At 43.5% G+C, this 121,896-nt stretch overlaps 1 protein-coding gene across 3 annotated transcripts; it reads left to right on the plus strand.

Annotated features, from left to right (window-relative positions):
- Window positions 1-22,965: 22,965 nt before the first annotated feature.
- On the plus strand, window positions 22,966-114,114 carry ARHGAP25 (Rho GTPase activating protein 25). Of its 3 annotated transcripts, XM_045446304.1 has the most exons (11): window positions 22,966-23,421; window positions 64,828-65,027; window positions 74,929-75,016; window positions 80,258-80,374; window positions 93,612-93,819; window positions 98,791-98,923; window positions 103,528-103,601; window positions 105,104-105,225; window positions 106,055-106,251; window positions 108,802-109,334; window positions 112,125-114,114. In XM_045446304.1, the coding sequence occupies exons 1-11, from the start codon at window positions 23,361-23,363 to the stop codon at window positions 112,330-112,332; spliced, it is 1,941 nt and encodes a 646-aa protein (XP_045302260.1). In that variant the 5' UTR covers window positions 22,966-23,360; the 3' UTR covers window positions 112,333-114,114. The 3 variants fall into 3 exon arrangements, with proteins under 3 accessions (XP_045302260.1, XP_045302261.1, XP_045302262.1); XM_045446305.1 differs by lacking the exon at window positions 80,258-80,374; XM_045446306.1 differs by lacking the exons at window positions 22,966-23,421; window positions 64,828-65,027; window positions 74,929-75,016; window positions 80,258-80,374 and adding an exon at window positions 86,625-86,882.
- The last annotated feature ends 7,782 nt before the right edge of the window (window positions 114,115-121,896 follow it).

The raw sequence follows: 121,896 nt of genomic DNA on the forward strand, positions 1-121,896 counted from the left end.
CATTAAGCTGGATTCACAACCTTGATCTCGATATGTACATACAAATGGCTGGTTGAAACTCCCCACTCATGCCCTCTCTCTCAAAATAAATAAATATACAAAAAAATGGCACTCTTTCTCTTTGGAAAAATAATTTGAAAAGAACCTAGGGAGAAGTTCACCCCCACTCCTCCCAGGTCACTACCACCACCACCACCACCACAGACTTCCATGAAGGCCAGTACCAAGGCTCAAGAAAGTTGAGACTATTTAGTAGGAAAAATGTGCACTACAAAAGTATTCTTATTAAAGAATTAGTATTCAATAACACTGATGAAAAGAAAAAGCCAATCAGTTCAGATGGGCACATAATCATAATAAAATATGTCATCACTTCCTCCCCCCCCCACCTGCTTTCCTGAGGTAGCCACTTGTGACCATTTCTGCTTTTAGTTCTTCTGATGGTTACAATCATAACTTCCCTGAATGAGAGAGATGACTAAGCTTTGAGCATGAGGGCGGGCAGTGTGCATGCGAAGGCTTCACTTGAAACATGTGGGCAGGAAGTCACATTAGAACCACTCAAAATCCTGTAAGAGAATGAGCCCTTTCATTGTTGGTTGTCTCCTTAAGTCAAAGGATTCTTAAACCAACACCATCGGCATCATCTGGGGACTGGCAAAAAATGCAAACTCTCCAGCCCCACCCCGAGACTCACTGAACCAGAACCTTTGGGAGTGGTGCCCAGAAAGTGGTGTTTTCACAAGATCCCCAGGCCATTCTGAAGCCCACTCAAGTTTGAGAAGCACTGCTCTGAGTCAACCACAGAAATTCCATTCCTCTTGCTGGTGACTGGTGTAGGGGCAGCCACGTGACCCAGTCCTGGCTAATGAGATGCGGCAGGAGGTCTGTTCGGGAGGCTTCTGGGAAAAGAGCTCTTGCTCTTAGAAGAGGGGCGTGGAAGAGTGGGAGCCCTCCTCCGTCCTTAGCCCGGAAGTTGTCACGTCTTGCGGTGGGGAGGAAGGGACTGCTGCCGGCAACTTGTGGTCGTGGGTGAGCTGACGCGCTGAGCAGGGCGCCTGAGAGTTGGGAAGAATCTGCAGGCCTGATGATATCCCAGGGCCCTGAAATTAACCATCCTGGAATCATCCTGCCTTGGACTCGTCGTGTGAGTGGGTGCAGAGAATGTACAGGAAAATGAATCTACTCCACCATTTATTCCACAGGCATCTGTTCTGTTCATTTTCATACCTGCCGTCCCTGAGTTCCTGGGCCTTGTCCTTTGCAGCTTTGTCTTGGGCATGTCCTGAAGCTGATGTCCCTTTTGCCAGTGTTCATCCCTCAGTATAATTCTACCCAATGACTGGCTTCCAGAGATTCACGAAAAGCCGTGGTGCTGATCCTCTTGCACCTTCCATTCTTCCTGGTCCCTCTAATACTGTCATGTAGATGCGATTTGGGGAGGGCAGAGAAAAGAATATGCATAATTTGCCAACTTGAATCAGAAGGCCCTTCATTTGTTTGTTTGCTCTTATTGAGATTTGGCACCCATTTCAAAAGAAGGAAAGATGAAGTTTATAAAGAGAAGAGTTGTTCAGTGAAGTCACTTCTGGAACATCCATGCAACCCTTGTGGCACACACACTGATGCTATGGAAATTATTCTTAACTCTTAAATGCGGTGGCTTCTCCCAAATGTAGATTCTACAAAATAAACAGGGATGCTGCAGTGAGGCAGCAAGGCAGTGAAGAAGGCCAGCTTTTCCTGGACCTTGGGTCAACATCTTTCCCTCCCAAGAAGTAACTCAGAAGATGTGGAATATGGGTTCTTTTACCTTCATAATTCTGTGAAACTGACGTTTCAGTTGTCCAGCACGTGATGATTGACAGTGTATATATAGTTTTATTCAAATCCTCACCCACATGATGTAATCTTGAGGTAGCACTTACATTGGTGAGAAACCACCATGGGGTCTCTAGGGCCATCTCAGATAGGCATCTGCATTCTACTTATAGTTTTCTGACATAAACTTCCTTCAACCTGATGTGGTTTTGCCACAGCTGCTATTTCACTGTACTCTTTGACCCTCGTTCATCGAACAATACGTGCGATTCTCTCTCTCTTTAAATGTCAGAATGTGACATTCTGTTTACAAGTATTTGTTTTATGTGTATTCCTTACTGCTTCTCTTATCGTTAAGTATATGTTAAACAATGGTCTTTTGCTGTTTCTCATCAGGGACCCTCTTTAAAGGGTAAGGCTTGGCAGAGGCGTCAGATCTGGGATGATCACGTTAAGGCTTTTACTGGTTCAAGAACCGAGTCAATTCACTCCTTTCTGTTTGAGCTTCAAATTCTTCCTCTGCAAAAGACAGAGATTAATCACAGCCTCTGACAGGTTTGTGGTGCTGAGGCTTGACAGGGGTGGTAGGTAATAACTTCAGTGTGGTGCAAGGAAAACCAAAGGTCTAAAGTGTAAGCGAGTACATCACCACCACCACTGAGAATGGCAGCAGTCATTTGACCTTTAATTGTTCACTTAAAACCCAAATGCATATCCTTAAAGCCTTTCTTGTCTAAGTGTTTGTTATCTGTAATGCACTCACAGGGAAATTTTGGTTTCTTTAAAATGGGAGTGAAAGGGCGCCTGGTGGCTCAGTTGGTTAAGCGTTGACTTTGGCTCAGGTCATGATCACACGGGTTTGTGGGTTCGAGCCCCGCATTGGGCTCTGTGCTGACAGCTTGGAGCCTGGAGCCTGCTTCGGATTCTGTGTCTTCCCCTCTCTCTGCCCCTCCCGCACTTGTGCTCGTTCTCTCTCTCTCTCTTGAAATTAAATAAACATTAAAAAAATAAAAAACAAATAAGTGAAATGGGAGTGAAAATTTGAAGGCATATTTTAAAGCATTCTAAGTATAGAGTTTTATAATTCCCCCTCCACTTATCCATGTGTGACTTGACATGTTTTATAGTGATGTACATTTTCTCTTTCCAAATCTATTAACATAGAACCTTTCTCTTTGCACTCATATTTCATTCGTTTAAATAATCAGCGTCGTCATATAATTAAAAAGGTAAGTACAGCTTATATTACATTGGGATGCATTTGCTTGGGGACGGATCCAACTGAGAGAATACGTACAATTCGCTTGGTGGGAGTGGTAGTGAATGATGTTCTACCAGACATGAGCCTCTGCAGACCCTCAGCCTCCCTCAAGGAATTTTACAAAGGACTGGATAGAGTTGGGAAACTGGTTAAGAGTAAGTCCATTAATGGAGCCTCTTCGGAGTGTGTTCCTTCAGCGTGGTCCTCTAGAGCCTGACTAATCAAAGTGTGGGCTGGGGACAAGTCACATAGTGTCATCTGGAACGTGTTAGAAATGCAGAATCTCAGTCCTCACCCCAGGCCTCCTGAGTCAGAATCTTCCTTTCAACAAGAACATAAATGTTTCAAAATCACAGGGAAGTCTAAGAATCACTGCTTTGGGACCTCTGTACTTCTTGCTCCATAAACTGTCCTCAGTGAGTTCATCTACTTTTGAATCTGGTATGAGATAGATATGTCAGAAATATGTGATACTCTTGTTCTGAAAAAATGAGAAAGGTTGTTCTGTTGGAAATTGCCTCCAGATCCAGCTTATGGGCTACACAAGAAAATACGTTTTATAATTTTTGTCTGAGTTTCTACTGGCTATTGTAATAAATTACCACAATCTCAGTGGCTTGAAACAACACAGATTGATTCTTAGAGAGTACTGGAGGTCAGAACTCCAAAATTGGTCTCACTGGGCTGAAGTCAAGGTTGTCAGCAGGGTGATTTCCCTCTAAAGGCTCTGAGGGGAAATCTACCTCCTTACCTCTTCCAGCTTCTAGAGGTCATCAGTGTTCCTTGGCTTGTGGGCCTTTTTTCACCTCCTTCCATACTCACATCCATCTCTCTTTGCTTCCTTCTTAGGAGGCCTGTGTGGTTACACTGGACCCACCTGGACAATCCAAGATGGTGTCCTCATCTCAAGATCTTTGACTTAATCGTATCTGCAAAGTCCCTTTACACATTCTCAAGCTCTGGGGATTAGGATGTGAACATTTTTAGACAGCCATTATTCAGCCTTTCACAACCTTGTTGTCAAATACTGTTTAAAGAAAACTTAGCATTGTTATTATTACTATTTAACAATGACTGCTATGTCTGTAGAGCTTTCCACATACATGGATCCTAATCCTCACAAGTATAGCCCACGGTAGCTATCATCACCCTGCCCTTGTAGGTGAGAAGCCTGGGGTTCAGAAATCGTAGTGGGACAGGACAGGGACTGGCACCCAAACCCTGATGAATCCAGGTTTACTGAGCACCTCTTGGCCCCTGGCTCATGTCACCAACATAGTCACCTGATTTATTTCCAAACTTAGCATGCGTGATGTCAAATAGGCCAGGGTTGTCCAGTTACCTGTTAATGTCCACGGATCTGAAGTCCGTGCTTATTTTGAGAAGGAACCTTTAAATGTTATGCAGAGACCAAAGTGATAGTTTTGGTGAAAAGCCCTAGCAACTTCCTGTACGCTATCAGCTGACTGATCAGGACTCATTTCTAGAAATCACACACCCAGACAAGACAGGAAGGGTCCCCATCTTTAAAATCACAGGAGCCAGACAGAAATGCTGTCCCTTGGCAAGAGGTGGCTTGGGAGATGCCACTTTGATGAGCTTCCGTAATAAATTGTGGCTCAAACTTTTGGTGGAGCAGAGGAATGAAGCTGGGTCAGAATAGAGATCACAGACATGGAAATATTTTAGAAAGCTTTTTTTCTTTTTCTTTTTCTTTTTCTTTTTCTTTTTCTTTCTTTCTTTCTTTTTTTTTTTTTTTAAATCATAGCTCCTATACTTGCTCTGGGAACTTTGCTATGGGCAGAGACCAAATTCCCCTCAGTTATGTGGCTATAATCACTTTGTTATTGGAATCCTCCAAAAGAGCACGTTCTTGGTGCGTAAGGAACACAGTGTGCTTTCAGTATTTCCCCATCTCCCAGATTCAAGTGTCCTTTAGTAAGGCGGACAGAATCTATATGGCTTTAAACTGTGAAGGCGAGGGGTGCCTGGGTGGCTCAGTCGGTTAAACATTCGACTCTTGGGGCACCTGGGTGGCTCAGTCGGTTAAGCGGCCGACTTCGGCTCAGGTCATGATCTCGCGGTCTGTGGGTTCGAGCCCCGCGTCAGGCTCTGTGCTGACAGCTCAGAGCCTGGAGCCTGTTTCAGATTCTGTGTCTCCCTCTCTCTCTGACCCTCCCCCGTTCATGCTCTGTCTCTCTCTGTCTCAAAAATAAATAAATGTTTAAGAAAAATAAAAAAACAAAACAAAACAAAAACATTCAACTCTTGATATTGGCCCAGGTCATGACCTCATGGTTCAGTTCATGAGTTCAAGCCCCTCATCGGGCTCTGCACTGAGAATGCAGAGGGTGCAAAGTGAGAGTGCAGAGAGAGCCTGACTGGGATTCTCTTTCTCCCTCTCTTTGCCTCCCCCCGCCGCCGGCTTGTGTGTGTGTGTGTGCACAGTCTCTCTCTCTCTCTCTCTCTAAAGAAATAAACATTAAAAAAAATAATAAAATGTGTAGGCTATTTTCTTATAAACTATCTTCCAGCCCCTGCCAGTGTTTTGGAATATTTGAAGGTGATCTTAATTGACTCTTCTGCTTGATCAATATCTTTCTAAAAGGAAATAAATTTTTATAGAAATCAAGTTATGCTCACAGATGTGATTGAATGCAGAAATGCTTGAGTTACCCCCAGACTCCAAAGCCTTAGTCTTTTTTCCTCATTCTTTTTTCCTTCCCTCTGGGTCTGGAACCACACATGACGTTTCTTGGTAATGACTCTAATACCAATGTTGCATTAATACCACAAGCAGTTATGTTCCAGGTGAAAATGTGTACAAATTTTAATTGCACGGGCTACTCAAAATTCCATAAACAAAGCTTTTTTTGAACAACAGACAAAACATGACAACTCCTTTATGAAACCGACCAAAACTTATTTCCTCTTTTTACCACAAGAACTAACAATCAGAAATCAATTCCTTGCTTTATTTTGAATTTTATACTTTATTTCAAGGGTTCTATTGTATATTTTCTGACCATTAAGGTTTGCAACAACTCTTGGACAAAATATAGAATTCTGACTTGGCCCTTAAGCAAATTACCTCTCCTGTCCATGCCTCAGTTTTTCTTTTTAATCTGTAAAATGGATGAATAATATTTGCTGTATTTACATGAGGGGAAAATGGGTTTGCAATGGGTATGGAAATCAAAGTGTTCTCTTTGCCAATGCATGGAATTAGGTTAAAGTGAAGTTACACACTTACAATGACTCTTCTCTTACCCCCGTGGGGTCTGGCTGTTCTTTGTGTAATTTATTGAACGTGAACTGTGGGTTTCATATCTTTGGCAAAATCAGCCGCCTTTGTCACTTCCTGTTCTGGCAGCGCCGTGCTGAGCATCTTGTGATCTCAGGAGTGGAGAGGCAGGCTGGTGGAGCAGTCCAGGCGCGGCTTAAAAATACAGTTCTCGGGGGGCGCCTGGGTGGCGCAGTCGGTTAAGCGTCCGACTTCGGCCAGGTCACGATCTCGCGGTCCGGGAGTTCGAGCCCCGCGTCGGGCTCTGGGCTGTTGGCTCAGAGCCTGGAGCCTGTTTCTGATTCTGTGTCTCCCTCTCTCTCTGCCCCTCCCCCGTTCATGCTCTGTCTCTCTCTGTCCCAAAAATAAAATAAAAACGTTGAAAAAAAAAATTAAAAAAAAAATACAGTTCTCGGACTATTGGTTCAGATTTCCTCCCAGCGAATCACTAGGTAGACAGATTACAAGTTTGCTTGTCTGCAGCTTGGATCCCATTCCCTGCTCTGGTTGTCAGGATTACAACTCTTCCTTCCTACCTGCCTCTCCCCACAGTACCATTTCCTTCCCCCCTGTATGTCCAAGCTGACAAAATTGGGTGTGTCATCATTTGCACATGTGCCGGCTGCTGGGCGTGTGAGAAGGGGATGTTTAAACCACACCATGGGTTTGTGGTCCAGAATCAGTCTCCATCCTCGGCATCTCAGCACTGCAGAGCTTTGTGGACAGACAGCGGCCTCCCTCACACCCTTCCAACACCCCTCCCCAACTGGCCTAAGTTGGCTTTGCAACTTGATAAGCCTTTTAAACAAGAAAGGGCAGGTCCTTTCTGTTCCCCAAGTTGGAGCAGATATAGCATATTTTGACTTGTTAGTGATCGGCTTACTTTCTTATTAAGTCACATGAAATGCAACTTCAAGCGTTCTTCAGGACACATAATGTCACCAGTGGAAATGATCTTCTTTTCTAACGTTTATTAAGAGCTTGCTACAGGGGCGCCTGGGTGGCGCAGTCGGTTAAGCGTCCGACTTCAGCCAGGTCACAATCTCGCGGTCCGGGAGTTCGAGCCCCGCGTCGGGCTCTGGGCTGATGGCTCAGAGCCTGGAGCCTGTTTCCGATTCTGTGTCTCCCTCTCTCTCTGACCCTCCCCCGTTCATGCTCTGTCTCTCTCTGTCCCAAAAATAAATAAACGTTGAAAAAAAAAAAAAAAAAGAGCTTGCTACATGTCGGACACTCTGTTGAGTGCTTCCATGGTGTTATTTCGTCTGATCTCCTCATCGGTTCTATGAGATAGATATAACTCCCTTCATTTAACACTGAGAAGAGTAGAGCCCAGAGAGGTTAGTCAGCATGCACACTGTCACACAGGTAGATAGTGAAGAAGTAGGATTCAAACCCAGAAGGCTGGCTCTGGGGCCTCTGCTCCCAGTATGCTTCTCACCCTCGCTCAGGCTCCTGAACTCCCTGAGACTTCCCCATCATGGTGGGCACATGAGTGCTCAGAGACAGATTTGTAAAGCACTGTGCAAAGGACTCAGGGTGAACACGAGCAAGTGTCACTAAGTGCCGACACCCCCGGGCAGGTGGTGAAGAGGCCCATGGTTTTTTTCTGGTCTCCAGATTGGGGGGGTGAGCTTGGCCTGGGCTCAGCTGGATGCACATGGGTCTGCGCTCCAACAGAGGGGCATTACCTCCTCTTTGCTCTCTCTTCTTATGGGGCAACTGTGACAGTGGCTAAGTTTACTCTTGGGCTGGCCATTCCCGTGCTCATTTAGATGCATTGGCTGTGGTTGATGAAGAGTGTGGAATAATCAGCAAATTCTATGATGCTGGGCCCACTGGGAGGCAGTGGCCATAAGTGGAGTTTCTGTAGTCAGAGATTCCCAGCAAGTGACAAAGGAGGTCATTTATAATCTAACAATCTGTGGCCATCCACTTGGGAGAGGCGACAAATTCCTGCCCTGAGAATGTGTTCAAGAAAGTGAGGCCCCTGTTAGGAGCAGGGAGCCAAAATTTAATCTGCTAGCTGTGGGCCAGGCTCAAGCATCAGGGGATTAATCCCTGCTCACATAGCTGGGCAAACAGTGCTTTTCAGTGTCCAATAGACTCCTTGTGGGTCCTCCCAGCCCTTGGTGGCTGTCTCATCACTGTGCTGGGTCTGAGCAGGCATCCTGCAGGCCTTTGTGGTCTGCTGTGGGTCTGCTGTGGGTATACTCAAATGGCTGCTGCATCCAAAGCCTCCTTGGGGTTTTTCATTCCAAATGCTTTTTTTCAGAAGTGGTCCCTTCTGTAGAGCACAACCCTACACTTGTAGCTGAGAGGAGGGAGACCCTGGGTACCTTCTGACCCCTCCTGCTGTGGTCCCAGCCTTCTATGGCAGAGTGTGCTGTTGCGGAATGAACGCTGCCCAGCTAGGTAGGTGTGAGGGATTGACGGAGTCCTCCAGGGTGGAAGATATCTTCCCCAAGGGTGACCGTAGAACAGAGAAGAGCGCTCACAGGGTGACCACAATGTCCGTGAGCACAAAAACCTCTAAGAAGGCAGGTCACTGGCAGTAAGGAGGGTTGTGGTCTGGTGGCCATGTTGTCGGCTGTGGACCAAGCGAGACCTAGAAGGAGGGCCCCTCAGAACCCCTGAGTTGCAGATGATGTGTAGAGGGAACTGGGGCCATGGGCTGTTGCATTCAGTCTTTTGGTTCATCCTCACGAATGTGAAGGACTAGGAGAAAAATGGGACGAAAGGCACTTGCTGGGATGGAGCAGTTACTGTGCAGTTACACTCTGGGGCCTTCTGGGGAAAGGAAACCAGGACTCTCTGGATGGACTCTCTGTGCAGCTGAGTAAGGCCAAACACCCATAGTAGAGGGTTAATGCAGGGCCCTTTATGGCAGAATGAGGTTTCTAGACTGCCGATCCAGAAAGGGCAACACACCCGCCCTCATCCTGAGCCAGACTCTGAATAATCAAGTTTACACACCTGTGTGGGGTATGTAACTTCCCAGAGACCCTGGATGCAAAGCTGAACACCCCTGCTAAGACCACAGGCACCATACAGACTCAGCCTTACTGTAAGATCCCAGATAGGACGGGTGCAACTGCCAGGCCTCTACCCAGGAAAGAGTGAGGAGACGAAGGGTAGAGGAGGCTCAGAAAGGGAAAGTGGGTGGGCCAAACCTTTCTGTGAGACAGCCCTTCACAGAAAGCAAGATGGCTAATGCATTTTTGATAGATGGGAAATTGAGGAGTTTCTAATTCTTAAACCAGGGGAAAACACTGAAAGTCTAAAAGGAAAAGCCAGGCTCAGAAGGGTCTGAGAACCGGGGCAACGACACATGAGTGCTGTCTATCTGGGCACTTGGCCTGGTTGGCCTGCACAGGCCAGTGGGCTTGTGTTCAAGGCCAGGAGGACAAATCTGGGCTTGAAAACCTGCTAGGCACCTTCACTGTGGCTGCTGGTTAGTGGCAGTGGAGGCAAGATGAGGAAAGGGGTTGGTCATGCAGAGTGACAGGTGTTCCAGTGGACTTATGACCCTGGGCCTCTTGGGCAACCTACTTAGGCCCGTCCCTACTCCAGGACCAGCTCCAAACAGAAAGCCAGTGCACACACCAAATCGCAGAGGGGCCTTTGGAAAATCACAGGAGTGAGCTACATTTAGTGAGAACCTGCTTATAGTGGTTTGTAATAATTAGGACAGAGTATGAAGGGGCAGATACATACTTAGAGCAGTTATTATAAAAGAGGATGACCATCCAGAACATGGTCAAGGAGGAAGAAGGGTAATAAGGGCTCCCTTCTTGCCCTAGGGTTCCCTCTAGGGATCAGTGAGCAAGCCCCCACTCCCTTCTGGGCTACAAGGACTTAGAGGGAAAGAAGGGGGAACTGAATCTTGGCATCTTGACCATTTCAGTCCATTTTTGGGATCTGCTGTGAGCTGAGTGCTTTGGAAATGCAGGTACAGAGGGCTTGCTGAGGGGGTGGTCACAAGGTCTAGACTCCTCTGCCATAAGGAGACTCCTGGACATTTGAGTGTGGAGATTGGAGGGATAGGAGATGGGAGGGGCTGTTCTCTCAGCTCCTTGCTCACCTGCTCCTCTTAGCCAGGTTGTCCTGCAGGTTGCTCTGATCCCCTGTCCTGGAGGTTAGTGTCTATAGCTTCAGGGCACTTTTTAACGTTGCTTGAGTGTGGGGGAAGGGGAGGAGACAGGCACACCACTGCCTATAGTCTGGGATGGACACAAACTAGACATACCCATGTGCTTTGGGTGATTTTACTAACACACTTCCTGGTCCCTGGAGGTCACCTGTGGTGGCAGGATAGAGAGTCCCAGATCCCCCCAGAACTTATTGCTCCAAAGAGATGAATAATCTGGCTCACTTCGGAAGAAGTGAAAGACCCCAGTTGGTTGGGCATGGACACTTCCAACACTGGCAAGAGGGTGGGGTGGGATACATAATCTTCTTCCCAATCCAGGTACAACAGAGCTATGGTCCTGACTGATGAGCTATTGGGATCAAAGAGCAGAACCATGAGCTGAGCAGGACTGTCTGATGAGTGACCCGAGGAGCCCTCTGCACAGCCAAGAAGGGTGGCTTCCTTCCTCAATGGGAAAGTTGAGACTCTCTTGGACTCAACTTCTCAGTGTCCTGGGGCTCCCAATTCTCCCAGTGTTAGGTTGCTGACATTCCCCTAAAGTTCCCTAAACAGCTGGCCTGTAATTTAGACCATTTGACATCTGAGTCCATAATGTTTATTTCTCCAGGGCAAAACCTCTCTCATCCTAACCCCGTAAAAAAAAGAAGAACAACAGTGGACAGCCACCCTGCTGTCTCTTGGTCGTATTAGGCTTGCTTCCACCTCTGGTGAGGCTCTTGCACTCACCCTTCCTTGTGCTGGAAGGTTCTTCCACCGATATTTACCTGGCTCAATCCTTCTTCTCCTTAGATCTTTACTGGAATGTCACCCACCCGATGAAGGTTTAATTCGCCAGCTATTTCAAACTGCAATCATCCCTCCTGAAACCCACTTCTTCTCTCACTTCCCATGACATATTTACTTTTCTCCACAGCACTCACCATCAACTAGCTTATTATGCTTATCTCGCTCATTTATTGTGTCTCTTCTCACCAGAATAAGCTTCACAAAAACAGGAATTTTTGTCTCGCTTGCTTTTGGCTGTAGTCTCTGCACCTAGGACAGTGTCTCGTATGTAGTAGGTGAACAATTCATTTGATATTTGTTGAGTGAATATGTGGCAGGAGGCAGAGTGGGCCTCTTACAATGAACCATATGAAACTTGTGTTTGCAGGTCAAAAGTAGTCAAATAACAGCAACTTCATGTGGTTCAACCAAATATATAACCCATAATTGGCCCAAAGGAGGTGTTATGTGGGAGAGCATTTCCCCCTTATTTGCTCTGTGTGCTCTGGTTCAAAAACTTCAGGTTCTGTTTATAATCCCTTGGTAATAAATCTCCTGTTTAAATAGACAGTCCTCTCTCTAATGCCATGGCCCATAGAACAATTTTTGTCTAGTTAGAGCCCTGGCAGCAATAATGCCAGTCAGGCATTGGCCTTCAGGACTCTAGAAAGATTTCTTTCTTTTTCTCTCTTTAGCTGTGGGAAAAGTAAAGGTTAATAGACTATCAAACTGTGACCAGACATCAGAACTTACACCAGGGGCCTTGGCAGAGATGAAATCAGTAATGAGTCACGTCCACCTCAGGCCCCAAAGAACAAGACTCTGAGCCAAGATGCTTGTACCTCATCCCCTGAAGTCGGAGAGAGTGTTCAGAGGACAGAAATCTCTTCCCCTGCCAGAGTTTTTTGTTTTCGTCTTTGTTTTCTACTTTTCCCATATAGCCAAGGGACAGGGAATAAAATCTGGAAATTGTGACTCCTAAATTCAGCTTTCTTAAAGATATAGACTGTTAAAATCCACATGAGGGATGCCTGGGTGGCTCGGTTGGTTAAGCGTCCACCTCTTGATTTTGGCTCAGGTCATGATCTCACGGTTTATGAGATTAAGCCCTGCATCAGGCTCTGCGCTGACGGCCGGAGCCTGCTTAGGATTCTCTGTCTCTGTCTTTGCCCTTCCCTCTCTCTCTCTCTCTCTCTCAAAAATAAATAAATAAAAGCTTTAAAAAAATCCACATGAAAAACATCTGTCTTTTGGTGTCTCCAAATGCCGGTCACATGTACAAGCAGCAGCCATTGGCTCTATGCACTTTAGTAGCAACTAGAAGTGAGGTGCTAACTGAGTGCACCCCAGTGTGGGACCCCACTCCAATGCCTGCAGAAGATGAGTGGAGAATATAAACAAGCGAAACTGGCGGCTCACATCCCCAGAGAAACGTGTTTTCTCCCAACTTCTATGACCTTTCTCCCAACTTTTATGACCTTCTCAGACTACCTTTTTTCTCCCCACTTCTGAATGGGACATGGGAGGGTACAAAGTATTACATTTTTTCTTCTTAAATCTATTCTAAAGAAAACGACAGTACGAGTGTGACTACAAATGGCATCTGTCTCTGCCTCTAGGGAACGGAAGGGTTTTGGCATGCTCCACCTGTGTGAGGAGGGTCCGCCTCTATTGAACTTCTCCTGACTGTTGTGGACATGCAGGTATTGCATTGTTGGCTGTTTCAAGATGCCAGAAATCTACATTCCTATATGAATCTCCTATTTAAAATCATGGCAATTAATTCTAATGAAGGAAAAAACACCAGGTGAAGAGACATGGGAAGGGATGTCAAAAAAGCGGGTGCCCTACACAGGGGACTTCTAGGCCAGTAAAACTACTCTGTACAATACCACAAAGATGGACGCATGTCATTACACATTTGTCAAACCTGTAATGCGTAATACCAAGAGTGAGTCTTAATGTACACTATGGACATTAGTTAATAATAATATGTTAATATCTGCTCATCAATTATAACAAATGTACCACACTAATGCAGGATGTTAATAAGAGGGCAATGCAGAGTGTGTGGTGGGGTTGAGGGGGGAGGTGATATACGGGAACTCTGCTTTTCCATTCAGTTTTTCTGCAGACTTCCATGTCCTTTAAAAATAAAGTCTATTAATTAAAAAAAAATAGGTGCTCTACTCAAATTGTTAGGATAAACTCATGAAGATACAGTCTTTACATATATATATGTACAAATATATTCTATATTATATATACATATATGTGTGTGTATATATATGTGTGTGTGCATATATATATATATATATATATATATATATAATTTATTGTCAAATTGGTTTCCATACAACACCCAGCCCTCATCCCAACAGGTGCCTTCCTCAATGCCCATCACCCACTTTCCCCTCCCTCTCACCCCTCATCAACCCTCAGTTTGTTCTCAGTATTTAAGAGTCTGTTATGGTTTGCCTCCCTCCCTCTCTGTAACTTTCCTCCCCCCCACCCCATGGTCTTGTGATAAGTTTCTCAGGATCCACATATGAGTGAAAACATATGGTATCTGTCTTTCTCTGCTTGACTTATTTCACTTAGCATAACACTCTCCAGTTCCATCCACATTGCTACAAATGGCCAGATTTCATTCTTTCTCATTGCCAAGTAGTATTCCATTGTATATATAAACCACATCTTCTTTATAAAATACAATCTTTTACAACACTTATTTTTATTTTCTTTTTTTTAAGTTTTTATTTAAATTCCAGTTAGTTAACATATAGTGTAACAATATTAGTTTCAGATGTACAATTTAGTGATTCAACACTTCCATACATCACCCAGTGCTCATCACAACAGGTGCATTTCTTTTTAGAATGGGGTCCTACAGGCTTTCTGACTGAGCCATCTAATTCAGATTCAAGGCTTATGGGACAGCTCACAGTAAGAGAGGGTTTCTTAGACTACCACTGGGGAAAGTAGGGTAGGGGCTTGGATAAGTGTTCAAATCCTTGAGGAGCTGGGGTGGGAAGGAGTGGGGAGAGTGTGGTTTTGCAGGTGGGTGTGTAATCAATCAAAATACACAACACTAGCAGGTTCCACAGTGAGGAGACAATTCTCCTGTGGAAGAGGTGGGATTATAATCGTCAGAGGTTGTGGGGACCTATCATAGGAGTAGGGATTGGAAGTGGTCCAACTAAAGGGAGGGGTATTTTCCACAGACATTATTTAGAGTTACTATTCAAGGAGATGGTTTTATTTTATTTTTATTTATTTATTTATTTTATTTTATTTTATTATAATTATTTTTAATGTTTATTTATTCTTGAGAGAGACACACACAGACACAGAGTGTGAGCGGGGGAAAGGCAGAGAGAGAGAGACAGAATCTGAAGCAGGCTCCAGGCTCCAAGCTGTCAGTGCAGAGCCTGATACAGGGCTTGATCTCACAAACTGTGAGATCATGACCTGAGCTAAAGTCAGATGCTTAACTGACTGAGCCACCCAGGCACCCTGCAAAGAGATGATTTTAAAAAGTAGATGGCTTTTAGTTATGTTATACTTTTAAAATTCTCTACAGATAATGCATTCTACTGCCTAATTAGGGAAGGCCCCTCCCATGGCTTGTCCTTCCTCCCCCACCACACGCTCACCACTGAAAAAAGGAAGATGTTAGATTCAAGGAGCTACCACGGTGGTCTGGGCCTTAAAATTTCACCAAGTGACTCTTCAAGGACTGTAGGAGACAAGCGTGATGGAGCCCATCCTTAGCCACCTCTTTGTATTCCAAGAGTTTTTTTGGTTAAGTAGTAAAATGGAAGCCCTTTTGGTTTAAACTCCAGCTCCAAGAGGCTCAAGATTCATCTTTGTTCATGTCCTTCCCCCAATATACAATTAATTCCCTTATAAACAACATCAACAATGTCATTTGGGGAGCACTAGCAACAAAATTCCTCTTTGTTCTTGATAAGGAGAAACTTACTGATCATAGGGAATCATCCAACTACACAAGGACCCTGTGAGAAACCTCCTTGAAGATGTCTCATGAGCAGAGACCTCCTGACAAAGGTGGGCACTCACGTTGTGACTCTCCTGGAGTCTACTCAGAAGCTCACACTGTGGAGAATCCAGAAAACTGAACTCCCTTTCCCTGCTGTCCATTTCTCTGATGCTGATCAGTGAGGCAGCTAGTGTACAGCTCTTCCATCCCTTCCAGGCATTGTTACAAATCCTTGCAGAAAACAACAGCTACAGTAGTAATGCTAATGGAATGATGGTGACAACCACACCTGGAGCAGGCAATGGGGAAAACGAGGGACAGACCTTGTGGCAGGTGGGTGTCTCCAGCAAATCTAATTGCTGCTGATAAGGTGTGACTGCTTTTTTTATGCAGAGCATCTCTTAAAAATTCTAGAGAGCCATGTAGGGGGTTGGGAAAGATGGCACTTCAGTGGAGCAGAAGTACGTAGGAAAAAGACGGCTGGAAATCTGGGATGTATGTAACACATCTTTCCCTAAGGAAGGGTTGAAAGGAAACCAAACAAAATAGAATGTAAGTCAAAATTGGAGGCTTAAGTTTTAACATAATGCAGTCTCATGGAAATGCAGGTTCCCTGTGGCTACATCTTTGGATATTTTAAGAGGCAGAATTTATGTCTTGGAAAACCAAACCAGATAGGCACATGGAAAGGTGCTCAACATCATTAGCCATTAGAGAAATGCAAATAAAACCCACAATGAGGTGCCACATAATACCCACTCGAATGGCTAAAATAAGAAATACAGATGATAACAAATGTTGGGAGGATGGATGTGGAAGAAACGACACCTCCTCCATTGCTGGTGGGAATGTAAAATGGTGCAACCACTTTGGAAAATGTTCTGGCAGTTCCTCAAAAGTTTAAACATGAGTCACCATATGACCTAGCAATTCCCCTTCTAGGTACGTATCCAAGAGAAACAAAAGCATTATGTTCACATAAAAACTTGTACCTGGATGTTTATAAATAGCATTATTCATAATAGCTGAAAACTGAAAACAGCCCATCAACTAATGAACAGATAAAGTGTGCTACAGTTACACAATGGAATATTATTTGGTCATAAAAAGAAATAAAGTTCAGACACATGCTACAACCTGGATGAGCCTTGACAACATTATGCTAAGTGAAAGAAGCCAGAAGCCACATTATGCTCAGTGATACTAAGCATCATGTATTATATGATTCTGTTTGTATGAAATGTCTGGAATAGGCAAATATATAGAGAATGAAGCTAGACCAGTGTTTGCCCAGAGCTGGGTTGAGGGGAATGGGAAGCGGCTGCTAATGGGCATGGGGTTTCTCTGGGGGGGTGATAAAAATGTTCTAAAATTGACTATGGTCATGGCTGCACGATGCCGTGGACACACTAAAAATCACTGAATTGTACACTGCAGATGTGTGAACTGTATGTTATGTAAATTATATTTCAGTAAAGCTGTGAAAAAAACCAAAACCAGTGAGATGAAAGATAAACATGAGAAATTGTCTCAAAATTCAGATGATAGTAATACAGGTGGCAAAATGAAAGACAAGGAGGCAACAAAGTGGAGGGCTAGCATGCAGATAACTGGAGTTTCTGAAGGAGACCCTGGAGCCAGGAGCATGAAAGTCACCAGTGAAGATTTAAGGCACCTCTCCCCACCCTGTTTTGCTGATTCCTTGCAAAATCGCTCACACAGACACCTAGATGTATCTGCCCCTACAAATGGCCAATAAGTACATTAAAAAATAACTTGAGTTGCACTGTTTATTCTTGGATTGTGAATAACTTGTTCCATGAGTGTTCCACAAGACAAGCAAACATTTCTAAAAAATTTTAACTTGATAAATGAGTGATGTCTTGCAATACAAGTAGTATGTGATGTCAAACATCACATGACTCACAACTCACATCAGTTGGCTCACAACTGAGCCAATTTTTCCTCTCTCTCTCTGTCTCTCTCTCTGTCTCTCTCTTTCTCTCTGTGGGATTGTGAGTGATTGTCTCCCATGCTTGGATGCTTGGTCTCAGGCCAGCAGAAATGGTGTTTGGCAGAAATCAGTGGTTTTTCAGAACGTTGGGAGGTTCCCACAACTGGCACTAGTGTATTTTTTGTCACTTCAAAGCACTTACGGACAGTCCTTTGCTTTTCCATACAAGAGTAAGCTTAGGAATGCTTTGCTTCATTCTAGGTCAGGCTCCCTGCAGATATAGACTCTTTCCTCTGCTGCCTTATTGCCGGTTACATTAAATACAGTATATGACAAGAGTTTATTAATACTATACTGTAGTCAGCATCTGTGCGAGCATACACAATGGCCCCCATGCAGAAAAAGGTTGAAAAGAAAGGTGGTAAGAAGAAGGAGATGATTATGGTAGAAGTTAAGAAGGAAATCATCGAGACGCACAAATGAGGTATGCAAGTGGCCGAAATCACAAGATTTTATAAGAAGCCTATGTCTGCATCTTGTCTGTAGAGAAGGAGGAGAAAAAGGCGGAAGAATCTCTCATTTCAAATGAGAGTAAAGAGATGTGTAAAATGCGGGGAAAATTTTGTGGAAAAGCACCACCCAAATATGGCTGTAGCAGTGCTAGCAATGAATCTGTTTAACAACAATGCAATGTCATATTTCTGTGAAATCCTCAAAATGAGGAAAAAGCAAGTGTGATTGGGTAGGTTCTTTGTTAAAGTTGCATGAAAAGAAAAAGATTCCATAGAGTTAATAGACAGCAGTGATTCCGTTAGCGTTAGTGAAAGTCGTCCTACGCAATAACCCTCCTCCCTTGTCTCCCTCACACCAGCCACAAAGGTTTTCAAGGTAAGTGCAGGTTAATTTGTTAATTTTCCTTATATTTTGTTTTTTCTTTATTATTTTATATTGTATTACAGTATTATAATCATTTTTATATGAATATTTTGGGTTGTGGAACAAGTCATCTGAGTTTCTATTATTTCTTATGGGGAAATTTGCTTTGATATACAAGTGCTTTGGATCACAAGCATGTTTCCAGGATGAATTATGATCACAAACCAAGGTTTTACTGTATTTAGTTACAAGAATATGATGAAAATTTGTATACATCTCACATGTTCAATGATACAGAGATTTGTTGAATAAATTTTGCTCTCACTGTATAATTATGGACTATGAGGCGATTAATGATGTTTTGGGAAAATAACTTAATAAGATAACTATTTATGCTTTTTTTTGGTCAAGGGAAGATAACAGCTTATTAAACAGCATATACACTAATTTTTAAACTTAAAATACATAATCATACATTATATATATATATATATATATATATATATATATATATATATATACATACATAGAAAGTGTAGGAGAGATGGGAGATTGAGATGGGAAAATTCTTCTTGCACATTAAATGGTAACAGTGATTTTTGTGTTCTTTATGCTTACCTAGAACTTTGAAGATCGTGCATGGACTACTGTAATAGTAACATAACAATAAAAGAGATGTTTCAAAAAGCTTTCCAAAGACTGTCACCTCGGAGTGGAGTCTACTCCCTCAGCCAGTGCATCATGCCTGGGCCAGCAGCCCTGGCAATCTCTGTCCCTGTCCCCTCTGGCCTTACCCTGGTACATCATTTCTGGTACTTCCCTAAAAGGGTTCTGTGTTTTGGCAGCCATCTATTGTTTCATCTGCCCGGACATCCTCCTCCTGCTCCCCAACCTTGTTTTGTGCCTGGCTACTCTCTTCTGGGCCATCTGTCCTGGGAAGCTGTCCCTGGGCACCCAAACTGAGCCCACTATTTCCTGCTATCATCCTATCCTGTGCATGCGCTATTTTTATACCGCGAATAGCACTGCCATTATGTTTACACTTCTCTCTTTCATTGACTCATTTGAGGATTAGGCCAGGATCTTAATCATCCTTGTTTACTCAGCATCCAGCCCAGCCCTGGATAAATGTTTATAGAGTGAATGGGTGAATGAATGAATGAATGTGTCTACTGAGCTCTGGGCTCAGGACAGTTGCATCCGAGGGTCCCGTAGGTCTCTAAATGCAACATCCCCCAAACTGAGCCCACCCAGCTTCTCCTTGGGGTAACTGACTCCCCATTTGTCATTAGCAACCCTCACTCTTTTTGTGCACTCTTTGTCTTTGTGATGGGAGCTCCATCCCCCTCCAGGGACTGGAGCCAGGGCATTTGAATCTCTTTTCCTTTTGATTCTCTTTGAGAATCTCTTTTCTTCCCACAGAAATTCCCCCAGGCAGTCAATCCCACCACCAGAAAGGCTCTTGCCTCTTTTGCCTCTTTCCCTGCACACTGCTGCTGACTTCTCTCTGTCTCTCAGTCTCTCTCTCTCTCTGTTTCTCTCTCCCTTAGCTGGCTATCTGCCACACCCCTCTTCCCAACCCCAATAACTTCTAAATGGCTTCTTTTTCCTCCAGGGTAAAGTCAAAACTCTTTACCAAGGCTTACCAGGGATCCAGCTGCAATCTAGCCATCTCTCCATCTCTCTTCCCTTCTACTCCTTTCATCCTTTTCAGGAGCAACCTGATGAGTTCTTTCCTTCCTCTGAGCCTCTTGCATGCTGTTTGTTTTATCCGGAAGCCTCTCCCAACCCTCTTGCTTCCCTAAGTCATTCATCAAACCTTAATGTAAAAGTTGTTTCCTCCAGGAAGCCTTCCTTCAGTCCCCAAGTCCCTATTAGGCACCTCAGATATAAATTCCCATAGCTTCCCTCGCTTCTCCCAACATAACCCTTCTCATGCTGTATCTCACTGTTCTTCTTTCTCAACAAACTGTTAGTTGAATGAAGGCAGAAACAAAGTCTGCTTGTTCATGGACATTCCTTCAATGTCCAGCAAAAATTAAGTCCTTACTCAAGAAATGGTTAATCGTCAGTAAGCAAATAGATGAATGGATTTTTTTTTTTTGCCTTTGTTTTTGCTACTGCAGATGCTGATTTACACTTTGGGACCAGACAGGACACCCATGTCTTCATTCTCTGAAGGTCAGGAAGAAGGGGAGCAGCCCTGCAGCAGACAGCTGCTCTCTAACCCTGCCCAGGCAGCTGGCTGACCCAGAGCAGGCTCCTCACAGGGAAGGCTGCTGTGTTGGGCTTTTCCAGAGGTGCTTTTCATCTGATTGCCTTTCCAAGTATTCACAACCAACTTCCCCAACAGTCATGAGTTTTTCCAAGACTTACAGGAACCTACCCTGAAGAGCAAAGGAAGTTCTCTGTATGTTTCTAAGCGCTACCTTCAAAATATTTTCAGGGTTTCTGAGCTAAAGGTCCCAGGACTGGGACTTTGGATGGTGTCAGCCTCCCTGTGAAGATGCTGCTGGGTGGGGGCTCAGGATGATTATCCATTGCCCCTCCCCTCCAAGTTAAGAAAGAAAATGAGCAGTGGTGTTAGGCAATAATGCACAGTTAGGTCTCTAAAGTCTCCAGTTGGCTGAGTCAAGTTCAAAGGAACCCAGGACCCCTGGGGAAGTTGGAGGGTAGTTGGGTAAACTGGGTTAGTGTGATGGATTGGAGTCTCGCTCAGCAAATATTCACTCCCTCTTCCCTCCCCCACCACCTCAGGGCTGTGTGTACTTCCTGCCACACTGCCTTTGGACTTGGCCACGTGATGTGTGTTGGCCACTGGAATGTGAGCAGATGTGATGCAAGCAGAGCCTTAAACTATGTTTATGTGGTTCTTCCCTCTGAAGGCTCCTTTCATTCACAATGAGAATATGCCTGAGGTCACCCCTGCTCCTTCAGCTTGGTCCCCCTGAATATAAGTTTTGGACATGTATGTCCAGTATGAGATGTTGTTAGATATCTGAGCGGAGATGTGTATGATTTGGAGTTTGGGGGTGGTCTGGGCTGAAAATCTACACTGGCATGATCAACATATACATGGCATTTAAAATCTTGGGACAAGTGAACTCACCAAAGTGTGAATATGGATAGAAAAGAAGTCCACTGGGTGAGTCTTGGTTTCCTCTAATATTTAGTGGTCAGAGAGATGAGAAGGAACTAGCAAGGAAACAGAGATGGAGTAGCTGGAAAGGCAGGCAGACAACCAGGCCAATGAGGGGTTCTGGGAGCCAACTGGAGAGAGGGCTCAGAGTTGGAGACAGTGATCAATGTGTCCAAAGCTGCTGGTAGGGCACTGAGCTGACATGCAGAATTCACAGTGCATTTAGTGACAGAGAGGTTGTCAACGTCCTCAATAAGACTATATTCTGTGGGATCCTGAGGGCGAAAACATCAACAGAAGGGATTCAGGAGAGAATAATAGGACAGGCATTTGCAAGTATAGACAATTCTTACTAAAGCTTTGCTTAAAAAAATGAAAGAAAGAAATGGAGTTGTAGCCAAAGGAAGAAGTGGAGTCAGGAAATATTTTTTAAAACAAGTTTAAATGCTGCTGGGAATGATCCGAGAGAGAAGGAATTGATTCAGTAAAGATGAAGGAGTGATAACATGGTTCATCCATTGTAACTAGGAGAAGGTTGAGTGTGTGGGCTTACATGCAGGACTTAGTCAGATATAGTAGTGTGAGCTTGCAGACATTCTCTTCCAGTCGTATCGACTTTCTCAATAAAACAGGAAGTCAGGTCATCAACAGAGAATGAGCATATGGGAGGCAAAGAAGAAAATATGACAGAGTTATCCAGGAGGGTTGAGGAATGAATGGACCAAGGATGTATAGCTTGTGTGCTGGCTAGCAGTGACCCTTGTGAGCATTTTTACCTACTATCTGACAAAGCCCTACAACTGACATGTGATGTAAGGCCTATTATTTGCCTCATTTACAGATGAGGAAATTGAAACACAGAGTGATCAAGAAACTTGTCCAAAGTCACACATCAGGAAAGTCACACAGGATTTGAGCACAGGCAGTCTGGCTCTGGACTCAAATACTTAATCACTAGATTAAACTGACCCAGTTAAACATAAGAAAGCCTTTCACAAAACTGAAGTAAGTGAAATAAAGGTTGAATTAACATTTGTGGTACAACCACTATGTGTCAAGCTCTGTGCTAGATGCCTTCACAACTCTCTGCAGTCATGGTTGTTATCAACCTCATTTCACTGCTTGAAGACGAGGCCCAGAGAGTCAGTTGTTTGTTAAAAGCTACAGAGCTAGAAAGTGGAAGATCTGCATTTTGAACCCATGTTAGTCTGAGTCTTAAACCCATACTCTATACACAATGGCAAAGAACCATTATAACATGTGAGTGGGTCTACCAGCAAAACTAACTTATTAGCTAAGTACATCAGAACATTTTCTGCGTGAGTCTTTACCCCGAGCAGGTGGAGAACTTACTATTTAGTCCTTAGAGCAGGGAGAATTTAAAAGAAGGAGACTTGGGGCGCGGTGGGGGGGGGGATGCAAGCTGTCTCATGGACCATTTTTAGACACTTAATCTGCTCAGTTAGGAGGAGGACTTAGAGGTATATGGTGGGAGTCTTGGAATTTTGCATTTTTCTTTTCACCAAATAGCCTTATTTATATCACAAGAACACTCATTCTGCTCATATAAGCATTTCCAAAAACCATTTTCTCAAGAAAGTGTGCTCATAATGCACCATCTACACTGAACGGCCACCCACTTCCTCAAATGCAAGGAAGCAGACAGTTAAAAAAAAAAAAAAAAGCTGAGAGGCAGCAGTTGTTTACCACTACTTCGCCTCAGTGAGGCCTGAGATTCTTTTGAACAGGAGCTCTGCTTCCCATGAGGCAGAGTGAAGTATCAGCTGGGATATTTCTGGTAAAGCTGAAAGCAGAAAAAGCCAAGTGCACACTTCAGGAAGTACCAGCCCCTGTGGGACTATTGGGGCCTTGGGGAGCCTTGGGGGGACTTGGGGGCCCTTCCCAAGTGACAGATGGATGGACCTTTCCTCTGAAAGAAAGGAGGACACACGTTGGCAAATCAACTTCAAACCCAAGCTTGCTTGTGAAGACATCATAACGGGGAACACGCCCACAAAAGCTAGAAGGAAAGATCGAAAAGGCAAGAAGGGCGGGAATCGAGACAGACTTGTCCCTTCAAGCAGCTACTCACCAGAACTGGGAACAAAATGTCCCTGAAGTTGCCAAGAAACTGGGATTTCAACCTGAAAGTGGAGGCCGGGAAAATAGGTATGGTCACTATCTTTTTGTTGCCCTCGTGGTTCTTATATGTGAGCACTCGCCATTTGCATGTTGGTGGGCAGGGAGCTTAATCTACTTAGAAATGGATCTCTCAGCAAATCTGAGTTTGGGGAAAATTTGCATTCAAACGGATGTGTTGGCTCAAAGTTCCCAAGCACCAGGAGGGGGTTCTTTTCTGTTTGGAGGTGGTGTTGGAATGGAGCCCCCCCGAGGGCTGAGGCTACAGATGGTGTACTTGAGATGGGCTAAGGCTACAGATCACACATAAAACTTCACTGCTTGAGCTGTGAACAAACTCAGGGTGTTCTGCTTTGTGAGGCAAAATGAGCAAAAAGCAAACAGTGGAGACTGGGCTGGAACACAGAGACATCCGAAGGTGGAATAAAGACACTTTTGGTTAAAGGGACAGAATGGAACAGAATTCTTAGTGAAGTTGAGAAAAAAGAGAGATGTATTGTAGATTAATTATCTTAAGGGATGCTGGCATGTTTTCTGAGATATTCTGGCCTTTAATCTATACGTCTTCTTATTAATGATGAGAGTGACACATTGATTTTACACTGCTATATAATTGTCATCATGAGTTTCTTTATATGGGTTTCTTTTATTATTAATTATTCTTAATCGATCACAATAATTTAGGGCAGAGCAGTGGGCTGAAAGTGATTTCCCTGTCTTTCATACTCACACCTGCACAGTGAGCTAACTTCCTTGACATTAAATATGTGGGGAGGTGTTTCTTGTGGGTTGGAAAAGTTTTGCTTGGAGCAAGGTTTAGATTTGGTCTTCTAGTGGTGGTTGATATGTTACTAAAATAAGCGGTCCAATGCAAAGTTACATAATGAAGGGTTAAAGATATAGGTCTGAGAAGAGATTTGAAAGAAAATTGAGGGTAATCAGAGAAGCCATTAATGTTGGTGTCTAGGAAGGAATTAGTGGTCCCTAATGAAGCCAGGAACTATTGCAAGCTGAGGTTGATTCTGAGAATACATCAATAAGCAAGAAATTTTTATCCTAATTACTGTTGATAACTGTGGGCAAATGTTCATGTTATCGTATGGCATAAAAATTAGTTTTTAGAAGTAAAACTTCTATGATTTTGTTCCCTTGTAAGTGTCTTGCTTCTATTAACAAGGGGTCATTCTACCATCTCACCTTCTGTGTTTTAACGGGTCTTATTCTCCCTCTGTTTAAAAGTAGGAAACATGAGATTAGTTAATAACTAAATGACTAATTGATTAAATGGTCAAATAATTTTTTCTTCAGGGACAGAGGAAATTACCACATTAGAGTATACATCTGCATATTCTCAGACCTGGGATTAGATTGGGTAGATTTCATGGTTTCTACCTATGTTTATTCAATCACGGTCACCTCAAGTGCTTGCTAAAAATGCCGGGTCCTGGGCATTATCCTAACTTGTGAAATCAGAATATCTGGAGGGAGGCTCATACACTTGCAATTTAACAAGAACCCACCACTCCATCACACCCGATGAAGAAGTCCTGCTCCAGGGGCTGTGGTCTAAGTTAGTAGACTGGAAGAGCTACCATTCATCCAACATAGAGCACAGTGTCTGGTCCTAGTGGGCACACAATAAGCACTTGTTGACTGAGTGAATGACTGACTGTAAGCAGATGATATTATTTAGTGTTATTTAATGAAAAAATAATAATTATTTAATGAAAAAAAATAATCACATAATTACATAAATATTAAGAAGCCCTTCTCATTATCCATGCCATTTACAAGTTTGTCACCCTAAGAGATTAGACCGCAGTGAGAATAGCTTTCATGAGTGTCACATTGATAAGGATTCAGATCATAAGCTGAGTTCTCCCAGGAGAGAGAGTCACTGACTCAGCCACAGGACCACTGGTCCGCTCACCAGCATCCTGTGTCCAGGGGCAACTGTAAGAATTAGCTTAACAGTATATCAAAGAATCCCATAGCTATTAAGACGACGTGTGGAACATGCAGCAGTGTCAGTGAAGTCAGTGACCGATCTGGGTAGTCAGGAGTAGATCAGGGTTTCTCAACTTGGGTAAGATTGATATTTTGGACTGGATCATTCTTACTGATGGGGGCTCTCCTGTGCATCGTAGGATGTTAGCCAGCAGCCTTGGCCTCTACCCATTAGAAGATGGCAGTATTCTTCTACTACCACCAGTTATGACAACCAAAAATGTCCCCAGACATTGCCAGATGTCTGGGGAGAGACATCTGCCCTGGTTGAGAACCACTGGAGTGGATGATCATCAAAGGGTGGAACCCAAGTATTACCTCATGATTCACTGCCTAGGTCAATTTTAGAGAGAATTTTCCTAAGATATAACTTCAGGGGGATAAGCATTAGCATAAGGAGGATATGAGGACCAGCACTTGCTTGGGGAAATAGCAAGGCTCTGACACATGAATGTGGCCCAGGAGGGGGTCCCAGCTATTTCTTTTTGGCCAGCTGTGTTTCCAGTTTCCTCTAATTCTCGTGAGTGCTGAGCCAGGGCCAGAGTGAAAGTGAAAGTCTCTGAGAGTGGGGGAGGGGCTCTCCACCGCATTTTCAACTCAGAGAGCTGAGGTGGAGAGGGGCACTGGCTGGCAGAGCTGGTCCAAGGATCACCACCAGGGGCCTGACAGGGCTGGGAGAATGTGACCCAGGCCAAGCCGCATCTCACCTGGTGATCTTGGTGGACCACCCCTGGAAGAAAGGGGAATGAAAAGCAAACATATTTGACTTGAGGTGGAGCCCAGAGCATACATTTCTTTGATCCTTTGTCATCTTCCATTTAGTTCAACAATGAAACTCATGAGAACCTTCCACTGCATTCATGCACTGTTACTCAAATATTCTACTTTCCACATATTTGTCTTTCTCATTGAATCGTGAGCTTCAGAGGGTGGGTTGCAGGGCTTAGCATCTTCTCTCTCACACTGTCTGAGGGTCTGGCACATCCAGCGTGCCCAGCATGTAAAAGGGTATTGACCATCCAGGGAAAGCCCCCTTCTGCCCTGTGGGTTGGGAGCGTTTCATTGGAAGATCACCTGTGAATTTCAGGACAGCCCATATTGCATCTGGCTCAGATACACCTTATCTTGTTTTCAGGTCCTCCAAGTCCAAACAGGAAACAGAACCTAGAGAGCTTTTGGAGCTGAGACACATAATGACAGGAATTGTGGACTAGCGGTTGTTTTAAAATTTTTCTCCCCCTGAATTTAATGTTGGAAAAAAACTATTCAGAAACAAAATGTCATTATTCTAGTCTCCCAAGTAGTAAAATGAATAATGACAATAGTGGGGTTCCTTTTCCCCACTTGATTTTTTTTCTATTTGGTAAATCATTATTTGTCTGATATGGTTTGTCTCGTTTGGCCCTTTAGAAAATCAGAGTAAAGGGAATGAAAACATTTAGTCCTTAAGACCTCCATAAGTGGGGGTGCCTGGGTGGCTCAGTTGGTTAAGCTCCGACTTCAGCTCAGGTTATGATCTCATGGTTTATGAGTTCGGATTCTGTGGTGACAGCTCAGAGCCTGGAGTCTGCTTCAGATTCTGTGTCTCTTTATCTTTCTGCCCCTCCCACACTTGTGCTTTGTCTCCCCAAAATAAATAAGTGTAAAAAAAAAAGACCTCTGTAACTAGACCAATTCATAAGACCTAAGGCTTTATGCAGTGGAGGTTATTTTTCTTGTTAAAAGAAGTCAGAGTTGAAAGTATACTTTTAGATAGAGGCATTGATACAGCCACAGATACACAGGGATAGAATTAATATATAAAACAGTCCTATGAACTAATAAAAATGATAAAAGAAAATAAACAACAGGAATAGGAATTTTACAGAATAGGGATAATGCCACCAGTGAATATATGGAAATATGCTTAATCACAATAATCAGGAAATGTAAGTTAGAAGCTCAACAAATTAGTTCTCACCCACCACATTGGCTAAAAGGAAAGTCTGACAATATCAAGTCTTCTTGAACACATGGAACAATAGCAGCTCTCCTACACTGAAGGTACAAGCCTTTTTGAAAAACAATTCGGCGTGTCTTAGTGAAATTGATGATGTGTAAACCCTTGGAAGCAGCCATTTCACCACCACCGAGATGATCCCCTGGAAAAGCTATTGTGCATGGAAATCAGAGAAACTATTGTGCTTATAAATAAGAATAGATGTACGTACATTCCCTAGTATATTGCCTGTAATAATAGGGGACAGGAGGCAACCCAAATGCCCATCAATAATAGATGGAAAATTAAACTGTAGTATTTTTATTATATAGTGAAATGAGATTGAATAGCAAAAACTTAATATTTGGTGGAAAAGAAAATTCACAGAAGAGCAGAATGGGAGTTATTTATATTAAGGTTAAAGAATAATATCTGTGTCTGGCAACACTGTAAGGAAAAGCGAAGGAGTTGACTAATAAAGTCAGAGTGATGGTTACTTCCAGAGGGAAAATAAGGGAAATCCATTTGGGGAGCTTCAAAGGTACCTAACAACGCTGGTAGATACATAAGAGTTAATTTTATTATTGTATAGAAAATGAACAAAGAAATAGACATGTATATAAGCCCTCAAATATCCAGAAGGATGTACACAATTTATTAGTAGTAGTTAACTATGGGTGAAGGATGTATGGGTAAGATATACTGACCACACATATATATTATTATTACTTTTTTTGTGCACTCCTTAATCCCCATCACCTCTTTCACCCATACCCCCCACCCCTGTCTCCTATGGTAACCATCAGTTTGTTCTTTATAGTTAAAAGTCTGTTTCTTAGTTTGTATCTCTCTGTCTTATTTTTTCCCGTTGCTTGTTTGTTTGGTTTCTTACATTCCACATATGAGTGAAATCATATGGTATTTGTCTTTCTCTGACTGACTTATTTTGCTCAGCATTATACTCTCTAGCTCCATCTATCTTGTTGCAAATGGCAAGATTTCACTCTGTTTTATGGCTGAATTATATATATATATATATATATATATATATATATATATATATGCATGCCACTTCTTTTCTTCTTTATCCATTCATCAATTGATGGACATTTGGGTTGCTTCCATATCTTGGCTATTGTAGATAATGCTGCTATAAACATCGGAGTGCATATATCCCCGTGAATTAGTGTTCTTGTATTCTTTGGGTAAATACTCAGTAGTGCAATTGCTGGATCATAAGGGAGTTCTATTTTTAACTTTTTGAGGAAACTCCATACTTCCACAGTGGTTGTACCAGTTAGCATTTCCACCAACAGAGAGCCAGGTTTACTTTTTCTTCACATCCTCACCAACACCTGTTGTTTCCTGTGTTATTGATTTTAGCCATTCTGACAGATGTGAGGTGATACCTCATTGTAGTTTTGATGTATATTTCCCTGATGATGATTGATGTTGAGCATCTTTTCATGTGTCTGTTTGCAATCTGTATGTCTTTTTTGGAAAATTGTCTGTTCATGTCTTCTGCCCATTTTAAAATTGGATTATTTGTTTTTTGTGTTTTGAGTTGTATCTGTTATTTATATATTTCGGATACTAATCCTTTATGAGATATGTCATTTGTATATATCTCCCATTCTGTAGGTTGCCTTTGGTTTTGTTGATTGTTTCCTTCACTGTGCAGATTTTTATTTTGATGTAGTCTCAATAGTTTATTTCTACTTTTGTTTCCCTTGCCTCAGGAGACATATCTAGAAAGAAGTTTCTACAGCTGATGTCAAAGAGGTTACTGCCTATGTTCTCTTCCAGGATTTTTATGGTTTAAGGTCTCATATTTAGGTATTTAATCCATTTTGAATTTATTTTATTTTATTTTATGCTATGAGAAAGTGGTCCAGTTGCTTTCTTTTGCATGCTGCTGTCCAGTTTTCCCAACACTATTTGTTGAAGAGTCCGTCTTTTTTCCATTGGATATTCTTTCCTGCTTTGTTGAAGATTAATTGACCATATAATTATGGGCTTACTTTTGAGTTTTTTATTCTGTTATTCTATAATAATAATTCTATATTATTTTATTCTATAATAATTATAGAATTATAATAATATAATTCTATTATATTATTCTATAAGACCTTTGTGTCCATTGTTGTGCCAGTATCATACTGTTTTGATCACTATAGCTTTGTAGTATAACTTGAAGTATACTTGAAGTATAACTTGTAGTATAACTTGAAGTATAACTTTGTAGTATAACTTGAAGTCTGGAATTGTGATGCCTCCAACTTTGCTTTTTTTTTTTTTTTTTCCAGGATTGCTTTGGCTATTCAGGGTCTTTTGTGGTTCTGAACAAATTTTGGGATTCTTTGTTCTAGGTCTGTGAAAAAATACTGTTGGTATTTTGATAGGAATTGATTTATTATCTTATAAATATTTTCCAGGCTTCCTATAATGAATAAGTATTAACTATGCTATTAAAAATACTTAAAGATGAAACAAATTCCATAGTACTTGGTCAAGCATGTTGGCATAAGGTCTTACAGGTGACATGTGCTCTTTGGCCGTCTGTAGACTTCCTGCACTTCTAGACTCAGGATAGAGGGTTTTCCTGGAAGAGCTACATGGTCCCAAAGTGACTGGGGAAGCCCGCTTGAGCATATTTCTTGCTTTCTATGAACACATAAATGCTGGTTCCCAGGTTGGAAGCCCATGGTGAGCCTGTCTGTACTAGCTGGCATTCAGCTTTGGTGAACACTCTCTTTAAAATTCATTGCTAAACTTACCATGTCCTAATCTGTATCAGCCTGGGTTTGGGACCAAACGTAGTCTATTTTGCTGTGGCTGAAGCCTCTGTACTCCCTGGGTAGCTCCTGGTCCCTGATAGGTAACGATCCTGGTCCCTGATGGATAAAGATCCCCACATGTGCAGGCAGAGTCAAGGGGAACGCCATGCCTTCATCAGACAGTGAATACTGACATGAAGTGGTGTTCTTCTCAGGCCTCATACTTCGTTTATTCTTTGTTCAAGTAAAAATATTTGTCCTATGTTGTCATCTACTTACCTTTAGGCATAAATTAAATTCTTTCTGCAAAGTGCATGCCTCCTGTTGCCCAGTGAGAGCCTCCTGGCCATTTGGGGAAGAGAGACTGATGTCATTCTAAACAGCAGCAGAGTGAGGACTGACTTGAGTGGTGACAGGAAGCCAAAATCTTGTTTTCCGCACACTCATTGACAAAGTCCTCCCTGCAGATGCCAGGCAAGGTTGATTTAGATTCTGTACTTTGTTTTTGCTTGGGAACCGAAATATACTTGGTTTGGCAGGGGTGAGCTCAGTGACTTGGTGCATGTTCTTTGAAAATGGATCCAAAACGAGATACTCCATGGTGCTTGCATGGTGTACACAGCCCAAAGTATCTTCCAGTCAAGGTACTACTGCTGTGTTGGGCTCACAGTTTATAAAGCATCTACACAGAGTGTCTAGTGGGGCAACCATGTGGTGACTCCTCCTGTCTCTTCAGAGCTGGAGTGTGGTCCTGTGAATAAGGAATGTGCATAATGGGGGTTTTGGAAAGATCGGAGGAATGATCAAGAAGAATAAGTTGATGGTAATGGACCCTTCACACTCAAGATCATTTGAAAAGAAAGAAGTGTAATCTCTCATGAAGCAGCACCATGGTTGGCTAACTGGATGCAAGAGAAGGGAGCGTGTGAACAGCTGAAATGCAGCTCTGGCCGTGGCCACAGTGATTAAGGCCAACAGGCAATGGTGAAGAAGCAAGGGGCAACATCAGGGGACACCCATGGTCCTTGGAGACAATCCTGAATCGAGGGATTCCATCCAGGGGATGGTATGTAAATTTTGCAGAGTTCCCAGGCAGGAACTGAGATATGGAAGTTACAAAAAGAGAAAAATAATTTACATTTCTTGTTTTATGCTTTACTTGTCACCATTTTTTCTCCTTGAACATTTTTTTTCCCTTGAAAGTTTTCTAAAAAAACAAAAATCACTTTACCAATATATATAATACCCATAGGTGTGGTAGCCAAATAGAAAGACAGTCCTGCTCTCTGCTCCTGCATGGCTTACAGGCTAATGGGACACAGACAAGGAGACAATTACAATACACCAAGACAAGTCCTGTGATGAGAACAGCTGAGGGGCCAGAGGAGTGTGGCTGTGAGTAGGAATTTTGGTCCAGCCACCTCTCCCCATCACTGCCATTCTTTTCTTTAAGGTACAGACCTGTGCTTTCTTCAGTGAGTCCCACACTTGCCCTCTTTTCTGGCTGGTTTTCCTATACATAGTTTCTGTTTCTTTGGAGAAGAAAAAAATCTTTGTAATTTTGTATGGGTCCTCCTGGTGAAGGAATTAAACTCAAGATTTTTAGGATCTGGACCTGCTCACCTCCGCACTTGTCCCTGGCTATCTGTGCTTCCCCAGGCACGCTCACACTCCTATTCTAGACCTCAGCCCTGTCTTAGCTTTCTCAGTTCCCTGCTCTGTCGCATCTGCGTGAAGCCCTCTCTACTCAGGACTCCCTTTCTATCACCCAGTTCCTACCCATGCTTTGGTCACAGCATAGACATTTTGCCCTCTAGGAGTCTCTAAGTCTGCAAATCTCTGGAAGGAGAGTAAAATAATCCCTTCTCAAGCTGTTTAAACAGAGAGGCTTATAGTTTAGACACTGTGGACTTCCTTCTAGATGAGTTCAATGAATGTTCCTCAACTTGCATATATGAGTCAACTCCACCAACATATGGCTTGGTTTTTGAACAAAGAAATTTGTCCTAATCTGAAAAATGCAACACCAGTGTTCTAGGCCCTCCCTGGAGAAAATAAATTTGAATTGCCTGTAAAAAGTGGCATTGACAGAAGATTGTCTAAAGGATAAATTGTTCATTGACTTTTCTCAATAGGAGTGTAGGCGGGTAGGAGGGTGTGTGGTAGAGAAAAAAATGCCTGAGGGGTGCCTGGGTGGCTCAGTCAGTTGAGCGTCTGACTTCAGCTCAGGTCATGATCTCACAGTTCGTGGGTTTGAGCCCCACACTGGGCTCTGAAGCAGGGTCCAGGATCTGAGTCTCCCTCTCTCTCTCTGCCCCTCTACTGCTGTGCTCTCTCTCTCTCTCTCTCTCTCTCTCTCTCTCTCTCTCTCTCTCTCAAAAACAAGTAAATAAACATTTTTAAAAAAGGGTGCTTGGCCTTAAAACCCTTCTGCTAATTTGCAGTGAATCCCAGGGCAAGTAGCTTACTTATTAAATAGGATAATAATACATGTATTAAGAGGAAAAAAGTGTTTTGTGTACATAACATGTTAGATGTTCAGCAAACACAAGTTTCCTTTCTTTATAGATAATCTCTTTCCAACTCCAGATCAAATTAGAGGCTGTCCTTGGACTACATTACCTTGGCACCTTCACAGAATGGACTCCCTGAGTTATGCTTTAATATTACACTCTCAGTTTTTATCTTTACTGCAAGGAATGATTTCATGAATTTTGTGCCTGATTGTGTTGTAAAAATGAGAACAAGGAATGGACAATGCCATTGACTCCTATATGAAACTCTGTGTGAAAAAATTCTTTGAAAATTCAGTGCTTGGTAATACTTTGTCTCCTTTGAGGGACTGGTGCGCTTTCTCCTTTCTGCACATTTGTGCAAGTTATTGTGTTTCCCTTTTTGTCTTGGCTGCCAGGAAGCTCAGATCAGAGCTAAATTGAAGCTCAATCACAACTTTTACTTATTCACTTAACACACTTATATTTTCCTTTGTCTTTGTTATAAATCTATGTGTTCATTGCAAATGAGTTTTCTACTTGAAAATGAAGAGCCAATTAAGTCTTTGAAGAAGGGGTAGTATAAGCAATATATTAGTACATAACTCCTCAGATAGCCTATGTTTCATACTTAGTAGTAGTAACTGGGCATTACAATTTTTTTTTTATGAAATTTATTGTCAAATTGGTTTCCATACAACACCCAGTGCTCATCCCAGAAGGTGCCCTCCTCAATACCCATCACCCACCCTCCCCTCTCTCCCACCCCCCATCAACCCTCAGTTTGTTCTCAGTTTTTAAGAGTCTCTTATGCTTTGGCTCTCTCCCACTCTAACCTCTTTTTTTTTTTTTTTCCTTCCCCTCCCCCATGGGTTTCTGTTAAGTTTCTCAGGATCCACATAAGAGTGAAAACATATGGTATCTGTCTTTCTCTGTATGGCTTATTTCACTTAGCATCACACTCTCCAGTTCCATCCACGTTGTTACAAAGGGCCATATTTCATTCTTTCTCATTGCCATGTAGTACTCCATTGTGTATATAAACCACAATTTCTTTATCCATTCATCAGTTGATGGACATTTAGGCTCTTTCCATAATTTGGCTATTGTTGAGAGTGCTGCTATAAACATTGGGGTACATGGGCATTACAATTTTTTAAAGAATGTTCAAAGAATGGCAGTGCTGAGAATTAGTTTTTTATTCTATAAATGAAAATGCAATTCTATGACCATTTATATTCTTTCCCTGGTATTGTATAAAATGATGGCATTTTCAGTGCATTGGGATCAATCATTTCTCTCATTCATTCATTTATTCATTCATTTATTCATAAAACCTTTATTTGCTGACGTCTATATGATAGATCCTTTTCAAGGGGCGTTCTGGATGTTATACTTCTCACACTGATAACATACTCTCACCCACACCTCCATCTTTCTAAAAAAAGTGTTTTCGACTTTGGTGCCACCACATTTTCTCCATAAGCTGTGAGGTGTCAGTCACCAGGACTGTGACTGACTCAGGTGACAGCTGCTTCACTTCCTTGTTTCCTCCTTATGCTACCCACTCACTCCCAAAATGTACACACACAGATCTTAGTTCCAGATGGGGCTGGTGATACTCTACTGCTCGAGCCCTGGCCTACGGCTTTCAAACCATTTGTGTGCTTCCTTGTTGGTTTGGGAATTTCAAAGTGAAAGAGGAAGTGTTACAGTATGAAGATTTTAAGTCTCTGTAGAGTCATTTTCATATTTTTATTTTTTATTTTTTTTAATATGACATTTATTGTCAAATTGGTTTCCATACAACACCCAGTGCTCATCCCAAGAGGTGCCCTCCTCAATACCCCTCACCCACCCTTGCATTTTCATATTTTTAAAACAGCTCTATAAAGATTATAAAAAGAATTTTCTGACAAAGTCAGAACTAGCTATAATAAAAGGAGCCAGCTGTGTGTGTGTGTGTGTGTGTGTGTGTGTGTGTGTGTGTATATATATATATATATATATATATATATATATATATTACGGTAGTTAGAACTCTAGGTTTGGAGTCAGACTGCCTAAATGTGAATCCCACCATCACTAACTGCTACCTATGTGACTTCGATCCTCAGTTTCTTCATCTGTAAAATGGGCACAATCGTAGTGCTAAGCAATACGGTTATTGTGAGGATTAAAGGACATGATCTTTGTAAACTCCTTAACAGAATAGCAAGCATTGGTATGTGCTTTATAAATATCAGTTGTAATCATTACCACATGGGCATTACTACAGTATAGATATGATATCAACTCCTTTTAACATGTCAGTGCTGAAAGCCACAGCCAGCAGTGCTAGGGTTTTGTTTGTCTTGGTCCAGTTAAGTTCTGTATTTTCTTTAAACAAACAGTCTTTAAAACATCTGCTGATCCACTTTCCTGCCCAGTGACTGTCCCTGTCCCACAACAACTGAGCTAGGCTGTTGTTGACTAGTCATTTCTTATTTCTTACTCCTTCTCTCTCCAGCCTTTAAATGAGGAGTCCTTCCTTCATGCATACAAGTTTTATAAATTATGTTTACATAGCTTCTTCTTTCCATTTTCTTTCTTCTTTCTCTTTCTTCCTCCCTCCTTTTCTTTCTTTCTCTCTCTCTCTCTCTCTCTCTCTCTCACTCTCTCTCTCTTTTTCTCTTTCTTTCTTTCTTTCTTTCTTTCTTTCTTTCTTTCTTTCACCATTTCTTTCCTAAATCAGGAAAGTACCTGAGTTATAACTTCCCAGGAAGCATTAATGGGAAGTTTCTGGTAAGTTTCCTGCAGAATGCCTGCTGCAGAAATGTCACTGTCACTGCACTGTTGTGATTGGAGAAGTTCCTCAAACTTCCCTTACTTTGGGGAGGAAAAGAGTGACTCTGGGCTGTGCATTGCCTGAGAGACCCTCCCCCATAACTGAGGAACCACTTCCTCCAGAGCTGCTAACCTCTGCTGGTGTCACATGTACCTCTGGCCACTAAAGTGAGGTTGAAAGTTGTTTGTTTAGGCCTCAGTGGAGTCAGTGTTTAATGTTTGTGATCACTTACATGTGGGTTACAGCACCAGCAGGCTCGTTTTTCCGGTGTGCTATAAGAATCCTACTATTGTGGCTTACTATTCATTTTTAGATAATTATTTTTAGATATAATTTTGAGGAACCAGCAGGACCTTTGACACGAGACTCCCATCTTCCCTTAGCCTCATTTCTGTTGTTGCAATCCAAGGGTTTTTGTGTGAGTGTGTTTTTCCCCTCTGACTATCCTTCTGCATTGTTTTCTGTGTGTTTGGTCATTTAGACTCAGAAACCTGTTTTGCTGGTGGGTGAAAAATATCTCACCGTACACACAGCAGAGTTATGATGATAACAGGTACAGAGTATAGTTGTCACCCCTACACCCTTCTCAGCCAAGGCCCTTTGTGCCGTGTTCTGACACTAACCTCCTTCTCTTCATTTGGTACTGACCTCTTTGTGAGCCAATCTGAGTCCTGATTTGCTTGGAACTTAGGGGTTCCTGAGATATGAGAGTCTCAGTATGAAAACCAGGAAAGACACCCTGGTCCTAGCGCTTTGTCTGAGAAAATAAAAGGTATTTTGAGAAAATACTGCCATCGTTGTGATAGGTGCTCTGTATATCTATTGAATTGAGTTTCGGTGAGGTCACACAATTTAGGGTAAAAATGAAATTATGGGAAAACTTCTTTAAACCTTGAATTGTTCTTTTTTTTTTTTTTTTTTTTTCTACCCGTGGTCAGAAGAACTCCTTCCAAATTCTTTCTTCAGCTTATCTGCATCTTCTATACTAGCTTCCTCTATCTGTTTTTATGAAATTTTTTATTCTGGCTCATACCTTCTCTGGAAGGATTGGAAGCCACACCTGTTAGCCAGATGGCTGAGTACTTCCTTCCAGAATCACACAGAAAATCCCTGCCCTGTGGGATCTCTATATCTGCCCCCTGGGATGGCCATTCTACTTTCTGGATTTTCTTTTTGATTCTACTCCTTCCCCCCATCACCATGGCCACCACCCATCTCCTCTTGGAAGCCTTCCTGAATTGCCCAAGTAGGATTAGTCCCTCCCATTCTGTGACATTGTACCGCTGTAATTACTGGGCACGTATTATGTGCTGGGCACTTTACTAGGCTTAGAAGAGAAGATAAAAAAAATTAAGATCTTGACCTCAGGTAGCTGACAGTCTCCATAGGGAGACACTCAGCGGGAAGCAGAGTTCTCCCACTAAAGAGAATCAGAAGTTCCTAAGCAAAGTAACTGCATTTGTGAGATTTTAAAAAGCTGACACAGTCTCTTTCTGTAACTACAGCTTCCTTGCCCCACTTGAACCACAGCCCCTAAATATCTAAAGGGACAAATTTTTACTTGGTAATTCAAGTCTATAAAAAAAAAAAAAAAAAAAAAAAAAAAAAAAGACAAATCAAGTTTCTGATTCCAGGCTGCCATTCTGATTAACTGCCAGTAGAGGGTGCCAGCAGACAGTGTAGTTGCACTTCTATAGGTAAATTTAGTTGTTTCTATGGTTTCTGTCCAGAAATCCTAGGGTTTAAACCAGTCTCTGGGCAGCACAACGCTGTCTTCATATCTTATCCTTCCATGGCCTGAAATGCTCAACATTATGATGAAAGCAATTAATAATTTAGTCACGTTTGTGTCTTTACAGACAAAAGGTGAGGTTCCAGATAAAAAGTGTTTCTTGAAGGAGAAAAAAACCCCACAAACCAACTCAACTAAGAAGCTAGACCTGAGTGTAAGGAGGGGAAGTTCTTTAAGAACACAGCCCTTGAAGTCAGATAAGCCTGGATTTGATATCCAGCTCAGCCTTTGATCACCTTTTTGAGTTTGGGCAAGTAGCTATAATCTCACTGTGCCTCGGTTTTCTCATCTGAAAAATGGGGGCAATAGTCCTGCCCACTTTACAGATTTGTTATAAGAATCAAATAACGTATGTACAAGTCACTTAGCAGGGTGCCTGGCAATAAACTGTTGTTTTTATTATTGGTAGTATCTCTCGTTTGATGGCCTTATCTCCAATACTTTCTCCACCTAGCTCAGCTACTCCTAGTCACAGGTAAACTGTATCATCTCCTATAACTGTACCATCCCTGAAAGCTCACTTTCAGGCTTCCCATGCTGTGGTGCCCAATTCGCCCACTCCAGCAATTCTCTTATCTCAGTGAGCCCCCATTCCATTGGTCCTACTACTTTTTCACTATTAATCACCCATCATGGCCTCTTTACTATAGTTTCCTCATTCTGGCAATGTGGCACTGCTGAATAGATGCCCTTGAGCCTTCTGCCTCTCTCCCACTGTTGTAACCATGGGGGAAAATCCCCTAACCCTATTTAAACCCAACAACCCACTTTCTGGATGCCTGTGCGTGGGCAGCTGAACATCACTGGGGAGAATCAGACCATTGAGCTGCCTGGATTTACTTAAAACACTTTTAAAATGTTTATTCATTTTTTGAGAGAAAGAGATAGACAGAGCACGAGTGGAGGAAGAGCAAAGAGAGAGGGAGACACAGAATCCGAAGCAGGCCCCAGGCTCTGAGCTGTGAGCACAGAGCCTGATGTGGGGCTTAAACCCACAAATCGTGGGATTATGACCTGAGCTGAAGTCAACGCTTAACTGATTGAGCTACCCAGGCGCCCCTGGATTTACTTAAATCTGTAACCAATCATATCAGGTGGATATTCAATAGTTCCAGACAAGCCTACCATGCCTACCTAGTGAATTTACTTTCTTTTTCCCAAAACCTTTCCTTCTTTCTTTTTTTTAAAGGTTTATTTATTTTGAGAGAGAGAGAGACAGCAGGTAGGGTAGGGACAGAGAAAGAGGGAGAGAGAGAGAATCCCAAGCAGACTCCACACTGTTAACACAGAGCCTGATGCAGGGCTCAAATTCATGAACCATGAGATCATGACCTGAGCTGAAATCAAGACTCGGACGCTTACCCAACTGAGCCACCCAGGTGCCCCATCTTTTTTTTTTTTTTAAATGCTTATTTATTTTTGAGAGAGAGAGAGAGAGAGAGAGAGAGAGGCAGAGAGAGGGAGACACAGAATCTGATGCAGGCTCCAGGCTCTGAACTGTCAGCACAGATCCCAGCGCGGGGCTTGAACTCATGAACCGAACCGTGAGATCTTGGCCTGAGCCAAAGTGGGACACTTCACCAACTGAGCCATCCAGACACCCCCCAAAACCTTTCTTACTGTCTTCAAGGCCTTACTGCCTCGTCCTGCTTTTACCCTCACTTTTATATTTCATAGAGAAAAACATGGGCAGCTGTGTGAGAACCCCCTTCCTTTTCTACCACCGGATGCTTCAGTCTCCCCACACCTTCACCTCCAGCACTAACCCTTAGACCTGAACAAGAGGGCCCCCATCTGGAGGCCCGGATCTTGGAGAGTCCTGCTCTCAACTGGCTCCATCTGTGTCCTCCTTCATGGGGTGAGGTGCCTGGCCAACGGTACATGCCCTACTTGCTTCTAGACCATATGGGGCTGTGAAAATCCCTACACAGTTGGCCAGAGCTGCTTCCAGAATTCGCACGAATGTTTTCCCGCCTGCCTGCCCCTCCCCACCCCCCCCACAAGTGGTTGACTGCAGGGAGGCCCAGAGCAGAGCTTGCGTGTCTGCGCTGATGTATCCCTGGGCATGTGTGTGAGGCCCTCCCTGTGAGAAACAGAGCTGGGGGTGGGAGGAGAGAAAGGGCACGGGCTGCAGGACAGGGCCTCCATTTGTATTCTCAAATGTCAGGGGTGGATCTGGGCATGTCTTATTCTGCGGTAACCTAATTAAGCATCAATGCACATCACTCCACCAAGAAAGTCCTTATCAAAATAGCTAATATCTGTACCTTGGCAAGCCAAGGGTGAACCAGCATTTCACATAGCCATTTCTTCCTGGAGATGATGTCAAGTCTTCCTTGATAGCACACTCCCTGGCTTCCCTTCACCTCATTAGCCACACTTTCTGACTCTTGGTGATGGAGTCTCCTTCTCCAACAGACCTCTTAACTCCGTAGTGTCCCAGGCAGAACCAGCTACTGAGGGGCCTGGAGCATAATGCAAATGTGGAACCCCTTGTGCCAAATTACTAAGACTTTCAAGCGCGTGACAGCAAAGCATTAAACTAAGCACAGGGACGGTCTAAGTGTGGGGCCCAGACTGTACAGGCTGCATTTCTACAAACCCAGCCCTGGTCCCAGGTTTCAATTCCTTTGTCCTGTCTCTCTCCTCACTCACTGGGTGACCTCATCCCTTCCATGGCTTTAAATTCCATCTGCACCCTTACATGTTAGCCCTACCTCTCTGCTGGGTTCTAGACTCCTTGCTACCTTTACCTGGAGGTCTCCACCTGGAGGTCCAACACAATTCATGTCCAACACAGAATTCAGGAAACTCTCTTCCCACTCTACCCCACGAAGTGCACCTGCCTGAATAAAGTCTCCACCATTCACCAGGTTGCACAGGCTGAAAACCTACAGTCCTCTTCCATCCGACTTCTTCTCTACTACCTTTCACCTAATCCATCAGAAAAAACTTTTGGATTCATTACTAAGTAATGCCTCCGATCTGATTATTTCCATCCCTCGGATACTATAAATACATCATTTCTTGCCGAGTCTACTGCAATCTTTTGCTAACTAGTCTTCCTGCTCCTACTCTTGTCCTGTATCCTATATTCTCTGCACCATGGCCAGACTCAATATCTTGAAAGTAGAAATCAGGTTATGTCATGTTTTCTTTGAAACCTTCAGTATGCATGGAATGGACTTCAATCTAAGGATCCCTGCCTATGGGATCTGAACCCTGCCTCTGCCTCCCCACCCATCTACCACTCGTTGGCTTTTCTCACACTGCCCTTCAGCCACACCCACCTTCTAGTTCCTTCAACACGGGTGCTCAAAGCTACTGCATGGCCTGTCTGCTGCTCTCTCTGAAGCATGCTCCCCCAGATCTTACCGTGGTCTTTCCTCTACCCCATTCAGTTTCAGTTCAAATATTGTCTCTCTGAAGTGGTCTTTCCTGACCACAGTATCTAATATGGCCCTCCTACTCCAGTCTGTCTTTATCCCATTATCTTACTTCATTTTCTTCATAACACCTTTTTTACCTGAAATGATATTTACTTGTTTGTGATCTGTGGCCTCCAGCCTCCACTAGACGGTAAGCTTTTTGTAGGCAGAGCTTCATTTGTTTTGTTCCCTTTTACATTACCACTGCCAAGAACAGCGCCTGACATACAACAGGTGATCAAGGGATGTTTGTGGAATACCTGGGGACTGGCCTGTGGCCAGCTTTCTTCCATCCAGTGAAATGAAGAAAGTTAAAATACGACTAATGCATGTTTTTTTTTTCTGCTCTTATTATTGTTGAGCAGCAATTTGATCCAGAGAGACAATTTTGATTTTCTTGTGGAGAAAGAAGTAGGACTTCTGGTGTCTAAATCCAACTTGGAAAGCATGTGGGTGAGTGAGCATTCATCTATTCTTGAGAGAGATCACAGGGCTCAGACTGCTGAATAGGGTCACAAGGGATACTTCTTGCCCTTACGATCAATCTTCTTGATGACTGGTTCTATAGAGTGGCCAACAGATTCCTTTACCTCTGACTCAGGGGGCCGGGGAGCCATGTTCAGTAGCCTGCTTCCTTCCCTCTTCTCTTTAACTGGATGCCAGTTCTCTTTAGCATCCAGGGAGCTCCTAACTCATGCACAAGGCAGCTGTACTCAGGAAATGCAAATATTAAAGCTATGCATTGGCGTTGTCATACAGTCAGTTAGTACAGGTTGAGCTAAGGGGTGAGGATGAGCAAGGGAAATGAGGAAAGGAAGGAAGAGAGTCGGAGAGAGGTTCTAGTCTCCTATAATAACCCCAAGGAGCGCTTCTGTGGGTCCTTCAAATGACAGAATCATCAGTCCAGTGGCCTTCATTCTAGTCATCTCTCTCCATGCACCCCCTGCTCTACAATTGGCCGAGATGCCCTCCTCAAGGCTAGCTGTGCAGACACTTGACTTGTGCAGTTGCACATGGCCCCATGCTCAGAAGAGTCCCGAATGTGCTTTAATGCTCTGTTGTTGCTGTCTCGAAAGTCAGCAATTTTTGAACAAGGGGCTTCACATTTTCATTTTGCACCGGGCCCTGCAAATTATACAGTTGACATTCTTCTACTGTTTAATCTGGGAACTGGGTCCTCTGTGAGCCCACTTCTGACCTTAGGACATCTTCCTCCCCTGAGTAGTGTCCATCAGTCTATTCGTTCTACCTCCTGACTGTACTGCAAATCTGCCCACTTATATTCTCTCCATTCCAGGCCCAGATGATACTGCAGGCCTCCTAGCCATTGTTCAGCCTCTGGTTTTCACAGTCTTGAACTCATTCTCTGTGAGCTCCCCAGCGCCTCTCGTGCCAATAGTGTCACTGATCACAGCAAAGCCCCTCAGGCCTCAAGGGAACTATTCACAGGTGACATCTGGCTCTGGAGTGGAAGCTCCCTATACCTCCTGTAAATCACTGCTCTTCAAACTTGGCTGCTTGCTGGAATTGCCTGGGGGGGGGGGTCTTTAAAAATTCTGCTGCCTAGTTCCCTTCCAGAGATACCAATTTAAGTGACAGAGTGTGGTCTATGTTTTTGGACTCTTTATTATAAGCTCCTAAGTGACTAGCTACATAGCGAAGTTTGGGATCTATTGCCATGAGTGCTTCCAAAGTGCAGGGCCGGCTGACATTTCACCTGCTCTAAGCACACATTGCCTGGGGAAGTTTCTAGAAGGACTTGCTTTTGCAATAGTATTAGACTCCAAAAATTGTAGGCCACTTCTCTTTCCATGATTTTCACCTGTACACAGTGTCTCTTCTATCCCCACAGGGAATAAGGAATGCTCATCCTCAGTCAGAGCACAGAGGTGGGGGGCTGACTCATGCCCACCTGGGTGACTTGGGGTGCTGGCCTAGCCCCAGCCACTCTTCCTACTCCCAGCAGCCTTGCTGTTGCTCTGCCAGGGACTCTGGACAGAAACCAGAGGGAATGGGAACAGCCAGGGGAAACTCAGGTATGTCAACAGGGACCCAACGTGAAGGGCGAAAAGGAAAGGTGGAGGATACACAGTGTGAGTAAATATGGCTGAAGAGTCCTATGGGCATTTGGCACATTCTAGAAGACAGTGAGGGGCTTTAGATCCTTAAATTAGCATAGATTTAGCCCCTGACATTTTTCATTTCTGTTCCAAATGACTTTAGAGTGGCTTATGATTATACATTTAATACCCAACTAACATCCTTATCAGGTCTGTATTCGGGGTCCTTGCCTTTGTGTCCTGAATTGGCTTCAGTAAGCTCACAACCTTCCCCAGATTGTAAGAAAAATTATATATGTACATGCAGATTCTCACAGAGATCTGTAATCTTATACGGGCTGAAGCCTCTATGTTTCCAAGCACAGAAAAGCATCTCAGCAAGGAACTCTGGGATAATTAGGTATAATGTGATGGGCAAATGACTCCCACCCTCTGCCCTGCCCCTCCAGCCCAAAGGTGTTTTCTGGGTGTTGTGTGAAGAGTGATGTGGAGGAAAAGATAAGGTTGACCGGGAAAACATCACACAGGTTCCCCTGTTCACAGTCTTCTCCTGACCCAGTCTTCCAGGCTTGGGCCAACAGGAGGGCGACAACAGTTGGGAAATTCCCAGAATTGCTTCTTGTGGCTGAACTGCAAGTCCTGGCCAGCCACAGGCCCGCATCCTGTCCCTTGACCGGTAAACTGAAGCTGACTGTGGCCACCAGAGGGCAGCACGCCCAGCCAGGGCCGGGATGGATCCGCAGGCGCCGCCAGACCGCCCCCCCCCCCCCCCCACCGCCCCGCTGCCCCCGCCCCGGAGCTGCTGTTGGTAAACTGAGCGGGTGCCCGGCGGCCATTTCATAAGCTTCAAAAGAACATGACCTTGTGTAGTAGATGATTGAATTTCAGTCTCCACCTCTTGTGTTGGAGCTGGGATTTACTGTACTTTCTGAGATCTCACTTGGTCCTTCTATATCATAAAGGGTAGATAGCAAAATTACCCTCCACAGCTCTAAGGCGTCACTTGGGACAGCCATACATATGCAGAACTTAGTACAGTTCATGCGATCAGCCGTACAAACTGTGAAACATCTGTTCTGTAGCAGTATAAAAATTGCAAACTATTCTTCAAGACAGAAGAGAAAAAAACAAAAAGAAAAATGAATTCCATTGCAAGGAGAGACCTGCCATTTCCGCTTCCTCCAAGTGACCCGAGGTCCCCAGTCATTTATTTAACGTTAGGCTTGTAGAGGTTCAGTGGTATTGTTATCACTTTACCGATAAATATAATAGGCCTCCTTGGGGCTGTTTCCCATCCCCACCCCCACCCCCACCCCTCGGAGGACTTCCAACACGGTCTCCGTGGGCGGCCACAGGCTTGGCCTTTGTAACCCCGCCCCCCAGGACAGGACTGACTGGAGCAGGAAGAACAGAGTGGAGCTGCGTCTCTGGTTTTCTCTCAGCCTCAGGCTCGCAGAGAGTGGGCTCACGGAACTGAGCCCTGCAAATCACAGGGTACTAAGAGGAAAGCCCTTGAGCTCTATTTGGAGCTCAAAACTCACAAAATCTGCCTTGATTTCTGCACATCCTAATCCATGGGGTTTTTTTCCCCTGAAATTTCCTTTGATTTTGTGATTTTGTTTTGAAATACTATATTATCCTTAAAAAATCATAGGGGTGTGTGTGTGTGTGTGTGTGTGTGTGTGAGCGAGCCTCATCACTATTGCTGTTTTGGGCTAAACAATTCTTTGTTGTGGGGGCCGTCCTGTACATCATTGGGTAGTTACCAGCATCCCTGGCCAACATCCACTTGATGTTAGTAGTAGCCCTCCCAGCTGTGACAACCAAAAATGTCTCTAGACACTGCCAAATATTGTCTGGGGAGGGAGGGTAACTGTCCCTACTCGACAGCCAACTGATGGACTGACCTATCTGTTTATCTATCTATCTATCTGAAACCAGTTTGATTCAGAATCTGTTTCTTATAGCCAAAAAATTGTTGACCAAGGTAATGAAAAAACATGGCGGAAATTCTGTGAACTGCCCAAATCTGAATACAGCAAATTAGCAACACAACTGGGACTTGATGGATATTGGGTCTCCTGAACGAACACTACCCAGTGGACTACCTACTGCTTTTCCATAAGAGAACCCTATCAACTTGCTTACTTACCGTTGTGCCATTCCCTACACTAAAAACCCAGTACTACTGCAATTAGGAGAATACGTTTATGGAAGGAGACATCCCTGGCTGTATCCCCTTATTTGTTTGGAACACCAAAATGAATAATCTGGATGAGGATCATGGTCGAACTTTTTCACAGGAGTGTGAGCTTGTTGCTGGGAATGGCATGTCATACCTTCCCTAGCCCCCATGACAGGGACATGCTAAACGAAGGGCGTTCCCAGCCCCACTGGGATCCTGTTCCCTTACCAGCTGGAGAGATTTAGCTTGGCATGTTAATTTTCCCCACATTTCCATGTTTTCTGAGGCTACTCACCTCACCCAAGTCACTGCGGGATGGTAGAAATAACTGTTTTTTACATTCAGGACTCGTATTAGCCATGGAAAATTTTGAAGGTCAAAAGGAGGTGAAAACGCCAAATAGTTCTGCGTAACAAGCATGCAACAAATTTGAGCAGATGAAAAGAATTATTTTGAAATTGGCATCTAGTAAAATCTATTCATTTTGGTCTGCAGTTATATGACTTTTGGCAAATGCCAGGAGTCCTGTGACAACCACAAAATCAAGATACAAAGGAGTTCCATCACCAAAAAGAACTTCCTCCTATTGTCTTTTCTAAGTCAGCTCTTCTTCACCAACCCTAGGCCTAGGCAACCACTCATCTGTGCTCTGTCCCCGTAGTTTCGCTTTTTCCAAAATATCTTATAAATAGAATCATAGAGTATATAGCTTTTGGAGCCTGATTTTTTTTTTACTCAGCAGAATGCAGATTCATTCATGTCACTTCTTCTCTCAATAGCTTTGTTTTTATTGCTGAGTAGTATTCCACCATATGGATGTGGCCATTTGTCAGTTGAAAGACATTAGGGTTGCTTCTAATTTCTGGAGATTATGAACAAGCTATTTTAAATATGTGCCTACAGGTTTTGGTGTGAACATAATGTCTCAAATCTCTTGGGCAAACTTTGAGTAGTGGTACTGCTGGGGTATATGATAAATATATGTTTAATTTAACTCTGTAAGAAACTGCCAAAATGTTTTCCAAAGTAGCTGTGCTATTTTGTGTTCCCATCAGTCATGAATGAAGATTCTAGTTGTTTTCCTTCCTTATCAGTCCTTGATATTGTTATTTTGTTTTAAAATTTTATTTTAGTTATTCTAGGCACGTGGGTGGCTCAGTTGGTTAAATGTCCGACTTTGGCTCAGGTCAGGATCGTGCGGTTCTTGAGTTCGAGCCCCATGTTGGGCTCTATGCTGACAGCTCAGAGCCTGGAGCCTGCTTCAGATTCTGTGTCTCCCTCTCTCTGCCCATCCCTCGCTCACACTCTGTCTCTCTCTGTCTCTCAAAAAATAAATAAATGTTGGGGCACCTGGGTGGCGCAGTCGGTTGAGCGTCCGACTTCAGCCAGGTCACGATCTCACGGTCCGTGAGTTCGAGCCCCGCGTCAGGCTCTGGGCTGATGGCTCAGAGCCTGGAGCCTGTTTCTGATTCTGTGTCTCCCTCTCTCTCTGCCCCTCCCCCATTCATGCTCTGTCTCTCTCTGTCCCCCAAAAAATAAATAAACGTTGAAAAAAAAATTAAAAAAAATAAATAAATAAATGTTAAAATTTTTTTTAAATTTTATTTTAGTTATGCTAATATGTTTATAGTGGCATTTCATTGTAGTTTTACTTTATCTTTATCTAATGACTAATGATGTTTAGCATCTTTTCACTTGGTGAAGTGTCTGCCCAAATGTTTTGTCCATTTTAGAAATTGATTTGTTTGTTTTTTTATTGTTGAGTTTTGAGAGTTCTTTACATTATTATGGATACAGCTCCTTTGTCAAATATGTGATTTGCAAATGTTTTCTCCCAATATGTGGCTTGCTTTTTATTCTCTTAGTACCTTTCATAGAGAAAAAGCTTTTAATTTCAATGAAGTCGAATGTCAGATTTTTCTTCTATAGATTGTGTTTTTAATTCGAGTTGTTTTTGATAATCTCAATCCAGGATATTCTGTGGATATCAAATATGTTTTGTAAGTGTTATGAATTCTTTGAGTTTCTCATTCAGCTCCTGCCTGCAATGGTCTGCAAACACTTTCTTTCATTTTTCTTCTCCAGCACTGCCCACATGAACACACCCACACACTTAACCCTTACAAACACAGATTTCCTGTGTCACTCAGAACCCTCAAACCACCCTTTCCAGGCTTCCTCCCAAAGATCACAAAAGTCACATTTTCCAAAGTGTGTCTTTTAATCATGCAGGGGCAAGTGTTGGAAGTTTGGAGTGGTCAGTGCTATGTTTATAGTCGAACACTCCAGAATGTCATTCTGGATCCTTTTTCTCAAAATTATGCAAGTAGAAATTATATTCTGGAAACTCATCCCCCTCCCCCCCTACAAAATACACCCATCCCTGCTGTAACAAAGTCATGCTATAGATCAATGGACTTGAATGTTCAGTCAATTAGTTAGCTATGTTTATCTATTTGTTTTTTGAAACATTTCCCATATATTCAAAAGAACAGATGTTTTCAAAGGCTGCTCTTACGTCTGGATACAGTGCCCTCCCACTTAGGTCGATGAGAAGTCAGCCATTTCGCAGTTGATACAATAAAGGAATGCCGGGAAAGAAAAGGAGGGGAGAAAGGGTGGAGTTACAGTGTAGAAGAGGAAAAATATGATTCATCCTTGAACACAAGAAGTCAGACCTTTCTTCCATTTTTGTACTCACATTAATATAATCTTTAGCATTTCTATTCTAATTGTGCCCCATGCCAGTTTATTATAAGACATGTCAGTTATTTTATGTTTGATAAATCTCCATTTAGTGCCTCCCTTCAGTTCGGTGAAATTATTGTCTTAAACCCAACCCAACTATTACAAGTTATTTTTCATCTTGAAAAGGTCCCTTACACTATAAGGTGTTCCAGGCCAGAGGGACTCAGAATGCAAGTGAATCCCTCATGTCACGGTGTCAGTCACCGAGTCACCCATTCATGGTTCCCCTTCTTCCACTTCCTGTTTGTCCATTTGTGCTTCCTGCTTCTTCAGCGTCTGCACCCAGAACTTCAAAGCTTAGTTTGTCCTTCAGGGATCAGTGGCTAAAAGCAAACAAATGGATAAAGAAAAAAGAAAGAATAATATTCTTCTCATTCTTCTGTGGACAAGAGACTCGGTACAGAGACTGTGAGAGCCAACCAATGTGGCCAAACACAAAGAAACGTATCAGGGCAAAGGTCTGTGTCTGACCACCAACAAAGCTTGGGTCACACAGACACACTATGGTTGCTCACAGATGCATACAAAATAAATCCTAACATTTTTGTGAGGTCCTTGGGTGATAAAAGAGAACTCCCCCTCCAAAGCATTTTCTTTTCAGACAGCTGATAAAATTTGACAGCTTTGAAGAGGAAATGACTGCAGGATGTCGGTAGCAGAATCACAGGGGAAATGCTGCACTCTGCAAAGCCTCACTCGAGTACCGTGAAGCATAGCTTGAAATGGATAGAGACGCTGGTAAAGGACATCATTTTATAAAAAACTAAAATCTCAGTAATTTCTTACAAGTCAGCAGCTGTAGCCAAGACATGGACATGGATATTTTTCTGTTTGTGTTTCATGAATTTTAGAATGATTTCTTCTGTCAAACCCTAAGATGTTTTTTACCAGCATTGCAACATGTGAGGGCAGTGGAAACTTTCATCCACTCGGCAGCCCAGAAGTGCTGCACAGAAGTGCAGAAATTTTCTGCTGTGTCATTTTCTGTTTCTTTGACATACCTCACCTGTACTTCTTCGTTTTTCCTTACACAACCCAAACAGCAAACACTTGATCTAATTCCCAAGAATGTCGGGCGCTTCCAATCTTCAGGAGTTGACTTTTTAGGAACAGAGTATTCTCTCAATCCCCTCCTATGGGTTTGAGATATACGTTCTTTACCACCGAAGAAATATTCTTCCGTTCTTGATAACTGACTTTCTAACATAAATCAGAATTGAACTTTATCAAGTGTAGCTTCACAATCTTTTGAAAACATACGGATTTTTAGTTCTTTGACTTATTGATATAATAAACCATTACAAAACGCTTAGAATAATTTTTCTAATATTGAAGTACTTTTACATTCCTGGAGTTTTCTAGACACTTGTGGTACATGAGTGACAAAACAGGCAGCTAACTTTGTGGAGTTTATGGTTTATTTAAAACGATTTTTATAAAATGAGTGGAATTACTCTATTTTTCTATGCAGAAACTGTTTTGATTTTTAGTCCTTCCAGGTGGGTTTCGTGTGTGTGTGTGCGTGCGTATGTGTGTGCATGTGTATTCATGTGTGCATGCATATGTGTGTACGCATATGTGCGTGTGTGCGTGCGCATGTATGTATGTGTGAGTGTGTATGTGCACGTGTGTGGCAACTAAATATACATAGTTCTTGATCTTTCCTTTTATAGTTTACTGAGGTGCAAGTTTTTATGGTACAATGCCGTAAAATTCTTCTACTGTCACTATACAATTCAATGATTTTTAGTAAATTTATAGTGCTGTGTAGCAATCACCACGAACTCATTTTAGAACACTTTCGTCACCCCAGAAACTTTCCTCCTGCCCACTTGCAGTCCGTCCCTGCCCTCACCCTTGGTCCCAGACAGCATGCTCTCTGTCTCGATAGCCTTGCCATTTCTGGGTATTTCTCGTATATGGAATTGGAATATGCTGGCTTGTGCATTGGGCTCTTTTACTGAGCACAGTGGTTTTGAGGTTCACCATGCTGTAGCATGTGTTGGTACTTTATTCTTTTTTGTTTTTGAATGGTGCTGCATTAAATGGCTGGACCACTCCGTGTACACTGTGTTAGTCCATCCACCACAGGATGGACTCTGGATTGTTTCCAGTTTGACCATTAAGAATAAAGCTGCTGGGAGCATTTGCATCCAAGAAATGTGCTTTCACGTCTTCGGGAGTTGATTCCTAGAAGTGGAATTGCTGGGCCCTGTGATAATCTTACGTGTTAACTTTTTAAAAAGCATCCAGTGTAGGGAGAGTGGCTCCTCTGGTGGAGAGTTTCCTTTTTTTCCGCCTGGTGGTGGCCCCAGAGAAGTTGGAAAAGTGTCCCCTACTCTCACTGGTACAGTGACCCAGTTTAGGAGCCAGCAGGATGGGGCCATCACTTTTTCTCTGGCCAGACTTTCCGCACCTGCGGTAAGCTGGAAATGACACACCCCAGCCAGACTTCTGATTGCTAAGCACTTCCCAAAGTGATTCTTGGGGTGTTCATTGCTCCTTGTCTCCAGTGCCGGTGCCCCTGTCTCAGGAGTCAGTGCAGATGCTTCCTGGGACCTTCCCCTCTGGGCGGGCAGCTGTTCCTCTACTTCTATTGCATTGCATGTTGGTCAGCCCTGCCTTCCTACGTCTTACAGAAATCCTCCTCCCCCAAATAGCAGGCAGATAGCATTCTTCTTTGCTTTTGCTTTCATTTCACATTTCCCCATATTGTTAACTGAAGTAATTTTTTGGTCATTTCAATGAAAATTTGGAAATGGGTCCGTTACGCCATGAGGTAAAGCCGCCTGAAATTCTAGGTGGTTCTTCCTTCTGGGCTCCCTCAGCGCATCCCCTGTGCTCCCTTTGGCCTTCACACTGCCTTTTTTTCTCTCCCCAAGGACTGCCCCTGCTTATCTACAAAGAATGTGTTCAGATTTTATGGTTCCTGTGACGTCTTGGCTGACAGCTTTCAAGCCATACTGATCCCTTTCCTTCCCTGAATGCTTTCTTTTTTATTCTTTCCCAGATAATGAATCCCTCATTTCTGCTGCCCTTGTCTCTAACTGCAAACTCTGCATGCATTGTGGTATTAAGTAGAAACTGCCGGTAAACAGAGAATAGAAGAATTTGGGGGTCGAGGAGGACCTTAGCAAGCATCTTGTTAAACCACCTCGTATTATATATGTAGCAGTGAAGCTCTTCAGAAGTAAGTTCTTCTCGTTAATGATAATAGTAATAAAGCAAAACCTATTTTACATTTAAGAAAGGATCACTTATGTATTGTATCCTGCTAGCAAGTAATCCCATGAGGCAGGACGGGGTCATGTGCCCAGGATGACATAGCTCGCTCCTGAAATGTTCTATTTCAAAACTTTTGGAATTCACTCTGTTTATCTTATGTAAATTCTTCCTAACACTGGGACAGATTCTCCTTAGTGATTTCTCTCTCTTGACTCATTTAGTCTTAAAATTTTCATTTTGAGAGACTCAGCCTGAAGTCTCTCAAAGAGACTTCTTGAGTCTCTTGAGTCTCTCGAAGAGAAAGCTAACACAGAGTTATTACAAGTGATTTTTGTTTTCTTTATTAAAAAAATGACAGCAAAGGGAAGACATATACACTCCCCATACTCCCACCTCTCAGGAAAATAACCTTTAACTCTACACCTTTCTGGTGTGAATCTTGCTATTATGATTTTCTGTGCTATACCACATTTGTGCTTGTGATTTTCCTATGCTACACTGTGTGCGTATATGGGTGTGCATGTGTATATTTTTTTTTAACAAAATGGAGTCACCTTTTATGTACTATTTTGGAATAAGTGATTTTTAACGCAATAGTTTACATTCAACATCTTCCCATGTCCTTATAACCCAATAAAGCATCATCTTTTTTTTTTTTAATTTTTTTTTTCAACATTTATTTATTTTTGGGACAGAGAGAGAGACAGAGCATGAACGGGGGAGGGGCAGAGAGAGAGGGAGACACAGAATCGGAAACAGGCTCCAGGCTCTGAGCCATCAGCCCAGAGCCTGACGCGGGGCTCAAACTCACGGACCGCGAGATCGTGACCTGGCTGAAGTCGGACGCTCAACCGACTGTGCCACCCAGGCGCCCCTAAAGCATCATCTTTAAGTCTACATAGTATTTTACTTTATGGGCATACCATACTTCATTTGACTGATTCCGTGTTGTTGGACATTTAGTGGTTTATGTTTTTTAAACAATAGTGCTGTAGTGAATATCCTTATAAATAAACCTAATACACATACATTATTATCTCCTTAACTAAATTTTTAGGTTTCTTTGGTTGAAAGAGTGTGGATGTGTTTGCAGTTTTTAATATGTAAGGTCTGGTTTAGAGTCAGAGAGATCTATCCAGAAGATGATGGGTCCATAATATTTGGGAGCTAAAATATTACTCCAGAAGAAATTGATCACACAGCCTGTTGAACTGTCAGTCCTTGAGTAACAGTTACCGTGGCTTTTGTCTTTGTGCTTCCTGCTGTGTATTATCACTGGGACTTCTCAGGGGATCATCTTTAGCTTAATAATGAAACTCACACTTTACCCAGGGGCATGCCATGCCACCTGTGTTTGATTAAAATCGCCCAGATTATGTCTTTTGCCAATTCCATTTTTCTTGATCAGTTAAATAAATGTATTGCTAGAGGCCTGTGTTCTTGATATCGGATCCAGAGTCCTGCCTAAGTTGACAAATGAAGTTAGACCTGTCTCACCTAAAATAGGATTACAACACAAATCAGTTGCCTGATGGATGTTTTGTAGGTAATCAGAAAACATTTAGAGTTGGAAATGTATTCAAGATGGTTTATTTTCATCCTTTGATTTTATAAATGAGGAAATGAAGGCTCAGGAAGGCCAAGAGAATTATACAGCTGGTTTGTGTCTGAGCTAGAACTTGAACCCAGGTCTCGTGATGCCCAATCAGATACACCTTCCACTACCCTACGTTGCCTGCCTCTCAACCTCAGGGGTAGGGGCACAAAGATCAAGTGGGCTATCTACCATGCTGCAGTGGTGGCCTATGGACTATCACTTTCTCCAACTTCTGTCATTGCAAACACTGATAAGCAGTCACTGCATTTTTCCCATTGAGCCTGTACTAAGCCTCAGACATCCCAGACATCCCCCCTAATCAGAAGGAATTGTCATACAAGATGGAGACTCTCTGCCTTCCTTACCACAGCTGTTTTTCACAGTGGGGCTGTCCATTCCTTCTCCCCCTATGCTGGGGAAGTGTGTGTGTGTGTGTGTGTGTGTGTGTGTGTACACACGTGCACATATACACGTGTACACATACACATGCACACACCATCACCACGACTAACAGTTCCGGTAAAAGTTGACTTTATGGGAAATACTATCCATAACTGGAAGTATCAGGAATCCCTCGTTCTCCCCCTTCATTAAGTGATAAGTGACAGTGCAGTGGAATGGAGGGGCAGGGTCTGTCCGGGAAGAATGTGTCCATGTGTGGTATAACATCTGTGTAGGATCATTCTGCTGTGCTCAGAGGAATAACTAACAGGTCTGGGAATGCAGGCCTGGGAAAATGAGCAAGTTGAAGTTCAGGGCAATAACTGATGTGTGGAAAAAAAAAATAAGACTAATAGAATGTATGTTTGAAAACTTAATAGAATCTTGAAAAAGATTGCTTATTATATACACATTTCAAACACCAATATAGAGTAAGTTCAATAAACTCCTCTGAATGTCCATTACTGAAATTAAACAGTTATCGAGATTTTATCACATTTGCTTTTACTATGTCTTTTTTTTCTTTGCTGAGACATTTTAGAGCAATTCCCTGATGCTATGTAATTTTATTCCTCATCCTTAAACATACATTTTTAAAAATGTGGACATTTTTGGGGTGCCTGGGTGGCTCAGTCGTTTAAGCCTCTGACTCTTGATTTCAGCTCAGGTCATGATCTTACAGTTCGTGAGTTTGTGCCCCATACCAGGCTCTGTGCTGATGGCATGGAGCTGGCTTGGGATTCTGTCTGTCCTCTCTGCCCCTCCCCTGCTTGTGCGCTCTCTCTCTCTCTCTCTCTCTCTCAAAATAAGTAAATACAATGAAAATTTATGGACATTTTTTTCCCTAACCACATTGACTGATCACATCTAGCAAAACTCATTAATAATTTTTTGGTATCATCTATACTCTATCCATAATCTAAATGCCTCAGTTTTTAATAGAATCTTTTTATCAGGTTGTAGAATAAGAGAAACATATCATGACTTGTATGCCAGGCCCATCCCACCGTACGAATTTTTCATTGTCCACATCCTTAGTAGGACCGCAAGGTTAAAAATCACTGAAGACCAGGTGAAGGCCCTAGAAACACACACATTATTGTTTGTGTTTCCACAAACACACATTATAGAATGGAGTGACATCTATAGGATGGGTGACCCTGTGCTTGGTCATGGGTGCCAGGCTTCAGCATTGCCCTGGCTGGATCACTGCTGTGAAACACTGGAGCCCCAGAATTCATTTGGGCTTTTAAAATACAAATACGTCAAACCGTTGAATGTGCTATTTATTGATGAATGTTAGTGACTAAGCAAAACCTGTTAACTAGAAAAAAATGATGAGCAGTGACAATCGAAGGATCAATAGTTCTCCTAAGTCCCTTTCTTGCTTTAGCACACCACATGAACACCCAGCGGAATTTGCTGTGCTAATTGTCCCACAGTCTTACATGATGCAAAGTCCTTCCTCACGCTGATGTCTGGGAAGGCAGTTGGCTTCTATACACAAACAGTCACATTGTCAACCCAAGAAACATTTACCACCCGATTGCCAAATCTCCACTTCACCTTGTGCTGAGGAAGAGGCAACCCTGGCAGTGCTAAGTAGGAAGCATGCACAATTCTGTAAGCTTCTTGTTATTACAGTTGGCTTCCTGTTATGCAAAGGTAGAAAGAGGGGGGCCCTTAAACTATTGCAATGGATGGAGACACGCGCCCACAAGAGGCAACTGTACTCTGAATTCCCAAGAAACATACAAGCTCCAAAATGTGGACACCAGAAGGGTGGCCCTGGAGAGGCACCCTAGGTTGAGAGCATTTGTGAGTGCAGGAGACCTTGCAAGCCCGAGACACAGGAAGCCACTTCTCTCCCTCCCTTCCCCCTGTCTTTGCCCCCCCTTCCCTCTCTCTCTCCTTCTCTGACACCACCCCCCTTTCTTCTCTCACTCACTCTCTCTCTCCTTCATATTGCTACTGAGACCACATTTTTTAACCTCTTCCTGCAAAAGACAGTGATCTGGCCTAAGTGTCTTTCCAAAACAAAATTTGCCTTTTTAGGTTGAAGTGCTTACTTGTCAAAAGATGAAGGGCAGGGGCACCTTGGTGGCTCAGTTGGTTGAGCTTCCGACTCTTGATTTTGGCTCAGGTCATGATCTCACGGTTTGTGGGTTCGGGCCCCATATCAGGCTCTGAGCTGAAGGCATGGAGCCTGCTTGGGATTCTCTCTCTCCCCCCACTCAAAATAAATAAACTTTAAAAAATTTTTTTTTAAAATGAAGGACATTTCTACAAGCTATAGAACATGGGAAAATTAAACCTGCTCAGTTCCTGAGTACGGAGGCAGGCATTCAGAAAATAACTTTTAGAGATTTCTTTGATTTGGGTTATGTCAGTTTGTCTCATTTCAGGTGCACAGAGAAATCCCCTTGGCTATCCTCATCTTATGGCTTATGGCTTTTGGCAGGTGGCAAAGATTTTCATACTAAAATTAAAAACAAAGCTTAGAATTAAAAGAAAAATCTAGGAGAGTAACCACAGGATACACTTTTCCTAAAATTTAAATGCCAGGTCTTGAAACTGAAAAGATTTTAAAAGTTTCCCATGTCCCAAATGGTATGGGCTTTAAAATGGAGGGCAGTTTGCCTTGGAGAGAGAAAAGAGAAAAAGAATAAAGAAAGTGAGTCTGAAGGTTCTGAGGTTAAAGGCCTAACTTTCTTCTAGGAGGGCCATCTTTCCACAGTCTGGTAACCGGATAGGCAGGTGTGCGTGTACATGCATGTGTGTGTGTGTGTGTGTGTGTGTGCGCACGTGGGCATGCACGCACATGTGCCTTTCACACAATTTGTGTGGCTCCCCACAGCCCCTTTCTCAGCCTGGGTGGTCCACCAGCTGTGAGCTGAGTTGTGGGCCCGAGTAGAGGGCTAGCCTGAGTTAACTCCTCCCTCTCATAGGTCAGTCACCATGGGCTTTGGTCGGAGTCCTTAGGTCTCTTCAAATGAGCTTGGGCAGAGAGCTGGTAAGACATGGCAGGACCACCTAATACATCCATCTTCCTGTAAGACTGTCAGGACAGTCTCCGTGATGGGCTTGGGCTTTCAGCACTGTCTTTTGTCACTGTTTTCTCAAGACCTATTGAGGCTTACAGAGCCTACAATGGACAGGAAAAGTAGAACAAAATTATTCATTCATAATATTGAGGCAAAATGGACACAGGCTGAAGCAGGTGTCTCACATGAAGGGCTGGGAATAGTGCCTTTGTTCCCTTGCCCAGGGCAAGGGTAGCACTGTCTCTTCTTCACTTCCCATTTACTGTCTGACCCTGTGAACTGTTACACATTGGTTCCCAATTTAGGTGCCTCTCTTTACCACTAGAATACATGCTTCCCTGTGGACAGTGTAGTCTACATATGGGCATTGGGCTTTGAAATCCAATTTCTAGCAGTATAACTGGGGCCATTCATTTCACCTCTGTGAGCTTCAGATCCTTGTCTGTAAGACAGAGATGACCTTGTCTGTAAGACAGCTATTGTGTTTCCCATAAAGAGTTAGCATGAGCATTAAATGAAACTAGATTTATAAAGTGTTTGCATTGTGGCTGGCATGTGGTAAACACTCAATAAATATATCACTATAGATACACATCATTATTAGATCAGGCTTTCTATCTTCTATTGGCCACTCTGCTGGAGTGGGCGCATGTGAATGCATCTAGAAATCCCATGAACAGGTAAACTGGTCAATATTTGTTGCATCTATACAATACCTGATAGTGGCTTGTTTTTCATTCTAAAATGTTTATTTCACTTAACAAATATATATTGGGAAACTTCATTTAACCAGATACTCTTCTAGAAGGTATGTTTAAATTGGTGAAGAAATTGGTAAAACCACCGGGCCCTTGGGAACCTACTTGTTGATGGTTGAGCTTTGATTCCATTGTCTTCACCAGTGCAACTCTTTTCCCGTTCTAATTTTACCAGAAAGAAAGCCTCAACTAGATGCTAATCTCTCCTTAACACTTCTTGATTCATGACTGATTACGAATCCCCCTATTTTATACAAGGAGAGTGTGACATGGCTGATGTCATCAAGAATTAGGCCTGGGACTGGGGCAGCCATTGGCAACAGGGGGTGGTGGAATGAATTTTTGTGTGCCAGGGTGCACAGTAAATATTTGAAGCCCTACAAGTCTCAATCTTAATTTAGAAGGTTTCCTCTAGTTTTTAAACCCGGCCCATTACCTAGCCCTCTGCCCTGCTTCTAAGAAATGCCCAATAAAATTTTCTGATTGGTTAGTTAAAGAGATAAGAAAGGGTTTTTGTTGTTGTTAAAAATCCATGCTATGAATCTTTTATTTGAACATTACTCAACATTATTTTCTCTCCATAACTCTCTCTCTCTCCTTCTCTCTGTCTCTGTCTCTGTCTCTCTCTCACACACACACACACACACACACACACACACACCTCTCTCACACACACATGCACACATACACCTCCCTAATTTCTTCATTCCTCCCAGTTAGCTTTTCTGCACCAGACACTGAAGCTCCTCGGGATACTGAAATGAATAAGACACGGTTCTTACTCTCAAGAATCTCTTTATAGTTCCAGCAACTTATCACCTGCAGACTTGTGATAAAAACACAAAGATGTTTATCCCTGAGGCCATGGGGCCTCCAGTTTACCTTTGTAGCCAAATATACCTTTCTGAGAGAAAAAACTGAGATCAGAAACTCGAATACTTCTTCAAAAAGAACCTCTTGCTTTTGAATGGTGCTTTGTATCCTTAAATGAGCTCTTGCTGAACATGTGAGGTTGTGTAAGTGTGCACTGTACTAAGGCCTTGACGGAAAGGGTGAATAGGGCTGAAACCCACTGGTGCTCCTCTCATCAAGCTATTACTCTGGTGTGGGGCTGCATCCATCCATCCAGAGACAGAGGAACCCATTTCTCCACTCAAAGGCACAATCTGCTCCAAAGACTGCTCCTAGCCCAGAGATGTGAAATGGGCCTGAACTGGCCCTGGATTTTGCTTGGCACAGAATCACAGCCTCTTTCCTCTCATTTTGCCCTTCCAAATGGTAGCCCCTGCTCTATCCCCAAACACTTGGTGATCATGGATTTTCTTGCTGCACTTCCTTTTTCCCATATTTAGACTTTCTGTAAGGTCTTTTTAAAGTCCCAAGGAAAACAGTAACCTTTTCTGTCCCTTACCTAAGTTTATTTCCATAGCCTCGATTTAAAAGTGCTTCCCTCTGTGCCAGTGCCCTGTGTGCCCAGGCTTTTCTTTGGTTTCTGAACATCTGTTGTGCTACTTTTCAGATCTGAAATTTTCACAGCACTCCAATCTGCTGGCATTCACTTGCACCTCTCCCCCTAATCTCTTTCTTAATTCCCAGGCTTTACCAGTCAACACCAGAGCTCTGGAAAAGTCTACAGCTCTTGGTCCAGCCTTGCATCCTTCCATGCCAGGAACTGGATTCCCCTGTCTGTTCAAACCCACTTTGTCTTCTGACCTCCTTCTCTGCCTCTATGACTAGGTATTCCAGAGCCATGAGCTATTTGGGGACAGGGTTGTATCTGGGTGATCTTCTCTCCCAGAACTGGACATGGTTCCTGGTGCACACCACGTGCTCAGCCAAGGTATGTCACGCGAACAGATGGAGAAGGCTACCTTACTCGAGGTGACCCCAATGCTCACACAAGTCTTCGCCTCCCACTCCTCCTTGTTTGGCCAGGTGCTGAGGTCTGGTGGCTCACCTCACAACTGCCTCTCCTATTCTATCTTTCTCCACTACAACCGTCCAAATTAGGCCTCTGGATTTGCACCTGGAATATTGTACAATGTCCGACCAGTCTTCCCTTTTTCCTTTTCTCCCTCTCTCCTTCCTTTCATCCCTTCTCTCATCTTTGTCTTTTCTCCCATTTAACATAAAATCTAGTCCATTTTAATAATAATAACCTCCATTTAATGCCCATGTTCTAAGAAGCAGACAGTGGTTTGGGTCTGTCCACCTATCATTATTCATTCTTATAGACTAGCCACCAGCCTGGTATATATCATTATCACAATTTCACAGAGGAGGAAATGGGTCCTCACAGATTGAATATGACTCACCCAAGGCTACATATGTGGAAGCCTGTGCCCTCTGCCTTCTCTTTGTCAGGCACTGTGTTAGCTGCTGGGGATTCAAAGACGAGCAAATCCAAAGGAAGAGCCCCTATGTCCTTAGAGCATACATGGGGAGGGAAGACAGAGTAAGAAAAAAGGACCAGACAGGATGAGAAGTGTTTTGATGGACATGTGTTCCCAGTTAAGAGATAATAGAGCCCACGGAGTGACTGAGTCTGACAGGGCTAGGAAGGCTTCTCATGGGAGATGTGGCCTGAAGTAAGTCTTAAAGGATGAACAAGAGCTTTCCAAGAGGTCAAATTGGGGGTGGTCGGGGATGGGCAGGGAGAACATTACAGCAAAAAGAGTGTTGTGTTGTCACAAATGAAGTGCAGTATGTGTGTGGAAAAGGAGCAGGAAATGCAGGAGGAAAAATATGGGCTCAGAACTCCCGGTAGGGAGTTTAGCCCGCATCTTTTAGGATGAAGGGGTTGGAGGGTCATCTGAGGCTTTAGGCAAGAGAGTAACATGAGCAGATTTGTGTTTTAGAAGGACCATGTCATAGATAATGTCACCAATGGACTGGAGGTGAGACTGGTAGGAGAACAGACACATCAGGAACTATTGTAGAAATCCAGAAAGAGAATAGAAGGGTCCACAAAATCAGGGAGGGGGTGAATAGAGAGGAAGGCTAGATCAGAGAGAGAGCGTTGTTGGTTGTGGTGACTCTGTGGAATGGGGCAGCTTTCTGGTTTAGTTGGTTGGCTGGGAAGACATCACTCACAGCACATCATGGAAATCAGGGGAGGTAAAGCAGGTTTGGGTGTGTTCGTGGGTGCAAGGCAAAGGGAATGGTGGAGGTAAGGAGGGGAAGGTGATATATTCACTAGCAATGTGGTGACCTTGAGATTCCTACCGAGGTACTTGCAGGCAGTTGGATGGTTGAGACTGCAGCTCAAGAGAGGGTTTCTGGGGGGTGAAGCGTGTAAATTCTACTCTTTTTTCAAAGCCATTTAAACATGGTTCTCAGACTAATGCACCGCTCATATCATCATATTGAGAAAATACCCAGCTTTGAATGAACTATTAGCATCTCACCCATAGATTTGAAGCCATCTAAAATAGAAGAAAAACTGAAGAGTAGTTGAGAGCAGATAGAAGAAATATCTCAAAAGTTGGCCCTAGAAGATTTTGTGATTGATTATTTTTGGGGTTAGGGGTCAGAAGATGGGAAGATGAAGAAAGGAAGTGATCATGCTTCCCAAGATGACTTCTCTGTTTATACTTCTGTCTTGAATTTTCTCTTGCTCCAACTTGGGGCAGAGAGTGGTAACTTCTACTGCAGAAGCATCATCTGGCACTTCTGGGCATGTGGCATTTCTTCCATTTCTCTTTTCTTTTTGGTGCCCTCCCATAATGCAGAGTAAAATTCAGCATACACTGTATGTACTATTATGTAACTCATCCATATTTTCTCATGGGCCTCCCTTGCCAAGGTACATGAAGTGCCTCCGTAGTACCTCTCAGATCAAGGCTGAGTTCCTCACTCAGCCACCTGAAGATACTTCTTCTCAGGGACCTCTAGCTTGATTTTCTATTTGATGAAATGCTGCCCCATCATTTATAATCCATTTTTGTTTCATGCTTAGTAATGATAACACTCAGATTCCAGGAAGTGCTAACCAGTAGAACTTTCTGTGATGATGGAAATATTCTCTATCTGTGTTGTCCAATACTGTAGCCGTGAGCCACATGGGGCTACCGAGCACTTGAAAGGTAGCTGGTGTGACTGAGGAACTAAATTTAATATATTTTAATTCATTTGCATATACATAGCCACTCACAGCAAGTGGGTACTGTGTTGGACAGCACAGTATTAGGGGGTCCTTCTTTCTCTCTCTACTAAAGTAAGGGTGGGTTTCTGATTTTATGGAAGCCCTCACTTACCACTTCCCCAGAGTTTTCTGTAAACACTTAGCAACTGCCTTCTGACTTCCCACCTTGCCTCGTTTGCCCGCAGCCCCTTCTCCAGCCCACAGCCTGGCTCAGATCTCCTTCCCCCAGGGCTGGGAGCGTGCACTCTGTGTGCAATGACTGGCTCACAAGCGAAGCTTATCACAGTTTTTATTTTCATTATGAGAAACAGCTCCATTAATAGTAACAGATTTCTTTGTTTACTTTATCTGGGAACAAGTCACACCCACAAAGAAGAGAGACTGTTCAAAGGAGCTAACAAGGAAATTTAGCCCCAAACAAGTCAAACTTAAAGCCCATCAGGATTCCTTCCTTGATATTTGAATCATTTCATGATAGGTCTGGCTGGTAAGCAATGCTGAAGGCCAAGGTGGGAGATAGCTCTGACATGGGACAGAAAGCTCCCTTAGCCTTAGCCACTGGCTCATTGGAGCCCTAGCTGTCACCTCTGCAGTGTTTGGGATGAATTCTAGCCTTGTGGAGGCTTGTACAGAGCTATCCACACTCAAACTGTGGTGTGTAGCCATACCACTCACAATGAGGATGAGAACAGGTACTCAAGAAGCATTGGGTGGAGGTGTGGGTGAATGGTATCACTTCTGGAATATAAAAGATGGTCAGTCAAGGCCTTGACCATATGCAGGCAGACAAGGTGGTTGCCTATAAGGCACAAGGGCATCAAAGTCCCTGTTGGCCAGGTCTGAGAACATAAGCTCTCCATACCTCCTCTTGCTTTTGCCAGGCCATCCTATGATGCACAGATATTTCTAAAGGATGTTTTGTTTTCACATGTTTGTCATTGTCTTTGCCACAACAGAGCATAAACATTTCACAGAATTAACCACAGATGAATATCCCAGCAACTAAGTGCTGTGCTGAGTTAATTCTTTTCAATTATAGTGTCTTTTTGGCTTCTGTTTCCTCCATCCCACTCCTTCAATGCTGTTTGAGACCTGTGGTTTCTCCCATTGTGGTTCTAACAATTTCTTTGGGTCTCTGGGGGTGGCTCAGGATGCCTGAGTCCTCAAAACATTCATGTGACATCTGCTTGTTTCTCTTCCTTCCTGGGCTGGCTTCATGTGGTGACATCACCTCAGAAGCCAACTAAAGGCTCCTCATTATGCCCCTGTTAGGAAGGTGGCCCTCCCTCCCAAGTCTCATGCTGCTTCAGGTAAATGGTCACATTGGGCTAGGCTATGCTGAGGCTATTAAGCTGAAGGAGAACTCCCCCAAACTTGCTGGAATGCCTCACTCTTCCATTTTTAAACAAATTCTGTGTGAACCATTCTTTTCATTTCTGCCTACAATCTATCCTCTTTCTAGGACAGATAGGAGTCTTTGCAAGTAATGGTCTCTGACCTAGAGAGACAGAGCTGTATACAGTTCTTCAAATTCCTTCCTCCCATTGTATTCTTGCCAAGACCCTCCTATCATTCTTTTAGATCATTTACGAAGACTTACAGTACGTGACTAGCCTCAGAGTGGCTGTTCTTTGAGTGACAGGTGGAAGATTGGAAGATCATGAAGACAGTAGTTAACTGAGGAGCAAGATCTAAGATAAAATTCTTTTTTTTTTTAATGTTTATTTTGAGAGAGAGAAAGAGCATGAGCGGGTGAGGGGCAGAGAGAGGGAAAGAGAGAATCCTAAGCAGGCTCCGCCCTCTTAGCACAGAGCCCAACGTGGGGCTCCATCTCACTAACCGTGAGATCATAACCTGAGCCGAAATTAAGAGTTGGCTGCTTAACTGACTGAGCCACTCGGATGCTCCTAAGATAAAATTCTTAACTGGGGTGCTAGGACACACTGATACAAAGCAAACCCTTTGCAAGCATGCTGCCAAATTGGCATCAAAATGTCAAATGACTTTTTTCTGCAACTGAGTTTCTGCACTGTTAAGATGATATCTGTCTAAAAGGAGGAAGAATCAAGTATGCTTTGTCCCCTGGTGTACCACATGCTATGATCTCTCCAATCTCTAGTGGGAGGTGAGGGGTCACTGCAAGTTACAATGTATGTGACAGGAACAGAGGCTCCTTGTGAGGATCAAGGGAACAGAGTCCTCTGGAGACAGCAATACAGGACTGAAGGGTAAAACATGTAAATAGGGGGATAACTGAATACAATTAGTCTGTGATGTCATATGAAATTCTGGTATCCGGAAGTATGCCATGAGCATAGATAAAGTTTGAAAACCACAGGCTTAGAAGGAGATAGAAAGAAAGGAGTCAAAAGCAATAGGAAAAGTTGTCGATTCAATGCGTTAAAGATAGGAATGAAGGAAGAGAAGAAGTTGATTACAGAGCAACATTCTCAAATGCAGAGGGAAGTTTAGGAAGCTGTCAGAGATGATCTCCAACCTTGTAGCAGGAAGTAATGTCACCTGTTAATAAAACTAACAAGTGACTTTAGCTTACTTTGGACCAGGTACTATCCAAGTTATATATATTTATATATGTTAGCTTGTTTAATCTCCACGATAATTCCATAGAATTATTATCCTGTTAACAAGCAAGGAAACTGAGGCTCAGAGAAGTTGTGTAATGTAGTCAAGCGTCCCAGAGCCAGAAAAGGAAGAGCTGGTCTCCAACCAGGCTGGGTGAAATGGGCAAGAGTGAAGTTGGCTGCATTCAGCTGCGTCAAGAATGTTCCACGGACCTGCAAAAGCTGAAGAAAGGGGCTGTAAGACAGAGACTTCTTCCATCAAGGATAGGAGTACAGGCACTGGGGGCTGGCAGCATGTAGCCAGGATGGCACTCTGATGTGGTGGAACTCTGTAGAAGGGCACTGTAGAACTGGCAGGAAAGAAGGGAGGTGGGGCTCAGAGGATATGTTCAGCAGGACCACAGGCCTGCTGATGGATTGCTGGGGAGGGAAAGAAAGGAGACAGTTATCCCACCCTGGAGTTACCTTGGAGACAAGCTGTGGACACTTGGATCTGATCCAGTGACAGCAGAGCTCTGGTGTGAAAACAAAAACCAACTGCGAGATACCAAGGGTTGAGGGTCTGAATTCAAATTCCCCTGCTGTTTTCTGCTGGCAGATTTCATTTTCCTTTCCAGTGCTTGTGTGTCGTCAGCGCATGGAAGGGCCCATCTGGCTGATCCTGTGGTAGGAAGGCAGCTACAGTGAGGCCCCTGGTGGAGCATAAAGGGCTGTAAACACTCTCAGAGGGCAGGGGACAGAGCGGCACTCAGGGACACTGGGCAGGAGCATTCAAGGAGGTGCCAGCTTCCTGCACGTTGGGGGCGTGGACTGGGCAGGGGGTTCGGGGCCTGCTGGGGAGGCACGCTGCCGGACGACGCGAGGTCCCAGCGGGTGCGCCAGCTCCTGCCCTGGGGACAGTGCCCGGCCAGCTTCCGGCTGCCTCTGCAGCTGCGTGGGAGTCCCTGAACCCTCCGAGCGGGCACTGTTTTCTCTCTTGTCAGATACCGACTCCCACGCAGGAAAAAGGAAGCACCTTTTGTCAGATGCTGCGGCCACTTCCTCTTCAGAAGGCTCCAGCCAGCCTTTCTCTTTGCAGAATGACGGGGCCGGCCTCGGGCTCCGGACTTCTTACGCATCGGGCCTCCGGCTGCCTCCGGCTTCCCTGTCCCCGGCCAGCCCGCGTCCTGAGCAGGCCCCTCGGCTGCCCCTTGGGGGTTCGGGGCTTCGTCCCTCCTGCAAGCCCGGCCCCGTGAGCCCAGCCTGACTGGGACGCGGCCCCCTGGGGCTCCCTCTGTGGCCTCGGCGCCCACCCTCTCTGCACGCCGCTTCATGTCCCTCAGCCAGCCTGCCTGTCTGTTCCTCTCCACAGCTCGGTCCAGGAGCGTGATGACCGGCGAGCAGATGGCCGCCCTCCACCAGCCGTCCGCCCCCAACCCGCTGGAGAGGCCCATCAAGATGGGCTGGCTGAAGAAGCAGAGGTCCATCGTGAAGAACTGGCAGCAGAGATACTTTGTGCTGAGGGCACAGCAGCTCTACTACTACAAGGACGAAGAGGACGTGAAGCCGCAGGTACCAGACCGGCTAGGCTTTTGGTCCCTGTTGGCAGGGGTCCCCTGTGTGCGCACACAGGCGGGGGAGGCACCCGCAGGCCTTCTCCCTGGGACTGGACCCGCATCCATCCGAGAAGTGTTCCCTTTCTCCTTTCCACCAGTTTTTAGGCAGGTAAACTGAGTCGCAGAGCTGACAGGTGATCCTCCACGGCCAAGACCGGGGGTGCGCACTGAGGAGCTTCCCAACCGCAGCCCTTAAGTCAAGGCTGGCGACATGGTCTTGGAGGGGTCGCGGTGTATGAGGGCTCAGAGAGTGGATTTGTGTTCAGGAGAATTGGTTTGTTTGATCGACCAATACTTATTGAACATCAGTTATGTACTGGACATAGGTACATATGTCCAGGATGTTCTGGACAGGTTGTTCTGGATACTTGAAATCAACCAGTGAGTAAAACAGATAAAAGTCCCTGCATGTAGAAATTAGAAGATAAGGGGAAAGACAGAAAGTAATAAATAAGGAGAGTATGTGGTTTGTTAAGAAACAACTAGTTCCAAGAAAAAAAAAAAAAAATGAGTTAAGGAGAGATCAACCATTTGGGGGATGTGGTACAATTTTACAAAGGGTGGTCAGTATGGCTGCGGAAGAGAGGCAATTAGTCAGGTGGGTCTCTGGGGAAAGAGGGCTTCAGGCAGAGAGGAAAAGCAGTGCAAAGGCCCAAAGGTGGAACATGTCTGCTGTGCATTGGGAATAGCAAGGAGTCAACATGGAGGCAACGGAACTAGGGAATGAGATGGGGTCAGAGAGGGGAGGGCAGACTTGAGGGTCACAGTGCAGATAGCAAAGAAGACCACTACACTGAGGGCTATGGGGAAGCACTGGGCTATGGGGAAGAAAGGGGATATTCTTTGGCTTATGTTGTAAAAAGATGGCTCTGGCTGTGGTGTTCAAAATAGATTCAGGGCCAGAGGCAGGAGGCATGGTGGTAATCTAGGTGAGAGGTTGTGTCATTTAGAATGTCGGTGGGAACTGTGGGCTAGAGGAAGATGATCAGGTTCTGGGTATACTTTGAAAGTACAGCAAACAGAATTTCCAGATGGAATGGATGGCGTCAGAGAGGACTTTGGTCCTAAATCTTGGGACTAGTGATTCCTCATGGCCAAAGTAGTGCATGAAAGTGAAAGGGGGTGCCATTAACAATTATCCTGGGACCCCAGGTTTAAACTGCATGCCTTGGAGCAACCAGGATGACTGGCCACCCCTTCTAGAGCTCATGTTTGTGGAGGTGGAAGAGCGGGGTTGGCCAGAAGGAGCTTATTCGGGAAGACAGATTCCAGAACCTTCTGGGATTCAGAAAAAAAAGCCCCAAGAAGGGTAAAGATATTGAGGCTGGATGGCAGGGTACGTAAAGAAACTAGACAGTCATTTTGGGAGAGTGCAGTTCTCTTTAAGAATAAACTTCGGGATCTGTGACACATCAGCAGCACCTGGTTAAGCAGGCCCTCCACTTGAGGGCTGTGGGTGTCGGTCACTGCAAAGGTTGGAGAAGGGCCAGAGACCCCACCACAGACTGGGTTCTTGCTCAGTGTCCTGTGCCTGGTAGCCAGACTTTCTTTTACTTTACGAACAACCCAGGCCCTATCAGAACCAAGCAATTATAGGCTAAGGTGATGGTGAGTAGCCGATGTAGGAAGTCTTCCCCTGTGCAGATTGAGGGAGGCGGCACTAATACATTAGCCTTCCCAGATCAGCAGAAAGGATGGCTCAGTGGGGTTTATTTCCACAGGGTGTAGACGGTAAGAGGTGTCATATGTCCAAGTTTGGGTTCTTTTCCTGGCTCTTCTACTGTCTGGCCATTTTACAAAAGAAGAAAGAAGGACCCAGAACAATGAAATATCATTGTTCTGGGTCCTTCTTTCTTCTTTTGTAAAATGATACAATCATACCTGGCCTGCACTTATCATAGGCTCAAAATAATATGAAGTATGTGTAAAAAACTGTTTTGTGAAAACATAAACTGATGTCAAGGGTTAAATAAATTATTGGAGGTCCTAGCTTCTCTCCTTTACTTCTGAAGGAGGGAACTCAAAATCCTCTCAGGATTAAAGTAGCCTAGGATAATTAGGTAAAGCTTCTTCTAGGATGCCAACTATGTTTTTTTTTTTTTTTTTTTTTTTCCTAAAGGAAATCTGTTAATATAATATGATCAATAGGTTGAGATCAATAGGGTGAGATCAATAAGTCAAATAAGGAAAAACTACACAACCCCTAAATTGTGGCTGCAAGAAGCATTTGATAAAATCAATTACTCATTTCAGATATAAAAAGTTTTTAAAAGCTTTTAGGAGTAAGATGATAATGTATTAGAAAGAAGACTTTATTTTATATAGATTTTTTTTTTTATCACAAAATCTATCTGTGTGCATGGCAGAAAATTTGGGAGATGCAGAGAGCACAAAGCAGAAAATGAAAATTATCCCATTAACAAGAAATAACCACCTAAATCCTCACTTCTTCTAGTTCTTTCTATACATATATAATTAGAAACTCACTTATTTTAATACAAATTAGTATAATAATATTCTTTAATTTAAAAATTAATGATAAGTCATAAGTTATTATTAAATATTCTTTTACAATATAATTCTTAATGGTGACTGAACAGTCTATTGTATGGACATTCTATAATTTATTTGGGCTGTTGTTTTTATATTATTATTACAAATAAGAGTTAACGGGGCATCCTTGTCTGCTTTTTGTATATCCATAATTATTTCATTAAGGTAAAGGAAAATCTATTAAAAATAAGGTACTTTTGGGGTGCCTGGATGGTTCAGTCGGTTAAGTGGCCAGCTCTTGGTTTTAGCTCAGGTTATGATCTCACAGTTCGTGGGTTCGGGCCCCGTGCTGGGCTCTGTGCTGACAGTGTGGAGCCTTCTTGGGATTCTTTCTCTCTCCCTCTCTGTCTCAGCCCCTCCCCTGCTCACACACACACTCTCTCTCTCAAAATAAATAAACTAAAAAACAAATTTAAAAATAGAGTACTTTTTTAAAAAAATGTTTTTATTATTTATTTTTGAGACAGAGAGAAACAGAGCATGAGCAGGGGAGAGGCAGAGAGAGAGGGAGACACAGAATCCAAAGCAGGCTCCAGGCTCTGACTGGTCAGCACAGAGCCTATTGTGGGGCCCGAACCCACAAACTGCAAGATCCTGACCTGAGCTGAAGTTGGATGCTTAACCAACTGAGCCACCCAGGCGCCCCCCCAAAGAATAAAGTACTTGTTAATGCTATCATTTAATGTTGTTTTGAGATTCATAGATATTGCAAACATCTAGAAATGGCATAAAAGTTACAGACATTAGCTAAATTCTTGGAAAAAAGTAAAGGTATATTTCTATGCTATGTTTCATACCATTCATGATTCTGGATAGACTAAAGACTTAAATGTAAAAAAAAAAAAAGTTCGTAAAAATCCTAGAAGAAAATGCAGTTATCTGCATAATCTTTGGAAGGCAGGTGTTTTTTAAGCATAGCATAAGCAACAAAGACAGCACATGGGAAAGACTAATTTAATTGCATAACTAAAGATATCTGTATCTTAAAAACCAACATCATAAAGTGAAAAGGCAAATAATAAGGAAGAAAATATTATATATATGAATATCATAACCAAATATTCTTAATATTTCAAATATTCTTTCAAATCTATTTTTAAAAGTCCAAATAGTTCAATAGAAAAATGAGCAAATGACACAAATAGACAATTTACCAAAGAAATATAAGAGCCAATATGTGTATATAAAAAATTCAGTCTCAGTAATAATTAAAGACATGCAATGTAATCTAACAAGGCATCACTATCCCCTTAACAAATTAGCAAAGACTTTCCAGAAATTTCAGTGTTGGTAAGGACAGGGAACAGGACTTATAATGCACAGCTGATGAAAATGAAAATCTGTACAACCTTTCTGGAGCGTAATACATGCCTTTTAAAAAATGCAGACTCTTTAGTGCACCTGGGTGGCTCAGTCAGTTAAGCATCCAATTCTTGGTTTTGTCACAGGTCATGATTTCATATTAGTGGGTTCAAGCCCTGTGTAGGGCTCTATGCTGATAGCATGGAGCCTGCTTGGAATTCTAATAAATAAATAAATAAATAAATAAACTAAAAAATTTTTGCAAAATCTTAGACCTTGCATTTCTGATTCCAGGAATTTAACCAAAGTGTTTGCTTAAGACTGATGTAGATAATTAAAAATCCCTGTACAGATTTTTACCACTGTATTGTTTATAATAGTGATATTGAAAACAATGCTCAGTAGTAGGGGCTAAGTTATATCAAGGAATTTTTATATATTTATACAATAGAATACAATTCTGCTGTTGATGTCCTAAATTTATATTTTTTGAAATAGAAAGATATCCATAATATTGCTTTGAAAACAAAACCAGAAAAAGCCAGTTTACATCAGGGGATGATGTATGTACTAATCCCATTATTGAGGGAAAAAATAATGAATCTGTATTTATGGAAAAAGGCTGGGAAAGAAATACACAGACCTGTTAATAGTGGTTATCTTTGAGAACTGGAATTTCACACAATTTTTAATTTTCCTCTTTTTTGTCCATTTTCTAATTTTTCTATAACAAAGGTATAAATTAGTTATAAATTTATTTATTTTTATTAAATTTTTTTTGATGTTTATTTATTTTTTTTATTAAAAGAAATTTTTTTTTTTAACGTTTATTTATTTTTGAGACAGAGAGAGACAGAGCATGAATGGGGGAGGGTCAGAGAGAGAGGGAGACACAGAATCCGAAACAGGCTCCAGGCTCTGAGCTGTCAGCACAGAGCCTGACGCGGGGCTCGAACTCACGGACCGCAAGATCATGACCTGAGCCGAAGTCGGACGCTTAACCAACTGAGCCACCCAGGCGCCCCTGATGTTTATTTATTTTTGAGAGAGAGAGACACAGAGGATGAGCGGGGGAGGGGCAGAGAGAGAAAGGGAGGCACAGAATCCTGAGCAGGCTCCAGGCTCTCACTTGTCAGCACAGAGCCTATTGTGGGGCCCAAACCCACAAACTGCAAGATCCTGACCTGAGCTGAAGTTGGATGCTGAGCTGAAGCAGGCCCCAGGCTCTGACCTGTCAGCACGAGCCCAACATGGGGCTCAAATTCATGAATTGCAAGATCATGACCTGAGCTGAAGTTGAGGTTGGAGACTTAACTGACCGAGTCACCCAGGCACCCCTAAATTAGTTGTAAATTCAAAAAGAACACGCACACATTCTATCCCTTTAAAAAAATCTCAAACAGAAACCCCAGTGATCTTGGAGCATTCAGATGAAAAAAGCTCTCATGTACATTGATGATATGCAAAAAAGTTGGCAAAACTTTCTAGAAAACCCTTTTGGCCAGATTTCTAAGAGTGACAAAAATTATCATATGCTTACACCAAGTCAGTTTGGTTTTAGGAAGTGATCCAAAAGAAATAAGATACATGCAGTGCTGTTTATAATGAGAAACTTTGAACCTAATGTCCAACAAAGGAGAATGACTAAATAAATTATGGAACCTATATGACAGACTCTTGTGCATACTCCCCGGGAAGCTTGGGGCTCAACAGAAGGCAGTCTAAGTGCATTTTCTTCCCCCGAGGTCTCAGCAAGTTCTGTCCAGCTTTAACAGCACAATGCTCTGTAAGTCTATAACTTACCTTCATAGAACTCATTCCCAAAGTTTCTTTGTTGGGGAAACTGTTTAAAACAGAACCTCAGCAAACTGCCCTCAAGTCCCTACTACAATGATGGTTCTAGACAATCCTCGATTAGTTGTCCCCTTGGGTCATCTCCTGGCTTTCTGGGACGTTCCCGCAGGTGGCTGTTTGTCAGTGGTGGGAAAGTGTTTCACAAAAGGCTTTCTGGTGGTGAGCTGATAATGATGCAGCATTAGCCAATATCCGTGGTGTAAATGCCCCATCATGGCTGATTCAAGCTGTCAACATGACATCACTGAACACAGAGTTGAGAAGAGACATGTGAAGCACAATGTTTCACAGTACTTTTACTGCACAGATAGATGTAAATAACCACACATACAGAAATAATAGTAAAATCTAGTAAATAATTAGGAAACTATGAATTCTGAGTATTACCTTTTTTTTTTAAATAAAATATTTCATTGTAAGCTTATAGAATTTAACTTTTGACACCAGCTGTGGTTAACAGCTGGCTCACATTATTCTTGAGAGTGTAACAGTTTGTTCTTGTGAGCTGCTGTGAGCACACCACTGCCAGGCTGTCCACTCTGCTTCATTGCCCTAGGACTTGTGGCCTCCAGCATACATGCCCACCTCCTTCCATCTTTGTACAGAGTCCACCCCAGTCGACTGGCTGTGCAGGTGAAAGGGACAGTTTGGTCCCTTCTCTGCCTGGGGCCATTTCCCTCCTCCCCATCAGTGTCCCCACCACCACTACTGTCTCGGTTACTGCTTCCCACTCTCCTCTCTTCATTCATGATGTTCAGGGCTCTTGTGCTCAAGCTGAGAAAGGGCTAGGGGCACCTGGATGGCTCAGTCAGTTGAGAGTCCGACTTTCAGCTCAGGTCATGATCTCACGGTTTGTGGGTTCGAGCCCGTGTCGGGCTCTGTGCTGACAGCTCAGAGCCTGGAGCCTGCTTTGATTCTGTGTGTGTGTGTCTCTCTCTCTAACCCTCCCCTGCTTGCACTCTGTCTCTGTCTCTCTCTCTCTCAAAAATAAATAATAAACATTAAAATTTTTTTTTACTTAAAAAAATTTTTTTTTTAATTTTTTTTTTCAACGTTTATTTATTTTTTTGGGGACAGAGAGAGACAGAGCATGAACAGGGGAGGGGCAGAGAGAGAGGGAGACACAGAATCGGAAACAGGCTTCAGGCTCTGAGCCATCAGCCCAGAGCCCGACGCGGGGCTCGAACTCACGGACGGCGAGATCGTGACCTGGCTGAAGTCGGACGCTTAACCGACTGCGCCACCCAGGCGCCCCATTAAAAAAAAATTTTTTTAACGTTTATTTATTTTTGAGACAGAGACAGAGCATGAACAGGGGAGGGGCAGAGAGAGAGGGAGACACAGAATCTGAAACAGGCTCCAGGCTCCGAGCTGTCAGCACAGAGCCCGACGTGGGGCTTGAACTCACGTACCGTGAGATCATGACCTGAGCAGAAGTAGGATGCTTAACCGACCAAGCCACCCAGGCGCCCCTAAAAAAAATTTTTTTTAAAGATGAGGAAGGGCTTGCAGTTTTTCATTTATGCCTTGGTGGGAGTAAGTTTAACTGATGGTTATTTCTTCTAGCAAGGAAGTGGGACTTGTAAGTAAAGCCTTACTTGTCATTCTGAAATTCCACTGACTGGGCTTTGAATCATAACTTTCCTATTAAGTCGTTTTGTGATCTTGGATCAGCTCAGTAACCTCTCTGACCCTTACTTCATCTCTCCATTGGGGAAAACAACAGTCTGCCCTTCACAGAGTTTTTATGAAGATTTAACATGATAGTGTATTTAGGGCATTTAGCACAGAGCCTGGCACCTAGTAACCGCTCAATAAATGGTACTAATATATTTTGTATTTTATTTTTACTGTTTTGGGATGAAGGTGATTTGGGCATATCAAATAATAGCATAGAGATGTATTTACAAGAGGCAGACACCTCTGAGTTTATACTTTCCTTTTCTTCTGCCAGGCAGTGCTCTTTCTTGTTTAAAAATAATACAGCTTTTGGGGCGCCTGGGTGGCTCAGTTGGTTAAGTGTCTGACCTCAGCTCAGGTCATGATGTTGTGGTCTGTGTGTTCGAGCCCCGCACTGGGCTCTGGGCTGACAGTTTGGAGTCTGGAGCCTGCTTCAGATTCTGTCTCCCTCTCTCTCTGCCCCTCCTCTGCTTATGCTCTGTCTCTCTCTCTCTCTTTCTCTCAAAAATAAATAAACATTAAAAAAATTAAAAAAAATAATACAACTTTTTATTCTAATGCCATAACTCGTGCAAAGTAGGCCAGCTGCACAATCTCAGGGTCATTTTTTTTTTTTCTGAGGCCATTGATATTATTTAAAGATGATGATGATCATGTAGGTGGGAGTTATTTTTAAGTAATAAAATTAGAGAAATGTAGAAAAATGCAGAATTCCCTTTTATAGATATTTTTTCTTTTTCTTTTCCTCCTTCTCCCTCGTCCTCCACCCCATCCTCCACTTCTACTCTTCCTCTTCTGTCTTATTCCTCCTCCTCCTCTTTTTCTTCTTCTTCTTTTTCTTCTACTCTTTTTCTCACTCAGTCTTAGACATTTTTATTTCTAGACTCTCAAGAAACACTTATTCTTTCAGGCTCCTGAGCTGATCTGAGAGTTTGTTAAGACTGTCAAAAGTTCGGAAATAACAGAAGTAAAACCAATACATCACCAAAGTAGTAATTAGTAAAAGTTTACTGTGTACACACCAAAAAGACAGTTTGCAAACTGGAAGTTCTGAAACCAAAACATGGAATGAAGCTCAGGGATATATTGTTATAAAGCAGCTTTTTAAGTGAGAAAGCAGTGACTGTTTATTCTTCGCAGTGATTACTTACAATGTTAGAATTTCCTTAAATGATAGGGAATTGGTCAGTGATTACAGCTCAAGTTTTGCTTATGATTTCCAGAGGCATAAGCAAGATATGATCCAGGTCAAGTTTGTCTTGCAAAGTCAGTGAAATGGAACCTTGTTTGTATGCCTAAATGGGTTTTATTTGCTCATGGAATTTTCAAGGCTGATCTCTGTTTGTTTTTGATTTTAATAGATTCTTTGATGCCAATCCTGTCCATTCACACTCTGTTCCAAAGACACGTATGTTTACCCAGCTAGCATCAGACACGCTGCTCTCATGGCCAGTGAGAAATTCTGACAAGCTAACCCTACAAATAAGCTGTGTCCCTTTGTGTAGTCACTTAGACTTCCAAAGCATTGGTTTCCTCATCTACAAAAGAGAAGTGACAAGTTTTGCCATGCTTCTGATACGGAGCTGTTGTGGGAATCTAATGAGATAGCGCATGTGACCGTGCCCTGTAAGTGGTAGAGCACAGAGCAGACACATGCTGGGAGTGACTTGTGTTTCTGACAACATATTCGCATAGAAGAGGCCACATGTCCTTCGCGCCCTCACTCTCTGCCATGGGTCCGTGATCCTCCTCCCCCCTTCCAGGGGCCGTTGAGCTGATGGGTCCCCACCACCTCAGCTTTAACTCACTTCTGAGATGAATTACCATTTTGTCACTTACTCGCTCTGTGACATTGGGCAAATGCCATAGAACCTTTCTGATTCCCAGTTTCCTCACCTGTAAATGTGCGTAATGATACTTTGCTGGGAGGATTGTTGCAAAGACTAAATGAATGATACATTCAAGGTGCTTAGCAAAGGGCAGACACTTGGGATGTGACCCCCATCTTCTTGAATGGTTACCTGTGGTTCAGCCCCCAGTGGAATCCCCGGCAGCTGGGCAGGTAGAATGGTATGCCACACTACCTCTGCATACTATCTCTGCAAGGCCTACTAGTCTCTGCCCTGCTTACAAAGATCAGATGTCTGGTTTGGCCAGGAAGTCAGGTGGTTGGAAAAGTACGAGGAGACAGGTGTCAGCGATGACACCCTTTCCCCTCATTCTTCTGTCAAGATTTGTTCTTTTCTCTCGAGGCACCTAGCTTACTCTCAGATAGCTGTCACTTAACTTGACAGAGACCTGAATAGCAGAAGGGCCCCATTCAAAACTGGGATGCTAGCTTTTCATGTTCCTTTCCACCTATCTCCCTCACCTATCCCGCCATTATCCTATCTGTCCTTCAACTTAATTTTAGTTTATAGGTGACCAAATTGCTGCTTATCTTAAGGAGCTAACTTTTGCTCTTTCAGGGTTGCATGTATTTACCAGGAAGTACGATCAAGGAGATCGCCACAAACCCAGAAGAAGCGGGGAAGTTTGTCTTTGAAGTCATTCCAGGTAGGCAACCAAAGTGGGGACAGAGGTACATTATATTCCCATCTTACTTCTGGATCCTAGAAGTCAAGGCTGAGTCTGTCAACCAGCTAACCCACCAACCTAGTAAGAATGCATAGTTATTCTGTATATAGTTAATGAACCTATACTAGTTCATTAGCCTGCAGGCAAACTAAGTGGGCACATACTTGGTACAACTCTGTAAGCCTTTCGTCAGTGCACGCTTGCAGCCAGGTGTTGCCTAGGCCCTGGGACACTGCTCGGAAAAGTACATCATTCCCGCTCACTGAAAGGAGCTCGGTTTTGAAGCTGAGTGGGACACTAAAATTAATAGTTAAAATATGGGGCCCCTGGGTGGCTCAGTCGGTAAGCGCCCGTTTGGCTCAGGTCATGATCTCATGGTCTGTGGGTTCGAGCCCTGCATCGGTCTCTGTGATGTCAGCTCAGAACCTGGAGCCTGCTTCGGATTCTGTGTCTCCCTCTCTCTCTCCCCCTCCCCTGCTCGCGCTGTCTCTGTTTCTGTCTCAAAAAGAAACATTAGGAAAAAAAAAAAGAATCAGAGATTTAAAAAAAGTAGTTAAAATATAAATTGAGTGATGTGAAACTGTCATTTTGGTAGGTCAAAAATGGTCTACAGTCAGTAGTCACATATGGTTCAACATGACCTAATAAGAAATGACAGCCCCAAATTACTGAGCACTTAATACATGTCAGGTGCTGAAATTCACCTATTGTGCGTGTTAGCAGCGCACTAGAGGGTGCTTTTTCCCAGGCTAGAGTTACCTTCCTCAAATACATTTGGGGCAAGGGGAGGTTGTCTTTGTCTCAAGGGGAATCCATGTTTGTGTGAGCCTAGCATGCAACTCTTCCTCTGAGGAGGAGGAGAGATGGATAGACCATCAGATAAAAAAGCAAAGGAGTGCAGTTTGGAAAGGAGACCACCTGGGAAGAACTGAACTTAAAAAAACAACAACTTGTTTTTCTTTGTTTTCTATAGTAATAGCCAGTTTTAGGATTGATTTCTACATTATAATTTCCTCTAGTTATCCCCCAAATACCAAACATTTACATGGCACTAACTCTGTATCAGTCACTATACCAAGTGTACCAAATATATTTCTGCTTCCCCCTGTCTCTTGCTCCTTTGCCGGCCCCAGCCCCACCGGAACTCCAGAACTGCTGGTCTGGCTATGCAGCCAGGCTGACACAGCAGGGGAGGCTACGAGTCCCCTGAGTGGGCTCTCCTTCCCTTAACTGCCTCCTTACCACTCACACAAGACAGCCGTGTGCATAAGAAATGACAAGGAAGCCAACGTAGCAATGAGTTGAGAGTGCCTGGTCTGTAGCCATGCCACCCAGCTCCAAATCCTGGCCCTGCCACTTTCTATTTGTGTAACTGTGATCAAGTTATTTAATTTCTTCCTGTCTCTGTTTCTTTATCTGTGAAATGGGGACAATGATGATGACAGTGAGGGCTGATGAAAAGTATATTTGGCACACTGAGTATAGTGACTAATAGATAGTACCTTATAAATGTTTGTTATTTGAGAGATAACTAAAGGAAATTATAATGTAGAAATCAATCCTAAAATTGGCTATTACTATAGAAAACAAAGAAAAACAATTTTTTTTTTAAGTTCAGCTCTTCCTAGTTGGCCTCCTTCCCAATGGGCACTCCTTTGCTTTTTTATTGCATTGTATTGTATTGTATTGTATGTATATATGTATGTATTTATTTATTTATTGTCAAGTTAGCTAACATACAGTGTATACAGTGTGCTCTTGGTTTTGGGAGTAGATTCCTGTAATTCATCGCTTACATACAACACCCAGTGCTCATCCCAACAAGTGGGCTCCTCAATGCCCATCACTCATTTCCCCCCTCCACTGGCCCCCCACCCCATCAACCTTCAGTTTGTTCTTCACATTCAAGAGTCTCTTATGGTTTGCCTGCCTCACTGTTTGAAACTATTTTTTCCCCTTCCCTTCCCCCATGGTCCTGTGTAAGTTTCTCAAGTTCTAAAACATATGAGTGAAAACATATGATATCTGTCTTCCTCTGATTGACTTATTTCACTTAGAATAAGACCCTCCACTTCCATTCACATTGTTGCAAATGGCAGGATTTCATTCTTTCTCATTGCCAAGTAGTATTCCATTGTACATATAAACCACTTTTCTTTTGCTTTTTAAAAAAAATTTTTTTATTACATTTATTTATTTTTGAGAGACAGAGTGAGACAAAGTGAGAGTGGGGGAGGGGCAGAGAGAGAGGGAGACACAGAACCCAAAGCAGGCTCTAGGCTCTGAGCTGTCAGCACAGAGACCGACGCAGGGCTCGAACCCACAAACTGTGAGATCATGACCTGAGCTGAAGTCAGACGCCTAACTGACTGAGCCACCCAGGCACCCTTCTCTTTTGCTTTTTTTATCTGAAGGTCTTTCCATCTCTCTTCCTCCTCAAAGGAAGAGTTTATTTTTTTTCAGTCTCTCCTCTCTGAGAAACCCCCCTTCTTTTCCCACCAGTTTCTTCTAGTCCTAGGGCCCCTTTCCCAGAACAATGTGTGGCATGCAACCATCCATGGTAACATGTGCCCCAGAGCCTGAATTTTCTGTCAAGGGTAGCCCTGCCAAGAGCTCTGGCTGCAAATTCGTGGTGGGCTTTGCACCAAAAGCCCAAAACCGTTGAAGATTGCTGTGCTAGGGTGGGAAGATCTAGCTTTTCATTATCAATTACACTTGCTGTGGTCTCCTGATGCACACGCATCTGCACGTACATACATTTCATCAGAGCAAACAATTCTAAGGCAATAATAAGGTAGGGAACCATTTTCCTGAAGGAGCCATGATTCTCAAGTCTTCACCCAACTTAAAGTGAGGCACCTTTTGTATTATGATGTAGAGAATGTTTAGTTCTTCTTATTGTTCTGCTCTTATGCAGGATGATTTCAGGGGCCAGTGCTGGCATAGGAAATGGCCTTCCTACTCCGGGCCCTCTCTCTGTGATCACCAGTGTCAGTTGCACAAAGGCCATGGAGAAGACTTTCACTGTATTCATGCTATGTTTTTTTTTATTTGGGGAAGGCAAAAATTTAGGACAAGCTTCCCTCTCCCTACTTACCTCTAGCAGAATAAACTGTTCTCCTTCCACCCAAAGGAAGTCATCAGGGATAGAGAGAGTTATTCCTTCTGTTGCGTTTAATTCTTATACTGCCTTGTGGGTTGCTACAACAAGTTTATTGAGTACCTGCTATGAACCAGGCATTTATTGTAGGAATTGGGAATCCAGAAGAGAAGAAAACAGCCTACATGCAGGTTACAGTCTGATGGGGAAGACTGACAACAAACCAAATAAATGAGTAAATGGAATAGTTTTTATGATGGAATAAGCACAATGGAAAAGATTAAAGGAAAGAAAGAGAAAAAATTCTGATTGAGGTGGGGATGGTTGTGGTTCACTTATCCTTTTGAACAGAGCAGGCACTCCAATGTGCCCAACATTAATTGTTTTGTAGGGTAACACGAGATTTTTGAATTCTCTTTGGTTTTGATCTCTTGAGCCTATCTAATATCATGGAACTTCACCTTTTTTCACCCTTTGGGATCAGAATCTATCCTGTTATCAGGTCATCGGCTTTTTTGACCAGAAAGGTCAGTCCATATAAGCCCTGGCCATTCAGGAGCATCCTGAGAGCTGGATGTATCTCAATGAAGTAGAGACAAAACTAATGACAAAACTAAAAGATCTCCCAGGAATCAAGGTAAACTGAAAAGGCATGTTTTTGATAACACAATAGAGTGGAGAATAGGTATTATGGTGGAGAAGAGTACCAGATGAATTTTGGCCAAGGTCAAACTGAAAGCAGTAAGGGCTAGTGGCAATTATTGGGAGAAAGACCAGGGGCCTTGCCTTGAGTTTGGTGGTAACTTACTGGGTTCCAATGGGCAGGTCTCTTTGCATCTCTGGACTTGAGTTCCATTAGCTGTAGAGTTGAAATGATACTAGAGCCCATTCTATTTCAAAGGGATATGGTGATTCTTACTGGATTCTTTACTTCTGCTCTGAACACTTTTTACTTCTCATTTTACTTCTGGAAACACCTAGCTCACAGGAATTGTCAGGGCCTCATGGACTGACTGTTCTGGTCAAAAGAGCTGATGACCCAATGATAAGATGGATTCAGAATCAGGTTGTCCCAAAGCATAAAAGAAGGTGGAGCTCAGTGATATTAAGATAGGCTTTGTAAGGAAACCAAAGGGAATTTGAAAGTCTTTTGTTGCCCTGCAAGCATATACAGGTTTGGGCACAACTGGGGTGCCAGGACAGGCTTTTTTTTTTTTTTTTTGAGAGAAATGCCCTAACATTGTGAGAAGAATGGGTTGATGTTTACACAGACACTTTGAAATTTAATAGTATCCTGTAATTGAAAGAGGCTGCTGTTATGTTCTTATCCTTCCCAAGACCTATGTTTGAGGCTTTCAGCCCCCTCACTTCTCCCTCTCTGTCCCAATTTTTCTTTTTGTCACTTTCCCTTTCTTTCTCTTGGTAACCTCTCCTTGCTCCACCCCCTTGTCAATTCCACCACCCTTTTATGCATTTGGTAACAAGAACCCAGGAAACATTACATATGTCTGTGAATAATCATGGGTTTAAATTGAAAATTGTAAGGAAAGTCTTAATAAAATTCATTTGTCCATCAGCTATCTATGGATAACCTACCATGTGCAACGCCTTGTGTAGGTAGGAGAGTAGAAATTCTGGATCGGAAGCACTGATTTTGTGAGGAAGACACACATGTGCTCATTGTCTCTCCTTTCTGAGTTGCTGTTACCCTTCCCATCCCAACAGCTGAGCTTATGAATAGCTTAGGAAAATGTCTGTGATGGTGTGAAGGACTAAAGTCCATTTCATACAGGCTGAGCCTGTCTCCTCTAACACTGACATTGCCCCTTGAATTTCCTCTTCCTTTCTGGGAGGAAATGGCTTTTGTCCTTCATAGGAGCAGATCTCAGCCCAAGGCATCCCAGTTGCAAACCACTGGTGCTCAATAGTTTATCTATAGAATTAGAGTTTCAGGTGCATAGCTCTTCAGTTCCCTTGAGGATAAGTAGACAATGCTTTGTGTTGTTTGACTGGTTGTTTAATTGAACCAAGGAAGCAGCTGAAGTTTGGCTTCCCTTCACTTTCCTTGTCCTGGCCTCTTACCACTTGAAGACCTTCATTAGTGTTACTTCTTCCTCCAGCCTCATGGGACCAGAGTCGCACTGGACAGGACTCCTATGTCCTCATGGCCAGCTCTCAGGCGGAGATGGAGGAGTGGGTTAAGTTCCTTAAGAGAGTCGCTGGCACGCCCTCTGGAGGTAAGGACCCTGCAGGCTTGCCTGGGCAGGTGTCTGTGACATCTCAAAGATGGGGAGACCACCAGAGGACAACTCTGAGGCCACACTCATTGCCAAGCATCTAGCTTCCCATCCTCTGTGACCTCAGAGAGCCAACTCTAGATTAGCTGGATGGACTGCAGCCCTTTGTACCTCATCTGCAAATGTGTGTGATGCCCTGAAGCAGCCTTTTCTCCTCTCTGGGCTGCAGTGTTGTCATTTGTAAAATGGATGGGTTGGACCAGTTGACCCCAGTCCCCAGCAGCACCAACATTCCACGGCACCATGATTCTGCCTGGTTATGGCCTTGTGGGGCCACAGAGGATGGATGGCAAGAGCTATGCTGAAAGCTAAGAGGAGATGATCAACACAGGACAGTTGAGTGGCTGGCCAGAGTAGGGGCGCTCAGACTGGGAGAGGTTCAGGAGATGCGTCCGGACTCTCAGGTTCTCGGTGAATTCAGGGTGAGCACTTTTCTGGGTTCCATAACTCAGGTGTTTGAGTTTTCTGGGAAACCTGGTGTTGGGTCTGCACTAGAGGAAAAACCGCTATGAAAAAAAAAATCTGCAATTAACAAACAAGTGAATCCACTGTGTGTTTTTTCCTTTTAAAAAAATATGAAGAACTGATACGGGCGATCTCCACTGACCACTTTCCTTCAACTTTTTAGGAATGCACTTATTTGTGTCATCTCCAGGATAACTGTATATAATTGTTTTTCGACTGTCCTGACTGTTATTCTGGAAATCATGGCAGTGGCAGGGGGGCGGGGGCTCTTACAGCTCAAATATTAAATATTTATTGGATTGCCCAATGGTTTCTTTAAAAAAATTATGAGCACCGTAACAATTTTGTGGAAATCTGAAAAAATATGGGAAAACAGTCACCCCTACAGCCAGCAGAGGAATTTTTATGTTTTCCATCCAGTTGGTATTCATATATACATTTCTTTTTTTCCCTCAGAATGACAAGCATGGAATATATACAATTTAATACCTTTTATTTTATAGCTAAAGGGGTTTTCCCATGTTGTTAGATACTCTTAATTAACTCATTCCAGGGATTATTTGGTTACAAAAAATAGAAATTACATCCGATGGTGTTAGGCAAGAAAGAAGGATTTACTGGGTAGGTACAGTAGCTACTCAAAGAAACCAAGGGAGAAGTGGTAAGAGGGCTCAAGAGATTAGGGCCCAAGAACTGAACCATCAGCCCAGAACTTACCCTGTCAGTTTCTCTGGGGCCCATCAGCTTCGCATTCTGCTTTTCTCTGCCTGCCCGTTTTTGCGTCCTTAGCAGCGTTCTGGCACTTATTCCTGGCCCAATCCAGCTGTGCCAGCCCCAGCTTTCCCGTACCTCTCTCTCGAGCACAGCAGAGGCCGAGCTCAGCCTCCACCACCCCATTCCATACTCCTGAGAAGGAGGATCCGTCTGGATAGCTGGGGGCAGGAGACCACTTTAAGACTCAGGAGCTGAGGCAGGGAGGTGGTCCTGTAGCTGGTGATCTGCCCTGCTGGGCCTGGGAGAGAAGTTCCTGATAGGACACCCAAACTCAAGAGTGCTTGCCACAGCCATCGTGAGCAGCCGTGTCGTATTACAAAAAGAATAGCCTCCTTTCAGTAACCATTTCCCAGTTCCTAAATACGATGTTTTTTTACTGTGCTAATCAGTCCAAGATGAGGTTTTCATTTATGAAAGCTCTCTTGTGTACCATTCAGCCTGGATAATCTTTGCTGTGACCCTCCTTATTGCCCCAGATTGTAAGACTGTGAGCCTCATCGACGTTTCCTGCTTTCCTCAGTCCAGCGCTTTAGGCAGCCTGCATTGACAAGGGTAGTGGACATTACCTAATTATGCACTTATTCTGAGTCAAAATGCTGTCTCTGTACTATAGCAGCCTCTGTGCCTTATATGGTGCTGGGCTCAGCCTTACCATGATGAGCTGCTGTACTGAGTCCTAATCTACATGGGGATTTCTTCCTTACCCCACCTCAAAAGGCCACCATTTGAGAAGCAAGTCAAGCATAAATCCTGCAGTCAGGGGAAAGTCCAAGGGACGAGAAATAAGAGCACAGCATATTTACTTATTCAGAGAACAGGATTTGTCTCTGACGTGGCATTTCAGATGTTTCTGAAGCCTCTCATGGAATCTGAATGCTAGATCTCAGGATGAGACGGCATTTTAAGACTGAGGCCACGAGGCAAGCCAGACATTTTCTCTTCCTGTTTGTAAGTCAGGAAACTGGTGTCCTGAGAAAATAGATGATTAGTCCAAGGAGCCCAGCTGCCGAGGAGCGGGGCTGAGTCTCCTACATCTGTAGGCAGCTCTTATCACAGGCTGGTCCCACTTGTAAAGTGCCTCTGATCTGCGGTCCACTAGGTCTTCAGGGCATGCCCCCTGAAATATTGGGAAGTCACTGAGATGTGTTGCTGCTGCCTCTTTCCAGCCCTTCCTGAAGCTTTCTATGGCTTTCCCCACCCAGAACCTGCTCCCTTCTTACCATCTCCACTACTACCATCCTGGTTGACGTACCATTCTGTCTTGTCTGAATTACAGCAGTGGTCCCCCAACTTCTTTTGCTCTTCCCCAAATACCCTAGGCATGTTCCTGCCTCAGGCACATTGCGGTTTGCTCTGTCTGGAATCCTCTTTCCCTAAGTAGCTGTGTGGTTTGGTACCTTGCTTTTTACAAGTCTTTGCTCGAACATTATTACCTCAGTGAACCTTCCCCCAATCATCCCATTTGACATCGAACCCCTTCCTTGCCCTACCCCCAGCCCTCACTATCTCTCTTTCCTGCTTAATTTTTCTCCTTAGTACTACCCTCTTATAACATGCTAAATATTTCACTCATTTGTTCATAGTTGGCCTCCCCTGGCTAGAAAGAAATCTTCAATCTACTTTGTAGGAATTTTTTTCTCTGTTTCATTCAGTGCAGTATCCCAGAATCTAAACAGTGCCTGGCACAGTAGATGTGAAGGAATGGCCTTCTCTTCCCATGCTGGTACTATGTTCTACTCCCATTGGCCCTCTTCTTTGCTAAATGACCATGTGGGAAATTATTTGGTCAATGGGTTGCTGCCTCTAGAATGATCTCCTCCGAGTGTGGTAATGGTGAGCTTTGGTGAAACTCTTCATGGTTTGTAGGCCCCTTAGAGAATCTGATAAAAGTTATGGAAACTCTCCCTGGAAAAATGTTCAGACAGAATAATTTTGTGTTCAACTGCATTCGACTGCAGATGCCTGTAGTCCATTTGTATGACCCGGATAATGAGTCCAAACTGTTCTAGAAGTCACTCTAGTAAACAATTTTGCAGAGCTAAGACCCTTTTTGCCCCAGTCTCTTTCTGGCTCCCTTTCTCCCTTGACAACAGAAATGGCCCACATAGTTCCCATGGCACATCCAACTTTTCCCCCTTGGCTCCTCCTGCCTCATAGCTGGCTCTGAACATTCCTCTCACTTTGTCTCATTCTGTGACCAATTCTAGTGTATTTCTCCACACGTCCCAGAATTCTTGGACACCAGCTGGATGTCCTACAATTTAACTAAACTCTGACGCTATCTACCTAGAGATAACATCAGATTCCACAGCTTAAGGGCTCAGGCCTGCAGGACGTGTCCCCTTCCACGCATTTCAGGTGCCAAATTCAAGTCCAGATGGTCACTTGTACTTCTGACCCAAGGCTGTAGATTGGAGGCTCCAGTGATCCCCTCTTTGGGGTCAATTAATTTGCTAGAGGGGCTCACAGAATTGAGGAAGCCAGTTTACTTATTAGGTCATCAGTTTATGATAAAAGGATATAACTCAGAACAGCCACATGGAGGAGATGTGCAGTGAAGGCTGTCTGCAGGAGTACCACTCTTCTCCAAATCTCCACATAGCATCAACCCAGAAATTCTCCAAACCCCATCCTTTTGAGTTTTTATGGAGGCTTTATTGCATCTGTATGATTGATTAAATCATGGGTCATTAGTGATTGAACTCAGTCTCCAGCACCTCACCCCTCCCTGGAGATCGGGGTGGGACTGAATGTTCTAACCTAGGAATCACTAAGTTGGTTCCACTAGTCAATTAGTCCCTTATCTTAGGTGCTTTTCAAAACTCACCTCATTAATGTAATAAAAGATACGTTTATCTCTCTCATCACAGGAAATTCCAAGAGTTTTAGTTAGGAGTTCTGTGCCAGGAAATGGGTGAAAGACCAAAAATACATTTCTTATTATAAATCACAATGGAAAGCACCACCTTGGTGCACCTTGCTTTTCCAGCCTTTTCCTTCGTAGCCAGCCAGTTTACCTCTTTTTCCCCCCACTATTCTTTCCAAAGGACCTGACTGGAAAAGTTAGATTAATTTTTCCCCATAAGTTCTGGATGTAATTCCAAGGTTTCCTGATTTAAGTAGAAGAAAGGGAAGAGAGGTGATCACATCTGGACTTCTAGTGACTTGTCCCCTGGCTCACAGCTGCCCCCTTTTCTATAAACCACCTCCTCCCTGAGTAGGAGGGCTCTGTCCTTCCAGGATCCCCACACTGAAACCAGGTGTCTGTCCCACTCCCAGGGAGCAGGCAGGCCACATTGCAAATTGCTGTTTAGTGGGAACCTGCTTTGCTCTCTTGCTCTGGAGGCTGGCCTCTCCGTCTTTTTCTCAGGCTACTGCTGGGTATATAAGCACTGCACTGAATTGTGCCTAGCTATTCTCTGACCAACCCCGTTGTAAGACCTGGGGCAAGTCCCATGTTTTAAGCATCTTTGTGTGTTTGCCAACACTAAGCATAGAGTATATAAACATTGTGCGTTTACATGCCGTGGGTTCCTTTCCTTCTTCTCATTTCTTAAGTTGTCTGCATCCTTCAGAGCATGATTTCACAATCTACAGCAGGGTTTAGCCTGTGGGAGTGTGGTATCTCTGTGATTCATTGTTATTCCAGGTATTCTGATTGTTTTTCTTTTAGCTAGAGCTAAACCGGTCGTTACCAAGGATGATTTTTACTTATTTTTGGTAATCCCCCTCTCCCCAGATCCTAACACAAGACACAAGCCAGTTATTTATTTATCCATTTATTCAACAAATATTTATTGAGCATGTGTCTTGTGCCAAGCGCTGTGCTAGCCCTGGGGGTACAACAGTGAGAAAAAGACTAAATCCCCTCTCTCGAGGAGCTCACAGTCTAATAGAAGACACAGAAATGAATCAACCCCCAAACCATAATGTTACAACTGTGAAAAGTACCATGAAGGAAGAACATATAATGCACAGTTGGGGGGAAATGTCTTTGTCAAGAAGTTCAGGGAAGCTTCCCTGAACTAGTGATGATTAAGCTTAAATCTGAAGGGTCAGTGGAGGCTAAGTAGACAGAGGAGGGGAAAGAGGAACAATATATTCCTCAGTCAGAGGAATCGCATATACCAAGGTCCTGTGACAGAAAGGAAAACAGACTCTAGAGTAAGAGGAAGGTGAAAACAGTGAATATAGCTTGCTAACGATGTTGGTCTTCATCCTAAGGTGGCTTAGATGAGGGTGGTGGTGGTGAAGATGGAAAGAAGTGAGCAGGTTTGTACAATGTTTTGGAGGTGACATTGCCATGACATGGGAGTGAATTTGACATGGAAGGTGAATGTGGTGTCAGTCAAGTCCTTTGTTCCCAGCCTATGAGTGAATGGAGGGATGAACATTTGGCTGGCGGCATCCTGGCATTACTCCTCCTGGCAACCCTTCCCTGCCCCCGCCTGTCCCTTCATGATGCTAAGAGTCCATTTCAAGTCTCCTGGGTATGTCTGGCAGGGTTGCTGCATTATTTGCTAAAATCTCCTCAACGGGAGGGGGGCAATCATCTCAGTTTGCCCAACAACCCACCTCCAAGATCATTCTTTCTGAAGGCTTGACTGAGCACATGCAACTCTGAAAGCACATGCACTCAGAGAAGAGTGGGCTGGCTTCATCAACACTAAGTGAAATCCTGTGTTCCTGCCAGACACTTTGATATATGGAGCAATGCTGGTAAGGGCTTGTGTGGCGGATTTTTTTTTTTTTTTTTAACCCACCTACACGGTATCCCTTGAATGGCAGTTGACAATTAGCTGCTAAGTAAAAGGAGGCACTTATTTTTATTGCGGGCCCTGGCAGCTTTATGTTCACTCTTTAAAAGCCAAGACTCATGTGTGTAAAGGTGAGTGGGGAGGGGAAGTGGTGTGGGAAGGAGGAAGGGAGGGCCAGGGGCAGGTGCCGACAGATCCCATGATTTCCTGGAGTCAGAACCTGAGCAGTATTTACAAGCATGTGCTGATCTGGAAGCGAGAGAAGATGGTTCTTCCAGGTTGGAGAGGAGGGAAGGCGTGAGGCTGGCTCTGCAGAGACTGTGATTCCTTGGCCCCCACCATGCCTCATATTCTTAGGATGCCGCGGTGGGACTCGGGCTGTGGCTTTTCTGCCCTGGCCCTGCTCTTTTGCTGGAATTTCAGGAAGAAAACACCCAAGCACCGAAAGAAAGGTATTTCGTCCCTATTTTGTGATTCAATTTTTCCACCAAAAGAAACTTGCCCAGCTCCCCTTCCCTCTCCTGCAGAGATGGGGATGGTCCTGGAACTGAGCCCCTGGGAGGCAGGTATCAGTTCTGGGCCAGTGGGAAAGGGGGGCAGGGGTGGGGCGGGCCCTTCTGGGCACCTGGGCTGGACCAGAGGCAGGGTAGGGGGAGGAGCTCTTGTCCTGAAACCAGGAGCATCTGTGTGATCAGAAAGGGAGGATGAGGTTAGAAAGGAGGTGACAGCTAATCCTTCCACTTTCTCTTCCCTAAAGCAGTTCAGTGTCCTGGGGCTGCCTAGCAAATCTGAGGAGGGGGCTTAGAAGTAAAGGGTGGAGGATGCCCATGAGCAGAGATTAGGCAGCCCCCTATGCCTTTCTTCTTCCCCTTGAGACGTAGTGATGTCTGAAGTTTCACCTAGACAGTTGTATTCCACTGGCTTTAAACAAGAAAAATTAAAGTGTTGAATTTAGAATCACAAGGCAAATATGACAGTGGACAAATTCCTAACCTAAGTCTCAATTTATCAGTCTGCAAAATGGAACAATAATATCTATTTTGTAGGGCTCTTCTGAGGACTAAACAAGAGCACACATGAAAACTTTTAGGGCACATAAAATTAGTGTAATTAATCAAATGTATTAATAATTATTACATTATATATTATAATTAATCAATTAAGATTTGTACCTATGAAGATGGCAATGCCTCTATTAATAGTGACTGGTCCAGAGTGAAGAGCTGTTCTGAGTAAATGACTTGCTGGCCGAGGGCAGGAAGAGCAGGGGCACCAGTTCCCTGAAGGAGTGGGTGCAGCCTGGGAGGCATGGCGCCGATGATGGGGGAGCCTGGGGTGGAGAATGGTCTCCAAAGACCTCCCACACCACTGTCTGCTGTCTTCCTCCTTCCCTAGTTCCCTTGGGGTCTAAGCCTTTTCATGTCCACCCAGGTTCAGAAGGGGTGATCAGGACTGAGAAGTCAGAGGTACGTGCAACTCAGGATTGGGTCTTTGGAGTTCCAGGGAGGTACTCCAAACTCCTCATATGTGATCTGAGATGGAGATTGACAAAGCCTGATTGAGACAAACTAAAGAAAATCAGGATGCTCTTTCTCTCATGTTGGTCCTGATGTCTCTGCAGCCCATAGTGCCCATTTCTTGATGGAGGCAATAGCTCTGACTAATTTCCAGGCTGGAGGTATGCAGGTTGGTGTCTTCATTGTATGGGTAACATGAAAGCAGTGGGTGTGCTAAGGAGCACGTGAGGATGGGGGAAGGAAGTTCCGAGACACTCCAATGTTTAGAGGTCAGGGAGAAAAGGAAGAATCATCTGAGGAGACTGAGGAAGCATGGCCCATGAGACAAATTGAGAACCAAGTGGGAGTGCCAAAAGCCATGTGAAAAGTGTCTCAAGAAGGGGTGATTTTCTGTGTCACATGGTGCTGATAGAGCAGTTCTGAGGAAGACTGAGAATTTGAGTCCTAGATTTTAAAAACATAAAGGCCATTGATCTCCTTGACCAGAGCAAGTTTGGAGAAGTGCTGATCAGAGTACTTTCAGGAGAGAAGGGGCGGAGGACAAGAGGAATGGCAGACAGCCGATGACAGCTCTTCGAGGACTGGCCCATCATGTGCCAGGCTCTGTGCCAGGACATAAAAATAGATGGTGAACCAGACAGCCTGTCTGCCTTTGAGGAGCTCATAGTCCAGTGGAAGAGAGACATGTTTAAAACTAAGCTACATGAGAAGTAGCTCTGTGTGCACGAGGGATCGGTTTCCTCTGAGGAGAAGACAGTTGGAAATTCTGCTGCAGGAAGATCAGGTTTCAAGGTGAGGAGAAGGAAGGGTATTAGCTCCAGAGTTTGCAAAAGCAAAGACCTTTCTTCATTCCTTCTATAATAATCTCCAGCTACCCAAGAGGCAGGTACTCAGTCTGTATTTGCCGAATGATTTTGTGAATTCCAGTGGAAGGAATTTGCAAGAAACAGACTTGCAAAAGCAACCATCACAATAATTTTGACAGTAGCAGCGAGGACAGAGAAGAGATGGTTTAATTTAGAAGGTGCTGATCTGGGGCACCTGGGTGTCTCAGTCTTTTGAGACTTTGGCTCGGGTCATGATCTCACAGTTCGTGAGTTCGAGCCCTGCAAAGGGCTCACTGCTGTCAGTCCAGAGCCCGCTTTGGATCCTCTGTCCCCCTCTCTCTTTACCCCTCCCCTGCTCATGCTCTCTTTCTCAAAAATAATTAAAACATAAAAAAAGAAAAGAAAGTGCTGATCTGTTTGGAGGGAAAAAGAGGATATTGCAGATAATCCCGACACTCACACTTTTGCTGATGGGGTTTGTCAAGTGCAGGTACCTTGTGTTAATGGTTTTGTATTATCCATGACTAGGAAAGTGCCTGATGCTTGAGTGCTTAACTGACTGAATGCTATTGCCTGGGAAGAAGGCTCCAGGAGAAGCAGTAATTTGGGAGTGTTGGGGGTGGGACAAGAGTGAGATTGGAGAAGACACTGGGAGAACTGCCATTAGATGTTGAATGAGGAAGGATAGATAAATAGATAGATGATAGATAGATAGATAGATAGATGGATAGATAGAAGATAGGTAGGTCTGGCCCAGACATGTGGATTTACAGGTTACCAATTTGTAGGTGATATCCAAATGTATGGAATCATATGACCTTCCTCAAAAAGAATGTCTAGAGGGAGGGGACAGCTAAGCTGGAATGTTGGGAAGTGACACAGGAAAGGAGCAGGTGGAGGAAGGAGCACAGGAAAGGAGATTGCAGAGGAACCAGGAGGCAAATGGGAATAGAATGAGAACGATGATTTTGTCATCATGTCGGGAGAAATTCATAAGGAGCAAGGAGAATCAATACCATCATGAGTCTTCAGGGAAGACCAGTGGGGTGTGGAATGAGCATAGGCCATGTCTGGCGATTAGAAAGGCGCTGGAAATTTTATCGAGTGGATTGGGTGGAAAGATGCAAACTGGTGAAACTAGACTGGATGTGTTGAGAGGTGGAGAGTTTGATAAGCAAAGAAGTAGAGCCTGTGAGCATGGAAGTAGACATGTTCTTATGAGTGTACTGATGAAGAGAAGGAAGGCAAATAGTGGTTGTTTGAGAGGTAGGGTAGGAGGTTATTGTTTGATAAATTGGCAGACTTAGACTCACCTGGGCTCTTTTTTTTTTTTTTTTTTTTAATTTTTTTTTTCAACGTTTATTTATTTTTGGGACAGAGAGAGACAGAGCATGAACGGGGGAGGGGCAGAGAGAGAGGGACACACAGAATCTGAAACAGGCTCCAGGCTCTGAGCCATCCGCCCAGAGCCCGACGCGGGGCTCGAACTCACGGACCGCGAGATCGTGACCTGGCTGAAGTCGGACGCTTAACTGACTGCGCCACCCAGGCGCCCTCACCTGGGCTCTTCCAACTAAAAAGAGAAATATTTAAGATACAAAAGAGAGGGAGTGAAGTCCTAGAAGAGCTGCAAAGGGATGGAACCCACAGGTCAAAAAAGCATCATTTTAGATGAAAGCACAGGGTCCTTTTCTTCCTTTGAGAGAAGACAGACAGAGGAGGAGGGACAGGAAGGGCAGGGATTGGGGATAAGAGAGTTCATTGATGATTTCCTCCACTTGAGGAGAGAAGGAAAAGAGGAGACCAGGTCACCTGCTGAGACACAGAGGGAAAAGGAGTGGGTGGTGAGAGCAAGAGGAGTGGGGGAGATTTGGAACCAAGGTCTTCTGATTGGGAATAAAAGCCTCCGTGATATGGAATGCTGTGTTCCCTTGGGGCTCTTGGTGACCTGGTGAAGGTGTGGAGGGGGTACTAGGAGTCCACAGAGCAGAGATGATGGAGGAGAAAGGGGGGATTGGGAAGTGGGTTTACTGGTGAGAGTGGTATTACAATGACTGACTGTGGGGCCTGGGAGGGATAGAAGGAGGCGCACAGGACAAGGCTGAGAGGCTGGGATGGGGAGAAAAGTTACACGACTTGCTACCGAGAGGATTCCAGGTCACCTGCAAAATGGAGCATTTGCCTTGGGACCTCAGGAATGGGGCTCCCATCTGACTGCTCTGACATCTCCATGCAAATCCCCACATTGTATTGGAATAGCTCTCCCTGTCAGGGTACAAGGGGCCCCTTGAGCCTAAGTCTTCAACTGCTCAGAAACACATCTGCCTCCCCCCTTGAGATGCTCCTCAAGGGAATTTTACAAATGCCATGTGGCCTATATTTTAAGTCAGATTGTTTCAAACTTTTCCGTCCAAGTATCTATCCAGCTCCTTTCACAGACATATAGGAATCAAATTCTACATCGTTACTGCCATTGTCTAATTGTTTCTCATTATTTTGCATGTGGTCATTTCATTTTCATAGCTCGAGTGTAACTTAATTGAAAGCAAGAACCATATCCTATGTTCTCTTGTCTGTATTACCTATTTCACATGAGCTGCTGCTGGCACTCAAGAAATGTTAGTGTCAAGCTGAATTCTTCCACTGAGGAGGTCTCTACCAGAGCTTACTCTAAAGAAATGCCAAACTTATCATTAATCATGGAAAGCACTTGCTTAAAGATGAAATAATTCTTTAAGTAATTCAGCAAAATGTGCTACCTACCTTGTGCTAGGCCCTGTGCTGAACACTGGGGTTGAATAGAGAGCACCCCCATATTTCCAGCTCTGGGGAGCCTAGTCTCGCAGAGGGTGTGGGTACATATAGATAATTACAGTATGGTGTCGAAAGGGATTGGGGTATTTGAGAAAGAATATAGGTGCACAAAGTAGGGACAGAATCTCTCAGGCTGGGGTCAAGGAGAGCTTGGCAGACATGATGGTATTTGAGCCAGGCCAAGGAAGACAAATGGAATTCCAGCAGACAAGGAAGGAGACATGCACAGACTGGGCAATGAGAAGACCATCCAAGGGTTTTGGGAACATCCGGGTGAGGTGCCTGTGGGGGCACGACAGGAAGTCAGGCTGGAAAGGTAGGCGGGGGCTAGACCAAATGCGAAACTAAGGAATGCCAGCCCCAACTTTCAAACTGCAGCCACAGAAATATTTAATCAAACAGTGTCACTGAAACGCAATAAGTAAAACAAACAACAGCCCAGCAGATGTGGTGGGGAGTCGGAAATACAGGGACCACTCCCATGCTCAGCTCCTCCCAGATCCACTGCTCTCACCTCCCAGCATCTGAGGGTCTGCAGAAGAAGCCCCTAGGACTTTGAGGAGTAATTTAGAAAATGCTACTGTGGCAATTGGGGAAGAAGTGGGTGACAAAAACAGGGTTGGGGGCGGGGAGCGTGCTTAGGGAAATTGGAGATGGTTTAGAAAGGTAGGCAGCAGGAGGGCTTTGAACATGTCAGAAGAGAACACCACAGCTGTCATAGGTGAGAGAATAGTCCAGCCTGGCTTAGGGCAATGGGTGGGAGTGCAGAGGACACGGTAGATTCACGAGCTCAGTATAGCTCTGTACAGGTGAAATCCACGTTAGAGACTGGATACAGGGGACCAACCAGAAAGCGAACCATGGGGAACACCAAAGGACTCTGGGAAGCAGTGTCCTGGGAATTGAAGTGGTCAGTGTAACCAGGTCCTAATTATGACAGAGGGAAAATCAGGCAGGACAGAGCTGAAGCCATGACCTGTCTTCTGAGCCTCCAGGAACCAAAGGGAATAGGGGCCTGGTGGGAGAATGGGTAGCCAACGATTGTCCTGATTTAAAAACTAACCTTGTTATACCGCTGGGGTGGGGAAATTATAGAGCCAGTACTGACAGGGCTGGGGTGGAGCTGGTCCACACATGCTTTGCTGGAGGCAGTGTAATTTGGAAAAATATTTTTGGACAACAATTTGCATACCACTGAGTCATAAAAATGTTCAAAACACTTGACCTAGTAATTCAACTTGTGAGAATTTGCCCTAAGGAAATAGTTCAAAAGAATGAAAAGCCTGTGATCACCTATCCAAATGTTAATTAATTAATTAAGCAATTAATTAGAAATTATACATTGTGCTGAATACATTCCAGGAACTCTGCTTGGTGGATAAGTATGTTCACTGTAGCTGTTTTGAAAATAGTAAAACATAATAAACAATCTATATTATTAAGAATGCCGCAATGGTTTAATAGGGTATGAGACATCCGTGTGATAGACTTATTTTTTAATGCTGTATGACACAAGCAGAATTCAAAACTGCCTGCTTGCTGCCATAGTTAAGAGTACATTCTCTTGAGTTTACTGCCTGGGCTTGAATTCTGACTACCATGCCCTGGCACCTGACCTTGGCAAGTTCACCAGTGCCTCTAAGGCTCAGTGTCTTTAATGGCAAGGTGAGTATAACAGTTCTACTACCTCATGGGGTTGCTGTTAAGATGAAATGAGAACAGGTGTGCAAAGTGCACAATTTCTAGCAGACAACAGGTATTCAGTAAAAGCGAGTTGTTATTTTAAATATGTAAAACTGTGGGTCAAGAGAAAAAGACTTCCAGAGACTCTCCCAAATTTGTAGCTCCAGGAAATATTATGGATGGCTTGTCTCCTATATTTTGTTTAGTATCATTGCACTAAAACTTCTGAGGTTATACACAACACTGGCAAATCTAGAAATAGGCAAAGAAAGCACTTTGACCTACCATTTCATCCAATGGAAGTCAGAATGATGGGAACATCCTGTTTTTCTCTTTCTAGCTGTGTTTGGCCAGCGTTTGGATGAGACCGTGGCCTATGAGCAGAAATTTGGCCCCCACCTGGTGCCCATCCTGGTGGAGAAGTGTGCGGAGTTCATCCTCCAGCACGGCCTGAATGAAGAGGGCATCTTCCGACTGCCTGGGCAGGACAACCTGGTGAAGCAGCTCAGAGACGCTTTTGATGCCGGGGAGCGGCCCTCCTTTGACAGGTACCGTGTCCTCACCATGTCCTCCCCCTGCCATGTGTGGGTAGGAGGACCTCTCTCTACCAGCTGAGCTACCGGACTCACACAGAAGTTTCCAAGGCCCTGGCTTGCAACAAAGAGAGCTTTTTATTTTGCTGGCGACTTATGTGAGGAATGAAGTGAACTAGAAGTAGGGCCTTGCTGAGCAGTCAAGAGATGTTTAGGATGTAGGGGAGGCCGGGAGGATGACGGGACCTAGCTTAAGGCCTACACCACTGGGCAGGTGAGGAACGTTGAAGAGTGAGCAGACTGTACAAACAGACTCAGTGTGGTAGAGAATGTAGCATACCTCTACCTGAGGGCTCCGATGCTCTCAGCTTTCCAGAAATGGCCAGAAGCAGCACTTCTTGTCAGGTTGGGAGACCATAAGGAATGTGCCGCTCTGAACTTAGTTCTGAGCCTTTTTGGAGAGAGTACATACTGATATCGTGGCAGCCTGGCGTCTTCTCAGGTCTCCCCTGTGGAGGTTGCCCAGGTTTGGTTGGGGCATATCAGTTGTGGTGACATTTCTTCTCACCGTCGCCTACCTGCCCCACCGCCTCCAGCTACCCAGCCGAGGTTTTCGGCTCTGCCACAGTCAGCTAGTACAGCACCCACGTCGACGTTGTACGCGCTCTCTGCCTATTGTGCAATATTTGCCTTGGTTGCCTGTGCGTGCTTGTCCCACTGGCAAGAAAGAGCCATTGTTCTTTCCAAGTCAGCAGCCCATAAATCAAGATTTGGTAAGGCAGGCCCAAACTCTGTCCAGTTTCCAAAGGTTAAAATTCCTCAAGGGGTTATTTAGGACCTAGGAATAGGGGTGATCCTGGGAAAATCATGAACAGCTAAGTGCCATTAGTTCCCTTTGCCCACATCCACCCCAGTCACCAGCAATGCCCATTCTCCCTGTGAAGCATCTCTGATACCATCTGTTCACTCCAATCTCACTGCCACTGTCTGAGTTTGGACCACCGCATGTCTGTCTTTGCTGCCTTCGGCACGCAGTAGGTTAACTCACCAAGGATGCTTTATTTTTACAGGAAAGCAACGGGTGGAGTTGTTACTGGAACTACAGCAGGTTACGGGCATCAAATTTACAGACCTCTCAGCAGCACTATAAATTGCATTTCATTGTCAGGCACCTGATCAATTAAGCTCACCACCTTTTTATATTCAGTTTCCTTCTTATGTTTTTAATTAGCTTTAAGTTGATCAAAAGATACAGGTGGGTTGTTGCTAAAGCCATGTGAAGAGTCAGCCAGGAGGAATAGAGGTGATTGCAAGGGTTTGTCAGATACTTGCCCTAGGCTTGATTTTATGTTCCTATAAAGTCAGCCTGGGTGGTGGAGTCACAGTCTTGGATACCTATGAAATATTTGGGGCAGGAAGGAGGAAAGTTACCACAGCTTGTCATGACCTCTCCACCCCCAGAATTAAGGAGTAGAGTTTATATACCCAGAAATAGGAAGGGTCACCTGGGGCTCTTCAGAGTCCTCCCAGGGCCGATGCTTGGGTCTACATAATCCTTGTGGGTAGTCATCTAGATCTCCTACGTTGGTCATATGTGTGGTTCACCACGAGATCTCCCAAATTGTCTCACTGGAATGAAAAGAAACAAAGGACCTTTTATTTGGTAGGTGCTAGTGCAGCTGTATCTGATTCTCATTAAACATATATGAATAAAATTTAAAATCTCTTTGTTGAGTTTCTGTTGGACTGGATACTATCCAGTCATAAAACCAATACACTTCTGATACCTATACTTCCATGAGAAACATACAGATGTGCCACATTTTAAGGTCGGTGCCACCAGGGAAGTGTTGGCAGAGCCATCGGTGGGGCCTGGGCTAACCTCTAGTGGATCAGGTGTTGAGCTCAGAAGTTCAACCTGGCTCCTGACTTTCTCTTAGTCCTTGACTTAAAAAAAAAAAACATGCTTAACTTGACTTAAACACGTTTCATTGGGTTGAAGTAATAGCAAACTCAGGAAAAATCATGCTGGAAATGTAAACTATAACAGTGACAAGTGAGTCAGCTCTCATAAAATTAGGGCACAGACATTATACTAAAAATTTACAAAAATAATTGTATAATTTCCATTGTGTTAAGTGCTAAAATGGAAAACTAGATGGCACTATGAGGACTTAGAACAGGGGCCTTTTGACACCATCTGGTAGATTTAGGGAGACCCCCAAGAAGCAATGACATTTACACTGAGAGGCCTTAGGCAAGCATAAGGAGTTAGCCAGGACAAGCAGCATTATCTCCCCCTGATAAAATGAATCGAGAAGGTTTCTCTGGTTTTAAATGTTCCAAGATGATTTACATAGATAATTATGTTCTCTGGTTATAACACTGAAGCATCTACACTATATCAGTGGTTATAACCTTTTTTTCTAATGTTGGATATTTTTGCTGTCCTGGTTTCTTCTGATTGAACTATCTAGTAGTTTGTGGTTTCTGTTGTTGTCATTTTTCTTTAAAAGATTCTGTTTTTTGATTCATCTTTTCTACTATCTTTCTCATTTTAATTTGTTGTTTGCAACACTCGTTCCTTGGGCAGATTTTGCATGTTGTATTTTGCCAGGCAGTGGACAGTGCATCAGAAAATGGAACTGTGGAGGCAGAAGGCCAGCTAGGAAGCTTGGACAGAATCCTGGCAAAAGGCCATTGCCTTTTGAAATAGGGCAGTGGAAGGGGGCAGGACTTAAAGCGATTCACGTGACATTTGGATAGACTTGAGGGGATTTGGGAGCCTAATTGGGTGTGGGGTGAGGGAGAGGCCCCGGATTCTGACCAAGACCATGGAATGGATGGTGATGCAGGGGCATGAGGAGAAGCCTCATGGCTCCTTTTGCAACTTTGGGCGAATGCTCCTCCTGCAAAGTGTTAGTTGGTTGTCGTTCTGCCATTTTCTTGGGAATGTCTCACGTATTTTGACAAGAGGACTTTGTCCAGGGATATTTTTAGGTAGTGACTCAGCAAGGAAGGCTTTTCTAGAATCCCCACCTTAAGTGAATGGTTCCCACCCCCAGTTTCCTGAGGCAGCAGTGGAGCCCAGACAGGGCTCCGTGCCAGTTCATGTTCTCATTTTGAGGTAGAGAGCTGACAGGCTGCAAAGCTGGGGCCTTTTCAGAAGACATCTCCAAACACTGGCTGTCAAAAACAAACAAAAAAACTTACTCAGGATGCCAAGGCAGAGCTTTACAGTCAAATCCTGATGTTCTTATTTCTGCTTCCTCCAATGCCTCCCTTCTTTTCCTTCTGACCAAGCCAGCCCATCCTGTCCCTTCTCCAGGAGGCACTCCTACCCAGTGAATTCTATATTCCCCATCAATGAAACTGAGGAGCCATTCAGATTGTCTGAACCTCTCACCACATCCTCGCTTTTCAAAGTACTACCAGGACAGTCACTTAAGAATACCAGTTTTTTGGGGGGTTTTTGGATGTGAAGTAAATAAATATGAAGTAAATAATTTCTTCACTAATGAGCTTTAAGCATATGGTAGATTCAGACTTATTTTCTCTTATAGAGCTGCATAATAAATGCAATAGCTCTATAAAACAGGGGTCAGCAGACTTTGATAAGAGACCATATGTGACATATTTAGGCTTTGCAGGCCAGAGTGTTTCTACTGCAACTATTCAGTTCTGCTCTTAGTAGAGTTATAGCTCAAAATCAGCCAAAGATAATCCAAAAATGAATAGGCATGGCCATATCACTTGATGGATGCTGAAATTCAAATTTCAGATAATTTTCACATGCTACGATATCTGCTTCTTTTGAGTTTTGTTCCCAGCTATTTAAAAATGTAAAATCCAGGGCGCCTGGGTGGCTCCGTCGGTTAAGCGGCCGACTTCGGCTCAGGTCACGATCTTGCTGTCCACGAGTTCGAGCCCCGCATCGGGCTCTGTGCTGACAGCTCAGAGACTGGAGCCTGTTTCAGATTCTGTGTCTCCCTCTCTCTGACCCTCCCCCGTTCATGCTCTGTCTCTCTCTGTCTCAAAAATGAATAAACGTTAAAAAAAATTTTTTTAAAAATGTAAAATCCACTCTTAGCTCATAGACTGTACAGGCAATGGGCCAGATTTGGCTCCTGGGCCATACTTTGCCCACTCCTGCTACAAACTGGACAAGCTGAACTGAAAAGTCCAAGCTTCTTTCAGTTAACAGGAAGTCATCTGAATGTTGTCTGTGTTTCTGCAGCCGGGCCTCTGCTCCCCACCCTCTAGGCTCCCTTCCTCATACTGTAACTCCTTGTCATTCTTCAGATCTTGTCCCCTATGGATCCTCAGCTGTGCACTGGGTGTCCCTTTTACACACCTTCATACAGTCCCAGGTTAGTCATGGCACTAACCTCCCAATTTTGTAGTGACTTCGTAACATTTGAGTCTGCACAGCTCTGTGGCTCAATGAGGCCAGGTGTCCTGTATATCCCTCAGGTTCACTGCTGAAATCCCAGTGCTTGAGGTAGTATCTTTCACCTAGTAGGTTCTCTCAATGCTTATTTATTGAACAATTGCACAAATATATGAATGAATCCCAGAACTGTTTTGAGCTCTCTGAGGGTTTAAAGAGATCATGGACCATCAATATAAATGAGTTATCACATGAAAAATTAGAGACTAAGCAAAAAATGCAAAATTGTGAGCTACTAAGTGACTTGGAGAAAATAGAAAGAGATGAAGACTAAAATAATTTAATAGGATTAATGAAAAAGTAGACCTTGAACTTACTTTTGAGGCAGTTGGGTAGAAGAGATAAAGAAAAAAGTGTTGAGGGTCATGGTTCCAGAAGATTAGCAAAGATGTTTGTTTGGATACATCTTTATCAGACTCTGCTCCTCTGCAAAACTCCCCTTTGGAACCTGGGATTCTGTTTAGTGGACCACGAAGGGGAAGGCAAGGAATGTTCTGGAGCTTTATTTTCAAACAACATTGCTTATTTTCTTGCAGAGATACAGATGTACACACCGTGGCCTCCCTGTTAAAGCTTTACCTCCGAGACCTCCCAGAGCCAGTGGTTCCCTGGAGCCAGTATGAGGGGTTCCTGCTGTGCGGGCAGCTCATGAATGCAGATGAGGCAAAGGTTTGTATCTCATTAGAGTTAGTTGTCCTGCTTTGGAAGGTGATAATTACTGAACACTTTTCTGGTAGGCAAGCAACAGTGGGTCAAGGGACTCATAGCTTTTAGTGAGATACTTTGTCAAACTGGAACTTTGTCAACAACAGAAGGCAACTGAAGCCAGTCATCGTGACAGCCTTGCTGGGATATAACAATCCAAAAAAGAATTGTCTATAATCAAATATACCCAAACCACTTTAATGAGAAAGAGAAAGCTTCTGAGAAAGCTTTCAAGCAATATGGCCTTGCTGAGACCCAGTGGACACAAGGACAGGCTGACCAACCTGGAAGGCTGGTGAGAGGGGAGAATGTTCTAGTTCCACCATGATCATGAGTGTCAGCCATGGGCATACAAGGAATGCAGACACCAGAGAAAGGAAGGACAAGGAACTTTTCTTTGTTCTTTTCAGCTGCAGCTGCTTAAGGGGTGTGGTCAGTGTCTGCAGCATCATGCTTGTTAGAGTTCACAAGTTTGCCTGCAGGATTTGTGTCCCCATGTAATTTGTTTCCTGAAAGGTCTTAAAGTCAACAATCACCACACTAGAGTCATGTTAATTAAACAAATTAACCAACCAACAAAAGCCACCAGGAAAACCCATCTAACAACAATAAAACCTCCTGGTTTTTAACCAGGATTTGCAAAACCAAATGCCCCACAAATATGTTTGTGGTATACTGCTGATAATTGGGGTCTAACTCCCCACTTCTGGGAGTTTCGCTTTTAGCACTCCTATGTTTTAAAATTTTTTTAAACGTTTACTTATTTTCGAGACAGAGAGAGACAGAGTGCAAACAGGGGAGGGGCAGAGAGAGGGAGACAGAATTCAAAATAGGCTCCAGGCTCTCAGCTGTCGGCACAGAGCCCAACGTGGTGCTGAAACCCATGAATCACGAGATCATGACCTGAGCTGAAGTCGGACGCTTACCTGACTGAGCCACTCAGGCACCCCTAGCGCCACCATGTTTAAAGCTCTCTCTGCCAAAGTGGTGCACAGAAAAGCCTACAGTGAAGACATGAATTTAACTTTGATTTTGCCATTAGACAAATTAAGCACTTTCTGTGAGACTCAGTTTATTTCCTTAGACCAACAGAATGTTCTATAATGGTGGAACTGGTACATAGCTACATTGATCAATATGGTAACCACTAGCCACACATGACTATTGGGCACTTGAAATGTGGCTAGTTCAACTAAAGAAACAATTCCTAATTTTATTTTATTTTATTATTTAAATAGTCACATGTGTCAAGTAGCTGTTGTGTTGGATAGCACAAGCTTAGACAAATTTCATAATAGCATCTGCAATACTTAGCATTGTTTTGAGGACAAGGGATAGGAGATAGGTGAGTGATATTTTCAAAGTATCAGTTTAAGGAGAGGCTTATTCTCTATTTTAACATTTATTATATAATATACTCCCAGAAATATATATATAATAATAATTATTATTATTACTATTACTATTATTATTTTAAGCAATGGAGTGCCCTAGACCTGATAGAAAACATAGCTATGAGAACTTCTCTCCTAAGAGTGAGGAGCCTCATGATTTAAGTAGATCTCAGCACAAGAAAAATGGCGGTTTTATATTTCAACGTTAGGAAAGGAAGGGAAGAATAATGATGCAGCTAATTATGCTGTAGCTATTGTAGCTATTTGCCTGCAAAAAAATGAGGTTGCATGATCTCATACAGGTCTTCCTCAGCAACAAAAGGCAAATGAAGCCAATCAGGGTGACAGCCTTCCTGGGATGTAACAATCTAACCAAGAAAGGGACTATAATGGGAAATACAAATCAAAACCACAATGAGATACCACCTGACACCTGTCAGAATGGCTAACACTAACAACTCAGGCAACAACAGATGTTGACGAGGATGCGGAGAAAGAGGATCTCTTTTGCATTGTTCGTGGGAATGCAAGCTGGTGCAGCCACTCTGGAAAACAGTATGGAGGTTTCTCAAAAAACTAAAAATAGAACTACCCTACAATACAGCAATTGCACTACTAGGTATTTATCCATGGGATACAGGTGTGCTGTTTCGAAGGGACACATGCACCCCAATGTTTACAGCAGCACTATCAACAATAGCCAAAGTATGGAAAGAGCCCAATGTCCATCGATGGATAAACGGATAAAGAAAATGTGGTATATATATACAATGGAGTATTACTCGGCAATCAAAAAAGAATGAAATCTTGCCATTTGCAACTACGTGGATGGAACTGGAGGGTATTATGCTAAGTGAAATTAGAGAAAGACAAAAATCATATGACTTCACTCATATGAGGACTTTAAGAGACAAAACAGATGAACATAAGGGAAGGGAAACAAAAATAATATAAAAACAGGGAGGGGAACAAAACAAAAGAGACTCATAAATATGAAGAAGAAACTGAGGGTTGCTGGAGGGGTTGTGGGAGGGGGGGTGGGCTAAAAGGGTAAGGGGCATTAAGGAATCTACTGAAATCATTGCTTCACTATATACTAATTTGGATGTAAATTTAAAAAAATAAAAAATAAAACTAAATTACAAAGTTTAAAATAAAATAAAATAAAATAAAATAAAATAAAATAAAAAGAAAGGGACTATAATGGAGCACCTGGGTGGCTCAGTTGGTTAAGCGTCCGACTCTTGGTTTTGGCTCAAGTCATGATGTCACGGTTTGCAAGTTTGAGGCCTGCATCAGGCTCCATGCAGACAGTGTGGAGCCTGCTTTGGATTCTCTCCTTCTCTCTCTCTGCCCCTCCCCTGCTTGTGTGCTTTCTCTCTCTCTCAAAATAAATAAATCAACTTAAAAAAAAAAAAAAAGAATGGGACTATAATCAAACACCTCAAGCCACTTTAAAATTAATAACCAGGGGCACCTGGGTGGCTCAGTTGGTTAAGCGTCCAACTTTGACTCAAGTTATGATCTCACGGTTTGTGAGTTCAAACCTCTCGTTGGGCTCTTTGCTGACAGCTCAAAGCTTGGATCCTGCTTGCGATTCTGTGTCTCCCTCTCTCTCTCCCCTTCTCCCACTTGTACTCGGTCTCTCTTTCCCTCAAAAATAAACATTAAAAAAATAAATAAAATAAAATAAGTAACTGAATGATTTTGTGCGTGATTTATAAATTCTGGGGGGAGTGAGATGAGGACATGAGAAGTCTTAATTAATATAGGTATATCAGCTCACCCTTGTGAAATTAATAACATTTTATAGAATGAGGTTTAAAAGTTGGCTAAAAAGCATCATTGTTTCAGGCAATCTCTCACCCCATAGCTCCAGGAAAAGCAAAGAGGTATGCGGATGCAGATCTGACAATAAGACTCCCACCCCTGAACTTATTCGCTTTAGACCTGCTTCTCCCAACTTTTCTCCATCTCAAAATATTTGGGTTTCTTTTTTTTTAAATTTTTTTATGTTTATTTATTTTTGAGAGAGAGGGAGAGAGGGAGAGAGAAACAGAGCGTGAGCAGGGGAGAAGCAGAGAGAGACGGAGATACAGAATCCGAAGAAGGCTCCAGGCTCTGAGCTGTTGGGGCTTGAACCCACAAACTGTGAGATCATGACCTGAGCTGAAGTAAGACGCTTAACCGACTGAGCCACCCAGGCACCCCTCAACATACTTGAGTTTCTAATCTGTGGTAACGCACATCTGGGCAGGGCAGAGAGACCACAGCCTTCCTCATTGGTGAAAATGTGGCAGGAGTGATAGTTGAGAGCAATGAATCTATAGCAACCTTTACAAAGAATTCACTCATTAAACTGGAAGAGGGAATCCTAATATGAAGCAGGTATTCTAGATACAGAGGGTCTGCACCAAGTCACTACATGCAGGCTGACAGGCCATAGGGTGTGTTTTCTCCAGGAGGAGCTGCTCAGGTTTGAGGGAGCCTGCATGTCTCATGTTAACTGGCACACTTTTATGATCGCGATGTTACTGACAGTGACTACAGACCCTACAGGCAGCTGCTGGTGAAAAGAACTAAGAAAGCTCTCTGTCCTTCCTCTCCCTGGTACATGAATTTCTTCTCTAACATTCATGGTCATCATGGAGGTAGAACATTCCAACATTACCTGCCTTTCCCACGATTGGTCAGCTTGTCCTGTGTCCCCGCAGATCTCAGCAAGGCCATAATGCTTAAAATCCTTCTCCGAAGCTTCCTTCTTCTCTCACTACTTTTAAAGTGACTTGGGGTATTTGGATGTGATCCAGTGCTTCACTGGAGTGTTATATCTTAAGCATTCACTAAGCAAACAATTACTGTGAGTATGAGATGTCAAATCGTCCTTGCCTTAGAGTAGTTTTGAGTTGGGAAAGAGGGCATGATTAGAGACAAATAAAGAAATGTGCTGTATAAAAACCTGTGAGCTTCTCCATACTATTTTCGCAACTTCCTGTGAATTTATAATTATTTGGACATAAAAAGCTTAAAAAAAACACACAAAACTATGGGAACAGGAGTGAGTACCAAAGTGTTGCTTTCTGCACAGATACATCAGTTATGTTCCCTATGTTCCAGAGTCTCATTGCTGGCAAGTGAGCAGGCTCATTTAGGGTGTTCAAAATCTCTTCCCAGGCTCAGCAGGAGCTGGTGAAGCAGCTGTCCATCCTTCCTCGAGACAACTATAACCTCCTGAGCTACATATGCAGGTAAGAGTCCCCTGGTATCAGTTTCCAGCCATATCAGAAAGAAGCACCTGGTTAGAGGAGGAAAGCGTGTCCCTGTGAACTCAGAGCTTCTGGTCCAGACTTTGGGAAGGTCAACTGTATTCACACAGCACTGAGTTTGTTCCCTATGTCCACAAGATAATTTAAAAGATCTGCTGAAAATCTGATTGGCACATGAAGTGAACATGTTCCTCTTCCAGGCCTGCCCAAGTGCTACCTGGAGTCCTGGGACATGTATTAAAACCCAGAATCCTTATGAATGTTTCTAGAATGATCTTCCATCTTCCTGACTCTGGACCATAACTTAGTGCCCTAGATTCATTCCTGGCCACCCTTCTTACACCCCTTTCTGAGGACCTGCGTGCCTTCTCTGCGGCAACATGTAGTGCGTAGTTGGACCCAGGTCTGTCTGAGCTGGGAATCTGGATCTTCTTGCCAGACAGAGCTGAAATTTGTTTTTATTTAAAAAAATTTTTGTTGTAGTTTCTAGATTATAAAAGTGATGCATGCTTTGCAAAAGGAAAATACAACATACCGTAAATAAGAAATAAAAATAATGCCTTTTCCTCACTCAGCAAAGATCACTATTATTATTTGGGCATGTTTCCTTCTGGACGTTTTTGTTTCTATGATAAATCTTTACATACATCAATATAAATATAGGGGGACAATTTCTTGTACATATTTGTGTCTTGCTGTTTTGGGCTTAATATTATATTGTGAACATTTCTGCCTGTCCTAAAGTAGGATTATAAATGAGTCTGTAATATTTCATAATGTTTCTTCATTTGAAAACACCACCATTTATTTGATAATTTCTATGTATTTGGAATTTTATGTTGCTTCAGCCTATTCATTTAAAAATGGTTTTTAGAGAGACTAAAAATTCCTTTGCTGATATTTTCAGTTTTTTTTTTTTAATATAGTGAATCTGAGGAGAGCTTCATGTCTCCAATGGGTAGAATTATTGTAAAAATTCATTGCTAGTTATTGAGCACCCACTGAGAATTTGAGATGCTTGGTGCTATAATCAGAGGATGAAGCACGAGTCACTTCTTCATTCCCCTCTGTGACATCTCCTCATGAGAAAGTTTTCTTCTCTGGAAACTTGGGTGGGATGGATACTGAGAACCTGGGAGATAAGCCTAGGAAATTGGGACTAGGGATAGTCAGATACCCATTTGAGTCCTTCTAGTTTCCTTTTAGCTCCCTGCATTGGACCCTGCCTCCTGCCAACACTCCATTCCCAGCCCCAATGCCACCACCAGAAGCTGGACAGGCCCCTCTTGGCTTCTCTTCTACCTTGATCTTGAGTCTTTCAAGGTGAAGCTAAACTCATGTGGGCAGAGCAGACCAGACTGGTCCCCTTCCTGAGACTAGAAGGAAGGAGATGAGATCCATCTCTGAGATCTCATTGATAGCTGGAAGTGCTTCCTTCTGGCAACTTCCTGTTTCCTACTATGGGATTTCCTGGTTGCCCACAGGTTCCTACATGAAATCCAGTTGAACTGTGGTGTTAATAAAATGAGCGTGGATAACCTGGCTACTGTGATTGGTGTGAATCTCATCAGGTCAAAGGTTGAAGACCCTGCTGTGATCATGAGAGGTAAGACTGGTCCTGTGGGGAAGTCGAGTGCAGAGGAAGTAACGACAATTACACAGCTACCGAAGTGCTCTGCAAATTGCCAAACATTTTCTGTTGACTAACTTGCCCAAATTGTGAAATAGCCCTGTGAAAGGAGCAGGGCAGGAATTATGTCCATTTTCCGGATCACAGCACAGCAGAGAGATTCAAAATTTACCCAATGGTCACACAGTACAATAGGCTAGCACAAAAACAGCTAGTGTTTCTTAGTCTTTAATTACTTTTAAATAGCCTTAGCCAGAGAAAGCGAATTTGCAAGAAAGTGGAGAAAGCAAGTTTGATTTTAGAAGACAATTCACAAAAAGGCCACTTGTAAGAATTCACAAGAAGGCCACACTGTGGCTGTGTCTTGGTTCAGTGAGCAAAAGTCCTGGCATAGAGTATTGATGTCTACCATGGATTTGGGAAGGCAGTACTCCTAGCACATATTTATTATGTGTGCAATAAGAAATCAGATGTCATGTTGAGGACCACATGAGGGGAGAAAGATGTCTTCATTTTCTCTACTATTATACTGCCTATTTTCTGACCAAAGACTGACTAAAGGACCATACAGGCTGAAAATAACCCTCTTTTACCCACTCCCATATCCTTCTTCTATCTCTTCTCTTCCACCACAATCTTCTATCTCAAGCAATTCAGAAGTGTCCCACGAGGAGCAAAATGACGTTTTTTTTCGGACTCTGTGGTTTTAGAGCCAAGTTTAGAGACATCCCATGATGGAGACCCTTAGGAATGTCTGCCTCCTGCCATGGTACAACTCTACAGATCTCTTTCTTCTTTCTTTCAGGGACTCCTCAAATCCAAAGAGTGATGACCATGATGATCAGAGACCATGAAGTTCTGTTTCCCAAGTCCAAGGATACACCCCTGTCACCCCCTGCTCAAAAAAATGACCCCAAGAAAGCTCCAGTGGCTCGAAGTTCTGTGGGCTGGGATGCCACTGAAGACCCCACGATGTCTAGGACAGACAGCTTTAGTAACACAGTAAGTGCGGAGAGCTTTCTTTTTTCACCTGACTCTTCCTTTAGTCCAAGTCGTTCTATGTAAGAGCTTGTCTAGTGTGGCAATGTGGGGGAGTTTTTGATGATGCTGTGGCAATGGGCACAGATGGTAGATACCCATTTGAATACGTCTTGAAAGCCTGGCCTCTTTCAAATCTAGTCTCTGTTGGCATCCTGGAGGTGGGATTAGTGACGTGTGTGCCAATCTCCTAATGGCTGAGCAATGGGAGTCCTCAGTAAAGTCCACTCAAAAAGGGAAGCCATTCCAAGCACAGTCCAGGGAATTTCAATAGGGGAAATTATACATCACATTGTAAGTGTTTTAGCAAGAGTTGTTGAAAACTCCGGGTGAAAGTCCAGAGAGAACTGGTTTCCTGCTAACCCATGAAACGTGATTTCTTTCTCAGAGTATGTGATGTGTTCGTGTAATATTTCTCATTCCCTGATAAGCTGTCTCAGCAATGTCAACCCCCTCATTTGTACTGAAGTGTTGGGGCTCACGTTCCCAATGTCAAAAGACTCTTCAGCCTCTGAAATGTAGACTAGTTACAAAGCTCAAATATTTTTATATATTGATGGAGACAAATACTTAAAAAAAAACCATGAACTTGATGTAGCAGCTTGGTTCTTTATGTGTGACCAAGAAATGAATTTAAAATTTCTGACTGACCTGGTAATGTCAGTTGCCTGCAGTACTATTAATCCTGAGGATAATTAAGAAAGTAATTGGGAAAAAAGGTAGATAGTGGTACTGATTTTTCTTAGGTGATGTCTATACACAGTGCATTTTACTAACACTCTCAAATGAAATTAATATTTAGAAACGCTCATACTTCCTTTAATGAAGTCCTATTAGCAGTCCTTGAGAGTAGTCATTGTCAGGCTCATATGACAGGTTTCTGCTATTTATTGTAATATTGTGGGTAGCTATGAGCAGCCACTGTGATGACAAACATAAATAGGTCACCTCTGGGGTTCTCACCATAACTCTGTAGGGCAGGATTTATCATCCACATTTTATCATTCAGGAGCTGAGTCTCAAGGAGGTTGACCAGCTGGCCCAAGGTAGCAGCACTAGGATGTTGAAGAATGGGATTTAGCTCTGGTTCTCACCTTGAGGCGCAGGTGATTCTGACTCCAGGTGGGGTTGCAAAAGCTGGTGATTAGCTAGAGAGATTAGAAGGAGAGCTTGAGTCTTGATTTTCTGATTTTAGGGCTCATTCTTTTTCTTTATCCTTATCTTTTTTTTTGTTTTGTTTTAAAGTTAATTTCAAAATATATATACACATGGTTAAAAAAAATAAAAAAGAGAAAAAGATATAGATTGAGAAAGCTTCCTCCCTCTGCTATCTCCATCTACCCCATCCTTCCCCACCTTCATTAGTTTCGTACTTACCCTTCCAGTGTTCCTTTATGCAAATACAAGCAGATATGAATGTAAATTATTTACTTATTTTTTTATACAAATGTAACATCTCTTGCTCTCTCTCTACACACACATGCACACACACATACACACACGCTGCTCATGTCTTGCATTTTTCTACTTTTGAGTATATCCTGGAGACCCTTTTATGTCAATACATGGACAGGTTTCTCATTTGACCAACTTGTTTTCATTCCTTTGTACAACAAACAAGGCTGCAATGAATAATATTGACCATACTTCATTTTATACTCAGGAGATGTATTTCTAGGATAAATTCCCAGAATTGGGATTGCTGAATCAGAGGGTAAGTAGATTATTGTGTAATTTTTATTAAAATTGTTAAATAGAGGTTGTGCCATTTTGTACTTCCACTAGCAATGCACAAAAGAACCTGTTTCCCTACAGTTTCACTAGCAGAATGTGTTTTCAAATTTGGGGACGTGTCCTATCTGAGAGGTGTAAACTGATATTCAGTAGTTTTGATTTGGGTTTCTTTGATAATGGCAGAAACTGAACATATTTTCTTATGTGTAAAGGCTTGTTGCATTTTTCTTTTCCTCTGTGAACTGTCTGATCTTGTCCTTTGTCTAGATTTTTGTTGGTGGCTGGTCTTTTTCTTTTCGAGTTTTATGAACTTTATATATTAGAAAGAGTAGTTTGTTGTCTGCGATATGTATTGCAAATATTTTTGCTAGTTTGTCATTTATTTTTTGATTTTATATGCAATTTCTTTGTTTATTTTTTTAATTTGGGGGGTCATGGAAACCCATGTGGGTTGAATTTATCAGACTTGCATTTTATGCCTTTTGGATTTTGAGTTCTAGCTAGCAAGATCTCCTCATCCTAAAGCTATGAAAGAATCCTAGTTTGAGACTCTCTTAACCACTAATAAACCATTGATTTGAGAGCATGAATTCCTCTTAAGTGCAATATCTTCTTAAAGAAACACCACACAGATCATGCACATCTAACTAACGTGATGAATTAAGAGATGGTCTTCTAATTAAGAGTTTCACGGGTGTGCAGCCAAGTCACTACTCCTTATCTTGGGAACATGATACATATGGGAAAACCCACATGACATCCGTGGCCATTTTTTTCTAGACCAGCGACTCAGACGCAGGAAGCCCCACTGGACAACAGCCGAGTGATGGGTATTTTGAAGAGAGCAGTAAAGCCCCCAAGGAAAAGCTAGGAGATTGGAAGCTGCAGTCGAGAAAAAGGACTCAGACGCTCCCTAATCGGAAATGCTTCTTGACATCGGCGTTTCAAGGTGCCAACAGCAACAAAGTAGAGATCTTTAAGAATGAGTTCTGGTCGCCCTCTTCAGAGGTAAAGGCAGGGGAAGGGCACCGGAGAACAATGTCTCAAGGTATGCCCCACTTTTCTGACTCCCAGCGGACTTCCACCTATGATAACATCCCTTCCCTGCCTGGGGCCCCTGGGGATGGGGCAGCTGCTGTCTCTTCCCATGCTTGTGACTCCAAGAGAGAAACTCTTGCCAGCCCAAACTCTGAAACCGGACCTGGAAAAAAGAACTCTGGAGAAGAGGAACTTGAATCCTTGCAGAGGGTGGTCCAGGAACTGCAAAAGGAAATAGAAACACAGAAGCAAATGTATGAGGAACAGATCAAAAAGTAAGTCACATGCAGAGGGGTCCTGAGCGGCCATCCGGCCTCCATCTTCAGCAGTAACAGGGATTGTTCTCATCTGCTAAGAAATGATACTAGAAAGCTTGAGTTTAGAGAACACACTAATCTACAGCAATTGGGCTTAATTATGGGAAGGGGTATAGGGAGTAATGAGATGACCAAATTAGTGAAAACTCTATTTAGGTTAAATTCATGAGAAGTTAAGAATGTAGCTTACAAGGCTTAAGCAACCATTTCCAAATAGTTGTTCCTTAAGGATCAGCATGCTGTAATGAATGAAGAGGAACTTTAAATTTTGTTCATCTTAATGTAATACATCCATTCTGAAAATATTTATTGAGCACCTATAGTGTGCCAGACACTATCTTGGCTGTTGGGAAACAGCACTGAACAAAACAAACAAAAGTTTTGTCTGTGCTTATAGAATTTTCCTTCTATAGGAAGGCATAGCATAATTAAAATATATGCTATGTCAGAGGATGGAACATGCAATGTAGAAAAATAAAGAAGGGCAGGAATTGGGGAAGGGTTCAAGAAGGGGGTTCTTATGTTAAATAATGTGGTCAGGAAGGCTTCACTGAGAAGGTGGCATCAGAGCAAAGGGCTGAAGAGAAGAGGGAATGAGTCAGGTCCACATACTGGGGAAGATCAGGCCAGGCAGGGAGAAGCAAAGGTGCAGAGTCCATGGAAGGGAGCAGGTCTGGCATGTTAATGCACAGGAAGAGCTGTGGTGAGCTGGAGAAGCAGGGGGTGACTGAGAGGAGAGAGGGCAGATAAGTGCAGGAGGCCTTTCCAGCCCCCTTAAAGCCTGTGTGGAGCAGAGTTTCTAGGAAGATCTACCTGACTAAAGCTTCACTGAATCACTGGCTTCCTACGGAGTACAGGCCGCAGGGGTGAATGGAAGGCCAGTGAGGCAGCTCATGCCACAATTTTCATGCACATCCCTGTGATGCCTGGACACAATTTGCTCTCTTGGGTAGATAAACTACTTTCTTGAAATCTTTTTCACACCACTGACTTTTCATGAGAGGAAAGCTCAATCTGACTTAATCCATATTAACACTAATCATGACAATGAAATATGAACTAGTAGGGTTTTCCCAATCATGACCACTTTTCAGTCCATTGAGACTCAGGTACATGACAGGAAGACTTTTGTGAGCCCTCGTTCTTTGTTCCCTACATAGAGGGATACCCATCTAAAAGCAAAATGAAGATCCTTTGTCTAAGATCCTGAAGTCAAACATCTGTAGGCCTACAACACTCATGTGCCATCTTGACTCTGAGGGAAGCAGCCCCAGAGAAGTTTCCCACTGCACTCTGACGTGAATGTCACTGACAAGGTAGGGAAAGACCCAGCTGCCGTGGAAGGGCTGCTCCTTCTGAATGGAACCAAGTTCTCTGAATTCACCCATCAGAAGGGTCCTCCATTTTCAACAGAGGGAGAGTTAACAGTCCATAGTGCCTGCTCTGAAATTTGTGCCCCAGATACACATTTTCATGTAATCCCCACAGAAATCCTGCAAAATAGGTAATATCCCCATTTTATAGAAGAAATAGGGGCTCAGGAGGTATTAAAAGATTCCTCAGGGTCACACAACTAATCATCAGTATTTGATGTAATCAGGTATTTGAACCTGAATTAGTCAGGCTCCTGAGCCCACTCAGATTCTACCTTTCCACTGGAATCAGTGGTCAAAATCTGGCAGTATTCTCTCAATTGAGATTTCTCCCAAAGCAAGATGGAAGCAAGAGTAAACTTTGAGAAGAAAACTAGATTTGTAATGAGAGGGCCAGAAGGGATGAGACTAGATTATCTGTAGGAAGAGATAGGCAGGGGTAGGCAAGGCTCCAAAGATGGGCTGTTACATGCAGAATGGGCCAAAGCCCCTGAAGATAGAAGCCAGGCTGGGCTCAAATGAGAGCTCAATTTTCTATACAAAATATGCCATTTGGAGGGGGGGTGGGCACAGAGGCAGCATCTCATAGAATGGAATTCTGAAGCAAACTTCCAGCCACACAATCTCCCCACAGTCCTGAAATTTCCTCTTTGGGCTTAAAAATGGCATTGTACTCTCATTCCTAGGAGTTAATTCAGCATAGCCTGCAGAGCAGGGAGCACCTGGGACTAGACTAAGATTTGGACCAGTAACAGTGAAAATTCTGGGAATTCGGGAACCCAACAGATTTTTCACCTGGAGCAGATTCAGAAGTGGGGGTGGGGCTGTCAGGACCTCTGCTTCCAAACGGGAGTTCCCCACACTTCTCCAAACCTCCACCCCTAGGGGGTCTTGATAAGAGATGGCGCTGGTACTCTCCATGGAAGCAGGATGAGCAGGTCCTCATGTGTGCAAAGGTGTTGGGAATCTGAAATACGGGGCCTCAGCAGTCAATTAACATTTCTGTTGAGCAGGACACGTGCAAGGTGCTGTGGAGGTGAAAATATACATATGTTAGAGGTGGTTCCTTCTTTCAAAGACTTTATTATCTACTGGAGGATACAAAACATAGAATGACATGAGAAGGAACAACACAAGAGATGTCACAAGATGGTGTTAAAATGACAAAAGAGAGGTTCAGACCTGCCCTGGGAATTCAGGCTTACTGAGAAGTCTGCGTGTGTGGGGGTGGGTGGAACATTAATAAGAGGTTCAGGTTGGCTATAGGTCTTGTGATGTAGAAAGGAAAATGGACAGAGGGTGTTGTGAGCAAGGGTGAAGGGACAGTCTAGAGGTCCTACCCTGTTCTTTCATTCTGCTATTTTCTTCCTTGCAGCCTTGAGAAGGAAAATTACGATGTCTGGGCCAAGGTGGTGAGGCTCAATGAAGAACTGGAGAAGGAGAAGAAGAAATTTGCAGCCTTGGAAATCAGCCTCCGCAATGTGGAGCGCTCCCGGGAGGATGTTGAGAGGAGGAACAAGGCCCTGGAAGAAGAAGTCAAGGAATTTGTCAAATCAATGAAAGAGCCCAAGGCCGATGCTTGAGGGTCCCAGGCAAACATGGAGACAGCCCACAGAGGCCTACCCGACACACTCCCTTTCTCAGCGCTACCTGATGACTGAGAAGCAAAATTACTCCCTATGAGGGAGAAGAAGACATTTTGGGGGGAAACACCACATTTCCCAGTAAAATAAATCAATGGAATTTGCAGGAAGATGAGGGTAAGCAGGGACATGTGGGGACGTCTATGGCCCCCTGCGGCTGTATTCAAAAGGATTGCATTATTCCACCGTAGTCTCAGGCTGAGTGAGATGGAACCTTCCATGGTTGGGTGACTATGTCCAGTGGAGACATTTGAGGCCATGTGCCAAGGACCTAAGCAACATGTTGGCCCCAACCGAAGGTGGACTGAGGCATTAGTTCTTTTTCTTTTCTTCTTTGTGGAACAATTCATCCAGTCAGATGGCTTCATGGTGTCCCTGAGACATAGGGGCAGAAAATGATATTTAGCTTTCTTGTATTCACCTGTGGTGAGCTGTGTTTTGGGGAGCTGCACCTGTTGACTGGAGCCCCATTCTGCCACCCCCTCCATGATGCACACTTTCCAGGGATTGGAAACTCAAAATTATTATTAGACTAAGAAAAAACAAGCAATAAATGTGTATTTATGAGAGCAGGGCTATTGGTAATCCTTACAAACACCTTTGTGAGCCTTAGTGAAAGGTGCCCCTTCCTTGAAGCAGACACACACACCCCTCTCCAGGCGCAAGGCTTGGTGAGCAGGACATGGGCTGGATTACATTGCCTTTCCATGGCCACAGTTGTGTATGGTCGGCCTGTGAAAGAGGCCTTCTCACCACGATGTGACTTCCTCAGAGGCTGGCTGGGGGTTTTAGATAGTAGTAGTCCCAATAATATTTTTTCTGTTTCACCAAAATGCCAGTGATTTCACTCTTGTTAGGGATAAGAGGCACTAGAAAGTAGCTAGGAGAGGAGCCTTCCTGGCAGACTTTTCCTCCTAGAGTGAAGCCAGCCTGGCAGAGGGCCTGGGTGAGGCCCCAAGCCTCACTAGGAAGGATAGTGGAGGCTTTAATAATTTTTGTCATTATCCTGATTAAGTGGTCTCCAAGCTCTTTTGACTATGTACTCCATGAGTAGAAAATATTTGAGCAGACACCCCCCCCCAATATATTTCTTTACTTATAAATTATATCATGTACTTCTACATTGCTATGTCATGTAAATCATAAAACATATACAGGACAGACATTGAATAAGGGTGAGAACAAAACACAGACAAATAGATATTCTCAAATGTGCTTTCAGCTTTGGGGGCCACTGGCCAGATTTCCCAGCAGGTGTTACCTGTTCTAGTTTCACATATGTCATCCCCATTGCTGTCATACATTGACTTGACTCTTGAAACCACATGGCTTCATCAGAGGTCTGAAATCCATGGTTACTGCGGTGAGAGTTTAGTCTTCCCAGCGTGTGTCTCCTCAATTATTTCTTTTTCTCCTTTTGTTTTCTCACTTTTCCTCCTCTTCTCTTTGTTCTCTTCGCTCTGGTTGTTTCCCCCTGCCCCACCCCTGCCCATGGCCATGACACATTAGCTACAGACCTAGTGGTACAAACAGTGACGTCAGTGTTGCTCAGTCCTGCTACTCAGGTCCTGTTTCTCCTGCCACCAGTCACCAGACTGATGGAGGGCAGGGACAAGACCTGGCATGTTTGTTTTAGAGACCTGCTAATGAAAGATCGGGGTGTGGGAGGGGGTTGATTTGGAACATCATTAAGTAAAGCAATAAAACGTTTGATTTCCTGGGGTTTACTTGTTTTTTAATTACAGAGTGGCAAGCAGGGAGACACTTATTGAACACCTCATTTACACCGATGAGAGTCTACAATTCTGCCAGACATAGTGCCCGTTTTCTCCCATGGATTCCTCACCCGGACTCTTTAGGTGTTGAAACACAGCTGAGCATGGAAGTAGTAGGCTTCACAATTCTAAAGGGAACATTTGTTTGAAGGTGCAAAGAGGAGGACCTGAAGACTGTTTGTTTGCAGGTCCATATTACAGGAACTTGCTGGGCATGGGAGCATGAGCTCAGACTGAGCAGAAGGGCTGCATTTGAATTCCAAGCTCCTCCTGGCCAGGTGATGCCTCTTGTTCTATTTCTTCCACCAGTACTATGAGATACCAGAGTGGCCTCTCCGCTCAGCCTGGGAAGCTGGAGTGTCTATTCCTCTTCATGAGCAAGAGGGGAACCTGGCTTGCCTAAGCTAACACTGTCCATATAAAGAGAACATAAGAAACAGAGTTTTTCCAGCACTTTATACCCTGTGAGTGCAAGGAAGGGCCAGGGAAGAAGATCTGGAGTCTGATGTCACTGACTTCAATGCCCAAAAGACTACATGTGAGGTAGACGACAGGATAGCTCCAGATCTCACCTGGACCAAGGAGCCAGGATCTGGGAAGCAGCACCCAGAGACAGACCTCTGTCATTGGTGTTCTGCTGACCCTGGAGCCCCCACCTTCAGCTCCTCCATGGACAAGATCTACTCAGTCTGCCTTTTTCCAGCCACCCACCCCCTCTTCCCTTTACCTCTCTTCTACCTATGCAGATGTTGAGAAACTAAAAAGGATCTGTAATATGTACTTTAAAACCCCTGGCCATCTTCCCTACCAAAATTTTTCACTTACCACACAGCCCCAAGCATGGTGCGTATCAGGTCACTTTTGTCTCGAGTTTGAGGCAGAGCTGATGGGTCTCCCAGTAAGTCTGTGCACTGGATAGGACATTTTGCATTAAGAGATTGGCTGAGATGATCCCTGTCTTCATGCATGCAGGCTGCTATAACAAAATACCACAGACTTGGTGCCTCATAAACAACAGAAATTTATTTCTCACAGTTCCAGATGCTGGAAGTTTGAGGTCAGAGTCAAGTGTGGACCTCTTTGGGGTTGCAGACTTCTTATTGTGTCTTCACATGGTGGAGGGATTAGGAATCTCTCTTCTTTTATAAATCATTAATCCCATTCATGAGGACTCCACCCTAAAGATTTATACACCTTCTAATGCCATCATCTCTGAGGGTTAGGATTTCTACATATGAATTGGGGGTAGGGGCACAAACACCCAGACCACAGCAATTCTCTTCCAGTGAATTCTGGTCAGAGTCTGAGGCCTGGAGACATGGAGCGTGACATTCCTAGTACAGAGCCTGTGCAGAGGCTGTAAGCACCAAACGTGTTTTTGTTTTGATCAATTCCTGTTTCACAGCCCATCCATTGAAAAAAAGCGCAAAGCAGGAGACTCCAAGGCAGCTCAAGGCTGCCGAGATGGGGCAGACAGGGAGCACCATGGTACAGTTGCTGTTGGCTGGGCTCCCTGGGCTAAAGACAGGAGGATGTGCGCACACTGATATTGTGTAAACTTCCGCATTCCAGCACTTCCTCTGCAGATAGCATCAGTGGTCAGGCGTGTGCTTGCTGGGGAGCAGAGAGATCACTTAGAGGCTGCCCCTGCAATTCAAATGAGTTGTCTTTATAAGAATTGCACACAAGCCTTCATCCTGCTAGAGAAGGCCTCATGGATGGAAGTCTTGCTGATGCTAGAGGAGGCCAGGGTGGCATTTGGCCAGCAGCAGAAGAGCTGGAGCTGTAGGGCCTGTGGTTCAGTAGGCTTCCCAGGGTGGGTGACCTCAGAGGAGGAATGAGCAGAGAATACCAATGCGTAGGTGCATCTTTCCTGTGACGCTCAAAAATTATCTTAGAATCAGAGAATTACAACATTGGAAAACACCCAGGAGCTCAGGTAATCTAATCAAATCTGCTCATTTAATGGATAGGGAAACTGAGGCCTGAAGACAAGCTGAATTGCCAAGTGCTCACCTAGCGATAAGGAAAAGGATTAGTTAGGTGGTTTTTGAGCCTCCTCTAGCACACTACCTACTGATTCTTGGCTTCTATCCAGGAGTTCTTTCCCCCAGGCCATGACCACCATGTGAAACCCATTGAACGTCACTTGCTGAGTACTTCCAGAATAGAGAGCCAGTCTCATATCTTGGTCACAACCAACGTTCATCTAATATGATGCTAGTTTCTACCTCCTTTATATTACTGATGCTGTTTTAAGACAGTGGTTCTCAGTCTTGGCTGCACTGTAGAATTACCTTAAGGAGATTTTCAAAAAATCTGATGCTAGAACCCCATCCTATGTTAACTGAATCAGAATTTTGAAGGGTGGAGCCTAAGAACTTTTAAAAAACATTTTTTTTAACGTTTATTTATTTTTGAGAGACTGGGAGAGACAGAGCACGAGCAGGGGAGGGGCAGAGAGAGAAGGAGACACAGAACCTGAAGCAGGCTCCAGGCTCAGAGCTGTCAGCACAGAGCCTGATCTGGGGCTTGAACCCACAAACCATGAAATCATGACCTGAGCTGAAGTTGGACGCTTAACCGAATGAGCCACCAGGCATCCCAGAACTTTTTTCTTTAAAAAAATTTCCAGTTAATTCTAATATGCAGACAGAATTGCTAAACATGTTTCTAAAACTGATAAGTTTGGCTCATGTCATGACTAATGATAATATTAAATCTGCCTACTCCTTTTTTCTATCCCCAGGCAACACAACTACATGCTCTGTCCCTCCTGTTTGCTAGTTTATCATGTGTCCACCCATTTAGGATAAGAGATGCTTAAGCGATGGAAAACGGATCTATGATATATATCCATTTTTCAAGTGGGGCAAAAAATGAACCCAAGACGTTACCTAAAAAATCTCAATATAATAATAGCTTAGTCATGAACAAATTTAAGGATCCTGAGATTTCCTTCATGTACAGGAATTCTCTCGACTTGCTTTAAGCCTTGATCCTATACATAGGCAAAGAAGGTCAGTACTGGAGGACTTGATTTATAGAGTCTCAAGAAAAGCTCTGATTAAAACCATCTTCCTTTCAAATTCATAGTAGGTTGAGAAATTTCTATCAGGAGCCTTAGGGGAATTAACCATGAATGTGATATATCTGGGAAATAACCATGAAGCTTCCATTAATCATTAATACAATCTTAATATTAGTATACTGATTCCAAGCAGAGAGCTGTGTAATGAAATGATGACAAGAGGATAAGATGCTTGTGGGTGGAGGGATAGATGGAGAGTGTGAGATGTCACCAAGGAATAGTGTCGTGTAGGGGCACTGGCCACCTGAGAGCACAGGGCATATGATCTGAGGTGAGGTGAGGGGGCAGGGCTTTAAAAGGGGTAAGGGGGATTTAGGTAGCAGGGTGGAAAGCTGACTTGCCCTGCAGAAAATCTGACAACTGGTCCGAGTTGGCACTTGGACTTCTTTCTCTGCTCTCTGTTCTTGATTAGCACCATTACCGATATCATAAGAGGAACTACCATTCATAAGCAACAAATACCATTTGTTCTCTGTCAGGTACTGTGCCAAGCATTCTGTGAGTGTTGTATCCTTTAAATCTTAAGTAGACTCTTTGGATTAAGTGCTACTCTACCTATTTTACAGATGTGGAAATGGAGGTTTCAATGCAGAAGAGCTAACAGCTAAGTCGGTCCAATTTGTTCAATGCTATGTTGGCCTCACCCTCATGTGGGGAGGGAATGCAGCACAACTATCTCTAAGTGATGATGGACCAAAATAAAATTTCTAAGGTCTTTTTAATTTTTTAAATTACTTTGGTTATTTTTTATTTTTTAATTTTATTTATTTATTTATTTATTTATTTATTTATTTATTTAATGTTTGTTTATTTTTGAGAGAAAGAAGGAGTGTGACTGGTGAAGGGACAGAGAGAGAGACACAGAATCCAGAGCAGGCTCCAGGCTCTCAGCTACCAGCACAGAGCCTGATGGGGGGCTCGAACTTAAGAACCGTGAGATCATGACCTGAGCCGAAGTCAACGCTTAACTAACTGAGCCACCCAGGTGCCCCATGGACTTATTTTTTTTAATTTTTAACTTAAAAAAAATTTTTTTTAAATGTTTTATTTATTTTTGAGAGAGAGAGAGAGAGGGAGTACACGTTGGAGGAGGGGCAGCGAGAGAATGAGACACAGAATCCAGAGCAGGCTCCAGGCTCTGAGCTGTCAGCACAGAGCCTGACATGGGGCTCGAACTCACGAACTGTGAGATCATGACCTGAGTCAAAGTCAGATGCTTAACGACTGAGTCACCCAGGCATCCTGGGGACTTTTTTTTTTTTTTAAAGAATACTGGTGCAGACCCAAGAAAGAACCACTAATTTTGCTCTGATTCAGCATCAAAGGGGAGAAATATCTGCAGGCAGATACCTTTGCCACAGTCCCAAGACACAGCCTGCCTGCTTGTCCTGAGAGTGGCTGGAAGCCACACGCCACACCAGGCCCTTGCCCGGAGTAGGTTCAGTGTCCTATGTTATTAGCTCCACACTTGAAAAATCTCTTGGGGGCGCCTGAATGGTTCAGTCAGTTGAGTGTCTGATTTCAGCTCAAGTCAATCTCCTGGTTCATGAGTTCAAGCCCCGCTTTGGGCTCTCTGCTGTCAGCGTGAAGCCTGCTTCAGATGCTCTGTCCAACCCCTCCTCATCTCTGACCCTCCCCTGCTCATACACAATCTCTCTCTCTCTGAAAATAAATAAACATTTAAAAAAGAAAAGAAAAGAAAAGTCTCTTGGGAGTAACTCTGGGATCAAGGTCTCTCAAGAGTCTCTGCTCCACAGTGCTAAGGAGTGAGCGCCTCACATATTCTCCTCTCTCCTTTCCATTTAGAGAGAATTTTTCTCTTTCCATGAGCTTAGAAGGGCCCTCAAGTGGGCTTATTGGATAAGCTTGAAGGATGTACTGCCACTGAATCCTTTAAGAGAGAGAAAAACCTCTTCCTATTCCACGTAGAAACTTTAGGGCTTCTACGTGAAAGAGGTGGTATTGGTGGGAGGAAATAAAGACACAATTCCCCATCCTTTCCGTATCTTAAGATGTGTCGTAAGTTAAATATAGGCTCTGCCCTGTGGATGTTTACAGCCTCAAAGAGCCCATTCTGCCTGGAGGCTTGCAACTTCTGAGCAAAAAGGCACTGGAATGTCTTCAGCTTGTTTCATGTGGTCTGATTGTTTTCAAAACACTGCCAGTAGATCAGCGCGCAGAGCAAGTGTCAATACATGACTCCTTGGGAGACGAGGCCCATCTAATGATGCATTTACTTGGACTGGCCCTCTGCTTCTTGCATTTTATCATTACTTATTTCCAGCTAAGGTACGAAAGCCTTTATTTTCCTTAGAAGTCACTCTTCCCTGACTGTGAAAGAAGGCAGTGGTTTGCCTGTCGGTGTCCTTTTAGGGAAAGAGCTAGATGAGCACTTGGCCCAGCTCAGCTGGCTGGGTAGACGTCAGACACATTCTGTGGGAACTTGAACTTGATTACCAGGAAGCAGGTGGTTTGGATTACGTACTGTGTCTATTTTAGGGCTGGATATTACCTTCAATGGAAAACCAACCCCAATCAGAAAAGGCCAACACCATGCTCTGCAATACTGAATTTACTGAACTGTTAAAATGTAAAACTAATACCCTCAGAATTCAAGCTACAGCCTTCATTAGGATTTCCTACATAGGGTTTCATAGACTCGGTTGGAGTCAATTAGGTGCACATCAATTGTTTGGCTTGCTATTCATGCTACTTATTTAGTCGCTGACAGTCACTCTTGTGTGTCTTTCTTACTCTTCTGAGCGTATTGGAATCTATTTCCCAAAGAATTTGAGGGTTACTGGAGAAATAAAATACATGAAAATCACACAGCATCTGGTAGCTGCCACACCAGTCTTGAGAAAGCTGATCTCTAGAATCTGGAGAGCTATGTTGCCAATGATATCTTTACTTACCACAAGCAAACTGCACTCATGATACAGCAAAATGTTACAACACCAGTTCTTCCTCCTGCAGGTAAGTGTTTTAGAAGAACATTTAACTAGGAACATTTAAAAAATACACTTATTGAGTGCTTTCTATTCCTGAAGCATGATATACTCTGCTTTACCTGCAATGTCTCAATTAATTCTCACAGGAAGCTATGAGGTGGTTGCTAGCCTTATCTCCATTTTACAGATAAGGAAACTGAGACTTTGAGAGGTTAAGTAATTTGCTCAGACTCGTAGGTAATGTCTTATTTCTGAGACACATTTTTTTTTTCATTTGAACACTTTTGAAATTAGTATGTCCAATGTGTGCTTTCCCCAACATAGCCAAGCAATTACCTCAAGTCTGACCCTATCTGCCTGGAAACAGCATCAGACCCCACAGGTTAAGAGCTCAGTCCTGCAAGAGTCCCCCTTGCCCCAGATATTTCAGATGCCAGTTGGGAGTCCAGCTTGTCACCTGTGCTTCTGACCAACTGGTTATAGATCAGAAGTTCCCTCGAATTCCTCCTCCAGTTTGATTAGTTTGCTAGAGTGGCTCACAAAATTCCGAAACGTTTTACTTATTAGACTACTGTTTTATTATAAAATGATATAACTCTAGGGCAAAAAATGGGGAGAGTGGCACGGAGCTTTAACTTCCCCACGTGTTCACCAACTTCAAAGCTTTCTGAACCCTGTTCTTTGGTGGTTTTACGGAGGTTTCATTACATAGACATGGCTGATTAAGTCATTGGCCATTGGTGATTAAACTCAGTCTCCAGCCACTTTTCCCATCCCCAGGTAAATGATGAAACCAAAGGTATGGACCACTGAACTGGCCCTAGTGATTTCTATCCATCCTCTTTCCCAACATTCCCATTTCAATTTGTTTTGCTTTGTTTTGTTTTTAAGTAGGCTCCATGCCCAACATGGGGGCTTGAACTCATGATCTTGGGATCTAGGAGTTGGACGCTCTACTGACTGAGCCAGCCAGGTGCCCCTAAATTGTTACCTTTATTTTTCATCTAGCATATAGTTTAATTCCTATAATTTAAATGCACATGAAAAATTAAAAGTAAAAATTGTTAGTAATAATTGCTAACATTGGGTGCTAAATATTGCCTGCCAGACTATTCTAAGTGCTTTATTTGTATTAACTGAGTTAATCCTAACAAATCTCCCTGAGCTAGATAGTCATATTCCCTTTTCACAACAAAGTAAATTGCTTCTGCTTTTGCTCCTGCCTTTGACTGTGGCTCTGCTAATTGTCTTCCATTTGGAGGAAAACATTTTTCTGACAGTTTCTAGGGTTAGAGACAGAGCTGGGGCAGGTTTAGGGCAATGTTAATGCTTCGAAAAATCTCCAGTAATTGGGTGAAATGCTCATCTGACAAATTGGCTTTTGACAAAGTAGTCTGCTTTCACATATTAATAGCCAAGCCGGCCAACCAGAAACAGAGATTTACTAGAAACCAGAGTGAAGTGAAGAGGGAGGCAACAACATAAGTAAGTTTACACCTGATGGAGAGACACACACAGTGTACAAGGCAAGGCCGAGACCTCTTCCAGGACCACTGAACTGAAGGTCTGGCCAGGGGTGGGGTTGGGTGGGGCAATGGTTAGAACTCCCCCCACCCCCCGCCCCCGCAGATGGCAGAAGGAGCTTGCCATGTGGAACTGGGGGTGAGCTCTGCAGCCCTGTGCAGCT

Source organism: Leopardus geoffroyi, chromosome A3 (genome assembly GCF_018350155.1).
Source record: "Leopardus geoffroyi isolate Oge1 chromosome A3, O.geoffroyi_Oge1_pat1.0, whole genome shotgun sequence".
NCBI lineage: Eukaryota > Metazoa > Chordata > Mammalia > Carnivora > Felidae > Leopardus > Leopardus geoffroyi.

What these genes read in the sequence shown, in the direction of transcription:
- ARHGAP25 (XM_045446304.1), top strand. Translation starts at nt 23,361, where the DNA reads ATGTCCCTGAAGTTGCCAAGAAACTGGGATTTCAACCTGAAAGTGGAG. An exon ending in TGTCTTTGAAGTCATTCCAG is followed by an intron (nt 75,017 to 80,257) that starts GTAGGCAACCAA and finishes TTCTTCCTCCAG; the next exon opens with CCTCATGGGACCAGAGTCGC. An exon ending in CTCCTGAGCTACATATGCAG is followed by an intron (nt 103,602 to 105,103) that starts GTAAGAGTCCCC and finishes GGTTGCCCACAG; the next exon opens with GTTCCTACATGAAATCCAGT.